We start from the raw sequence: 143,801 nt of genomic DNA, 5'->3' as shown, positions 1-143,801 counted from the left end.
GCCACATCATGTAAGATGTTAACATTAGGAAAAGCTGAGTGAACTTCCTGCTATCTTTGCATCTTTTCTGTATCTCAAATTATTCCAAAAAAACACTTTGAAAAAGAATAACAATGGAAATATTAAAGTATTTGCATTATAAAGGACTTCTTTACCTTAAATATAGGCAGATAAAAATGGTTTTTGAAGGACATTTTGAAATCTTAGATCCTGGCATAAACATGCAGTATAAAAAGATGCCCTGTATAAATTCTGGGAAAAATTAGTTGATGCTTCTTGGATTCACTTTTAGAAAATTCATTCTTTCAACAAATAATTTTTGACCTCTTATGGATCTTGCATATTCTAAGCATACGTCAGTCAATAAAACAAATGAAGATCTCTGCCCTCATTGGATTCTTGCATTAGCCTTCCAATTGTTCTAGTGGGGACGGGGGAAATCAACACTAAACATTAACATAATAAATAAATTATATTGTATGATTGAAGATGATAGGTGCTATGAGGAAAAAAAAAGAGCAGAAAATAGGGATAGGAGTAGTATGCATGAGCTGGGCTGTGTACAATTTTAAATAGGGTGATCAGAGCAAGCCTCACTGAGAAGGTAGAGGGGGCAAAGCATGAGGCTCTCAGGGGGAAGAGCATCCCAGGCAGGAGAAATGGCCCTATGGTTGAGCATGCCTCAAGCAGCATCCAGAGGTGAGCGGGCAGAAGCAGTCACTGTGGAGGAGAGGGGCAGCTGAGATGAGGAGGGTAAAGGTGGTGGTGGGTGGGGAGGAGTGCAAATAATGTAGGACTTTGGTTTTTACTCTGAAGGAAGTGAGGAGATATTGCAGACTTTTGAGCAGAAGAGTGACATGGTCTGTTATGTACAGTGACGCACTGCATAACAAGCGGTTTTAGTCAACAACGGACAGCATATACAATAGTAGTACCATGAGATTATAATGGAGCTGAAAATTCCCATCACCTAGTGATGACATGGTCATTGTAATGTTGTATTGCTCACATGTTGGTGGTGATGCTGGTGTAAATAAATCTAATGCAATGCCAATTGTGTAAAATTGTAGCATATATAATTATGTACAGTACAAAATGCTGGATAATGATAATAAATTACTATTTACTGGTTCATGTATTTACTATACTATACTTTTTATCATTATTTTTAAATTTTAAAAATGTATTTATTTGAGGGGGAGAGAAAGAGAGAGAGAAATAGAGAGAGATCGAAGTATTGTTCCACTTATTAGTGCATTTATTGGTTGAGTCTTATTTGTGCTCTGATCAGGATTGAACCTGCAACCTTGGCATTTTTTTTAGAGTTTACTATTTCTACTTATAGAAAAGTTTCCTGTAAAACTGTATGTCTGTGTTTTGGTGGCAGCAACCTCATACATCTTGTGTTTACCGAGTCTCTTCATTGCACCATTTTCTCTTGTGTTTGATTTAATCTTTTGTTTGTGCAATAACATGCTATACAGGCTTGTAGCCTAGGAGGAATAAGCCAGGTCATACAACCTGGGTGTGTAACAGGCTATATCATCTCAGTTTGTGTAGTGCATTCTATACTGTTCACACAGCTAAATTGCCTGATGACGCATTTCTCAGATGTATCCTCATTGTTAGCTGTGCATGACTGTATTAGAAGAATAAGTCTTGACTGTTTTGTGAATAAACTCTGTCTGGGCAAGGGCAGAGCAGGGAGAACAGTTAGAAAGCTAATGCAGGACTCCAATGAGAGATGGTGGTGCCTTAGATCAGAGTGAACAGTGGAGATGGTGAGAGGTAGTGTGCTAGAGCTGACATGTTCCAGTCTTGAGAGTCAGTTGTCAAATTTTTAGGAAGTTTGAAAGCCAGTTGCTAAATATGCCATTATTAAAAATTAAATTATATAAACTTACAATTAAATACATTATATTATAATATTGAATGTAAATGAATAAAAATTGAATTATATAAATTTACAATTAATATATTATTTTGAAAACTAAAGTAATAAATACCTAAAACTCATCACTTCTTAACTGTCTTTACCTAATTCTCTTACTATTATCATTTATTACTATCTCTACTGCCAAAGTTATTTGTGTCTATTTTATCCATATGGCACTTTAAAATGGGGTGCTGCTGTGCATCTCTTCCCAGTTCTGTATCCAGTGACATTACACTAAGAGTCTGTCAGCCATGGTGGGAGTGTTTACACTACAGAAATTGACAGATGCTACAAATCTGGGTTCATTTTGTTTTTAAAGAGAGCTGGTTGTTAAGCACCAGCACACCACTTTGTGCCTTCCCAACTATACCTAAGAATATGTGCTACGACCCATCCAATGTTTTCAGGTTCTCTCACTTCTATCATGTTCCCACTCACAGAGGGAAAAGCTAATAAAGAGGTTAAGTAGGTATTATGGATATTACAACAGAATAAAAGTAACATATTTCTATTAAGCTTCATACCATTAGTACATATTTAGCTATGAAAAACCTGCATACCTGCGATTGGATCTTTAGTGCTGGCCCTAGCTTTAATCCCAAAGTGCTTCGAAGATGCTCCTCTGTGAGTAATGGCAATGTTTCTCCATCAATTGCATGATCTTTAAATACCTTAGGAAACACAAAAGATGTTAACTTTGCCTCAATGTCTTTTTAAAAAAATTGTTTTATATACAGATATTTTAGTTTTGAAGGAAACATTAAGACTGCTGGGGGAATGACACAAAATTTTACAAAGTTTCTTATTTCAGTTACTCTCTCTTCTGAGTCCCAGTAGCACATTGTTTGTGCTCTCTAATAACTCTTGGAGTATATTATAATTCTCTGTTTATAGAAGTCAATTCTAGCCTGCAATAGTTAATATTTCAGGGCAGGCCTATGTCTCATTTACCAATGTTCCTATAATACAGTGGCTAGAACATAGTAGAAGAGATGCAATAAACATTGCTGGACAAATCAATGAATGAACAAATAGTCTAAATAAAGGGATATGGGTAAAAACTGTCACAGACAAATTTCACCTCTCACATTTACAGGTGCACTGCTTCTTGTGCACTGCCTTAGCTGAATGGTAGACGGAGGAGAGGAAATTGCAGGTGGGAGCTGTCATGCTGGCCTTTCCAACAGGGCCTGTTGTTCTGACCATGCAATGGACGTAACCATGCCTTCCTTTCTTCCAGAAACTAGGAAGGCTGCTGGTGGAGAAAGGTTCCAGACAAATAAGGAGATGGGGGGCGGGAAACTGAGCAGGTTGGTAGTACTATAATTTTATAATCCAACTTCAACCTGTTTGGCAATCCTATATTTACTGATGAACTTTCTCTTCTTTCTATTTCAAGCTTTTTTCACAATCCTCAAACTTTAGATGTTACATAATCCTCCCTTATTTTTAACAGATCATATAACTTTCTAATTAAAAAACACACACCCAGAAACCAGTAGATAAGAACTTTCTCTAATTCTAGCCAACAAACCTGAACACTCATATTTTCTCCTCTGTCTTGACATGTGGAAGAGGGGTCCCTCACTGTTGAAAAACAATCAATCTCTCCACGTATGCTGTGGGTCCTCACCCCTCCCACATCAGGGTCTCACTCAGTAAATAATCCCCTCTCTGGCCTTCAATCTCTCCTCCTTGGCTGGCTCTTTCCCTTTGGCATTTAAGCAAGACTCCACCATCATAAAACAAGCACTAATAATAATGAAAATACACAAACGCTTCCTCACTCCACTTCTAGATACTGCCCCATGTCTCTCATTCCCTTTATAGCCCAGTTTCTCAAAAGAGTTGTGATGCTCTTTTTCCATGTTCTTACTTCCCAGTTATCCCTCAGCCTCAAGAAGTCTGACTTCTGTCCCTGTCTGTCCATCAAACCTGCTCTCCTCTGGGTCCCGGGTGACTCTTTTGTTTCTAAACAAATATCCATGTTTCCCATGGATATTTGTCAGTCTTCATATTTCTGATGCTTGTGGCTGCATCTGACATTGTTGGCTACCCCTTCATGAAAAATGTCCTTCCCTTGCTTTCATGAGGCTTGTCCCTCCTGGGTAAGCCTCTGCCCTCTCCTTTGCATCACCTTTGTGGCTACAGTTTCTTTATCTACCCTTGTGTGTCAGAGTCCCTTAGGCATCTGACCCATGACCTCTTTGTTGTTCTTGATTTGTCCCAGTCTCTCTCTGGGCTTCAGTGAGTGTCTCCCTATAGGCTCTCTAATGTATATCTAATGATGGAAACCAATGATGGCAATTCTGTCTCTTAGATGGGGTATTTATTGGCCAGCCCCACTGTTTCTACCCTGAATCAAATTCCACTGTTGCTCATCTGAGGAGGCTTCCCACTAGTCTGGCCACCTTCAACCTATTTTCATTAAAGTAACCTGAGTGACCCTTCTGAAATATAAAGTTAATCACACCACTTCTGCTTAAAACTTCAACTGTCTCCAGGATAAAGTCACAGTCCATTGCTGGGCCTTCAAGGCTCTTTGTGACCTGGCCTCTTCTCCTACTCCAGTCTCCTGTCTTGCCATTCTCACCTCTCCCACCTTAGCCCTGGCCCTCTCTGGGCCACTAGAAACTGCTTTCAAAATCCCAAGTATTTATTACTCTAAATTCTCTCTGGCTCCTAGTCCTTGCCTGGAAATTCCTCCTTTGCTCAAAATTCCTCCTTTGCCTCTCTCCTGCCTCACTTCCTTCCTCAGCTGGTAAACTCACCGTGAGGTCTCACTTGTGATGCCTCTTCCTGTAGGAAGCCATGAGCCCCCCTGTGTGTTTCTACCATGCACATGCCTGCCCTCTCACAGCACAGTCACTCTGAGGTGGAATCCCTTGCTAGTGTCCGTCCCCTGGACTATAAGCTCCCTGGGAAGAGGAACCATGTTTGTCTTATTTCTGCTGTGTGTTCCAGGCCTGGGAGGACATGCCACAGGTCCAGCTGAAAACGGAATCTTCTTGGGAAGCTTCTGTACCAGGAACTTTGTGTGCTCATATATTTGACTTATTTACAAAATTTATTTATTAACTAATTGTTTCTTTTCCTATTTTATTAAGCAAATCATAGAATGGCTAATATAAATTAACTTAATTTGGGCCAAAGCAAGAAAATTGATAGTTTGGGTTAGTCTTGTAGCCTTCTCTTGGGAAAATGGATGATCTCTCTTAGGTTTTTTGAAATAAAAAGAATAACTTAAGGATCTCTTTTACCACCTTTAAGAACTCCTAGGGGCTCTTGACTAGAAACCATATGACCCAATATCCTCAATGTAGAGTAATTATAATAGAAAGAGCTAGATTTGTAGTCATATACACATTTTTCAGGTACTTACTCTTTTAGCCACCTTGATGTCAATTTTATTTAGCTGCAAAATAGGGTTAATATCTTTTTTGCAGAATTATGGTACAGATTAAATTTAAAAGATAATCTATAAATGATGTGCTTAGTACAGTGCCTCACATATAGTTAACCGAACAAGGAATAGGCATTATTATTATGATGTTTTATAGATGAGAGAGCTACATAGGAAAGGTGGGAGGGAATAGGCTTTAATGAGGAAACAAGAGCAGGACTTGATCCTAAACATATTTATTTCTACTTCTTGGGGTGTGGTAGGGAGCACTGACATCCTGTTGGTGAGAGATAACAAGTCAGCAAAGTTTGCGTATTCATGTTTATGTGACTTCCATGTACCCACAAGAGGGCATTTGGGCTGATCAAGTTTGAAATGCATGTAACATTATTTTTTCCAAGAGTGGTTATTATAAACTGCACTTTTATGACTGATTAATAATAATGAGAGTACAAACAGATTCAATCCATCAGAAGTCAGCAATAAAAAAAAAGAAGTCAGCAATCACACGTACATTATACAGGAGGTTGCTTGTTTCTGGCTAATATAATGATTAAATTAGCATTTATTGAGTAGTTACAAAGTGCCAAGCACTCTATTGTTTACAACAATCCTTTGAGAGTGTATTATACTGTGCCCAGTTTACAGATGAAAAAACTGAGACACAGAGAAAAGAGAGGCAACTTATCCTAGATCACATGTCCAGAAAGTGGAAAAGCTAAGATTTGAATTTGTACTTTCTGGTTTCATAAGGAACAGTGTTAGTTACTGCTTTATATAACTTGTTCTATAAGTCTCATAAACAGAACAAAAAATTAAAAAGAATTAACAGCATTACATGAAGAAAAATATTCTCAAACCAAGATCTGAAAAAAAATATTTCTTATATCAGTTAATTATGATGTTAAATCATAATGTCCTTTTCTTGCTTTTATTTCCTTTAATATATAAACACATACATTAAGACAATGATACCAGATTTAGTAGGCACACTGTTGCTTGAAATTCTGTTATCAAATCACTTGAAAAAGTAAACTATTTTCATGAAGATGTAGCATTGACATAAACTTCAAAAAGTTGCCAACCCATGATTTTTGTCACCAATTTTCCCATATGAATGAAATTAGTCTTCATTCCAACTGTCCTGACATAATTGTAATTTTTAAGAATGTAGTATTTATCTACTAGATTGAATTATATATGACTATGCAGTTTTTTATATTGTCCTAGCATGAATATAGAATTTAAAAACAGTTTTAAAAAAACCAAAAACAAAGTTAATCTCCAGCTCTTCAGATCTATTGCCTTCTTGTCCTTTTTAAAATGAAGTGTGTATTTTCATTACCTATTATGAGTAGCCTAAAACTTCTGGTAGAGAGTTTATGTGCCGCCCAAATGTTTGTTTACGGATGAGTAGGGGAGGTAGCTGAAATTTCTCATTCTTTTTCATCTCTGGCCTCTGAATCCCCTCACCTGGAGAGAATTCCCACCTCTCAGGAATCTTGATGGAACAGAAACCAAAGCCAGACATGGTCTTTCCCAGCTGGGCATGGGCACGGGACCCCAGCTCTACCAAAGAGAGGCTCCTGTCCCAGGGTAGCCAATGCCATAAAAAAGGGGAAGATATTTAGGAATCCTCTCTGGGGGCAAAATGCAAGTTTGACTGAACTCATTATAGAGGAAATATATTTCAAAGTACCTTACTTCCATGAAAATACTTAAATTTAGGTCACCTGAGCGTAGTCTGAACAGCCCGGCAGGCCACTGATGAAGCTGTGCACATCACTCACGGTCCATTTCTGAATATCATCATCCAAAGACAGAGTCTCCCCACTTGTAACCAGTACATGTGTTCCTTTAAATTGGAAAGGAAATTATTTTGTGGAATAACATTTCCTGGGGAAAGGGGGGCCCTAAGAGCACCATTTTATGTACAGTTACGTTACCTTCCTCATATTTTATTACCACAGAGTGATCCCTTTGTAGAGATCTACATGTAAACTCCTTAAAAGGTATTAAGAGTTATTGAGAGATGTTTTCCAAAAAGCTTAGCTGCCTCCTTTCTTTTCTTCCTCTGAAAATCTTTAATGACAGCACTATCTTAAGCAAACAAAGAAGTTCAGAGTGGCTTCTCTCAGATCCAACAGAAATGCCCTGTGGATTTCATTCTGCAGATTAATACCACTGTGTCCTATGACATTTTGTGATTTATCATGCTATCTAGGTGACATGGGGATTTAGCTGCATCTTCATCAAAATGGTAATTCACACTTTGTAAGGGAAGCAGTTTGGTGGCTAGATCATGACCTCCCCCCCACCCCATCCCCAATCCCTGTGTTTTAAAATATTTTTATCTAAAGAAGTTCTAGAAAACCAAAACTTCAGTGTTTTGAGGGGAGTAGTGCATTTATACTTTTAGATCAGAAGGTATCATTAGCAGTAATGGGCACTGAAAGTTAATGCTTCTGTTTATCTATTTTTTTTTACACTTAAATACAGATAGAATTCATACTTTTAAGCAAGGAGCCTCTCTATTTTGTGTTGAAGAAATTAACAGCCAATTTAATTAAAATTGTAATGAAAAATTTTGGTAGGTTTTCCCATCCTTCATACTTGCCTTCCTAACCTTTGCTGTAAATTCTCTACATAGCAATACTCAGAGATGAGTTTCACTGATATGGCTTCTTGGAACTAAAGTAATAAAGTGACTTCAAGGAGAGGTAATTCTAAATAGGATTAAGAAAAGGAAAGATAAAAGGTAGAGTGATGGCTTTAGTTCACTATGCAACTACTTAAGGACTTGAGGACTTGTGGTTCATGAGAATCTGCCATTGCCCATGGGCTCCTGGATACCCACCTGGCAAAGATGGTTGAGGAACTGGAAAGTAAACGCCATTCTTTTCACCACAGGCTGCCAAAACCTGCTCTGAAACCTTCCCTCTCCCACTGTCCCAGGCCTTTGCTTCCTTCGGAGCGCCATGAGCTCCCCAGGGTTTTCTATGGGTGAGCTCCAACTCTCCACAGGTATTGGCAAGGGCCGTAGTTGGTTTCTCGTTGATTTCACTTGACTTCTGGTTGTTGAAAGCTTCGGTTTCTGGGTCTTTTGCATACTCATCCCCTTCATAGGGAAACACATGAACCTGGCCTATGGGTTTTTCTTCTGCTTGACTTTTGGAACTTTCAGTATCACTGTCTAGAACTTTCTGATTCCCTGCACCTCTCCTGAGACGACGACATTTCTGACCCCAGCCCTCTAGACAGCGTGGACCAGTTGCCACTAGCATGGGATTTCCATGAAGACTTCTCATGGAGCGTCTGTGCAAATGCAGGTCACTGGCAGGGAGCATGCTCCTGCCATGGTGGGTGGTTGGGCCAGTGGGGATACCGTAGCCATAGAGGAATGGTATCCCCAGGCCTGCTAATCCCTTGGGATTCACTTGTTCTATTTTCCTTTGCTGGTAAATTGCATGCATTTCCATTTCCATCCTAAAAACAAAGCAATGCATTTTATACAACTCAAGAAAACCGTTAGAAATATAATTTTGTGGCGATGGAAGGAAACTTGACTTTGGATGGTGAACACACAATACAATATACAGATGATGTATTATAGAATTGTACATTTGAAACCTATATAATTTTATTAACTTCTGTCACCTGAATAAATTCAAAAATATTTTAAAAAAAGAAATATAATTTTAATGGCCCTCTGCCTTCCTTAAGATAGTACCTCTATTTTTCTTATGAGTCTTCACACTATTTATGTGAAGTTTGTTGGATGGAAACAAGAATCCCCTACCAAGCCACTGAGAAGGAGAGTTTGGGGTAGGTCTGAGGGTGAAAGGCATGGCTGACTCTCACAATGGAAGTCCAAGGTCAGTCTATAGAGACTTACCTCTAACAGATCTGACAAATTTAACAAGTTTGCTTATAAAATTTATATACATTTTTACTATAAATTAACAATGCAGCACCGGGTATTTCCTTGCCAGAGATTAATCCTCAAAGAAACTAAAGTTCTGGAAGAGGCTTTTAAACTTTGCCATGCAATTTTAGTGGGACTCAAGAACTGCAATAAGTCAATGCAAGTTTCAACTATTACAAATTACCTCAAGCAGCAGGGGTTGGGGCAGGGGGAGGAGAGGGAGAACTTGGTGTTTTTGCTTCCTTTACTTTGCTTATTGGTCATCGCGTGGGCCCCTTAGGTTCAGTGATGAAAAAAATTCACCCCGATGCCTTCTTTCCCCCACAGGCCATCCCCTAGTCATTACTGCTATCTTTCCTTTCTCCTGAAGGCCACAGTTGGGTTGACATGGGGGGCTGCCTGGGCTCTGCTGGCGTCGTCTAAACTGGGATTGGCAAACTTGGCTCCTATCTTTGGGCAGAACTGAAGTCATTTAAGACAAAAATGCAATATGAATTTCAGAGGACTCACAGCTAGGCATTTTAATTATGAGACACTGACACACTATTATGGTCTATAAATTTAGCTTCACTTTGTAATTTCTAATCTTGCTTTTATCCTTAATCAACCTGTGTAGATATGTTTCTTTTTTATAATATCCTTGAAATATTTTTATAACTAATTGTAAGTAATCAGAGTGTGTGTGCATATATCTATATATAGAGATACATATATAGATACATATAAATTCATTCAGAATGTATATATACACAAATATAACTTCATATGCAAATACAACTATATACAAATATAATAAATTAATAAATGTATATATAAAACTATGTGTAGCTCTATCTATTTACCTATCTATCTAAAACAAATGAGTGAACAAACAAGTGAATGAATAGAAAATAAATAAAGCAACACCTTACTTTACCTGGCAGTATGCTGCCTTTGAATCATTTCATTCCTTCTGGCCATTGTCTTTAAGGCTTCAGGTGGTAAAATGCCCCAACCTTGAAAAAGAAAATCGCCACCCCACCCCACAAACAGATTAATAACATTCACTTGCAAAGAATAAAACAGAGGATAATGGTTACAACAGTATTTGCAAAACACAGCCAGCTGAGCCCAATGTGGGAAACACTACCACTGCTCGCTAGCATCTTAGGGTCACGTTGGTGAGGGCATCATGGTAACACTAGATCTTTTCTTTTCTTTTCTTTTCTTTTCTTTTCTTTTCTTTAAGGATGGGTCTCCTAATTGGTGACATTTCCTGTCATCTTTCAAAAGGAAAAAGATGAAATAAACTGTGGATCTCTTGATCTCTTGTTTTTGAAGTAAAAATTGATAGCTTTTTTTTTCCTTTGGTACAAAAGGAATTAATTGACCTTCAAAAAAAATGTAACTAAGTGCTTTCTGATGCACCGAAGTCCCTGGAAATAAATGCATGAGTTAAAGATAAAATATATAGGTCTCCATGTGGGCGCTTTGGTGTATCTGAGGAAAAGACTTTTTCTGAAGCTGTTTCAATGGAGGTGGGTAGCAATGGTATTCTTTGTTTTTGTCAACCTTCTAAAATGTCTTGAAATAATGGGAGCATAACCAGAATTCAAGGCTCTATTCTTGCCTAGTAACTTCACACTATATTGATTTTTTTTCTTTATCTGAACTCCTAATGCACTTAGACTCTATACTGGTGCTTCTGAAACCATCTATGGTGAGAGCATTTTTTTTCTTTTTAAATTTTCAACCCATCATGGACCAATGCTTTTTAAAATACAATAAAATGATTTTTTAGAAAACTGAAATGAAAACAAGAACAAATACAAGCAAAATTATTTTTAAATCATTAGATTAATAGACATAAAAATGACCCTGTCAAATTTTTATAAAAGTTTCTAAACCCTTTCTCTCTATTTATACATTTATTTGTACTAACATTTCACAGACTAGCACAGGTTCACAGAACACATTCTAGTAATAATAGAAAAACAAATTGTACTTACTATACATAGTTTTGTTCAACTATATTTTCACTTGTGTAAATCAGTTACTCCCAAAAGGAGGGTAAGTATTATGAAGGCTAGAACTGCTTCTTATGCTTGCTCTATACTGAGCTAGTAGAGCTCATTAAACTATTAATAACTAAACCACACTATATCTTTTTTGAAGTTCTTTGTCATTTTTAAAAATCAGAAGTTAGACAAGGTGACCTCTAAATATCCTAGCTCTAAAGCTCTATATGTTTATAGCTGAGTGGCTTCCAGATATTCTCTTTAGCCAGCTAACGTGCATGAATATGCCAGCTCATGGTGTACTGCCCAAGGATGCAGAGAAAGCCTGAGTAAGAAGTCCAGTGTAGAGAGCACAATTCTAATCATTTAGATTTTAGGACCTTTTGAAATCCCAGCCCAAGTTTCTTTCTCTTTTCCAAATAAGTGACCTCAAATTTAGTGCTAGTCTAGCTGTAACAAGTCACTCCCTACCTAATATCCCAATTTTTTAAATAGACCCCTGTCTTAATTTCTATTTTGCTAGCTGACTTAGAAGCTCAGTTTCTATAGGACTGCAGCCCTATCTGGCTTTTGCTTACTTTCCTACACATCAGCCTGGAGGTGGGAAACCTGACCTATGTCCCTGGGACAGGTGATTAACCTGCCTACTTGTATCTAAATATTGACATTTTCTGAATTCTTCATCTCTAAGATGGACACTCTGAGTCTGTGTTCTATTTATCTGTTGTCTGTAACCATGGCTATAGATTTACTGGGTTCTTACTGCCATATGGAATAAGAATAAGCTTCCATCCAGAATAAGCTGTCTTATTTGGTCTTTGGGCCACTCCACTGTGGGTGTCCAGTTTCATATTTGATCTTTTTCTGGACACCCAATCTGACGGCAGTGAATCCATGCACTGTTGCAGCTCAAATCCAGACAGGCCAGTGTCTTCACTGGCCCTGGTACAAATTATATTTCTTCTTGGGTCAGGCTTTTCATTCACATTGTTCCTATCTATGAAGACTTGTTGGAGTTGGGAAGCAGGGACAAACAGAAACTCTTGAACGTGGCTTTGGGGAGATAAGATGCATCAGTTTGATCTTCAATATGGTGAGGAAATTCTCACCTCATAGTCTTTCTTGAGCCCCCACCAGTCATGTTTTCAGTTACCACTCTACTGAAATGGGCCTTAACAAGATCACCAATGACCTCCACGTAGCTAAATCTAATCATATATTTTTAGTCCCCATTACTTGATCTGTGCATGGCATACTTGACATGGTTGCTCCATCTCTCCTTAAAAATTGTATTCCCTTTGCCTTCCAGGCCTCCATATTCTCCTGGCTTTCCTCCCACTTCACTTGTTGCTCCCTCTCTCTTCCTTGCTTGTTTCCCACATCTTGTCCACCCCGTTGGTGTGTCCCAGGGATCACTCTTTTAACTTCTATCCACACCCACTATATAGGTTATCTCATCTAGTCTCCTGTATGCTGATAGCTTCCAAAATTATCTTTTCAGTGTTTCCAGAAGTCCTCCCTGGCCTTCAGCTGCCTTCCTGACATCTCTCATTGATTGTCTACTAGGGATCTCAATTGTAATATGAACAAAAATGAACCTATGATATCTCTCCTGCCCCAAGATCTCTGCTCCTCTCACAGTATTCCTCAACTCAGTAAACAGCAACTTCACCTTTCTGATTGCTCAGATCAACACTCATGTCATCCTTAACACTCCTTCTCTCGCATCTCAGATCTAAACTGAGAAAATCCTGTTGTTTATGCCTTCAAAATAATTACAGAATTCAGTCACTTCTTACTATTCTTACTGTCACCACACAGGGCTAATCTATTATAATCTTTTGACTATTCTAATAACCCATTTACTCCCATCAGTTTATCCTGAGAACTTTGTCCTATTAAGTTTGTCCCCAAAGATCCAGCCAGGGTAGTCCTGGTAAAATATAATTCAGACCATGTCACTACCTTGTTCAAACTCATCAAAAGCTTCCTTCTCTTACTCAGGATAAAAGGCAAGCCCTCACTGTGACCTGTGAGGCCACATATAAACTTCCCCAAGCCCCTTTTAACTCTCAGATTTCATCTCCTCATGACCTCATCAGTTCCTTACATGTAAGATAAGACAAATAGTAATATTGCAGATTTTCATGTTATTCATCAGTAAATTTATGATTGGAGAAGTGAAGCAACTTACACTTGATCACGCAGTGGTGGAACCAAAATTTAAACCTAAATACTAACTGCACAAACTACAAGTGTAACTGCTACATCCTGCAGACATCCAGTTCACAGTGAATCCACAGATGAGAGCCATCGATTGCTCATACCTGAATAGACATGATTGGGCATCATGTTCGGCATATTTGCATTTGGTAGAACAGAGGATCCAAATTGGGATGGAACACAAAATTGTCTTGGGTCAGTTGAAGCTACAGTGAAAGGCAATATATCTCTAGGAAAAAGATATAAAATAGATAAAATGAGAATGGAATTGTACAAAATTGCCATTGCATAAGCAATGAGTTTTGTTTTGTTTTTGTTATATGGGATTCTATCATCTCTTCCCAAAATGAAGTATAAAAGTCCTATACTCTCTATTGGTTCAAGTTGAAATATGGTAAGAAAGATTCGGAGGAAGGACTACTAAGGACAATAACAGAGAAAGCAGGAAAGAAAATTTTTAGGGATGTCTGAAAGAAAAAATCTGATTTTCCATGACCAACATAGTGTTCTTTTAAAAAAAAAAAAAAATTTAATGATCTCTGAACTTTTTATTGGCCTCCTATTCCTCCCCCCCTCCAAAAGGTTTCCCACTTCAGAACTTTGGTATCATTGACCTCAGGCACTACTTTGCCATCTACAATTCTGTGGGTGATAGTGTTTTGGATGGATTGCCTGAAGTTGCTGTTGTCCAAGCTGTCATCAGGATCAAAGTCCTCTCCTTTTTCCAGCAGGCGGTGGCAGATGGTGATCTCAGCTTCCAGCCTGACCTTGATGTTCAGCAGGACCTCATACCCCTGGGGCTGGGGCTGTCCCTCTGACCCAGTATAGGCAAGCTCTGACTCCAGGTACAGCAGAATCCCATTGAGCTGTTCCATCTGCAGGGCATAGCACATCTCCACCTCTCTCAGGCTGTGTTCCAAGCTGGCCTTCAGATTTCTCATAGAATCCAGGTCGATCTCCAAAAACTGAACTGTATGTCTCAGCTCCATGAGTGTCATCTCAGCAGCTCCTATCTCAGTGGTCTGTGAAGTGACCACAGTGGTGCTCTCCTCAATCTGCTGGGACCAGTACTTGTCTAGTTCCTCTTAGTTCTTCTGAGCCAGCTTATCATATTGCTCCCAAATATCTGTCATTATCTTGCTGAGGTCCTGAGATATTAGAGCATCCAATTCCTCAGTCAACCCATAGTTGGCAATCTGGTTTCGTAGACCATTTACTTCTTCCCGGTGGTTCTTCTTTATAAAGAGCAGCTCCTTTTGAGAGTCTTGATCTCTGTCTTGTCTCTGGCTGCAGCCAAGTGATATTGTCATCAGTTACCTTTTGGAGACCATTGATGTCACTCTCCGCAGACTGGTGCATGGCCAGCTCTGTCTAATACTTGACTCTGAAGTCAGCAGCAGCAAGGCCAGCATTGTCAATCTGCAGAACAATGAAGGCATTTTCTGCAGAAGTTGCAAAGATCTGAACCCTCACATCCTCGGTGGTTTTGAAGTAATGCTCACAGCCTTTGACCTGGGGTCTCTTCTTCTCCAGATGTTCCCAGAGTTTGCTCTCTAGTCTCCAATTATCAGCCTCCAGGCTCCTTATCCACTCCAGGCAGAAAGCCAGGTGGTCATTCAGGCATTGCATAGTCTCCTCACCCCTATGCCTGCCAGGTCCCTAGACCCTCAGCTCATGAAGTGAAGACCCAGGAACTCAAGCCCCCAGCACCTGCATAGACTTTGGCCACACTGCTGGTCACCCTGGCTGGTGGCTGGGTGACTGCAGAGCCCAGAGTTTGGTAGTAAGTGGAGAAGCTGGGGTGGGTGCTGAGCTAGTGTTATCTGGGGAGAATGATGAGAGGCCAAGTCTCAGGTTCCAGCCACCCCAACAAGCTATTATGACCACAGTATTCTTTTCTCATTTATCGGAGATATTTTACTTGGGTTTTGCCATCTGGAACCAAAGTTTGACTTCCTAGGTGGATAATTTATTTATTTTGCCAAACTTCAGTAGTCTCTAGAAGTCAAATTTATTGTTCACACTCCATGAACAAGAATAAAGAACAGATTTTGACCTTTTCTTCAGAATGTCAAAATATTCTAAAGAAGGTAAGATAGGAAACTGCCAGAGTGTGCAAGGTAAGTACTGATGATGTCACTTTTAGAATTGTTCTATCACAGGAAATCCAGTTATTATGAACTAAATTGTGCCCCCCTAAATCCATATGTTGAAGTCCTAACTCACAGTGTGCCTGTATTTAGAAGTAAGGCCTTTAAGACATAATTAAGGTTGAATGAGGGCAAAAGTGTGGAGCCCTAATCCAACAGGACCAGTGTCCTTTTAAGAAGAGGAAGAAATACCAGGAGGGCACATGTACAGAGAAAAAGGTTATGTAAGGACATGCAAGAAGGCAGCTGCCCGCAAGCCAAGGAGAGAGGTCTCACCACAAACCAACCCTGTCGACACCTTGATCCAGGACTTTTAGCTTCTAGAACTGTGAGAAGTAAATTTCTGTTGTTTAAGCCACCTAGTCTGTGGTATTTTGTTATGGCAGCTCTCACAGACTCTACCAATGTTTGCACCTGCACAGTGCCTGTCACATAGGAAAAGTGCTTGTTATTAGCTGAGTGCGTCGAGCAGGCCTCAAAGGGAAAATGATGAGAAGTGTATTGAAGGGACAGCTGGCAGAGGATCTTGATGTGAATTACTGCGCCACTGTTCACTGATAAAACATTAGGCCATAAAACAACACTGGGGTTTAAATCATTCAAAAACTTAATGGTTATTCATGTTTTCCTTTGACCGTAATATTATTTTAGAAAGAAATACCTATCCACAGTAGGAGTTTCAAATGGTGAGGGAACCAGTGGGATCTTTTGCTGCCCTGATGCTGTCAATAAAGGGTTCATGGCCATCGTTGGATTTATCATCAATACCTCTCGCCACTGATGGAATTCTAAAAAGAACCAGATAAATATGTTAATAAATAACTCTACTTTTTGAGAACTATTTGAATTCTTAAACGCAATGAACACTGTTCATATTTTTCCAACACTTGGGAAGATGATCTGCACCAACCTTTCAGTTACACAAAAACCCCTCCATTGTAAGCACCCAGATACAACTGTGGAACTCAGTGTTTTACCCATGTGCCCTTGAAATTTCTGGCAGAATCCACAGGTAATAGCACACCACACTACAAGCAACAATAAAATTAAACCAGCCTTGCAAGATTCCAGAAATACCAACTTCCCTTCTTACAACTTATTTTGATTTGTATGTTTCCAGAGGTAAAAATGCATATACTCTCCCTATGCTTAATCTTTGGAAAAATATTCTCATTTAGTTGATAAGATTAAAACCAAAAAGAAGAGAAAAAAATATTCTTAATTGCTAACAGTATATCTAATTAGAAATGATACAGGTTGAAAGCATGAGACTATTTAATTAGAACAAGTACCAAGTTATATTCAAACATTCATAAGCACAAGGATTCAAAACTTTATCTTCAGAGCCTAGTGATCAGAAAAGGAGACCCATGTTAAAGGAGTAAATTTTGCTTTACATTTTCTTGTTAATTATTAATGTCCTTTGAATAATTTTAAATATTAAACAAATATGAGTCAAACAGGTCATTTTAGCTTCCCCTTCATCTTCAGTTGTCACTCAAAGCAAACAAACCAAAACACAAAACAAAAAAACAAGATGCCTACAACTATATTTAAAAAAAAGGAAATTAGGAAAAAAACTTTGCTTTTCAAAGTAGTGATCTTTCATACTTTCTATTTTTCTTGTGTGCATATTTGATTTAAACTTTAAATAGTTAATACATATATATGATTCAATAACTAAAAATATAATGGTAGTTATATAAGCAATCACATCTTTAGATTCTTTATCAGACTTAAACCTACTGATCCAACGGAAAATTCAAATCCATGGGTCACTTAGCATTTGCTTTTGCCATGTATATATATGTTTTAAAGTTCTTTACATTGATTTATTTTCACTGTATTTTTGTAAGGATTAGAATAAAACTGTCTGCTGGGTGCCTGCCAGCCATGGTGAGAATGCCAACAAAGAATGCAGGCTGGGTATACGTCAGACATGGGCTTGCAGTTCTGGCAAGGACACTGCCCTGTGGCTTGAAATCTCAGGTCCTCCACTGAGACTGGTGCACAGCCACCGTCTTCCCCTTAGTCTAGCACACAACAGAACAATGAGGGATATGACCTGGTGTTTCATTTTGAAACATTATCAACTTTGATTTCTGTCACAAATTGTCTTTTGAAAAAGTTTGAATTTACCAATGAATGAGATCCAGTCTTGAAATTATAAAATATAGTGCTCATCTTGCATTTTATGTGAGGCCTGGGACAAATCAGGAGGAAGGAATAGGAAGAAAGGGAGCAGTACAGAATTCCTCCAGAGCAAGGATTGCCTAGATGTCGACCACCCCTCTTCCTCACACACGCCAACTTAGGGCAATGCCATGAAGATTATTCACCCAAAGTAGATGAGACTGTCTTATTTGGGATTCCCCTTAAGCAAGCCTTGAGAAAAGAGCTTGAGTGCAGGTAGTTTATTTGGGAGGTGATCTCAAGAAGCCCACACGAGGGAGTGGGGAGGTGAAACCAGGAAAGGAAAAGCCAATAAGGGGTGAGTTACGTGTGAGTTACCACTGTGGGCAACTGGTGCTCAACACTGCTGGGGACCTTCTAAGAAACCTTGTGGTACACACCTCAGAAATGTTCCAATGAAAGACAAAGTGTTGCCTATTTACCAATCAATTTCTCTCAGCACACTTCTCCCTCGCATCTGGGTTATGCCTGATCCTGATCCAACAAACTCTGTGATGCAGGAGAAAGCCTTCAGACTGAGGAGTTAAGCGATGCAGGTGCTTGAGATAGAAAATGACCTTCATGGTTGCAGGTGAACTCAGATGTGGGCCAAGGGGATATGGGATAGCATAGCAACAGTGTCTATCTAGTGCAGTTGAGGCAAACTGGTTACCTTCTAGTGTCATTCCACTAGATAATCGGCACAGATGCTTTCCTTCTGGAGTGCCAAGTTCACCAGGCACAGGCATATTTCTATGAGGTCCTGTAGGGTCCATTGTCTGCAACAACACAGCAGAATTTTTTTTCAGTTAGGAATGTGTTCAGTGAAATAAGTAGGGAACACAAAGCTATTAGTCTAATGGAGATGAATAAATGAGGTGTCAGAGACAAGTCTCATCTAATTTAAATCTAATTTAAAACATTTTTGGTACCATACCTGTTTTGGATTCTATGGTTCTTGAGCCTGGCTTTCTCTCTTTTGCAATGTCAAGGGAGTTGAATGTAATCTATAAAATGTTGTCATACTTTTGATATGGTAGTTTATTATTTTTTAATCGATCCACCAAATTTTTAGTTAAAATGTAAATTATTTCCAACGTCTAGGGAAATATCCCTATGTCATGGAGGTCTCTGGGGAGGACAATAAGTCTTTGACATCTGCCACACCTAAGTGTTATGATTCTGGGCTCCACTTGGCTTTCTTAGTTTCTTTTCCTAGTTTCTTTTATTAGCAAGTGCTTCTTTACTTACCACTATCATATCTATTGCTGCCCAAATTTTCTTTAAAAACCCATTACCAGCCCTGGCTGATGTGGCTCAGTGGTCAGAGCATTGGCCTGCACACTGAATGGTTGAGGGCTCGATTCCTAGTCAAGGGCACATATCTGGGTTGCAGGTTCACTCCCCACCCCTGGTCAGGGTGCATGCTGGAGACAACCAGTTGATGTGTCTCTCTCACATCGATGTTTCTCTCTCTCTCTTCCCCCCTCCCTCCCTTCTTCCTACTTTCTCTGAAAAGCAATGGAAAAAGTATCTTCAGGTGAGGAATAACAACAGCAAAAAAGAACCACTGCCTGGTGTTACAGACTGAATGTTAATGTTCCCTGACCCCCAAATTCCTATGTTGTAACCTAATCCCCAATGTGATGGTGTTTGGAGGTGGAGTCTTTTGGAAGCGATTAGGTCATGAAGGTGGAGCCCTCGTGAATAGGATTAGCACCCTTAAAAATTAGACACCAGAGATCTCCCTGGCCCTTCTGCCACATGAGGACACAGCAAGAAGATGCCTATCAATGAACCAGGAAGAAAGTCCTCACCATACACTGAATCTACTGATGCCTTCATTTTGGACTTCCCCCCTCCAGGGGATTTCTGTGTTTATAAGCCACCAAGACTACAGTATTCTGTTACAGCAGCCTGAGTGAACTAAGATACATTTTTCCCCATGTTATGCCTGTCATCTTTTGTTTGTCAAAATTATATATGTTAAGATTCACAGCAAAATTGAGCAGACAGTACAGAGAATTGCCATGTACCTCTCCCCAAAACCAATTTGCCTTCCACAGCATGGTACGTTCATTACAATTGATGATCCTACACTGACAAGTCACTATCACCCAAAGTCCACAGTTTACCTTAGGATTCAAGCTCAGTGTTATACATTCTACAGGTTTTGACAAATATATAATGACTTGTATGCACCATTATAGAATCTCATAGGACAGTTTCATCGACCTGAACCAAACTATATTTTAAAGCAACTACTATCAGGACACTTCCAAGGAAATATTTTGGGATTGACCAGATCTTTCCCTTCATCAGCCAGATAGATACTTAAAGTTCCAAATCTATGTTTCGGAGATATTGAGTCATAGGACCAACCCATGAGTCTTTATATACTAATTTTCACATTTTCTGGGTATCCTCTTTATTAAAAACAAAAAAACCCCCACAGGTAGACAAACCCCAAGGTCACTTTGCTATGGCAGATGAAATGCTCTTGAGTCAACGTGCAGACTGGGGTATCCGTTTTAAACGCAGAGCGTCTCCGGTAATCCCAAATGCGGGAGGGCGCTGGTGCTTAGGTTTGCATTCGGCTGGATTTCTCTGACCCAGAGCCCTAATCCGGGATGCCCAGCACTTTAGGAGGATGAGGGCTCCTTAATCTCTGTCTTCAGGCTCTTACCGTCAACAACTCCTTCAGGCAGCACATAGGCGACTTAGCTAGTGCTAATTCTGTCTCAACTGATTAGGGCAGTCGTAGTAAGACATGAACTTTATGAACTAAAGCCCTTGCCAGATCAGCAGATATTTGCTGAACGCTTGCCTGGAGCACAGCAGCCAGGTGCAAATCCGATTCTATTTCAGTTTCTCACTGGCTATACCATGACCGTTCATTAAAGTCAGAGCAATTTGAGTTTGGCCAAGCCTGATTTTGAGCAATTATACAAGAATATCTGTTGCATGTATGATGCATGAATTCTAGGATATATTTATTTTAAATAAATAAATTTTTAAATAACTGCTGCATTTGGTAAGTTTTTACATTTAAAAGGAAGATCAGTAGGATCAAGTGTTTCTGGGATTCTGAAAAAATAAATATAAATTCTTCAATTAAAATTAGAAGTGTCCTTAGAGGTCTTTTGTTTATCCTCAGTATCTTCACGTATTCACTATGTTAGATGTCCTATATTAATGTGAGTTCTGAAAAGCATATTAATGCTAAAGCATATTTCACACTTCCTTAGGTATATTTTAGTTTTTAAAAATAATACAGGGGAAATCATTTTTAAAATTAGGAAGGCTAAATAAAAGAGCTGCTCCAAAGCATTTCATTATCAAATACAGAAAAATTAGATATGATAAGAGATATCATGCTAATTTCTCATAGCTATAGTTAGAAGTGTGACAAATCTATTTTTATATCCAATATGACAAAAAATTTTAAGAATAGTTATATAAAATATTGTATAAAATACTAATTATTGTATCGTTATTCAGAATACATTTGTTAATTGAAATAAAATTGAAGGCAAGACTAGATGAATAATTGGGCATAAGATATTTAACTGTTCTAATTGTGGAATCACATATTTCTTGAGAAGATTGCAAGGGAATTCTAAAATTGTCCAAGCACTCATTTCAAGTGGAAGAAATAGTTTAAAATATCTCCAACCCCAAAATGCATCACAGTCATTTATAACAGGACAAATGATATTGCTCTTTAAAATGTGAGTGGCTGTCCTTTCTGCCGGAACTGCCATCTTTCAGTAATTTGCCAAAATGACCAACACAAAGGAGAGAGGAGAGGCACCCACTATATGTTCTCCAGGCCTTTTAGAAAACACAGAGTTGTTCCTTTGACCACATACATGCTAATCTACAAAAAAGGTGATATTGTGGACATCAAGGGAATGGGCACTGTTCAAAAAGGAACGCCCCACAAATGTTCCCCTGGCAAAACTGGAAGAGTCTACAATGTCACCCAGCATGCGGTGGGCATGGCTGTGAACAAACAAGTTAAGGGCAAGACCCTGCCAAGAAAACTAATATACATATTGAGCATATTAAGCACTCCAAGAGCCAAGATGGCTTCCTAAAATGTGTGAAGGAACATGATCGGATAAAGAAGGAAGCCAAAGAGAAAGGGACCTGGGGTCAGCTGAAGTGCCAGCCTGCTCCACCCAGAGAAGCACCCTTTGTGAGAACCAATGGAAAGGAGTCTGGGCTGCCGGAACCCATTCCCTATGAATTCATGGCATGACAAGTGTAAAAAAAAAAAAGACCTCTGTACTAATAAAAATGTTTCTCTTAATTGGGTAGAAGTGTAGTATCCTTTCTCCCCTCAAAATAAAGAAAACTTTGTGCCCTAAAAAAAATAAAAATAAAAATAAAAATAAATAAAATAAAATGTGAGTGATGATATCACCTTCAGCCCCCATCCCACATCTTCCGCAAGACTTCTGCCCATTCCTGGGGGTTTCATCCTGGTGGGCACTCAGTCTATAAGAGTTTGCTCTTGTGGGGCTCCCAGTCTACCCCATGGCTCACTGGCTCAGAATCAGTCCAGATCCCTCAATATCCACATAAAACCACTCACAGTGTGTAGCTGACTTTACTGTCTTCGCCAATTGGAATGGGGTGTGCGTCAAAAACAACTTAAAATTAAACATGCCTTCTCCATTGTGAAACATTCCTTTAGGCAATTTTGACAAGTCAGGCTCTGGTTTCTCATTCTTTATCTTGACCTTCTTTCAGCGGGTACCTCAACGACTCCAAACCAGTTCCTCCCACTTTGATTTGCAGAGGCCTCTCTTCACTCTCTCCCAGGCTCTGCTCTTAGCCTCTCCTCCCTGGGCCTTCCACCCTGGCTCACTCTGTACTCTCTGTTTAGAGAGTTCTTTCCTACTAGTCTGAATTATGCCACTAACATCCTACTTTAGAAGGCAACCAAAACTTAATTTTGGTTTTAAATACAGTAAGCACCTTTTCTGTTATTCTAGCACAGTATAAACAAAAATGAGTTATTACCGTAGTACTGCCAATGAAGACAGTTACTACAGAAGTACTTGGCAGTGGCCATAAAATATACTTCATTTTTACTAAAGACATGTGCTTTAGCACTTTCTAAATGCATCACATCATGGTGAATATACCCTAGAAGTGTTGTTGAAGACAAATGGTATGTGCATGGTTCCCTCACCTCTTATTTCTTTTCATTCTGGAAGCTCATTGTCATTAGATCCACCCATGCTTTCTTGAAACGTAAAGTTCTAGGCACATTTGCAGATACTGTGACACAAAGGGAGAAACCTTTGACATCATTTAGCAAGCAGAAATTACGTAATTCCTTTTCTACTTGAATTCAACATAATTTCTATGCTACTACAGTTTGTATAAATTATGTTCACTTTTTTCAAAAGATTGTGAACCAAAACCTATTACATGTAAATTTGTACATCAACTAAAGTGAAATTCTAGCACTACTCATATAATTGAACTGAATTCTAGGTGTTTTAGATAGTTTTAGAGAATGAATTAAGAAATATTAACAGAAAATTTTTTTCATGGTTATGATTGTTTGTTCCTCAATGGGTTTTTTTTGAAATTTTCTACTCTGACACTTCATGGTATACACATCATGACAATTTTTGTAATACAGTTATCCACAGTAGTGGGAGGCCATTAAAATAATAATGTATAATAAATATATAGCAGTAACACACAGAGGCAGGTACTTAATATATTTGAAGATGACAAGACACTTACATTTATATACAACTTTAAACTGACTCTATCTTTAAAAAATTTCCTTTTACTTTTACTTAAAAAATAAAAAAACTAAGGCAAGACTATCTATTTTTTTATTTGGAAGGAGCAGTATATTATCTTTACTCTTTAGTAACTTCAGCCAAGTAAGAATTTGTTAGCTAACACACTGCTAGTAATGGAGCCAATAACATTTATGGCTAAATCTTTACATAAATTAATTTTTCCGAAGTGTACTGTGCTTTATTTGTATATTGTATCCACCTAGGAATTATGAGAGGAATGCTATTAATGATACTTATACAAGATTAGTTCCTTACTTTTCCACTTTTCATTAGACTCCTATAGAGCTAGATTCCTTTTAAGATAAAATTGTCCTTTTATTTTACCTGTGCAAACATTTTAGTAAAGGTGACTAGCCTCACATTGGTCTAACCAATGTGTAGATTTATATACTTACATCCTCTGTGAAGACTTCTTGGTTTTGTCATTGCTCATGGAAAACCCATCCAAAGACTTTCTGTCTTTAAACTGCAGAAACTTCTCTGACTGCAGGTTGAAAAGCACGTCTGACCACAGTGGCAGACACTGTCTCAGTGACTTCACCTTGCCTTAAGTACAAACTCAACTAAGCCGGTTAGTCCTATTTCACGAAGGAAACGATGCCCTCTGGTATCCTCTACAGCTAGGCGAGAAGACATTAAGCCACAGGAAAGTGCACTACAGTAAACATAAGCCTGTCTCAGGGTTTAGCCTCCAGTTTAATCCTTCCTTAGCCTCTAAGATGCTTTGTGGGCATTCAGTTAATGCCACTCTTCGACACAAAGGGAAAATACTATACAAATAAGTAATAAGCTTTTCTTTGATGGAAACATAACCTATTTTGTATTTCCAACAGGTTTTAGTGGAAACGTTCCTTTTGCAAGTAGGTAAAAAAACTTGTTATTTTCCACAGAGCTACAAAATTAAACAAAAGGTGGCAGACTATTTAAGAATCTTCTAGAATTGACAACTGTACTTTATTTCTCATAGAGAAATAGAGAATTTGTAGCCTTGAAAAATAACATTCATTTTTTAAAATTCCTACTAATTTACTAGTGGGAAGTACAAATTTTAATATAAAAAGTAAAGTGTTACAAGTAATGCTTTAGGCTTCCAGTTTGAAGATCATTTGCTCCTTTGTTGACACACATTTTTGTCATTGGCCAGTGAGGTCATTATAAGAAATACCAGAAAAAACTTACTGATATCACTCTAGGGTTACTGTTCATAAAGCAGTGGTCAACAGCAGGGACTTCAATGACCAACAGACCCTGTCAAGTCCCAGGTCCACCATTTATGAAGTGTACGACCTAGCCAAGTTGTTGAATTTCTCTGAGCCACCTTTCCCTCATCTTAGAAGAGCCTCACAGAGAGTTTTTCTGCGATGTGAAGGCAACAATGCAGACAAGTACTTGGATAGTTCCCACTAAGCGTTAGCTCTTATGTTAGATAACCACATTACATGGAGGCCTCTGCTGAGGATCCAGGAGATAAATTTTTCTCAGCCTGCATTACTAGGCATAACTGGGTGTTTTCCGGAGAAATCGGGCCAAAACAAAATCTCAGGAATTATGTAACTAGTGAATTTTTTCTTTCCATTGGCTAGCCGTAAGCTCGACTTGCCTTTAGGTATTTTAAATATGTTTTTTATTTATTTCTTAGAGAGGAAGGGAGAGGGAGAGATATAGAAACATCAATGATGAAAGAAAGTCATTGATTGGTGCCCCCTCGCCCCTTACTGGGTATCTGCCCTCAACCCAGCCATGTGCCCTGACTGGGAATCTACGCTCAACCACTGTGCCACACAGGCCAGGCAGGCATAGATTTTAAAACTAGAAACTGTCGCCCAGTCATTGTGGCTCAGTGGTTGAGCGTGGACTCATGAACCAAGAGGTCGTGGTTCAATTCCAGGTCAGGATTGTGGGCTTGATCCCCAGTAGGGGGTGTGCAGGAGGCAGTCGATCAATGCAGATGTTTCTCATCATTGATGTTTCTATCTCTCTCTCCCTCTCCCTTTCTCTCTCTGAAATCAATAAAACATATTTAAAACAAACAAACAAACAAAAGAAAAAAAACCCTAGAAACTGTCTATGGCTTCAACTTGTTTATTTTTTCTGTTTTTTAAAACATATCTTTATTGATTTCAGAGAGAGGAAGGGAGAGGGAGGGAGAGATAGAAACATCAATGATGAGAGAGTCACTGATTGGCTGCCTCCTGCACGCCCCCGACTGGGGATCCAGCCGGCAACCCGGGCATGTGCCCTGACGGGGAATCGAATCTCCTGGGTCCCAGGTCGATGCTCAACTGCTGAGCCACACCCGGCCGGGCCAACTTGTTTTTTTTCTAATGTTAGTTTCCCTTTGCCTTAATTTCTTTACTGACTGTCTCTCTCATTGTATTATATGTATATTTTGAAAGTTCTGCTAACAAATAATAAATGCACAGGGATTTCATCACTCTGATAGTCCTCAAATTAGAAGAGCTTGTGTCTGAAAGGCTTATTTATAAATTGCTCAACGGGAGCTTATACATGCAGTTTTCATACAAGCAACATCCTAAGGGGTAATTAGGTTCTTGGCCAGCCCATATGACCCCATCCAACAGTGTAACAGCAGATCTCCCATTTATAATTCTGTTCTTCTGGAAATGTGATCAGAGTACCAGTGAGGTTCATGAATGACACAGTTTCTCTTGAGCCAACCCTGGATGAGTTTCCAGGTCCCCACTTGCAGTTGTTACTTCTCTTACTCCCTTACACAGACTCTGCTATGAGGGTAGGGCTGAGACCATGTGAAGAAGGAAGGAAGGAAGGAAGGAAGGAAGGAAGGAAGGAAGGAAGGAAGGAAGGAAGGAAGGAAGGAAGGAAGGAAGGAGGAAGGGAGGAAGGGAGGAAGGGAGGGAGGGAGGCTAGGAGCCCTGACATGGGAATACTAAGAGAAACAGTGGCTTCTGAAGAGTCTGGGCTCTGATTGGAAGAGGGAGAGAAAACATAGAAGCCTCTGGTATCTAGTTAGTACACACTGGTCTGGCCGTGCTGATTGCTAAAATACTGAAATTTTCCCATAGTGGTTGAAGCGTAGCCACAGCCTTGTGCCCCCAAATGCTCCTCCAGGCCAGTTGCTACACATCTCCCCTGAGACACCCCCTACCCACAGTACAGAATGTGAAGGGATAGTTCCTAATGCAGCACCGGGCTTGCAGATTCCTGCTCTAACACCTCAGCCAAAATCGATGGGATTGGTCTGAACTGAGGGTGACTGTCACTGAATGAGAGAGAAGGATCACAGTGCTGAAGACTAGGTTCTCTGAAAGTGATGGCTGCTGAAGGAGAGGGAATGGCTGACTCGAAGGGCCCTGGCTATTTTGGAAATGGATGGAGGAAGCTCCACAGAAAGAGAGGAGCAGGTGAGGCTGAGAGACTAGCAGGACAAGGCCTTGGAGGTTATTTGCTAATTATTCAGAAGTGTTGTAAATTTGTCCCCTACACTCAGTACGAAGCAAAGCTAGCATGATCTAGTCTCCTTCAAAGGTCCTACTCTCTTCATAAGAAGTGAGAAACTACGTTTAGTCCAATCTGGGAAATTAAAACCTATCCAGTAATATGAATCAGTGTTTCTCAGATAATTTGGCCTATTCCAAAATTAAATGATCTCCTTTGGATTTTTTTTCCATCTCCTTTTCTTCCTTGGGATGGCTCATGAGTTGAGCCGTGGGCAGCTTGCAGTGGCCTTGCGGTGGAGGCGTGGGGAGGGTGCCGAGGGACCACACTCTGCCCTTTGCTCTCCTGGAGCTGCCTCAGGCTCGGGGCCCTGCTGGCTTCCCATTCCAACGCCACTGCATGGTCTGCTCCCAGGAGGCCCTGCCTGCTGCCTCAGCACCTGACACTGCAGAGTCCCTGCCAGTTCGCCATCCATCCCCTGTAGCCCTTGACCACAGTTCTTCTTGCTGTGGCATTGATGACCCACTCTAGCAAGCTTCTCAGACCGAGTCTCTACTACTCTTTTATCTCCCAAGGGGATGCAGGCACGTCTAGGTCCTTCCTTTTATGCCACTCAGGTTCACCCAGAGAAGCTAACTTGGGCTCTCTCTGTGCCTGGCCTCTTGGCAACCTTAGATTGCTCCAGGACACCTAGCTGAGAAATGCTCTAGGAAACCACATGAGATGTGTAGCAAGGGTCCTTCTGTGCTTAGCTTTCCTTCTACTCATCTAACACAGCACCCCTCTCCTGGACTCCAGAATGCCTTAACTAATTAGATGCGAAAAGAAAGTGTGGGACCCAAAGCCAGTCTGCCCCAACCTCTTCACTGATGAAAGTTCTTACTCCCTCCCTTTTTGTGGCAATAAACCTCATGGCCTCACCTCTGAGCCATCTTAAGAAGTGGCTGCTGCCTTTGTCGCTTCACATCTTTGTATCATCTCCATCTATTTAAATAACACAGAGTTAGCTTTTAAATTCTGTTCATTACTAAAGTTCTTACTGACTTAACATCAGTGACTTCTTTGGGTGTAGTGAGGATACACTGAAAAATAAAAATTGCTTTTGAACTGTTTTATATCATCATTTGTTTTGATGCTGACACATTTCTGATCCACCAAGCCCTTGAAAGTATTTCCTCCTGTAGTGTTGACAGGCTCTATTTCTGGAAATTAATCGTGTAAGTATAGTAATGGAGTGTAATAGGATTTATTCCAAGAACACTTTTTTCATGTAACAAGACTTCCAAAGAAAGTATAGAAAAACCCCTTCTTCATCTGTCTTCCCTTTCTTTGCCCAGAATATAGATGATTATTTCAGGAGCTAAGGAAACTAAAACATTGGGATCTCTAGCCTCATGATATTGTGGTTCATTTGTTAAAAGTATGGTGGCAACATTAAATACATTCTTCTGAAATTGCTATATGTGATTTTATAATGCTTCTAACAATTAGCAAGCCTTGTACAAATTAAAATATTTAGTATGACACACATTACACAATTTGCATATATTCATATCTCTGAAGTATATTACTGTATTGTTATGAAGGCAATGCCAATATTAACTTTGTTCATCTCTTCCTCATACAGGGTGGGGCAAAAGTAGGTTTACAGTTATGAGGATGTGAAACAGTTTATTCTTATATTATTATTTATTAATTATTGAATCATTTTCCATACAAACAACTATAAATCTACTTTTGCCCCACCCTGTATATATTGCACAAGTGGACAACAGCTTAGAAATAATAAGATAAGAAAGACAATCAACAAAGGTTTTAGTTTCTTTAGATACTAGTTTTAATTGTCATTTTTCTTAATTTCCTTAATTTTAAAAAGTCTCCTTTTCCTTAATATCCCCATTGAAATATAAGATTACTTATTAACTTGTTTTATCATTTAAAATCTTACTAAGATTTAGAAAGCCATAAACCTTGAAAAAAAGTAATACTCAAAAATGATTTCCTGCATGGCAAAGTGCTTTTAAAACATCACTTGATTTTAACGGCCACAAAATGCTGAGCACCATGAGAACTTTATGCTGAAGACATGGTTCTTGCTTCTTGCTTATAATTTATGCCTTTTTTTTTTTTTTTGCAAAAGACTTTTGTTCCTTCTACATGATTCCCCTGTTCTTCCCTCTTCACTACTGATACAGCGTAAGAACTAAGCAGGAAAAACAACCGACAAGGTATAGAAAAGAAAGTAGACTAGGAAACGGGAAAAAATGGCATTTTATCTTCAAATAGGGAATTTAATTTTAAAGGATCATTCAAACGATTGCACTTGTAAATTGCTTATTGATGGTGTGTTTTTCCTGTTTTTTGTTTGTTTGTTTGTTTGGGGTTTTTAGGGGGAGATATCAAGATCACAGGATAAAAACTACCCCAGGGACTTTGACTCTAGACTACTTGGCCATACCACAAAAACTTCCAAAATTGAACACATTTTTGTTATGTGGGTATTAATTGTAATGGAATTTGATTCTTCCAAATTATTTGCATTTCTCCAAATAACAGAAATATTCCCAACAAAGGGTGATCATGGAAAATGGGAACTACAGTTACCATGCTCTTATGGCTCTATAAAATGTTGAGCTGGTTTGCTGAATGTCATGATGATTCATGGGTAACATTTTTTCTGCCATTAGAACACTTGCAAAATTAAGCTAGAATTACCTCAGTTGACTGCTATTAGCCAAAGCTCCAGGACCTGGTGCCAAAAATAAGTCCTTGTAATGATAGATTTCAACAGTTGTACAAAGCAGACTTTTAAAGATTGGTTTCAGGAAACTAAATGTTACTTGCTGTGACAAAGGGTCTATCATTAATAGATATTTAGCCCAGACCAGTAAAATGAATAGAATTTCTTTGAACAATGTAACAATGTTTACAGAAGTAGCATGATAATACTAATAATATTTTTTTCTTTATTTAAAGTCTCCTTTTTGGTAAAGAGCCTCTATAGTTTCTAAAACATTACTTTTTTAGAAGGCAGTAATAGCATTTGATCAAGTCCTCAAAAGGTTCAATAACTGCATTTCATATGTTGTGGATCATTGATGAAGTCAGAAGTAGCCTCAGGTCCCCTCACCCAGGGTAGTGCTGTGACTCCTGGTGTGAGCAGTATCCTGTTTCAAAGCAATCTCAAATGTCAACATTTTATACCTAAATAATGAGTCACTTTTATGAGTACCATATGGCATGAAATATCTTTTTTTAACTGTTATAAAATACACATAACATAAAATTTACCATCTTAAGCATTTTAAAGTGTACAGTTCAGTAGCAAGTTCATTCATACTGTTGCACAACCAATCTCCAGAACTTTTTTCATCTTGCAAAACTAAAACTCTATACCCATCAAACAACTCTCCATTCCCCACTCACCCAGCTCCTGGCAACCCCCATTCTGCTTTCTGGGTCCATAATCTCGACTATTCTGGATAGTTCATGTAAGCGGAGTCATAGAGTATTTATTTTTGTGTGACTGGCTTATTTCGCCTACCACACTGTCCTTGAGGCTCACCCGTATTATGGCACATGTCAGAATTCTCTTCCCTCACTAGGCTGAATAAACTTCCATTGCATGTCCGCCTGCCTTTTCTTCACTCAGTCACTCATTAGTAGACACTTGGATCGCTTCTACTTCTTGGCTATTGTGAATCATGCAGCTGTGGAAATGAGTGTGTAAATATCTACCCTGTTTTGAGTTCTTTTAAGTATATACCAGGAAACGGAATTGCTGGATCATATGGTAATTCTCTTTTTAATTTTTTGAGGAGCTGCTGTATTGTTTTCCACAGCCGTCCACGTTGGATTCCTATCAGCAGTGCACAGGGTTCCAATTTCTCCACATCCTCCCCAACACTTGTGATTTTCTGGGGTGGTTGTTGTTGTTGTTTTGATAATAGTGATCCTGTTGGGTGTAAGGTGGTATCCTCGTGTGGTTTGATTTGCATTTCCCTAATAATTAGTGATGTGGAGCATCTTTTCATGTGATTATTGGCTATTTGTTTATCTTTTTTGGAGAAATGTCTATTCAAGTCCTTTGCTCATTTTTTAATTAAATTGCTTGGTTTTTGTTGTTGTTAAGCTGTAGTTCTTTATATATTCTGGATATTAACCAGATATATAATTTCAAGTATTTCTCCCTGTTTGGAACGGTATCAGTTATATGTAGAATGTTTTTAAAAGTCAAGCTCATAGAAACAGAGAGTAGAAAAGTGGTTGACTTGGGGTGGTGAACACACAATAAAATATATAGATGATGTATCATAGAATTGTACACCTGAAGCCTGTATAATTGTATTAACTAATGTCACTCAATAAACAGTAAAAATCTTAAAAAACAACAAAAACAAACAAATGAAGGCGAATATGTGAGATAAGGGATATGTTAATTAAGTTGATGGGGGAATACTTTCACAGTGTATATGTATATCAAATAATCACATTGTACACTTTATAATACCTTATAATTTTGTTAATTAGACCTCAATAACGCTAACATTTTTTTCTAAATACTGGAAAAATAATTTCCTCAATTTTTTGTGGTATTCTCTAAGCAACAGCTCTAAGAGACATGACACAGTTTTAAAGTTTTCATCTAGATTATTAACATTTTCTCCATCACCTTAAGTTCACAATCAACAAAACAGTAGCTCAAGCTGTGACTCATAGCATTTTCTGTTTTCTGTGGTGTCCATACTCCTACCACTGTTGATTTCAAGCCACCACCCTCCCTGAAGGGACACAGAGCTGCACTATGTTCTACATTGTTTCCACCATTCCGGTAAGTAGCTGTAAATAACCTCAAAAGCACAGAAATAGTGGAATGTGGTAAAATAATTAGGAAGTGATGAGTTTTGAGTATGCATTACCTTTATTTTAATAGACTTGATTCAATTGTATCCATATAACTTGATTTTCAATAATGGCTGTGTTTACTAACCAACTTGCAAAATTCCTGAAAATTTAATAATCGGCTCTTGTGAGTTGGTACAAGCAGTCCCTAACATGTCACTCACTGCTCAGACCACTTCTGCCCTCAACCATCCACATTCCTTCCACTCCACAACAATGTCAGCATTTGGCGTGGGTTTCTAAACTAATGTACAACTTTAAAATCTTTTAAAAAAAATCTTTCAAGTAAGTCTCAACGAATTGGTATTCAAAGTCCTTCTAAATCTGGCCCCTGCACACCTAGTCACAGTGTTTCCACACCTCGTTAATGTGAACCTGGTTGCACTTCAAGTCAAGCCAGGCGCCTCCCTGCCCTGCTCTTCATACAAACCTCACACATTCTTGACTCTGGGCCCTGCATCCTCTCAGTTTCTCTGGGAAGCCTTTCCCCTTTCTCACCCAAGTTCAACCCTTCCATCAGGGTCCCGCTCCAATTCCTTTGACTCTAGTAAACCTTCCCTTGGTACCTCAGTAATTTTTCATTATCACTTTATTACACTTACAGCTTCTACCACAAGATGCGCCTCTTAATGAAGTATTACTTTGTACTGATCTTTTATTGTTGTCCCATCTTGTTCTTAATTTCCCAATTAGAAGGTTGGAAATGTATATGACATCTCCAATTAGAATGTAAGGAAAAGACTCATGTTTATTTATACTCTTTTAGTATCCTCCCTATGCATATTTATATTATATTAAAAAATATTTATTGAGCAGCTGCTGTGTATCAGGGGCTGTGCTAAGCATTAGGGATAAATCTGTAAAAGTTTTTGTAAAGGAACAAGACACAAGTTTACCTTTGCCACCTCAATGACAAGGCACACATGAGGCATTCAGTATCATTAATTACATTAAGTTTGGGAATGAAGTATATAAACAGAACCACTGAGCTTCAGAGGCATCAGGGAACCTAAGCCTGGGATTCTCAGTGGGGACAATGGTGCCTCCTCAGGGTTTTTTCAGGACCCTGTGGGGGGTTTTGTTGTTCACCCATTTAGAAACTGTTATGAGATTTTGCATGGTTACAGGGATAGGAGACATCCTGCAATGTGTGGACAGGCCAGCTTAAGAAAGAAGTGCATTGCCTCGCACACAATTTTAAAGTGTTTTGCCGGGAATTCTGCCAAATTATAATTGGCAGAATTCAAAACTGAACTTTACATGAAGCACAAGCGTTCTCTTGTGTGGTTATTGGCATACACTGAATTTTCCAGGTATTCAACTATGATGTAAATTGAGGGAAAATATCTTTCTTCTGTCCCAACTTCATTCAGTGCTGTTCATCATTACAAAAGCAATCACACCACAGATAGCAGTGCCACTCATGGTATTTGAGTCATCAAATCAACACATAGTTTTTTTCTGCATTCTTAGTCATTATTTACTTATATTTATTTATCTGGCCATATAAAACCTCACAATATACATGATACACTAATTTATTCCTGAATTCAAAATGTCAAATATTTCTAAAGTAAAAAATATTCCATTGAATATAAATAACACATTATTATATTAAATACCCTTTAAATATGTTGATACATAATAAATTAAATATTAAATAAAGTAATATAAACACACATAAAAATTAAGTGAAATATTTTCAGTGTAGTAAGTACAAGCAGCTGACTTTTCACATGTCTCAGTATAGTTATGCTGGGGTATTTGCATATTAAAATACATACTACTTTTTTTTAGATTACTTTCCTTGCTTTTCTCCTTTATGTTATAGTGAGAGCATTATATTGACTTTTGGAAATGTGTAGGCAGGCTATATTATCTATGAATTCCACTTCAGGATATTAAAGGGGTGTTTCAAAAGTTTGTTGTAAGAAAGGCCTTTGAGTCCAATGAGAATGATCACTGCCCTGCAGGACCGAGGGAACTTGAAATCACTATGAGGGTTTCTATCTCTGCTACAACACTTGTTTCATTGCAGGGGGGTTTTGCTCGCCCTCCCACCCTCCTTGGGAGCGTCTGTGCCCCGGGGACAGGGTCTGTATTCTTTTGGATCTTGGAGCGAATACACTTCGAGTAATGTGTGATCACATGGATGCTGAAGTAATGGGGACCGCAAAGTGCGATAGAGTATTAGGCAAATAACGGGAGAGCTTGCCTACGTGTCACTCACAACTCACAAGGATGGTATCTGCAAAGGAAGTAAGGTCTTAGGTGTTAGGTGTTGTCCTAAGAACTGGAGTTCAGGCTCCAGGGAAATTAAGCTAAATTTTAGTGTCTCCTGTTTCCCTTCTCAGATCAAAGTTATGTTTCCTACAACAGAATGGAGGTTTTAAAACTCATCAACTAAAGACACATTAGAAATACCCTGTAGTTCTGAGTCAAGCTTTAGAAAACGAGGAGAGACAAAATGCTTCAAAATGTATCTGGGACACTTTGCGAGAAAAACAGCCTGGCACTTATTACTCAGCCGGTACACCCCACCTGGGCCTCCCTGTCCCCTCACTCCTCCAACAACACCCACAAATACCTAAACACACCAGTCACCATCTGCACAAGTACTGCTTTGTTTTCATTTCTTTGTAGTGTCCCCCTCTGGGGTCAAAAGTGCAGCTGAGATTCACAAAAAATTAATAACCAAATATCCCCACTATTAGCTAATCTAAGTAAACGAAATTCACCCTTGATGTGATAGGGAGAAACCCTGATCAAAGAGATATGCTTCGTGCCACACCCTGGGGCCATAAACCCAGACTCTCTCGACTGGAAAAGCAAACAGGCTTCAGAGCGAAACAAGCTGAGGCTGGTCACCGGACTGGCTACCCAAGGAGCACGGTTCCCTCCAGTTCACCCACAGGAGAGACTGGGACCTGCAGCGTGAGCCAAAACCGGTCAGCCAGGGAGACAAGTTAACAGCAAGTACAAGCAACTGCCAGTACGTCAAGCGAATTGCTGGTAGGAATGAAGAATTATTTAGGTATAACAGAAAATACGTAATTGCTCTCTTTTGTCCCTGGGGCAAGGGCATTTGCTTTTCTTCTCACTAGTATTTCCTATTCTCTCTTCCCCTGCTATTGCCCTTCCAAAGACACTCGAAGAGAAACAGGGAGCTAGCTTATCTTTTCCATCTCTTAGTGGGAAAATGGTATTTCTGCCTCTGCTCCTGCCTCGGAAACCATGGCGACAGCCTTTTGACCTGGGCAGCTGCAGCTCCAGTTTCACCCTGCTTGCTGCCAGAAGGCTGCCAGTCACCACCTGCAGTCAGAGAGAGCTTGGGACTCGGGTCCTTCCAGCCGTGCCGTCTGGGGCACAGTTCCCCTTTCGTGGACGTTTGTTTTATTTGATGAGATGGGCGAGGGAGCCGCACTCTATCGAATTGTTGGGGGTACGAAGAGAGGGTGACGGTGAAATGTAATATCGGAAAATGGGCCTCTGTCTTACAACATGCCAAAGAAATTCGGCAGTTCTGCCCTGGCCTTTGGGAGAAAGGTGCCAGCGGTGTTTCATAGGGTCACACTGACTTCAGTTTAGAGAGAGGGAGTTCTTTGTCCGTAAATGCAGCAGCTGAGGCCAAAGCACTTATCTCTGTTTCTTAGCCGAACAGAGCTTCAGGACACGAGGCTCCTTGAGCCTAATACAATGACCCTGATGACAGCCGACATTCATTGAGCACGTCCTCTGTGTTGAGCCCTGTGCTGTGTGCTTCTTCCACATCTTCCCATGTATTTATTCCAGCAGGCCCCTGGGCAGGTATTATTACTACTTTCATTTTACACACTAGGATGCTGAGGCACAGCTACAGTTAGGCTTGTGCTGCTAGTAAGAGATGGAATTTGGGATTTGAACCCAAGTCTGTCTGGCTTTATACGCTTCTCACCCTCACACACTGCTTTAGGGTGGAATTGAGTGAACTGAAGCAGAACTTCCTTCCTTCCACACCGCACCCCAGGGATGTGCCATTGGAATTTCTGGGCCTTTTCTTGGTTCTCCTGCTCCTGGTCCTGTCTTCTCAGGTTACTCACATTTAAAAAAATATATAGCTTTATTGATTTCAGAGAGAGGAAGGCAGAGGGAGAGATAGAAACATCAACGATGAGACAGGCATTGGTTGGCTGCCTCCTGCACGCCCCCCACTGGGCACTGAGCTGTAAACGGGCATGTGCCCTGACTGGGAATCAAGCAGCATCTCCTGGATCCTAGGTCGATGCTCAACAGCTGAGCTACCCAGGCCCTGCCGGGCAGATTACTCACTTTTTCTTGCAATTGAGATCTTGGCATGCAACTATTACTATTGTCTGGTGACCTGGGATGTGACTGTCCGCTCTTAGAAAGCATGAGGTGAGCATAAACCTCAGAAAGTTCTGTGCTAACCCTGCATAGCGCTCTTTAGCTAAGGGAACAGGAGTCACGGATGCCATCTTTCTAGCTCTAATTTTGGAAGCATCGTGATTAGTGTGGGGAAGGCCTGGGGAGGGGGTGGGAATGGGGGGAAGGGAGTCAATGGGGGGAAAAGGGGAAACATCTGTAATCCTTTCAATAATAAAGATTAAAAAAATAAACGAAGAAGGGTCAGGCTTCCCTTTGCCTGTTCTTGGCACAGACTCCGAAGAGCAGGCGAAGATGTTTCTCATATATTGAGAGCTCAGTGGGTACCTCCTCTGTACATTGGCCCTGGGAAATCTTGAGTATCACAGCAGGCTATTACTCCTATTTGCAGCAGAGCCCCTCCGGGTCTTGGAAAAATTGGTAGCAAATTTGGGGACGTTATAAACTCCTAGAGCATCTAGACGAAGGCTGCCCTTAATTTAGGGTGTCTGGGGTACCCCGAGAAGCAGAAAATGTTCCATGTCTTGAATGAGGGAAGGAAAATCAATCCCTGGAGAAAAGTTCAAGGGCAGTAGGGGAGAAATACTTTATTATCGGCCCACATTTCTCTAGATCTGGGAAATATATCCCAAGTTCCTCCAAAAGGAGCCTGCTACCTTTCGAAGGGGGCTCAAAGAATCTAATAACGGTGTAAGGCCAGGCCACTGGAAGCTGAGCCCAAAAGCTGTTTGCTGGCGGGGGAGAAACACTTCTTCAGCTTTAAGGATTATTGTGGTGAAAGAAGAAAGAGCTGAGAACCATATTCTAGTGATAGGGAAGTAACAGCCATTAAACCAGGCCACCAAGAGACAGAAGAGGCAGCATGAACTACAGCTGTGCTGAGGAAGCTTCAGGAGCAAGACTAGGAGGGCTTCCTTGGAGCCAACAGAAAACTGAGGGGTGCTTGGGGCCTCATAGCCCAGAGACTTCCTTGGAAAACCCGGAGTCTAAGCTAGTGCAATTGACCTCAAAGACAGGGAGGCCTGGGGAAATAAGGGTCACCCAGCGTTATGGGTTGAATTGCATTTCCCCAGAATACATATGTTGATGTCCTGCCCTCAGCACCTCAAAATGTGACCTTATTTAGAGATAGGGCCTTTATGGAAATAATTAAGTTAAAATGAGTCAATTAGGGTGGGACAGGAGTCCTTATTTAAAAAGGAATTTTGGACACACACATGCATACAGGGAGAACACCATGTGCACATGAAGGTGGAAATCAGAAGGGATGGCAGCTCCCACTATCACAATGAGGTTATGCCCCTTAAGCTGTGTCCTCTGTCCAAGCCATGTGCTGGTCAATGACTAGAATGTTCTTTCCCTTGAAGCACAAGTGTAAATCCTATAAAACACTATATGCACAAAAATTCACTCAATGAACACTTGCATGCAACTACCATATGCCCAGCAACCTTTAAGATTTAAAACATATGATGAGTGAAATTGGATTAAACAGTGATCTTTTAAAAATATTTTAATGAGCAGATCCAGTGAAACCCATCTCCAGCTTTGCTGCCCAGATCAGTACTCCAGAAGTGGGGTGGGGTGGAGAAGAGACTGACTTAGCATATCTGAGCATAAAACAGGGTTTCATTTGTTTCAACAACACTTTATGGTTCCTGTATGGAATATTTATTTGAGAGCACTCACCTCTACAAGATTTCTCTTTCTAGAGCGGAAATCCTGTATGGCCTCTTTTTTTGGCTTTTGCTTAGACGTGAGATTGGAAGAGAAATTCCCTGGTCCATTTAACCTAATTTTGTTGGATTCCACTAGACCATTTGAAATTCTTGTTTTTGAGGAATATTTTATCTGGTGTGTGATTTAGGAATACAAAGAAGGATGGTGGGGAGACATAAGCCTTTTAAAAAAGCTGTTTGTTATGGATAATTTCAAACATACACTAAAGGAGACTGACTAGAACAGCAAACCTGAATGTACCAATTATGTAGCTATAATAATTACAAACTCATGCCTACTCTTGTTTCATTTTTGCCTTCTGCATCTCCTTCCCCACACTGGAGTATATAGAAGCAAATGCCAGCTTCATATCATCTCATCCACAAATATTTCAGTATGTATCTTTAAAAGAAAAAGACCTTTTAAAAAAAATCACCATAAAACTGTGACCACACCCAAAACATTAACAATCCTAAATATCATCTACTGTCCAGTTGGTGTCCAAGTTTTCCTGATTGTCTCATAATTTTTTTTTAAAGTTATAAAAAGTTTGTTTTTTGAATGAGAATTTAAAAAGCATTTACATGTTACATTTGGTTTATGTGCCTTGAGTTTCTGTAAAGCTATAGGCTCCCCTTCACTTTCTTTTTCCTTGAAATATATTTAAAAAAACAGATTATCTGGTTTTGCTTATTGCATTCACCTGGTGTTGTTAACATGTTCCACAGTCCTCCCTATTTCCTAAACGTTAGATTTAGTTGCTCAGATTCAGGTTTAGTATTTTGGCAGGACCTTTTTAATTAATCCTCATGTGAGGATGTGTTTTATCTATTTATTCATTTATTTCTCATTTTTTCTTTCTTTTTAAATTTATCTTTATTGTTGAAAGTATTACAGGTGTCCCATCCCCCCCCCCAATTGACCCCCTCCACCTCACTCCCACCCCCTCCCCAGGCCTTCATCCCATTATTGGCTGTGTCCATGGGTTATGCATATATGCATATAACTTCCTTGGTTAATCTCTTCCCACCCTCCACCCCCCTTCCCTCTTTCCTCTGAAATATGATCGTCTATTGCATGCGTCAATGCCTCTGGATCCATTTAGTTCATCAGATTCTTTTGTTCATTAGCTTCTTCTTAAAGAAGACCCTTCAACATTTCCTGTAGTGCTGGTTTGGTGGTGATGAACTCCTTTAGCTTTTTCTTATCTGTCAAGCTCTTTATCTGACCTTCATTTCTAAATGATAACATTGCTGGGTAGAGCAATCTTGGTTGTAGTTCCTTGTTTTTCATCACTTTGAATATTTCTTGCCACCCCCTTCTGGCCTGCAAGGTTTCTGTTGAGAAATCAGCTGACAGTCGTATGGGTGCTCCCTTGTAGGTAACTAACTGCTTTTCGCTTGCTGCTTTTAAGATTCCCTCTTTGTCTTTAACCTTTGGCATTTTAATTATGATGTGTCCTGCTGTGAGCCTCTTTGGGACCCTCTGTGCTCCCTGGACTTGTAAGTCTGTTTCTTTCCCCAGGTAGGAGAAGTTTTCTGTAATTATTTTTTCAAGTAGGTTTTCAATTTCTTGCTCTCTTTCTTCTCCTTCTGGCACCCCAATAATACGAATGTGGAGCCTCTGGAAGTTGTCCCAGAGGCTCCTTATACTATCTTCATATTTCTGGATTCTTTTTTCTTTTTGCTCTTCTGGTTGGGTGTTTTTTGTTTCCTCATGTTCCAAATAGCTGATTTGATTCTCAGCCTCCTCTACTCTACTGTTGATTCCCTGTAAATTATTCTTCATTTCAGTTCATGTTGGTACTTTATTATGTCATCGATTTTCTCAGTTATTTTCATAATACTCTTACTAATATGGTTGAGCATCCTTATAAACAAAATTCTGAACTCTGTATCTGTTAGCTTGCTTGGATCTATTTCATTTAGTTCCTCTTCTAGAGATTTCTTCTGTTCTTTCCTTTGTGACCTGTTTCTTTGCCTCCACATTTTGGCTGCTTCTTGGTGTTTGTTTCTATGTATTAGGTGGAGCTGCTATGTCTCCTGGAATTTGTAGAGTGGCTTTGTGTAGTAGGTGTCCTGTAGGGCCCAGTGGCTCAGCCTCCCCAGTTACCTGAGCTGGGCCTTCTAGGTGCTCCCCTGTGTGGGCTGTGTGCTCTGTCCTGTTGTAGTTGAGCCTTGGTTGCTGTTGGCATCACTGGGAGGAATTGACTCCCAGGCCAATCGGCTGTGAGGACCAGCTACAACTACAGCCAGAGAGCTGCTGTGCTGGAGACACCCCTATGGAGCAGGATTTACTTCAGTGGGGCTTTGGTGTTCACCAAGTGTGCCCCTTGAGTGTGTCACTTGTGGGTGTGGAAGGGCTGTAATCCAGCGTGGTCGAGTCTGACCACCAGGTGCACTGTCTCTGGGGCCTCCCGGGAGGTGCCAAGTCAGCTTCTGCCAGGGCCTTGCCCAGGGCCACCCAGCATGAGCTACACAGCAAACCGTAGTTGGCTGCTACTTGTGCTGGGCTTGGAGGTGCCCAAGAGAGCCCAAGCTATGAGCCAGTGCAGCTGCCGCTAGTGCCAGGCCTGGGGCCGCTTATCAAGCCATGTGGGGCCCACTGCTGCTTGTTTGAGAGATTTTAGGAAAGTCCTAAGCATGAGGCTGGAGAGGCCACTTGCACAGAAAAGCCCCTGGAAATGGCCTGGATAAGCTGCAGGTGGGGAGGGGCGGGGCCTCAGGGAATCACGGGGCGGGGCCAAAGGCGTGAGTCAGGTGCTGGCGACTCAAATATGGCGCCTGCCTGCCAGCTGTGTGCGGGGAGGACTCGCCAAAGGAGCCGTGGCCTCCGCCAGCCCTTCTGCCTGGGAGGAAGCCGCCCCTCCGCCTCTCGCCCGGATCTCAGGCAGGTTAGTTCCCCCCCGAGTGTCCCGGGTCCTTTCAGGCTGCTGCCCGGCACTGGGCGCAGAGGGAGTGTCCGAGTGAGTCCGTGCCGGGCCCTTTGAGAGGAGCTGCTGGGGCTCCTGCAGCCTCCGCGACCCTCAGAGACAGTCCCCGCTGGTTTCACAGCCCAAAGGTGTGGGGACATCTCTTCCCAGCCCTGGAGCCCTGAGCTGGGTGCCTGATGTGGGGCTGGGACCCCTCCCTCCTCCGAGAAACCCCCACCGCCGAGATTCCCTCCTGGGTTTAACCTACAGCACCAGGTGTGGGCCCGCAGCCGTGTCTCCCAGAATCAGCCCCATGCGCCCGCATCCCCACCCCTCCTACCGGTCTTGGTGCTTCTTCAGTTCCCTGGTTGTGGGGCTTCTGTTCATCCAGATCTCAGGAGGCTCTGAGTGGTGGTGGTTCTGTGTTTTAGTTGTAATTTTGATGTGGTTGCGGGAGGCGGCGGGTGCAGCTGCTACCTACGCCGCCATCTTGTTTCCTCTCATTTTTTATTATTGATTTTAGAGATGGGAAGGGAGAGAGAGAAACATCGATTCACCCTGATGGACCTGGGTATGTGTCCTGATGGGAATTGAACCTGCCACCTTTTGGTATATGGGACGACGCTCCAACCAACTGAGCCACACTGGCCAGGGCTTGGCAGGATCTTTTTATATAAAGGTGGTGTTGGATCTTCCATCAGGAGACATACAATGTTCAGCTCTCTCTTCATCTGATGTTAGTGGTTATTGATGGTCACAGTCTAGATCTTACTTCATTTGAAATTTGTCAAATGACGACATTCAAATTCCATTATTCCTTGACAGTGAGGGTAGAGCTCACACAGGAAAGGCAGGTACAGTGCTTGATTTATTTTAGAGTAATTGGCTCACTAACGTCCTCCAAAGGCGACCAATGAGTTGATTTTTAAAATATCATTATGAAGTCATGACATTTAAATTTATTTCATATGTTTTAATCCATTGCTTGTGTTAATGCTGAAATTGTCCCATCATTGGCCATTTGGAGCTGTTGCAAGTTGGTTGTTGAGTCTTGGACATAGCTTTGAAACTGCTATGGGAAAAGGTCTTAGGGACCCTTTCCAGAACTTTTACTCATAGAGCAGAGGTGTCCAAGCTTTTCTGGTTGTGAACGCCCATTAGAAAATATTTTCAAGCATGACTCCCCTCTGTATGCTTATTTATAAATTATAACATGAACTATTATTTGATATACTATGTCCATAAAATGCTTCCAAATAGAAATTTTAAATGATGAGATAAAGTTGAATGTCTTTAAAATGATAGCCCCAGGATGTCACTAGATATGGCTCCCTTAGCCCAGGAGTGGGGAAGAATCACAACAATGGCAGAGACTTCACCTTTGCTGGCAAGAAGCCAGGCATCTTAAAAGAGACCAGGCTGCTGGCCTCCAGCACCCGGGCCTGGAGAGCTCAGCCCTGTTTCCTGCCAAGAGTTTGGCCATGAGCGCGGCTGAGATTCCTAAAGCGTCCTGGCACCCCACCAGTCTTTTTCAACGTCCAACAATCTGGTCAGCAGGCCTGAATCGGGTAAATGTTCAAGGGAGGAGACACACAGGCTGGCTTCATAGATGTGAAAACAGAACCGTATCTGTCTTCTCTTGAGAAGGAAATACCTGAAGTTAGAAAAGTGTGACTTCTTTTAAAAAGGTAATCAACTTTAGTTAAAAAGAATTGATAAAGCAAATTACTGTAAAAATACTTTTTCATTGCCTTTCTATGCTGATAAATGAAGCCAAAGGATAAACAAATACTATTTGTTACTCAGGCTGCTCCACTAAGGACTTAAGTAACCTGGTTGAGACAAACTCTGAAGTGAAAATTTGGCTCCTCACCAGCGGCAGATTTCCTCGCTTGTCTTTTTATGATGTTCAGTTTAAAATGTGAGGGCTCTCTTACTGCCAGATTGTTTTGATATCACCTAAATTGCAAACCTTTGTGTTTCTCAGTAACTCTGAAACATGTTTTGAAAATTATACAACATCCAAAAGAAAGGCTGGGTATTGGAAGTAATGGTGATATATGCAAGAAACCTGTTGTTATTTCTTCAGTTATTACCTGAACATAAAATCAACTCTAATGTGCCCAACAAAAAGCCAAACTTTTGTTCTGCAAAACAATAAGGAAGTCAGAGCAGCATCTGGCTTTTGAAATGGTGGCCACAATTCCCTGCCTCTCTTTTGTAAAAAGTTTCAAAGCAAATTTGAATAAAATAAAAATTCTCTTCTGACAATTTCTAAATTTAAACATGAAACTTTGCTCATTGTTTGCAAGTATAGCAAAGAAAGCTAAGAGCTTCAAGGACCTGAGAGAGTAAGATAATCTTTAAAGGGAAATAGAAACTTCTAAATAGTTTATCATCTGAAATTTTACTCTGAGGTAGTCATTCTGGGGAGTCCAAGGATTGCTGACCCTACAGAATGCAATATGCCTGTGAAGCAGAACATTATCCTGTTGCTAACATTTTGTGTGAATGAGTTGTGTTTTCCTATTAATTGGAGGGACCCAGGCGGAAACACTTTGCCCCTTGTGGGTGAAAGCCTCTTCAAATGTGGAACTTTTTTTTTTGCCTACTGATTTTTTTTCTATGTGAGCATGTAAGCCCTGTTTTAGTAATCCCAGCTGTAATTATTGAAAAATAAAATGTCACCAATTCTAGGATCTATTCTAAGGATTTATCCCCAAAGTTCAATTCTCAAAACTGAAAACAAAAGGCCACAGCTGAAACCTGAAGAACCTTTATTTTATCATAATGGCCTTCATCTGAAAAGGGGGCTGTTTAGCTCTTCAATTACATGATATTAACCCACCATACTTACTGCTTCATTTATAAAACACCTTGGATGCTAAATGATTTTTCTACAAATGCTCAGTATCACCAATCTATCCAAAAAACGGACACAGAGATTATTACATCATCATGGAAAATTTTCCCATTCCCTTTGATAGCCCAGCTGGATTAAGTTCTTAGAGACCCAGGGCCTTGAAAAGATGACAGAGCTCTTGCTTTTATGTAAACAAGTAAAAACAATCCAAATTATAAAATTCTTGTAGAGAGTCCAGCAAAGGATTTGTATTTCCCATGATGACTATTTCAATTTTTTCAAACATAAATTTTTTTTAAATGGCTTTTGGTTTTTCTCTTTGTGCTGATCAGCTTGTGCCTGTTCTTCCCCCTTGGCTGACCCAATCACACATGTTTTCATCACAAATGACAACTTACTATGTAGAGTTGGCTCAATGCCAGGATTTCAGTCCCTTGGGAACAGGCTTACCAGTTAATAAACAGGTTATTATTAAGCATTTGCTAATGCCCAGTACTGTGTGCTAAGTCCTGCAAGGAACTCCAAGACTTTTAAGTATGAAGGGGGTATTTCATTCAAGGAGTTTATAATCTTAAAATCCCATTAAAAATGAGGCAACAACCAAATGTCAGTTGCTGGGCAATGTAGATCTGGAATTGAGTATCTGGGAGGCACTTTGTAAAGAAGTTGGCCTTGTGAGTTGTATTTTTATTATATTTTATTTTATATTTTGAGTAAATAATATATTCCCAAGGTTCATACTGTTTTCTGCTCTACCCACACTCACCTTATTCAGAATTGCCTGGTGCAAACATTGGTTCAATTACTGAGCCTTTGGGGATTCTGAAATTTGAAAAATTTCCCCCCCCAACCTTTGCAGGCACTTTACTGTAAAGTCAGTTTAACTCACCCTCATGCTGTAGATTCTAAAATTCTGTTGGCATCTGTCTAGTTCTCTTTATCTTTACAGATTAGTGAAGTATTTTTTAATCTCTCAATCATTGTTTAAATAGGTTCAAAGGTTCAAAAGGAGTGGACATATCCACTTGTGCTGTCCCTTTAACAGAAGTTCCATCATCCTTTTAATAAATTCCCTTTTCTGTTTAAATTAACTGAGAATAATAGTATTAACTGAAATGCTAGAAATAGATCCATAATAATGCACTTTCAAAATCAGAGTTCTGGATAGGGCTGAACCAAGCCCATCAGACATATAACACAAAACACTGAATGCCACCAGAATGCTTGAAAACAAAAGTGACTGAATTAAGTCTTTTTTATTAGATAGTTTTATTTTATACTTATTAAAACTTACTTAGATATATTTAAACATGGATTTTTTTCACACTTGTGTATACATAAAAAGGAAAATAAAAGCAGAAGTTGATTAAGGTGTTCCTAAAACTGCTTTTCATTTAGAACCCTGGTCCTCTGAATCACTTTATATACTTATACATGTACGTACTTTTTAATTGTGGTGTAAAAATATATATAAAATTTACCATCTTAGTCATTAAGTGTACTTTCGCATTGTTTTGCAACAGCTCTGAGAACTTTTTCATCTAGCAAGACTGAAACTTTGTACTCATTAAACAACTCCCCATTTACCCCACCCCACCCCGCCTCTGGCAACCACATTCTACTTTCTGTTTCTATGAATTTGACTACTTTAGATACCTTATATAAATATAATCATACAGTATTTGACCTTTTTGACTGGCTTATTTCACTTAGTATAATGTCCTCAAGGTTCATTCCTGTACATGTTCCAGGACTTCCTTTTGAATGAAATTTTGTGGAGAAAGAACAATGCATTTCCCTTTCACGAGCAACACTCAAAATACGATTCACTCTGAAACTGGATCCAAAATTTTAAGTATATGTTAAGCCCAAACCTAAGGATGGAAAAGAAAGGAAAGGTATTCTTCACTTTTGCAAAAATAAATAATTAAAAACCACTGAAGTGCAAGAGAAATAGCATGTGAAATATTTTATTATTCTAGGTGTTTTATGACAAATAACTTTACTTTCTGATAATACAGTAAATAATGAAAGGAACTGCCCAATTAACGTGAAGTTGAATTGAGTCAGCCATTAGTTTTCCCAAAGGGCTCATGAGTGAATGCTTCTGATGCTGAGAGAAGAGACAAAACCCCAGTTTTTAGCTGCTGTCACCTGGTTATTATGTTGTGATCTTCAAATTTTCCTACATTCAGTTTTCAGAGTTTACCTTCACAAAGTTAAACCCAGTGCGGAGACCAGGGTAAAATAAAAGGTTTGTGTAAGCCAATCTTTTTTTTGTTTTTTTTTGTTAATCCTCACCGGAGGATATTTTTAGAGACAGTGGAAGGGAGGGAAGGAACAGGAAGGGGAGGTGGGGAGAGACAGAGAGAGAGAGAGAAGGAGAGGGAGAGAAACATTGATGTGAGAGAAACACATAGATTGGTTGCCTCCTGCACCCCGACCAGCCTGATGGAACCGACTGGTGACCCTTTGGTGCGCTGGCCGACTCTCTAACCACGGAGACACTAGGGCAGGGCTGTGTAAGCCCATCTTAAAGCTTGAATTAGTATGGGAAGCCTGAGTACTTGTTGACGTTTATATATAAAGAAGAATCTCCCAAACACATTTGGGGAAAAAAAAATTATTTTTCTAAGTGTGAGCATGGTAACCTCCTATACTGAATACAGTACTAAGAAATTTGCTGATACTTTCCCCCCTGTGCACACGTCTGCCTTCCACATGCTTGCTCCTTTCCTGATTCCATTAGCCTGTCTTGTGTCCCTCCCCTTCCTGCCTTCCTAGTTTGCCCACCTTTCTTTTGTTTCCTCCTCTGTTCCCTTGAGTCCTGTGCTGTTTCCTGCCTCCCCTGGCTGCCCCACCCTTCCCAGCTTGCCCAGCAGAGGACTCTCTGCACCCAGGACTGTGGGGCCTCATACTGGGTGGGGTTTCACTTGGGTAAATTACTACATCCTGGAGCACCATCCAGCAGTGTTTTCTTAAGACTTGGGACTTGGAGTCAGTGCATTTAGGGGTGGGAAGCGAAACCATGTACTAGGATGGCTCTCCAGAGAATGGCTCTGTATAAGTCTCCAAAAGGTGAAATCGAGTGAAGATGACCATGGAGGTAAGTCTTGGATTGGGGCAAAAGGAGAAGGGCCTCTGGGGTGATGGTGGAATCACAGTGGGGCAGCTGGCACTGCAGGTTGTGGCTGGAAAAAGACTAAAGGTCTTTTTTTCTCAACTTACCCCCTGAGGCTCTGGTCAGCTGTGGGACTGTGGCCTGGGGAAACGGTCTGGTTCTATTGCTGTGTCTTCCTGGGCAAACCTGGGCTGAGTGGACCCTGATCTAATTTGGAAAGAAAATGTAAAAAGAAAGAGATGCCCATTTGTGACTTCTAAAGTATTACTCCAGGTGTATGGAACATCCATCCCCCAAGTGTGAAGGGTCATTTTTAGGCCCCTGTGTAAAACGTTTCTTAAACCATTCTGGAAAATAATATTACAGAAAGACCCATTTTATAGGAAGGAAGTCATGAACATTGTAATTTGAAGAATATAAGAATATTGGGCCCTCGTCCAAGTACAGAATCTAAATTCTATTAACAGAATCTGAAATTCCATTTACAGTTTTATCCCTTTAGTTTAAGTTTTTAACCTTCCCTTAAAACGTAAGCAAATCCCAGGAGGGATAACAGAGAGACCCTCAGCAATCTTTAGCCTTAAATCACACCGGGTCCTCTGCTTACCTCCATCCCCCCTACATCTCTTGCTCCCCGCAAACCAGAATTCACTCCTGAGCCAACCACTGGGCTCTGCATGCCCGTAAGTGACTGAATGTTCTTTCTGCCTCGGACACTTTGCCCTCTCTTTTCTTTTTAGCTAATTCCCAGTTCTTCAAAACCTAGGCAATGTCACTCACTGCTCAAAGTCTGCACTCCAAAGCAGGCTTAGTCCAACTGTGGGTTCTCTGACTATTTGGGCCTCTCTTCCCTAATGGCCCTTCTCCCAGTATCATCATTGGCATACAGGTTGATCTTCCCACCGGGTTAAGACACAAGCTGTGTCGTTCGTTCTTCATTGAATCTCTTTTTTTAAAAAAAAAAATATCTTTATTGATTTCAGACAGAAGAAAGGAGAGGGGGAGAGAGAGAGAGAGAGAGAGAGACAGAAACAGCAATGATAAGAGAGTCATTGATCGAGCCCACAACCTGGGCATGTACCCTGACTGGGAATCGAACCCCAATCGCCTGGATCCTAGGTCGACGCTCAACCGCTGAGCCATGCCTGGCCGGGCCATTGAATCTCTTGAATCTCAAATTATATCTGGCCCATAGTAGGTTCTGTTTAGGGAATGAATGAATTCTTTACTGCCAAGGTGTGTTTGATGGGTGGTGGTACAGGGCTGGAGGAGAGAAAGGAAAAATACCAAGAGAAAGAATCAGTGTACAAAGGGAGGAGGCTGGGGACACTGAAGGCAAACTCCTCTGGGTGACAGTTTTGTGACGATCCAGATAGCTTAGAGGCATGCTAAACCTTCTTTTACTAATTTTCTTAGAAGCTAACTCTAATTGACTGCCGAACTTAAAAATCTATTGATTTTAAAATAGATTTCAATAAATGCGCTTGCTGAAACGATGTTTAATGACCTGTATGTCACACAATAAAATAGGGCGAAGTTTAAAACTCAAATTTGTCTTCGATTTACATCTGCTACCATCTGTTGGTTCCTAGATCCTGGGTTACATCATTCTTATTTTTATGTTAAACATTACCAGCAATAAAAACAGAAGGAAAGGGGGAAATAAAAGCTCGTAAAGGGAAGTTCTGATTCCACCCAGGCTTAACAGTCTTATTTTCTTCTCAGAAATCCTAGAAAACAGAAAACAACAAGATGTCTTATTGAGAAAGACCTCCTTCACTTGACCATGAGTCAGACAAGGAAGAAAAGTTCCTCAGATGGAGAAACTAAACCCCAGACTTCATTTGTCAACAAATTCCTCAGGGGCTCAAAACTCAGGTCCTCCAAAGCTGGAAGCAGAAAAGAGAGCAATGACCTTAAAACAACTGATTCCCAGCCCAGCGATGAGACACAGACGACTGTCCCAGTAGACACTGGTAAACTCCTGACTGCTGTCCGTTCTTTATTTTTTAGAATAATGTCTTCCCCTAAAGAGATCATTGGATTAAACTAAGCCTAATATGAGTCTCTGTCTAAACACTTATTATATTACTTAAATACTTTAGATACTTGGCTAATTTTACCTTTAAATTGTCAAAAATACTATAATACTACAGAAAGGTATAGAGAAAATACCCGATTTCCTTTCATGTTAACACAAATGATAATTTCTTCATGATTCTTTTTAGTCTTTTGTCATGTGCATGCATTTATGGTCAGTCAGCAGGTCAACAACCATTAACTGAGTTCCTACTATGTGCCTGCAACTCTATTTTGTAAGTGTTCAAAATACAGCGATGAAAAACAAGACCTTATGTAAATGAAGAACCAAATGTAGATACGATTTCAGTGCTGATAAGTGACATAAAAAGTAGAGTAGGTTAAGCAGAGAATGTTGGGGTGGAGAGGCTATTTTAGACAGGGTTGGAGGGAAGGAGCCTCTCACTTGGTGGCCTTGGAGCAGAGATCTGAATAAAGTCAGCTATGTAGAATGAATGAGTAAAGCCAGCCACATAGATATTTGTGGGAATAGCTTTCCAGGCAAAGAGAACTGTAAATGCAAAGGCCCAAGGTGAGACTGAGCCTGGAGTGTTTGAGAGGGAGTCAGGAAGTCCACGATGCTGAGGCAGGGTGAGAGATAGGGAGAGGGAGAGTAGTAGAGACAAGTCAGTGAGGTAGCTGGGGGCCAGAACAGGCATCTTTTGCAGTTATAAAGGCTTACAAATCCCTCTTGAGTTAAATGAAGCAGTGTTCCTACTTCTGGAACATATTATACTGCTCAATTTCTACATTGCTTCATGATGTTCCTATACATAATTTTAACAGTTGCATAATACTCCATTACATGCATATGCCATAGTTACTTAATAAATTTTTTTTATTGCCCTTCAGTGATTATCTTTGGCTTTCCCTCTCTCTCATTCTCTGTTTCATGAAATTTCATGATTTTTTAAAGGGCAAATTCCCAGGACAGAGATTACAAATTTGAGGGTTATGAAAATAAATATTGCCAAATCTCTCTCCAAAGTTGGAATCATATTATTTCGCAATATGATGGCATATACAATGCCATAAATTTATTATCAATTAGGTTAAGTGTATTTTAAAAACATTTTAAGCTTTTTATACAAACATATGCAAAAGTAAAGAGAACAGTATGAGTCCCCATGATCACCTCTCTCTAACAATTATCAGCCCATGGCCAATCTTGTTTTATTTATTCCTACTGTCACTTCCATCAGATTATTTGTATTAAATACCAAAAATAATATCATGTTACTTGTAAGCAGGTTAGATGTATTTCAAACATATTTTTGTAAAGAGAAAGTTGAAGTCTACTGCTAAAGGAAGACAATCTCTACCAGAAAATTGTTAAAGTATGGTTTGGAGCTCCAGGAACATGGTTAATGAATGCCTGAAACCATGATGAAGTCAGCAGTGCAAGACCAGGCAGCTGGTTATCCCTGCTGGTAAACATTGGCTGCTGAAGCCATTCGTGGCTGCTCTATTTCCATTTCTCTCAAAATGCAGTGACTCCCGGAGTCATGTTAATTCTTGGCCCTTGGACCTGGATCCTCCTCTCCATTGCTATTCTGGTTCTCGTCTCTTTCCTGGACCACTGCGACAGCCTCCTATCTGGTTTCTCTGTCTCTAGTCTTGCTCTCTTTCCTCTACACTGCCATCAGATGCTCTTTCTAAGCCACAGATATGATGATATCTCTCACCTGCTTAAAAATTCTTCACTGAGACCTTGTTGCCTGGAAGAAAAAGTCTATGCTCACAAGAATGGTCTTCAAGGTGGTGGTGATCAGTTGGCTATCTGTTCATGACCTCTGCCTTCCCTCAGCCTTATGGTCATGCTCTACTCCTGACATTCTGATTTAGTTGCAGTTTCTTAAACTGACCATGTTCCCCCAAGTTGGATGTCTAGAAGAAAGACCTTCCCTTGTGTCACCATCCTCCCTCTGCACCCCTCCTCTGTTTTACCCCTTCCTCACATCCACCCACATGGCTGACTCCCATTGGTCCTTTAAGATGCAAATCATGCACTACTTTCTCTTGAAAGCTTGCCAAGACCCACCCACCAGACCAGAGGTACTTCCTGTCACACTCTGCACACCTCCACCATTGCACTTCTCCTCTGTATTGTGACTGTGGCTTTCTTGTCTGTCTACTCCATTAGACAGGTAGCTCCTTGAAAATAGAAACTTGTTATCTTATTACAAACCTAATAATGTTTTATGAAAACATTGGGATTCTTGGTAGTAAACAATAGAAACCAACCCTTGCAGATTTAAGTTGGAAAAGGGCTTAATGAGAAATACTGTTTAGCTCACAGAATCACCTGGATGGAGATGCAAGAGCTCTGTTCTGCAGTAAAGCAGCCTGGAAAAGGTCCTGATCACTCCACAGACTGCTCATGTGTGATCACTTTGTACCCTCCAGTCCCCCACCTCAGCTGACCTGTAACAACTCTGACTCATCAGTTTTATTATTGAGCTGTGATATAAAATATTCTTCAAAGAAAGGCTTTCATAGTTAAAAAGAAATACACGGTCTGTGAAGAGATGTCCAGGGGTCTTATAAGTTGGTACTCATATTCATATGCAGGTGTTTTGAGAAAGATTTATCATGTTGATTTATGTTTGTAACTAAGAAACTATAAAGCTAATAGTCATTCATTCATTCACTCGCTCATTTATTCATTCAATTATTTGTTCATTCAACAAATATTTACCAAGTACTTCTCATGTAAAAGACTCTGCAGAGTCCCATCTCCCTGGGAGGCCCCAGTAAATTAAGTCACTATTCTCCTGAGAAAGGAACTGGGCAGGAAGTATAGTCTTCATTTTACAGATGCATAAACTAAGGCTCAGAGAAGTTAAGTGATTTGATCACCCCGTGGACCCACAATTTCAACCAGATCTTCCAACTGTGCTGTCTTGGCCTTGCCAATCATGTTAAACATTACAGAGCACCCATGTTAGACGTGGTCTGAGAAAAGGTTTCTGAATCTGTCAGTTGGTAGGTCATTGTTGGTGACTTTTGAGAAATAATTTACTTGGATAGGTGAGATGTAGCAAGTTAATTGGTAAATGTGATGAAGAAGTGGGAGGAGCAAGTACAAATCACTCTTTCCAAACATTTGACAGTAAAGAAAATGATTAACAAGACAGTAGCTTGAGAAGAAAACAAAGAAAAAGAATTGGTGGGGCTGGAACTTGAACATCATTTTAGGTTGAGCCTATGGAGATAAAAAAAAGAATAGGATACCATCTATAGAAATTTTTTTAACACAAAAAATTTAAAATACACACATAATGGACTTTGGAGCAGACTGTTCTGGGTTCATATTCTGACTCTGCTACTTAGTAATTAACAGAGCTCAATTTCCAAATCTAAGAAATAGTATAACTGTGGCTCCCTGCATTATGTTTAAACAAAATGTTCTGTACTCACTGGCATGTAAGAGTCAGTCTCTCCCCATCTCTCATCCATAGCTCTCCTCTCTTACACCCAAAATTAGGGTTGCCAGGTAAAATAAGTGCAATATTTGGGACATACTTTTACTAAATGATTCCTTGTTTTCCTGAAATTTAAATGTAATTGCACATGCTGATTTGTTTTTCCTAAATCTGGCAACCCTACCCAAAATAAAATACCTTGTATCCACACGCCATGATGAAGATTGAAGACCTGAATAAAGAGGTAAAATGCTGTGAGGTGCTGTCTCCTATTGGTGGAATGTGGCAACACCAACTATACCAGCAAAGATGCACACCCTATAGTGGCTTTCATAAAAATAGAAAATAAATGACACCCTGTGGGTAGAAAAAACCCACTCAATCAGAGATCCAAAAAGAAAAAAAACAATTAAAAGACAGGACAGTCTAAGGGAACTGTGGGACAACATGAAACATAATAATATTTGCATCACAGGTGTGCCAGGAGAGATTGAAAGTAAGCAAGGATTAGAGAACCTGTTTGAAGAAATAATGGCAAAAAACTTCCCTAACCTGGTCAAGGAAAAAGCACACAAGTTCAGGGGGCACAGAGAGCCCCAAGCAAGAAGAATCCAAAAAGGCCCACACCCAGACACATCATAATTAAAATGCCAAAAATTCAAGACAAAGAGAGAATATTAAAGGCAGCAAGAGAAAAGCAATCTGTTACCCATAAAGGAGTTTCCATAAAGTTGCCAACTGACTTCTCATCAGAAACTCTACAGGCCAGGAGGGAATAAATGAGGTATTCAAGGTAATACAAAACAAGAATCTGAAACCAAGACTACTCTATCCAGCAAGGCTATTATTCAAAATAGATGGTGAAATAAAGAGCTTCCCAGAAAAAAAAGGCCTAAGGAGTTTATCACCACCAAACCAGCATTGTAGGAATTGTAAAAGGGACTGCTGTAATTAGAAGTAGAAACAGAAACATTGCAAGAAATGTTAAAGGGACTGTTGTAATAATAATAAGAAATAGAGAGAGAAACATAGGCATAAAGAATTAAAATGGCAATAAATAAGGGCCTATCAATAATAACCTTAAGGACTTTAAGAGAGAGATCAACAGCAATACAGTCATAGTCATGGACTTTAACACCCCGCTGACTTCACTGGATAGATCTTCCAGACAAAAAGTTAATACAGAAACAATGACTAAATGGCACACTAGATCAGATGGATTTAATTGATATTTACAGAACACTTCACCTCAAAACTGCAGAATATACATTCTCCTCAAGTCCACATGGGTCATGCTCAAAGATAGGCCACATGTTAGAACACAAAACAAGTCTCTACAAGTTCAAGAAGAGTGAAATCATATCAAGCATCTCAGATCACAATGGCATGAAATTAGCAATCAATTACAGTAAAAACACTCAAAAACATTCAAACACATAGCACTACAGGCCTACCTCAAAAGCAAGAAACAATTTTAGTAAATTAACCCTACAACTTAAAGAATTAGAAAACTCCCCTGTGAAGCTATCCAGACCAGGGCTTTTGTTTTCTGGGAGTTTTTTTTATTATTGCTTCGATTTCATCAGTTGTTATTAGCCTATTCAGGTTTACATGATCTCACTCATACGTGGAATCTAATAAAACAGACTGAGGAACAAAATAGATCCAGAGACATAGAAGCATGGAACAGGCTGATGAATCTCAGCGGGCAGATGGGGGTGGGCAGAAATTAATCAAAGAACTTATATGCATATTTGCATAACCCAGGGACACAGATAATAGTGTGGAGAAGGCCTGGGGGATGGGGCAGATGTGGGGTGGAGGGGATCAATGGGGGCAAAAAGGGGGATACCTGTAATACTTTCAACAATAAGGATAAATTTTAAAAACCACACATCCTGTCTGTGGAGGAGAGATGGAGTCTTCATTATCCTTGCTAATATTTTAGTCTAAATTTATTGCTACTGTAACCCTACTATCTTTTAATGTTCACTGTTACCAATATATATGTATATATTTTTAGTTATGTCCTTTTATAGTTTTTTGTCGGGGTTAGTAGAACATTACTGATATTCATAACATGTCTTCTAATTGGATTCCAGCATATTCTTTGTATATGTTTTAAATTGTACACTGTCACTTACAAAACCTCTTTAAAGTCACTGTCAGTACATGCATATTTATTTCTCCTTATGAAAGTATAATGTGTCTTACATGTGACTTAAATGCTGGCACATGCTATAGGTGAAGCACTGATACATAACAGGTACTCAATAAAATTAGAGCTTCTTTATTACTTTAGTGATATCACGTTAGTATAGTGTTATAACAGAGGAACCCGGTGAGGTGCCTCATAAGTAGTTTCTAGTAAAAAGGAAAAAAGAGGCTTTCTGAATGTATTCTCCGCAGGAGCTCAGAAAATACAAAAGCTTCCCCAGGTGCTGTGCTATCAGGATTCGTCTTCCGAATGGTGGAGGAAACGAGCAGCAAGTGTTTCTCTCGCTCGCTCTGTAGCCGTCCAAAGCTCACCTCTGGGTTAGGAGGCAAACACCTGCTTGGCCCAGCAGCTGCATTCGCCAAAGCTACCTGTGCGTCTTTCCAGCAGCACCCGCCTTAAACGCTGCGCTATCAAGTTTACAGTACTTCTTCCTCAGGAACGCCACTCTGTCTATATGCTGAGAAGTGCAGGTCAGGCCATGACAGAAAAGCCACTGAGGTTCCTCAGGCTCCTTTGTAAGGAAAGGGTCACAGGAGTGGTGCCGAGCTCCCGGAGGCAGGAACAGAGGTTTTGTCCCTGGGAAATGTTTCACCAGGGTCCAGGTCAGGGTTGCTTCCGTCTTTTCACTTGTTTTAGTGTGATCATTATGCATCTTGAATTCTATGTCATAATCAGCAAATTTTTCTTTATTCTGATAATGTAGCTGAGGCTCTCGCTTCAGAAATGGAAGTAGGATGCCGGATGGAGAAAAACGAGCAGTTCCTGCAGAAGCTGGGAGAGAAGGCTGTCGACAAGTGTCTGGATCTGAACAACTGCGGATTAACCACAGCGGATGTGAGGGAGCTGGGTCTGTATGCAGTTGACTTTGCACAGAGAGGAACCTGGGGCCTGTAGGTTGAAATGGGCAGGCAAAACACACTCATTGCTCACTTGGTAACCCAAGGTCTGCAGGGTGGCCCCAGGCTACTCAGAAACAGCAGCTGCACCACTAATTTTTTTAAACACAAGTTGATTTATCCTTCCTTGAGCTTCAAAGATTTGAGCTGAGGAAGTTCATTTGTTTGTTTTTCCTGAGCATTTTTGCCTCCCTACTGACTGCCTCAGGCTCCCTGAAAAACATCTGTTCTTGCCTATGATACGAACCTATGAAACTCAGCGGTAAAACTGAGCTTTCTTGGGGATTTAAAGGGGTACTGAGCAATAGTTGCTTACACTTTTTGTACACAAATGTATCACTACCCTTTGTTACACCGAAGCAGGGGTCTAACTGTGAAGAGCCCTGTGTCTGCACCACCATCGCCACCATCCCCACCCTTTTTCTCAGATACTTTAAATCAAGCCTTTAATCAAATTAGATGTGTCTACCGGCAGAGATGTATCAAAAGAAATGTGTTTTGAATGAGGAGTCCTTGGCTGTTTTAATTAAAATCCATGCCATTATCACTGGGACAGTTTTCTAAGAGCGAACTCTAACCATGCCTGTGGTTCTCAAATGCCCGTGTGTCAGAATCACTTGCAGAGCCTGTAGAAGAAATGCAGGCACTTGAGTCCAACCCAAATCCACTGAACAGTAATCCCTGAGAGTGGATCCCAGGAGCTCTGGTTTTCTTTTACCCCCCTTCTTAATATGTTCAGTAGACTTATGCTTTTATAAAGTTAGGATCATTGTGAACAAGATGAAATTGCTAATGTGCTTTGAATGCTGGTGAAAAGAAAACAATTTTCCACTCGTAAGCATAACCTCAGAATTTCAGAAGGCTGGAGCTGCTGTGCCTGTAAGTGTAGAAGCTCAGCATGCCATTTCGACTATTGCCACCACTTTAACATTCAAGACAGATATTTAAAGGCAAAGATGCTTTACCGCCTCTGTATTGGCATTTCCACTCAAAAGTCTTGTTGCTTCAGGAGATAAAGATGGCCTTGGAGGATCTTTTTCACAGAGGGCAACTTCAATTTTAATAAGCAGTAGCAGAGACTCAGAGAAGGTTCCAGTTGGGCTTTGTGCCAGTCTAAGTGTCCATATGTTACCCATTTAAGCATTACAGCAGCTTTTTAAGGTGGTGATGCCCAAGTCATCAAGACTTTAAAAAAAAAAAAGGCAATAGGCACCTGCAACCTCAGCAATCCTGGCCCAGAGAGCAGCCCCCAGGCCACCAGCCTGAGAATCTAATAGAATGACTGGGTGATGGGTGTCAGAGGGTTTTGCGAATTACAAGGACTAGTATACACATCACAGAGACAGTGGTGGTAATGGGATTACCATTTCCTCTGCAGTAAAGAAGATCTTATGAAATCTTATGGAGACACCACTGCATTTTCAGAGTGAAATTATTTGGAAAAAATAGAAAACATCCCCAAAAATAGGAAATGTAAATGCACAATCTCTCTGATTGTACGGTCGAGAGATCCCTGAGAGAGCCACATGCCCTCGTCCCCGCTATTCTCCTACAGTGCAAAACTATATTCTGTTTACTACATATTGCAAATTGCATATGCAAATCTGTGTTTTCTTTTGTTCACGTCTAGTTGCTTTGCTGCCTTTTCTCCTGGACTTGGAAACACTGGACATTTCTTGGAATGATCTTGTAGGTGGAACCCTCCATTCAATCACTGAGCAAATGCATCTTGTCAGCAAGTTAAAAAGCCTGAGGCTGGGTAGTTGCAGACTTACCACAGATGATGTTCGAGCACTGGGTATGATGAAAGCTTCCCTTAAAAGACTTCACTTAAAGTATCTTTGCAGCCTGACTCTCGAGGGCAAACTATCTGGGTCACCCCACCCTCGATGCTCCTGGATGAGTGTACTGTGCATGAGGCAATGCACATGATGTAATGTGGTGTTGAGCACTAGTGTAAATTCTACAGAGCTGTGTAACCTGTACCTTGCATTGTGCTAATTTCCAGGATAGAGAAGGGAACAAGGCCAACCAGGTACCTGCCCTCATGGAGTTTAAATGGAGATCATTGTGCCTGGCTGGGTGTGGCTCAGTGGTTGAGCATCGACCTAGGATCCAGGCAATCGGGGTTCGATTCCCGGTCAGGGCACATGCCCAGGTTGTGGGCTTGATCCCCAGTCGAGGGCATGCCGATCAATGACTCTCTCATCATTGATGTTTCTATCTCTCTCTCTCTCTTTTCCTCTCTCTGAAATCAATAAAGATATATTTTTAAAATAAAAAATAAATTTAAAAAAATAAATGGAGATCATTGTAAAACTGGCTCACTCTGGGTCTGTTAGACCTAATCTGTAAGATAGAGTTGAAGTAGGTAATAATTAAATTCTTCACCAATTCCAAAATCTCTTCTATTTTTCCACTTCCATTTTAAAAAATTTATCAAAACAAGATTTTTCAACTAAAAGAAATGGTTTAAACAAAAGCAGAACCTCAATTAAGTTAGCTTATGGCTTCAGAACGTTGGAAGGAGTAGTATATATACTGTGCCTGTAAATATAGAAGCTCTCCCTGCTGGGAGTGGCAGGAACTGGGCCCTTTTCTTCCTCTCTGCACCTAACTAGTACCTGGCGGTGCTTCGATACTCCATAAATAATGGTTGGACTCATTTTGAAATGGATTCTCTATTTTGCGGACCAGTGATCAATCTTTGGGCCACTTTGTCACAGGAGAAGCACTTAAAGTGATACCTAACCTTGAAGAGCTGAATTTGTCCTGGAACAGTAATGTAGGAGGAAACTTGCCTCTGATCTTCCAGAAGTTCCAAGCAGGGAGCAATATACAAAGGCTGGAGCTTGTGGACTGTGCCCTCACATCAGAAGATGGGGTGTTTGTGGGTAAGTGGAGTTTGGAAGAGTCCTTTCCAAAAAAACAAGAATGTGAAGACACCCACGATTGGAGTCAAAGTTGGCCGTTTTCTCTTTACCCTGAATTGAAAGAGTGGCTCACTCCATCGCTGGGTCCCACGAGGCTGCACTCTGCTCCTGCCTCCCCAACTCCCACACCTGCATTTCTACTGAGTTACTCTTTTTGTTCGGATTTCCTTCCTTCCAGGTCAGCTGCTACCTTTGCTGCAAAATCTTGAAGTACTTGATCTTTCCATTAACAGAAACATCGGTGGCAGTCTAAACAGTATTGCTCAGGGATTAAAAAGTGCCTCAAATCTGAAAGTACTAAAGCTACAGTCATGTGGATTATCACAGAAGAGTGTCAAATTATTGGGTAAGCTAGCAATGGCTAAACTTTATATACATATATATTATGTTTTTATGTATATATATATATATTTAATTTTTTTAACTATTAGGAAAAACATATAAACTGTGCTTATATGCTGAGGAATAAGATACGGGTAACTTAAATCTTCTTTATGTCTGATGTATTTTCTTTTACTCACTGGCATATACTTTCATGATCATAAAAATAACCTTTTAAAATGGATGAATATGAAAAAACCAGGATATTTTAGGTTTGATAGAGACTGGGCAAAATACAAGTTTCTGTGCTATTAAAGCACTCCATTGTCTCTTACTTTTGAAAATGTCAGCATTATTTTATGCTCAGCAGTAAGGAATTGGTACTGATAGAAAGAATGGCTTCAGTGGTATCCATAGTTAAAATGTATTTCCTATATAGAGCATCCACATTAAAGGGGAATATGAAAGGAAATGAAGTTTTCCCTTCTATGTACGGAGCCCGTGATATCCTTCTCACTGGCAGTTTGAGTAAAGGACTCTATGAAAATGCCAAAACTCAAGTGCAGTAGGAGAACCATTAGTGGCAGAACCATTGTGTGTTTGAGGTCATTGTCAAATCCAAAGAGGGATAGATGGGAAGGAGTCTACAGTCTACAGTTATTCCTCTGTCTTGGCATTTTTCTGAGCATATTTTCTCAGTCTCCCTTCTGTGCATCTGTGCCCTTCCCTGCTCCATGCCTTCCTTCCACCTTGTGATATGTCAGAATGGGATTTTACTTTCTTTGTAGATGCTGCTTTTAGATTCTTGCATAATCTGAGGAAACTTGACCTTTCCTGCAATAAGGAACTGGGTGGAGGTTTTGAAGACTCATCAGCTCAGGTGGCCACACTGGAGCACCTGCAAGTCCTGGACCTTCACCAGTGCTCACTAACAGCAGGCGACGTGGTGTCCCTGAGTAAGTGTGTGCTGCAGAGCCAAGGAAGGACACTGGGGCCTTGACATATGTTTAGAAACTTGGCAAATTTGAGGTATACCCTTAAACTTACTATTTATGAAGTCACAAGGAGGCTCAAATCATAAAAGTTCGGTGAATGCTCCAATATAGTATTTGGCATGTATTAAGTGCCCATTAAATGTTAGTGAATCAGTTGGTTGGAGGGTCATCCCATATACCAAAAAGTTGCGGGTTCAATCCCCCTGGGCAATACCAGGTTGTGGGTTCAATCCTTGGTGAAGGTGAGTATGGGAGGCAACCAATCAATGTTTCTCTCACATTGATGTTTCTCTTTCTCTCTCCCTCTCCCCCCTTCCTCTCTCTATAAAATCAATAAAAACAAAACAAAACATATCCTCAGGTGAGGATTAAAAAAATAAAGTAAAATAAATTTCTCCTATACATGTCTATAAATGATAGATATGGCACTTGAAGGAGAACATTTTGGATTTATGTTGTTGTTTAGAAACGAAATCTGTTGGTGTCACCAAGTTTATCACAGGGAAGGATGCAGACAGAAAGTCAAAGTGAAGGGTGCTGAGGCTTTCAGACTAACAAGTAAGTTAAGTCACTTAGATACAAACGAAGTTATGGAAAAGTCAGCGAGGTGGTACATAACAGGTGTCCATTATAACTTCAGGTATTACACTTCTACCCCAGACATAGTCCTGTTATTACTATAACATGTAATGTATCAGTGCAGTTTCCCCATAACACACAGCAAGCATAGCCTTGAGATTAAGGGTTTTATTCCAACTGTAACCACAATAAACCTTCAAAATACATCCAGAATCTGATCACAGCTCACCTTCTAGACCCCTACTACCCTGGTTTACTACACAGTCATCTTATGCCTAGATTATCGCAAGAGACTAAATGGTCGCCCTCTTCCTGTATCACTCGGACTTCATTCTCTGCCCCCTCCTCTCACTGACAATACTCCAGCCACACCTTCTGTGCTGATCTTCAGGCACACCAGCTACACTCTGTCCCTGGGGCCTTTGCCCTTGAGCTCTCTCCAGATCATGGGTTCCTCCCAGGTAGGGGTGTGTCTCCTTCACCATCTTCCCTTTGCTCAAACACAGGGGCTGGCACATAGTGGGCACCCAGTAAATGTTTGTTGAATATGTGATTGAATGAATTAATGACCCAATGAACAACAATAAAAGGAACTTTTTAGTTGTTTTTAGTACAATTTGGGGAGGAAAACAGCAAAATAGGTTTTGAGGTTTAACATCTTTTAGACCTGTTTAGATATTTCTTAGGCTCTTATCCCGAGCTCCAGGAGAGCTTTATGAAGTCATACCTGGGAGAAACACTCCTGAGTTACCAGTCCATCAGATTCCAAATAATAAATCTCCCTTGGTATGACTGAACAACATGAATACCACATCTCATCTTGTTGCTCAGAGGAAGATTCAACTGCTAGAGGACCTCAACTGTTACCTCTAATATAACAGAGGGATTAGCCTCTCTTATCTAGATTCATGGCCAGCAACATGGGTGAATGGCCCTGGGAAACTAATGATTATTTAGAAGCTGTAGCAAATTGCATTGTTCTTCTGCTTAATTTTGAAAAGATGGAAATTAAAATACATCCTGTTGATGTATTATGTACTAAAAACATAATACCTTATGATGTTAAATAATTGTGTTTTTTCTCTAAATTAAGTGTTCTTTTATCTAATCATTCTAGACAGCTCCAAAGAAATGGAATTATAGATCATTTAGCCAACAACTATTGATTAATCATCTGATTGTACTAGGTACAGTGTTGTGGGCTTAGGAAAATTCACAGTCAAGGGGCTTCAGTCTGGTAGGGATAGTACTAAACCAATAAATATCCAAATTACATGGTGAGCTACAAAGTGCTGTGGGGGTTCAAAGGGAGTAATTGTTACATCTGTTGGGATCACAAGTGCTTGGCTTCCCTTCACCTTTCTTTCTCCTGTCCTCCTGCCCTTACATAATTCAGAATTCTGTGTTTATTTGTTGGTTTGTGTCTCCGACGTTCCCGGTTCTGATGCACTCTCTGGGAACTGAGCAGTTCCTACACACAGAATCCACCCTCAGTGAGGGTGGACAGAGGACAAACACACAAACAAAAACCGCATAACGGGGGTGATGTGAGGAAAATAAAATAGGGCGATGTGATAGTGACCAAGGGGTTACTGTGACCAGAGCTTAGATGGCCTGAGGTGAGCCAGCCCCACCGAGATCCCAAGATACCACATTTTCATACTGCAGGGGCCCTCAGGAGCCAATCCAGTGCTGTTACCAACAGACATCTGTTCTGATTGCTTGATTTCGCTGCCTTCCACTTTTAGACTGAGAAAAGAACAATAATATCGAACAGTAATTGAGCAGTTGATGTGTGCTGGGCATTGCACTGAGCACCATAGTTAGATATAGATTAGATATAGATAGATATAGATATAGATATAGATATAGATATAGATATAGATAGAGATAGAGATAGAGATAGATATAGATATAGATATATAGATATCAATGACCCTATGAAGTAAAATTGCTATTATTGTTATTGAGAAAACTGAAGTTCAGAGATGTTAAGTAACTTGTCCAAAATCACACAGTTCTTTAGTAGCAGAGACAGGATTAGAGCTCAGTTCTCTGTCTCCAAAGGTCTTTGGAGAGAGGCTTGGAAGTGGGAAAACTCAGGCTGCATACTGGGAAGAGTGGCTGGTTTGTGTGGTGTGTAAGTGTGTTAAGGAAGGGCAGGACTTGCCAATCAAGAAGATAGCGGGAACCAAACACCCAGAAGTCTCTTTGTGAGCCGGAGCCTAAACCACTTCACTGTTGCTGTTTTAACAGCCCAGGTTATCCCCTTACTCTTGAGTCTTCAAGAATTGGATTTATCTGCCAACAAAAAGATGGGAACCTCTTCTGAAAACCTACTCAGCAGGCTCCGATTTTTACCAGCACTGAAGTCATTACTAATCAACAACTGTGCTTTGGAAAGGGAGACTTTTACTGCCCTTGGTAAGAAAATCCCCCAGGAGGCATGGTAGAGTAACCCCTGGGGGAGTAGGGGGGTCTCTCTTTTCCTACACGTGAACTTCGTTATTCCAAGATCCCAAGACGCAGCCATAGGCAAAGGTGTTAGGTACTAATTTGTCTTCTTTTCAGGAAATATGCTTTCTTAAAATATGCTTTCTGAAGGGCACATGAATAACTCTGGCATTTGCACATTTAACATTTAAAATTTAAAGTGAATATAACCAACTCCAGAGGTCCATGTCCATAGTAACGTAATTTCAATGAGGCACCAGTATAAATTGGGATTGCTGTCTGATGGGGAAAGAGAGGGAATTACTAGCCTGTGAGCTTAGCTGACTGTCTAGCACCCACTTCCCAACAGGATTTGTTGTTCTCTCTCAGGACTTTGGGCATGCCGGAAGGTCATGGAGACAGCCCAGCCTATATCAAGGGTCTACTAAATCTAACATTTCTGCCTTTTTGAGGGCAAGAGCATTGCCAACCAGCAAGTAGAGGGAGACATTTTGAGGCAAAGGGATTTTGGAATATCTTCAACATACGTCCCAGGCAGCCAGCCTAAGGGCACGAGGCCTGGTGGGGGTCCCCTATACTACGCTCAGTGATTTCTCTAGAACTCACGGGTCTCAGCATATGGTCATACTCATGTTGAGATTTATTACAATGGAGGGATATAAGGCCAAATCAGCAAAGGGAAAGGCGTACGGGGCGAAGTCCGGGGGAAACCAAGCACAAGTGTCCAAAAGTCCTCTGGTTGTAGAATCACACAGGACACACTCCATTCCGCCAGCGTGTCATAATGACACGTGTGAAATGTCTCCTGAACCTTCAAGTCCAGGATTTTTATTGGGGTTTGGCCACTCAGGTGCCCTCTACCTGACACAGACCAAAATTCCAGACTCACAGAAGGAAGCTGGTGTCCCGCATCTATCATGTTATTTGTACCCAAACACTGTAGGCACAGTGAAGCACCCTTATCCGTCAGCGAATGGTGGGAACACTTCCAAATTAAGTTGCCAGATGTCAGCCAAGGGCCAAGCTTGCAGGCAGGCCTTTCTAGGGAGAGCAGTCTCGGGCCTGGTAGGTTAACTCTTTTTGCACACGTGCACAAGACTAGAGACTGGATTCGGGTGCTTCCTGTAATACAAGAAAAAACAGAGTCCTCCTCGCTGACCTCCCAAGTGTTATGTCAGTTGACACTTCCTTAAAAATGAATTGTACTATGGACCAGTTAAGGGCTATTATTAACTAAATAAATGTATTCTATTAATAAAATAAGTAGCTATTTATTAATACCTGTTACTAGAAATAAATGCATATCATTTACCCCAAATTCTATATTTAGGGTACTCTTGACCCCATTTTCAGCTCAAGTATTTTGTTCAGCTCACACAGACGTGGTCCTTGCCATGTACTGCTCCCAGCATTGCTCATGTCATTGGAAATCTTGACCAGCTGCCCAAACCCTTTGCTGTTTTCTCCTTCTTAAATGTGAAGTAAAGGAAGGAAATGAATTCCACTTAATCAAGCTTTATTTTCCTAAAGTGTCCAACATTTCTCCCAAATAAAAATAGACAAAATAAATTGAGGCCATGAATTTCAGGCAGGAGAGAACAATCTCTACAGCTTTCTGAAACTCAGCTATGTTCCCATGTTGCCCTAGCCTGGGTTCCTCAAATCCAAGGCTTATGACCTCTAAGGAAGCCTAAATTATTACTATTTTTATTGCTCTCATTTTAGCTGAAGCCTCCATTCACCTCCCTGCTCTGGAAGTATTCAGCCTTTCTTGGAATAAGTGTGTTGGTGGCAACCTGAAACTGCTTCTGGAAACACTAAGGCTTTCAACGTCCCTTCGAGTGCTGGGGCTGAGCAGCTGTTCCCTGGTGACAGAGGACATGGCTCTCCTGGGTTTGTATCTATGGGTTCCAAAGCAGTCCTGGCATGCAGAGCCCAGTATGCCTGCCCAGCAAGCCCAGGGGGAAAGAGGCAGAGAAGGCGGAGAAGGCAGCGAGGCCTGGGGCCCTCTTTGCAGCTTTCCTTCTCATGACACCTGCTCAGGAGGGATCTAGTTAAAACAAATAAGGGCAATTCTAAAACCAAAAGGACAGTGGAGGGAAATTTATTATTTGGAATCTGATGGACTGGTAACTCAGGAGGGTGTTTCATAAAGGAAAATAGACACAGATGTGGTGGTGGGAGGTTCCTGCCAAGTGACTAGCTCCATACCTCCCCACACATGAGAGCCTTGAGTGTTCTTAACTCAGTGCTAACCGAACTTCAGTCATCTACATACTGCCTTTACAAATTTTGCCCTATCCACATGGTACCTGCACTATTACTTAATTTTTTTATATATTGACTCTTTAACATAAATGCCTTTATTTAAACAGGAAGCTGATCATCATCACTGAAATACAGGTATCCTTTCTCATAGATAGACATCATTAGACTGTTGCCAGCTGAAGGAGGGGACTAGATAAGCCAAGATGGGTGTAATGAAGATAACTGTTGAGGCTAAATTATGGGGACATGAGGGTTCACTCTCCTGTCAACTTTTTATATGTTTCCAAAATTTCCATAATAGAAAATTTTCTGAAAAGTCATGCACATTGTCTTGAACACTTACTTGGGTCTTGAGAATATGCTGAGCAATGTTGCAAGGCTGAAAGACAGAAAGGGAGAAACACATCGACAAGGACATCTAGGGACTGAGTTCAGCTGTTGAATGTACATACTGCTAACCTCTCAAGTGCACTGTGGAGTCAAACTTGTTAGAAATGAAAGTAATGGGAATGGAGCATCCCACTTGGTCTGGAAGCCATGACGTACAAGAACTGATTGAAAAATCAAGGCACATTCAGTCCTAAAAGGGGAAAATTTGAGGGGACCTGACTGTTGTCCAATACTGCATGGCTAGCACGAGGAAGGAGCTGAGGTTTCAGGCAGCTGAGGTGGGCAATGGGGGAAAGTCACCAGAAGGCAGATGGGGGCCCAAAGGAAGGGCATCCTCCTGCTGAGGGCTGCTTCACTCTATGGGGCAACCTGAAAGGGTGCTTCAGGCAGAATCGGGCTGGTCATCATAGAAAAGCTGTAAAAGGGATTCTTCTCTGATCATTGATCTGGAGGTTGAATGAGGAGACCTTTAAGGTCCCTTGCACCTCTGAGATTTTACACTACGCATATCATCTCTATGATCCATTTTGACTAAAAAAGAAATCATGTACTGTTTGCCTTGGGTGTCTCCTCTAACCCCTCTTATAGAAGTCATTATCCTCTCATAGCTTCATGATTAATTATTATTTATTAAGTGCCATTAACTAGGTAGTACTGTGATATGTGTTATTCAAAGAGAAAATTGTTCTGTGTATTAGAGTTCTCTCAGTTGGATTAGAAATTATCCAGGTATATTTTACACATTGTAAGTGCTCAGTTAAATAATCATTGATTAAAGAATAACAGAATGAGTGAGCAATGAACAATTAAACAGTATTAAACAGCAAGAAAACTATTTACTAATGGTCCTCAGTTAAACCCAATGAGCCATCGTTCCTCACATTTAATTAGAGAAAGTTTGCAGGAAGAGCTGGGACCCCAGTGAAGTAAAGAGCAGGAACTTCACAAAAAGATATTATTTGGGTAGGGCTTTGGAAAGAGAAAAAAAATCCATTTTCAAGTTGTCATGGGATGCACAGAGAGGAAGTCTGTTAGTAAAGTAATTTCAGATGCCCTAAATAAAACAGCTAGCCAATAACAAATCATTACTAATTACCAATCTTGTCATTACTAATCCTGGAGCTACTGTGTTGTTATTGGAAGTGGGAAAGAGCCATGACAGAAAGTATTCTTGTATTTTAACAATTAGAGTGATTTTGTTTTTCAGCATCAGTAATACACACAGGCCATCTGGCCAGGCTACAGAATCTCGACCTGAGCTATAACGACAGCGTCTGTGATGCAGGATGGGCCATCTTCTGCCAAAATGTGTGGCTCCTCAAAGAGCTGACTGAGCTGGATATTAGCCTTCGGCCATCAACTTTTCGGGATTGTGGACAATGGTTTAGACACTTGTTATGTGCTGTGACCAGACTTCCGGAGATCACTGAAATAGGAATGAAAAGATGGACTCTCCCACCTTCACTGGAGGAAGAGCTCAGATGCTTTGACCAAGATCACGGACGCGGCATTCACTTTGACCACGGTGGATTTCAGTAGGCTGGTTTCCCAAGGTTGCATACATGATTCCATTTATAGAACATTCTTGAAGTAACAAAATTATAGCCATGGAGAACAGCTTAGGGGTTGAGAGAGGAGTAGGTGGTAGATGTAACTAAAAGGAATAACACAGTGAAGACCTGTGGTGATGGAACAATTCTGTATCTTGATTATGGTGGTGGCTACATGAAGCTACATGTGACAAAACTGCATTGACCTACACACACACACACACACACGCACATGCACATACACACAAATGAGTGTATGTATAATGATAGAATCTAAATAAGTTCTCTTGATGGTACCAATGTAGATTTTCTGGTTTTGTTATTGAATTATAGTTATATAAGATGTCAACACTAAGGGAGGGTAAAGGGTACATGGACCTCTCTTTGGAATTTCCTATGAATATATAATTATTTCAAAATTAAAATTTTTAAAAAGTAGAATACTGTAACGAACATCCATGTACCTATTAGATGCTTCTGCAATGATCAGCTTATGGTTAGTCTTGTTTCATTTGGATCCCTCACACTTACCTCTCCCTGATATTATTCTGAAGCAATTCCCAGGCTTCATATCATTTTATCACAAATATTTCAGTAAAAGTAAGAATCTTTATTTGTACACATAACCATAATTCTGTGAATAATGTTAGTGTGGTGGCCATCTAATTCCTATATATGTTGCCTTCTTAATCCACCAGGGTTCATTACCTCAAGTCATTAATCTACAAAATTATTTCTTCTTTTCCTTTACAGGTTTTTCTTTTACATCTTTCTTTCCTTTCTTAGGTTTTGGAGAATTCTTTCCTTTCTTTCGCAGTTTTAACAGTTCACCAAATCTCCCAAATCCTTTCCGTACCATCATTCCACGCCACCACGCCTGAAGCTGAAAACGAGAGAAACCCAAACAGCATCAGCTGGTATCACTGGGGATGGTTACGTCTCTTTGTTCTGACATGTGGTTTTAAAGATGTGGAGAATGGAATGTGATTGGAACTCTACACCTTATTATTTCTCTTTCTCAATTGGCCAGTCTTCCAGGAATTTTTTTTTTTTTTTTTTTTTAAGTATTGGGTATTTTTATGTGCCAAGCACTGTCCTAAACCTTTGGGAAACAGCAGTTAAATACCATTGTCGCTGCCTTTGGGGAGCTCACGTTCCAATGAGGGGACGAGACAATAAACAGTCAACACATGCATGTATTATGAGACATGTGTTCCGTGCCCTGGCGATGACAGCGCACAGTACGGGGAACCGGGAGTGCCTCTGCCCGGCCTGCCTTCTGGCTGCTAGACTTCCCATGCCCTGCCTACCCACAGCCCGCCCTTCCCTCCCGCCTACTCAGGAACATCCCTCCTCTAGTAGTAAGTAGACTCTTGGAAACTTTATCATCCATTTCTGTTGTTTAAGCCTAATCTATGGCTTGTTGTTATGGTAGCCTGAGCTAACTGAGGCAGTCATTTTTCCAGTGAGGCCTACCCTATCATTTAAATTGAAATCCCACAACACACACACACAACTTCTAGTAATCCCAGGTCCCCTTGGCTTGAACTTTTTCTCCAATACCACTTATCACTTTCTAACACAGTATATAATTTTGTTTTATATTTCATGTTTTTATTCCCATCACACTAGACTTTAAGCAATATGAGGATAGCAATATTTGTGTTTTGTTCATTGATGTACTTCCGGTGCCTAGAACAATGCCTGGCACATAGTAGAAGCTCAACAAATATTTGTTTAATGAATGAATGAATAAGTTAGGTGGGGTATGCTGTTTTATATAAGGTGGATTAAGGGCAGTTATGAGGATATTTGAGCAGAAACTCAGCAGAGGGCAGAGTCTTGTCCATATCTGGGGGAATCATCTCTGGGCAGGAGGAGCCAGAGTTAAGACCCTGAGGCACAAGCATGCTTGGACGTTGGAAACATACTAAGGATCCTGTCTGTGACTCAAGTAAAGCAAAAATGGGAAAGATGAGATGGGGAGTAAAAGCAGATCAGTTAGGGTGGTGATTTTTCAGGGGACAGTACTGCCCTCTAGAGGCATTCTGAAAATTACAGGGCTTTGTGTTGTCTTCAGGTCTTCAATTGTGTGACATAGCCCCTGGTCCACAAAGGCTTGCCGAGGGTGTGCACGCTTGGGTAGTTTGGAGGCAATCTGTTTCCAAAATTTCAACTTCTGTATATACCCCTTCCTAAAATGTATCTGCCTAGGAGCACAGCTGCCCCTCGGCACACCTCTCATCCACCTGTATCTGACTAGGGTGTGTTGCCCTGGACTTCAGAAACCTCTGGGACACCAAAACTAGGACAATTCAAAATAGTTATTATTGATGTGGGCTCTAAGGACATGGTTATCAATCCTTTTGCCTTCCAACTCTTTGCCTTCAAGAAAAGTGAAAGTGGACCAGTTGATTTGTCTGCTAAGAGCCTGGTATCATCTGATTTTGGGGGGTATAAATCTGGGAAACGTTCAAGAGATATGGAAGATATTGCCATTTAAAACAAAATGTAGGCAAAGAAAAACGCTTCTTCCATGCTCATCACCTTATTTATGGGGACTAGGTTTCTCAGCACTTCATCTGTAAAATGAAACACTAGCATAGAGCTGATGCCAAGCCCCATCTCACTCTAGCCATAAGTAATATTTATGCAAGGATACATAAACTATGTGAAAAAGTTTCTATCATTTGTATGTGTATTTCACAGAAATCCTATAGGTCAAATAATTAAACATCAAAATTAATAATAGATGTTATGTTGTTTTGGTCAATTTTATATTACCAATAATTATAATATGACTAATAAAATATAATAATCCAGAACATTAAAAACCCTGTAGTCACAAAAAATTTTTTATTTTAAAATTTAATTTACATAAAAATTTTGGTTGCCTATAAATATGAAAGGTGATCCATAAGTGACTTAAAATTACATATATAACTAATACTATACACACACACACACATATATATAATCACATAAAACATTAAGATCAATTCTAAAGGGAAAATGGAATAAAAATACATGTTCAAGAAGAAAAGGACATGGCAAAATTTCTGCCTGTAAAATAAGAACTTGTTCAGGTATTTTGTAAATTGACGTTGACTGATGTATCAAATCAAAATAATATTTAGATTCCATTGGGTACATTTAAAATATTGGTTTAAGAGCTATTTGAAAATGTCAATATTTAAAATTCACCGGAAAGTAGATCCCTTGCAATGGTTTAAGCTTAGTGGCAAAAAAATTTAAATACCAATTTTGAAAATGTTCAAGAGGGTGTATGGTTGCCCCGCTGGGTGCGGCTCAGCTGTTGAGCATCAACATAGGATCCAGAAGACTGAGGTTCAATTCCGGGTCAGGGCGCATACTCGGGTTGCGGGCTCCATCCCTAGTAGGGGGCGTGCAGGAGGCAGCCAGTTGACAACTCTCTCATCACTGATGTTTCTGTCTCTCTCTCTCCTCCCTTCCTCTCTCTGAAATCAATAAAGATATATTTAAAAAAAAAAAAATAGGGTGTATGGTTTTTCAAAATGCTTTTAGGAAGTTTCCAAAAAGTATTATTATTTTTCTTCCAGTTTAGTCATTCTTGAGTATAAGCATATTAAAATAAATATTGTAATATAAATTACTTTTCTTTTTCGTTTATGTTATAGCTCAGGCATTACTTTGATTTATTAAAATTATGTGGTTTTGGTAGGTTATATTATCTATGAGTTTAATTTCAGGGAAAATGGAAAATGGTTGATTTCAGCAGAGGGGGGCTGATTGACCTGTTTTGACAGCATCAGCCTGACTGCTGAGTGGAAGGTGTATTTTAGGGGGAGCAGGTGTGGAAGTAGGGTGTGAGAAGATGGGAGCTAGGACCAGTTGAATAAAGAATGCTGAATACTGACTGAAGTGGACACATTCCTGGTCTGCCGGGGGCATCCTTATGTCTCCATGAGCTTGGTGGCCAAGAAGGGGAGTGCCAGGGCTCTTAGCCCTTTGATTAGTTAGCGGCAGAGCAGAACTCTGGTCTCTAGACCTCTGCTCCATAAATGCTTTCATTTCTAATTTTTCAGCCTTCATCTTACTGACTTTAACATCAGCTTTTCACTCCAGTGAATAGTCTAAGAATTTTAGATTGTTTTAGGATTTGAAATTTGGGGTTCTTTTGCCTGGTTGTCGGCTTCTTATCTGACAAGGAGATAAGGAACATAAAAGACAAAAATGCTTGGGTGGTGTTCAAAAGTCTCTCGCTTAGCCCTGGGTAAGTAAATAAGAGTCTCTACTCTTAAGGACAAGGTATAGATGTGTAAAGAGCAGCCCCACTGGATAATCTGTAATGTGTTTAACACTAACCCCTCTCCAAAGCAACTATGAATATATTATCCAGAAAGTTTGATGATTTTACCTTTGTCGCTGTTATTTTCATATTTCTTTTCTCCTTAAGGTATGTGAATATAGCCTCTTTGCCTTTGGTGTACACTTCTTTTGGGGGGTCCTCCATGGGATTGTCCATCAGTGTCAGAACATTTAGATTCACTAGACCGTCTAAATCCTCTGGAAGTTCAGTGAGCAAGTTGTCCTCAAGCAGTAATTCTCTCAAAGCTGAAACAATATTTTTAAATGATGAATCTACCTTAAAGACAGGCAAGATTAAAATGAATTCTTTAGTCCAGTCACTTTGAAATATTTTTTGTTTCCTACTGGGCCATGTCACAAGAAACATCAGATTCGATAATGCAAACCCAAGTTCTCTTCTTCACGACAACTCAAAGTTGTTGGAACTAGTGTAAATAAGTATTAGATAAAGGAAAATAGTAAGCACTAAAAAATTTTGAGATTGTTTCATTCCTCCAGGGACCAAGGACAGGATAAAAATGTATAGTCAGGAAGAGCACTAAGGAGCACTGCATGCCCACCCTCAGCCTCTAATCTTGAATGTCTTGCGGGCAGGTAGCAGCTCCCATTCCCACTTCTCATCCTCCTTGCACTAAGAAGTAGTCATAGTTGGAGACATATCTATAAACCTGAAGATTCAGTACATTAAGGAAAAAGTTTTAATCTGGTCCCAGTAGGAACTCAGCAAGAGCTTGTTAACTGAATGGATGGATGAATGGATGTACGAATAATGGAAAACGTTTGAGTGTTTAAATATGAATCATATATGACTTTTCACGTCAATCATGTAGCTCCAAAAGCCCCCTACCTCCATCCCCCACCCCTAGCTGATTTCACCACTTTTTTTTTATTTTAAATATATCTTTATTGATTTCAGAGAGAGGAAGGGAGAGGGAGAGAGAGAGACAGAAACATCAATGATGAGAGAGTCATTGATCGGCTGCCTCCTGTACGCCCCCGACTGGGAATCGAGCCCACAACCTGGGCATGTGCCCTAACTGGGAATTGACCTTCGATCTCCTGGATCCTAGGTGGGTGCTCGACCACTGAGCCACACCCAGCAAGGTTGATTTCGCCACTCTCCAGTCAGTATTTTTCTTCAAGTCACTTAGAGACCTAATTGAATTTACTGCAGGACCCCCCAACTCCCAGTTCCAGCATGTAGTAGGTATTCAGTAAATTATTGTTGATGGTATAATGTGGATGAATTCTAATTTTCTTAGTAGTTGCTATTTACTTTTCTTTTTCAATTCCCAATAACTAATCTGCCTCTGTGAGGTTCTTAGCTGTACTAGTCAGGCACCCGACCTTCCCCACATCACTAGTGAGCCCTAAAAGGAGGTAATGGGGTAGGGCCAAGCTCTCTAAATACTGAAATTGTCTTTAGTAAAACAAAAAAGGCTTCATCAAGGGAAATGCTAGCTTCAAACTCTACTAGGCTGTGGACCTACTAAGATTCCCCACCTTGTCCTTGGCAGATGGCATCTGGAAGTTGCTTAAGCAGATTGTGGCGGCAATCAAGGATTTCCAGGTTAGGCATTGATCCCAAGGTTACTGGCAAGTTCTCTAGATGGTTGTTCTCTATATACAGCTCTTTAAGATTCTGAAATAATATGATAGTATACCATAATGATCCTTACATTGAAAAATGAATTATAATAACTAGAATCACCTGTGAGTTCCCATGTTCTTTCAAGGAGGGTTATTATGCATTGGAATAAAGGGGAAAAAACATTTAAAGGACCATCATCAAAAAGTTATTTTTGAGTTAAACCATTAGAAATGGTTCCCATTTATGTAGGGAAAATAGAACATGGAAATCTAGTGTTTATTTGTTTCATGAGAACTTTATAGAAAAATAATTTGGATCATTTAACTCCACACATCCAATATTGCCCAAGTGGAAGTAGCCAAGTGTACAAATAATAACTACTTTTGGACCTGGAGAATATTATGCTAAGTGAAATAAGCCAGGCAGCGAAAGACGAATATCACATAATCTCGCTTATACGTGGAATCTAAAGAACTTAATAAACTGATGAACAGAATAGATTCAATGACATGGAAGCATGGATGAGACTGATGAATGTCAGAGGGATGAAGGAGGGCGGGTGGGTGGAGGGGGAGAGAGTAACCAAAGAATTTATGTGCATATATACACAACCCAAGGACATGGACAATGGTGGGGAGAGGGACTGGGGAGGGGGAAGGAACGGGGTGGAATGGGTCATTGGGGAGAAAAAGGGACATCTGTAATATTTTAAACAATAATAAAATTAAAACAAAACAAAAAAAAACACCCAAAACAACAAATAATAACTACTTTCAAATTCACTGGGCAAAAATTTGTTTGTATTTCACCTTAAGATTTTGGAGAGTGTGACAGTACATGTACAATGAGCAGGATGATGAACGGAGTTCTTTGAACACAGGGCAAAGGATGGAGAATTAGGAAGAGGAACTCTGTGTTGTAGGTGAGAAGTATTTGTGCTATACAGACAATTGCTCAGTTCCATGACCGGGATAATGTAGTGTTATCCTACTTCATCAGTGTTAAGAGTGCAGTACCAAGAGCATAAAAAAATAACAATTCTTTAACATATGCATAAAGGTAAAGACACACTAGTATGGCTTCTTTGAATGAAATTATCTTGTTGTTTTTTCTAGGATTTAGCATAGTGCTGTGGACCCATCTTCAGCGAACCAGGAGCAACAGTGAAATAGACCATGATTTGCCATCTACCATGTAGGGTGGGAAGCCTATTGCCCCATCCAAAATGTAGTTCCCAGCCATGTCACCTGTATGATATTTTAACTTCTAAATAGTACAACTTTCAGGGGCAAGTTATAAAAAGAGGAAACTAAATGAAAAACAATATGGCTCAATTTCTGCAAATAAAACATTCCAAACAACACAGTGGAAAGGAGTATGACATGACATACCCAACAGTAATCACAAAATAATATTCTTCAGGTTTAAATCTGGGGGTTGCTCAGGAAGACAGTAGAAGGCTCAAAGTATAATAATGACTGCTTGTTTGGAGCTGGAAATCTAGTGTGGTTGGTTCCACGCACAGCCTGTAGGGACAGGGCCATGTTTTCTCAATATCGCCCAACTTAAGGAATCAGTAGGCGTGTACTTCTTTGCCTGTTCATTTGGGAAGGCTTACCTGTAGTTTCTCAATGTCCTCTGGCACATAGGAGAGCTTGGCTCCCTGATCTTGCCCAATGTATAATTTCTCCAAAGACTCTAAAGAAAAGATTTCTTCCGGGAAGAAAAAGAACTGATTCCCGCTTAGTCCAAGAATCTTCAATTTTGAAAGTGAGCTGATGTCTGAAGGTAACTAAAAGTATGCCAAAAAGATAAGTTTCAGGTTAAGATTTTTTTCTTTTAAATCCTCACCTGAGGATATGTTTATTGATTTTAGAGAGAGAGGAAGGGGGAAGAGAGAGAGAGGCATTGATGTGAGAGAGAAACATCGATCATTGATTGGCTGCCTCCTGCACATGCTCCGCCTGGGATTGAACCCACAACCTAGGTATGTGACCTGACTGGAAATCAAACCCACAACCTTTTTTTTTTTTTTTTTTTACTCCAACCAGCTGAGCCACTTGGCCAGGGCAGGTCAAGATTATTTTTAACAGTAAGAAAATAAATTGGGCTTTTAGTTTTGAGGCAGATTGTTAAACAAAAAAATAAAGCAATTTAGCAACTCCTACTCATGACAAATTTGCACATATGTTTGCATATATTCTATTTATACTTGCAGACCTAAAGTAGAGAGTTCCACTTTTTCCCTGAGCCTCTCTGCTCTTCACTCTTAGACATTGCTTTAAATTGGAGCAATTTTTAACCTTTATTGCAAATTTTTGACCTGTAGTGTAGCAAATGCTTGACACTGCTGAAAGAAAAAGAACTGAAGTTATTAGTGTAATATTGCAATTATAATATTCAAAATTAATTCAGTTATTAGAAGTGATAAATTTAGTGACATGGCCTCTCACCCTAAAAGGCTTTATTTAATTCAGCAATTTTTTCTACAAGTCCAATTATCTTTGTATCAGGAAATAGAGTTTCTGGACAGGGCTTCCATATATAGGTTGTGCACTACACAAGTCCAAGTGTGCAAAATGGCATGGTGACACTCAGCCCTGTAGCTGCAACTGCACTTATATATATTTTTTACATTCAATATTATTCTGTATTAGTTTCAGATGTACTGCATACTGGTTAGACAGTCACATACTTTGCAGAGGGTCCCTCCAATATTTCAAGTACCCACCTGACACTGTGCATAGGTATTACAATATTATTGATTATATTCCCTATGCTGTAATTTACATCTCTGTGACTATTCTTTAACTACCAATTTGTAGTTCTTAATCCCTTCACCTTTTTCACCCAGCCCCCCAACCCTCTTCCCCTCTGGCAACCACGAGCCTGATCTCTGTAATCTGTTAGTTTTGGACAAAAGCTTAATGTTCCTGAGGGCTCCCTCTCCCCCCATACGAGAATGTAAACTTTAGGTAAACTCATTTCCTGAGCCACATTCTGTTCGTTATGCTTGACAACGTTCACTCCCTGCATGAGAAGGTATCTCATGTAACAATCTGTTCCTTACATTCAACAGCTCTCTACTCCTGCTCAGAAAAAGCTGTGCTCGTGCCAAAAACTTCCCTCCCTACACACTATAAAAAGACTTGCTCCCCAACCACTCGCGCTGATGCCACTTGGCGCTCAGCCCATCCGTATTCAGATGCTTTAACCATCTGTATTCAGATGTCCTAATAAAATTGCCTTTACCTTCTCATCTGGCCTCATGTGTTCCTCCTCAACAAGCCTAAATACTATGAGTCTGTTTCATTTTTGTTTGTTCATTTATTTTGCTCTTTAGATTCCCCATATAAATGAAATCATATGGTATTTGTCTTTCTCTGACTTATTTCACTTAGCACAATACCTTCTATGCTGTCAAAAAGAGTAAAATTTCATTCTCTTTTAGAGTTGTAACTCAGCAACTTCGAAAATTCAGTTGAGATCTCAGTTGGATGCAAACAATGAAGGCTATTATATATTGTCCTATTTCTTCCCTCCAGTGAACACCAAGACCTGTGTGCCCTATGCAGGTTTTAGGTAGGCATTTCACAGACTCCCAGACATTCAGGGTTGGAAGGCCCTCTATTCTTACCCTCTAAGACTGTGGCTAACCATCCAACCCACAGTTAGTTAAACACCATCTCCAGAAATGAGAAGCTCATTACTGTGGATGCAGACCTCTAATCAACAGATTTTCTTCTTTTGTCAAGCCAAAATCTGTGTCACTATTGTATCCACCTATTGGTCTTTCTGGCCCTCTGGAACCACATGGAAAAATCTCATTCTTAAAATGTGTGACACACTCACCTATTGATTATATTACAATTATTTTCCTACAATTTTCTTGTAGGAAAAAAAAATTAAAAGCCCAGCTATATATCTCAACAGCTTCTTAGCTCACTTTAAACCCCTGCCCCTTTATCTAGCTTTATTCCTAACTGGGAAATCCTTCCGAACAGTTTCCTGCTTTAGCCCTTGGGCTTTCCTCCCACTGTCTCCCTAATCTGCTACTCTGCTTTCCTAGTTCAGCTTAGCCCAGACCTCTCTAACCATGGGCAAAATAGATAGATAACTGGGAAATAGGTCAAAAGAAAGCCCCTTGTAGAGATAACCTGTCAGTAAAAGTCTCACACACCTGGAATCTTCTGTAAGACATTTTTCTTTTTACTGTGTAGAGTGGGGGCTAATTTTCCTAAACATGCTGTAAAATGTTTACAGTTTTATTTAACTAATTAAAAAAAAAAATCAGGACCAGTCAATAAATCTCCAGAGTAACCGATGTTTACACTTTCCTTCCCATCTATTTAAAAATTCTTCATCAGGCAGTTAAAATAATGAGAAAAGATTTTTCAATCTAACCACTTCATCATAACCTAGCAATTTCACTCTTACTGCTATTTACTTAGCTCACAGGTTTAGCTTTTCTTTTTCAAAGCACATTAAACGTTTAAAGGTTTTTTCCCCCCTAGGGATATTCAAGATCCATAATTAACCCCATCACAGTCATATTAAAGTATAGTGGAAGTAAATCTGGATGTGCAGAAACCTACAGAGCGTCAGGGGAGGACAATGACTCCTCACTCAACAACCGAGCTATAGCCACGTTGAGAATGGGTTTTCTCCTTTAATAGAAATGTATCACACAAATAAAATCCATCTACACACATGGTGTAAGTCAGCTATTTTTGCCTCTATCTACCTAGGCAAGAAAAAGTTACTGGGCAGACTTCAAAAGCCAGAAACCCATCAGGTAAATCTTTGGGATGAGAGAGATAAGGAGCCGGCTTAAAGGCCATGTGTCATAGGGGACAGAAAAGCACAGGGGGTTACAGGAGACAGTAGCATAAGAGGAAACTGAGAAGGGAAGACAAAAAGCAAAAGCCACTGTCATAAGAATGGGACACAGATTTTCATGTTCGATATAATATTTAACATGTCCACATTTCAGCGCAGTTGACTTGTGGTAAAACTTGGTTTTGGATGAGGTTTATCTTTGTTAAGGAGCCATCTGTGTGTGATTCCCTCCTCCACCCTGATCTCTTAAAATCTCTCACAGGAAAGGATTAGGTATCACCCATGACTCGTAGGAATTAAGTCAAGGTGTTACTCTTCCCATGGGCTCTTTATTTCTTGAAACTTTCACTCCAACTGCTTTGGAAAGAGGGATTTTATCCACTGTAAAGGAATTTTTTTCATCAGTGGTGAAATAGTTAAAGGGATGGGCAGCCGGCCTCTCCTGGAACGTCTAAAATCCTCCAAGGCGGGTTGCTACTTATGTACAGATTAAATCCTAGATTCACTTCCTAAACCTTAAAGTTACTATCAAAATATTTACTTGCTGAAAGGCAGTTTTAAAACTCTATGGCAGCCCGGCTGGGTGTGGCTCGGCTATTGAGCATTGACCTAGGATCCAGGAGATCTAGATTTGATTCCCGGTCAGGGCACATGCCTGGGTTGCAGGTTCGATCCCCAGTCGGGGGCGAGTAAGAGGCAGCCGATCAATGACTCATCATTGATGTTTCTATCTCTCTCTCTCCTTCTCCCTTCCTCTCTCTGAAATCAATAAAGATATATTAAAAACAAAACAAAAACAAAAAACCCTCTATGGCAATTAGGAAAACAAAAGACCCATCCAAGATTTTGAAAATTGAGTAAAAAATTTAAAAAAACACCCCCCTTTCTGTATGGGGAACACATGAGACTGGTGTCCATGGCCAGGAAAGACAGACCTATTATTTGGTTAGGTGTTGAATTCCAAATACCTCTCTTTCTCCCTTCACAGTTGTCTTTTGTTTTTCAAAGAACTCTGTTCTTTTAAATTTTTAACTATTAAAAAATAATAAAGAAACAAATACAACTGTACCCACTGCCCAAATCCTTTGTTACTAAACACAATAAAATACTGCAATTAAAGTTGAGTTTCTCTACACTCCCATCAGCATTTGCTTGACTATCTCCCTCTTCCCAGAGGCAGCCATTATTAGGAATGTTGTGAGTCTTTTTCCAGTCCATATTTTTATACTTTTATGACATATATAAATATCCATAAAATGTGTTGTTGTGTGTATATGTATTTTTTCTTTTTTGTGTTAATCTTCACCAGAGGTAGTTTTCCATTGACTTTTAGAGAGTGGAAGGAATGGAGGGAGAGGGAAGGAGAGAGAGGGGGAGAGAGAGAGAGAAACATGGGTATGAGAGACATTGATTGGTTGCCTCCCACACGTGCTGGGGATTAAACCTGCAACCAGGTATGTGCCCTTCACCGGGAATCAAACCCTTAACCCTTCGGTTCGTGGGTCAATGCTCTAACCACTGAACAACACCAGCTGGGGCTGTGTATATCTTTTTGTGTGATTAAAAAATTTTATAAGTGGCATCATAGGGTTCTGCAATTTGGTGTTTCACTTTTTGATATTCATTACAAGTTTTAGATTTATCCACATTAGCACCTGTAGCTCCAGTTCACTTAAATTATTGTATAGTATTCCATTTTACGAATATACCACAATTTACTTGCTCATTCCTCTCACTGACATTTAGATTGTCTCCTATTCATGATTATCAACAATGCTATAATAAACATTTCAGAACAGGCCACCCCACACACATGGAAGAAAGTTTCTCTAGGGATAAAGCTGTTCTTGTAGTTTCCCATGAATGGAGCATTAAGGCCTAAGGTTGTATATGTCAGAAAAATCTGCTGTCTATGGAAATCCTCTTAGGAAGTAGTCTTTGTTAAGAATATGGACTCCTGCCCTAGCCTGTTTGGCTCAGTGGTTAGAGTGTTGGCCAGTGGACTGAAGGGTCTTGGGTTTGATTCTGGTCAAGGGCATGTACCTCAGTTGCAGGCTCGATCCCCAGCCCCAGTCAGGATGGGTTTGGGAGCAACCAATCGATGTGTCTCTCTTGCATCAATATTTCTCTCTCCTCTCTCTCTCTCCCCTTCCCTCCCTCTCTCCCTTCCACTCTCTGTGAAAAGCAATGGAAACAATATCCTCAAGATTGAAAAAATATCTATATAGACCCTGGAGCCCAGCTGCTCTGGAATCCTGCCTCCTCACTTATAGGTATTTGGCCTTGACAAGTTATTTAAGCTCCCTGTGCCTCATTTTCCTTAAATGTCACTGAGCATATTACCCACATCAAAAGTACTTGGGAGGAGTGCCTGGCCAGCGTGGCTCAGTGGCTGAGCTTCCATCTATGAACCAGAAGGTTGCAGTTTGATTCCTGGTCAGGGCACATGCCAGGGTTTCCACCCCAGTGGTGGTGGTGGTGGGGGGGGGGGGTCCTGCAGGAGGCAGCCAATCAGTGACTCATCACTGATGTTTCCCTCTGTCTCCCTCTCCCTCTCTCTGAAATCAATAAAAACATATTTTAAAAAACCAAAACCTTGCGAGCATTAAATGAGATAACCCATGTCACACACTGTGCCCAGTGACTGACAAACCTATTGTAAATCCACATTAGCTACTATTTATGATTAACAGCATTGGGGGAGGGGAGTAATATAAATGACCATCTTGTTGGGTATATTTATTAACCCTGGATTTTCGCCTACAAAACCAGTTCGAACGGCCTGATGTCTAGGCCCAGCACCGCCCCAACTTAGGGCAGGAAGGGCGCTTGAGGAGAGCAAGGGGGCAGCCGGGAAGGGCCAGTACCTGCCAGATCTTATTGTCATCCAGCGCCAGGATCTCCAGGTTCCTCAGAGAGCACACCTGCGGCGGGAAGCTCTCCAGGTGGTTCTGGCTGAGGTCCAGGAAGCGCAGGTTGCCCAGGCGGCGGAAGGAGCGGCGCAGCGCGCGCAGGCCGGTGGCGCGCAGGTAGAGCAGGTGCAGCGCCGTCCAGCGGCAGACGAGGCGCGGCACCTTCTCCAGCGGGTTCCCGTTCAGCCCCAGCTCCGTCATGTCCAGCAGCCCCTCCAGGGTGTGCGGGATGAAGTGCAGGCGGTTGTAGGACAGATCCAGCACCGACAGTTTGCTGCACTGGCACAGGGCCTCGGGCAGCGCGTGCAGGCTGTTGTGAGCCACGTAGAGCTTCTGCAGCCTGGTCAGGTTCCCGATCTCCTCGGGGATGGCCGTGAGCTTGTTCTCGTCCAGGTCGATGATCTCCAGGTGGTAGAGCACGCAGAGCTCGGGCGGGAAAACTTCAAAATGGTTTTGCTTCAGGTAGATCTCCCTCAGTTTGGTCTGGTTCACGATTTCCATGGGCAGGGCGCTCAGGTGGTTTCCCGACAGCCCGAGCAGCTCCAGGTGGTGAAGGAGTTTGCAGATTTCGATGGCCACCTCGGCCAGCTCGGTGCGGTAGAGGCGCAGCTGGCGCAGCGAGCGGATGCTGCTGACCACCTGCAGCGAGGAGGGCTGCAGCGGGTTGTCGCTCAGGTCCAGCCCCTCCAGGCGGCTCAGCTTCCCCAGCTCGGGGCACAGCTGGCTCAGCCTGTTCTGGTTCAGGTAGAGGACCTTGACATTCTTCAAGTGCTGGATAGCCTTGGGGATTTCTTCAATCTGGTTGTTTTCCAGGTGCACTTCTTCTAATTCTTTTAAATCTAAGATCTCCTGTGGAATAGTGTCCAAGTCCTGATTAGAAGCATCAATAAAAAATGTTCTATCAGATTTGCTGTGGATCATATTTCTGAGGTCTTTTTAGATGAATCTTCCACTGATTTTATGATGTCGTTTGATGTTATTTTGATGGAAAATTCAAATATTCAAAATATGAACTATTGTGAAAAGAAAGAAAAAAAAATCAGAGTTTACCTGCCACCAGACTTGTATCCTTAAGAGAAATAAAATTTAAATTTAGTTGATTAAATGTAGTGCCTCGACGTTATGACACAATATAAAATATAGGTTTTTGTGCTTCGTGTTGGGAGGAGAAGCAGAGTGTGTACTCCGCCTTCTCCTAACAGATTGACTAATCTAAAAAAAAAAAAAAAAATCGTCTAATTTCAGTTTTTAAAAATGTCTACCTTGATTCTATTTCCAGGTAGGATGTAGAAAGCTGCAAAAGATCATTGGTCTTACCGTAAACACTGAGAAAACACTAGAAAAAAAATATTTTAAAATATTGTATTTTTCCTTAAAACCACTAGCGAGTCGTGGATACAAAGGTCAAGAGGATTAAATCTGAGAGATGAACTAATCCCTCCTCAATAAGTAGAGACCAGTGGGCACTTTTATGCCTGGTGGCATTTTTCAAGTTTGGTGACTGGCAGGTACAGAAACAAGCCTCCCATAGCTATAAGCAAAGGACCTTCTGGGACAAGGGACACCAGCCAAACTTTTAACAGCCATGTGCGAGCTGGCCTGGTGGACTAGAACCTGGAGGAGCCCCAAATGCAGAGTCAGTTCTCCCCCATCAGACTGGGGCACCTCAGTGGCTTTAGAGAAGGTTGCAGGCTGGACTAAGAAGCAGAGAGAGATCCTGTCCCCTCATGGTCTTAGATCCCTAGGCCTGGCTGGGGGGAGGGGCTTATATCCCTAAGCAGTACATTTGAAATTGTGGTGGATCGAAATGAACTAAAGCTGCAACCCAGAAAGAAACTATATGGAGAGATAAATCATGTCCGTGGATTAGAACACTCAATAATGCTGGAGAGATGCCAATACGCTCCAGATTGCTCTATTGTTTCATTGTAATCCCAATCAAAATCTCAGCAAGCTTTTTTCTTTCTTTTCTGGTAGAAGCTAACAAGCTTATTCTAAAATTTATATTAAAATGCCAAAGACCTGGAATTGCAAAAGACAATCTTGAATAATAAGAACAAAATTGGCAGACTTACACTACTAGATTTATAAATCCTATAAATCTAAGATGTTAATATTGTATTACAGAAGACTAAGTCCTTGATCATGAACACACACACACTCAGAGCCCAAGGGAGAAGGCAGAGAAGACACATGATGGTGGCCAGATGGTGGCCAGGTTAACTGTAGTGTCTCTGACTTGCCTTGCCAGGGCAGGGGGGGGCAGGGTACTGAGCCTCAGTCACTAGATGGAGGGGGGATGTTTCCAGCCCCACACTAAATACTACTGCTGCATGCAATTTCATGGTATGTGGTTCAGATCCTTATTACTATATACCTACCCTCAAAAAGAGCTCTGGGATGGTGTTTCTGTTATTTAAAGAAAGAAAAAGATATGTCATTGATTAAATTATATCTAAAACTAGCTGTCTCCAGCATTTTTTGTTATTTGATCACCAGATTGATTAATACTGTTCAATCCTATAGGATAAAATCTCCAGTTACCTCAATTCAAACTACTGAAATGCTAAAGGCTCCTAGATAATCCACAGTATTCAGACTGAGGCAATAACATAAATAAAAATAAAGAACACCCAGTGTAATACATAGAAATTCAATTTCTTTGACATGACCTCTTTTTCTCCTTTCTGTCTGTCCACTCCCTTTCTTAATCATTAAGCCCTTAGGACATCAGAGTTTGGTCAGCATCAAACTGTCTTAAGAACTAAGCCTCAGGTCTGTTGACCACAGAATCAGAGTTTCTGGTCAAGCTAAAGATAACATCTTGACAACTGTGCTTCATCCCCAGGCCCATGAAAGCAGAGCAACCCTAGGGACCACAACCTCATGAAATCAGATATAACAATCCCATGGCTGACATCAGGGCCTGATATAATGATCATATACTCCCTACCCTGTCCCGAAACAATCAGCAGAGCCCAGGCTCTGACTCCTTTAACTACCATGATTAATGAATTATTTTCCCCCTATATAACCCATCCCCCGAAAGCCATCTGGGAGCTAGGTCTTTGAGCACTAGTTTACCTGTGGCTCCAGGCTTGGCACCATTTCCTAAACTAATAAACCCTTACATTCTTAGCCGCAAACTCCTATTTGCATTTTACTGGGTCTTGACGTGCACTGGCAAATGGGCCCCTTTAGTCCAGTAACACCAGGACACTTACGTGCTGTAGGCTTTACTTAAATTAACCTATTTAATCCTCACCAGAACCCTAGGAAGGAGGCACTATTATGATTCCTGTTTTACAGATAAACTAAATAACTAAAAGGGCTCTCTTCAGGACATAGTAGGACATGGGAGCAGAAGCAGGGAATTTGACTCAACCTCACACAGGTTTTTAGCATCACTTGTTCACAAGAAGCCTGTTTTTTATTAGAATAATTCACATTGGGTGTGAGGTTTCAGGCTTGGTTTTTTCTTTCTCAGCCTTCCAACAGTCATCTGGGGAAAATTTTTGTGGACTAGTCATCCTGATTAGGGTTAACACAGTGTGTCTGGGCTTCCAGACACATAAAAGAACTTATTTCTCCTAACATTCATCTTGCTCCATGATGAAACCTGACTAGAATGTCTGAATGTGTGTGTATATATATATATTATCTCATCTTAATCAGATATCCCATATGTGTCTGGAACCAATTTGATGGCCTGAAAGCTATATATATCATATATCATTAGTGGACTTAATAAAAGGAGTTTGTGGGGAACTTTGTAAAATATTGTCTAACCACTATGCTGTACACCTAAAACTATACAAAATAATATTGAAAATAAATAAATAAATGTTGTAAAGCCAGGATTTGCAATAGCTTTGCCAGTAATTCAGCCACAGTAAATAAGAATGGGGAAGATTGATTCCTTATTGGCTATTTTTCCCCCCTAGAAATTGGTACGTGAAAATGGTCACATTAACTTATTACAATCCAATATTACTGTGGTGTTTCTAAGTGGAATAACTTGTTGCATCATTATTTTAAAGAGCTAGGGTTGGACAGTTTAATAATTAGCCCTTCTTTATGTAACTTCAATGCCCAAGAAAACCATTTAGGGAAATTATCAACCCTCTCAAATGTACATCCTGTTGATACTTATGTTTCCACATCTAATTACACACATACTGGATAGATAAGATTAGGGTCCTGAGGTTAATATGGTGTGACTCTCTCTGATTACATTTCTAGTTAAAATTATTTCAAGATTTTGCTTAAAACTTCACCTGGGAGCTCTTCCCTCTAATACAGACAAGCTAAAAGTAGCCTTAATTGACCTAGGACTAGAAAATCATGTAATGGTAACACTACCCTTTGCTTTGATAAAAATTTCTTGGAAGCTATAAAATCCCTTGAAAAAATTTTGTGTCCTTTCAACTAATACTAAACTGAAGTTCCATATAAACTTCAGACATCAGTGAAAAACTTTTTATAAGCAAACAACTTGAAGGTGTGCTTCCATCCCCACTGTTGCCAAATTTATTGACCTGAAATAGCTTCTCAGGACTTGTTTCCTTTAAATAGACTCAAAAGTTGCATCTTATCCATTTTTTTAAAAAATGTTTCACCCTCAGTCCCTCACACCTATCATCAAACTATAGATCTAGTGACTCATTGACAAGGCCTTTTTCCCCCTTCTGTTTTGAAAACTTGTTTTTTCGAAATGTTACTTGTATAATGAGCAGGGAAGTTTTGGACACTACTTCACTATTAAATAGTCACTGACATATTTTCTCATCTCATCAGATAATAAGAATGTAAACTTCTTATGCAATGCACTCTTTTATCCATGAGCCAAAATCATTTAAAAATAACAAAACACTCATTTTTCCATGTGCATATTCAGTACCTAAACATTCATACATGAACACCAGAAGTCAGCACTTGAGATACTTGTCAGAAAATCCAACCAGGAGTTTATTCTGTTCCAATGTTTGCTAGCACCTCAGTTAAGCCATCTGACAGCTGTGAAAAATAGCCAATGGATATGTTAAATATTCCCCCAGATCATTTGAGTTCTGTCTCCATATTATCAGGAAACAACTTACCTAGACCCTATTATCATAATTAAACACCATGCTGTTGGCTTTCTAAATAGAGTTACAATAAAACCAATTGTTTCAAACCAATTGTTTGAAAAATATTTCTGGATCTTCTACAAAACTATAGTCAAAGACATGTCTATTAACTTACTTACATAAAGCTATACCTACTAAACTTTCCTACTATAGCATGCCAGAAAAAATGTAAATGCTGCCTTTTATTGATGCAAGGGGATTACATACCCTCATATATTCTCTTTGGTTCTGACTTCTAGAAAGCTCAGATTCAAGTTAGACCTTTACTCTGGGTTTTTTACACACAAGCACCCAGTGAATCCATTCAAGTTTCCTTCAAGCCAGCTCAGCAACATCTCTCTCCCCCACCTCCCCTACCCTCAGTGATTCTCATAGGGAGGGTTTGTTGCTGTCCCCTCTCCCCCCACTACATCCCTCCTCCATCTGGAAATCATTGGGGGTAATGAGAAATGTACTGATAGAAATGAGTTGTACATATGGTCAGCGTCTTTTTGACCATCTGTTTAATATGCTTTAAACATTGCAGGCTGTATTTTTGTGTAAATACCGTTTTTGTTTTGCTAAGGCAGCTAGGGAGAATAGTGCGGTAGGTGCTGTTGGTCTGGTTAAAGCAGCTCTTTTCTGCTTATTCTGTTCTCATCCTGTTTCTTAGTCACTCTCTAAAACAAAAGTCTGATTCTGCACTTCTTGTTCCCTTGCAAGACTATGTCTCTGTCCCCCTGGAGCAGCAAGTAATTAATACTCAACCTCTCTTTCCTTTATCTTCTTAATTCAAAACACTATAAGGGAGGCGTAGGGAAGGGCAGATGCTGGACTGTACCTGCACTCACACCTTAGTTCTTCAAGCCACCTCTCCACTTCGTTGGGAGCACGTAGGGTAAATGAACACATAGTTGTCTGTTCTCTGTCATCACCATGTTTCATCTGAAATGATATTTCAAGTGATGTTTAAAACCTGTGGGCCACATAGGGTTTTAGGAGACCCCTGCCTTGCCCAGCACAACAATTTCTTGGCAGTGGAGCACCGGTCTGGACTTGCCTAGTGGGGCAGCATGAGGCAGAGAGGATTCAGGCATTTTGTTTTTCACCTTTGAACTGTGTTCATAAACAGCATCCTTGTACTCAGAGGGTCTCTTTCTGGTTCCAGAGTCCTCTACAGGGCCCTGGACTTCCTTCTCTTGGGGCCATAGCACCTCCAAACAGAAGGCCTCCCCTTCCCTCCTCCCTCCTCTCCCTCCCATGCCCAAGTGCTAAATCCCGATCATGCTACCCTGTAACTATCTCTGGGTTTTCCCCCTCATTCCCCCAAGTCCAGTCTTAGCTGAGGCCTTACGATCTCTCCTGGGCTGCTGCAGCTGCTTCAGACCTCACCTCCCCGACGCTGTGTCAGATCCACTCCCCGCCAGCTGTGCAGCTCCGAGGGCTCCCAGCGCCACGCTCCATCCCAGTGCTGCTCAGGGGGTGCGCGGGGCGCCACGGGGATCCGGTTCTGCCTGTCCCCTCACTCTCTGTACTCATCTGCGCTACCCCAAGTACCTGCACATCTCCAGCACACACCAAGCAGTTCCCTCCTCTGGCAGGTGCACTCCGCCAGTCAGGGTGTCACCTCCTCCAGGAAGCCCTTCCTGATGCTCCCCCAGCTCTCACAGGCTGACCTGCAGCGCCCCTGGCGCTCCCGCAGCCCCGCGCCCTAGCCAGGTTAGTGCTACAGTCCCCTGCACTTGACCTCCACAGGTGTGTGCACACTCCGGGGAGGGGACTGTGTCATAATCATCTTTGTAGTCCCCGCCCAGCCCAACGGCAGTGCCCCTTACACCTGGAAAACATCTCCCTGCGGAGTGGCCTGGAGCCCACCCACGGCGTGTGTAACCCCGGGGGGGAGAGGGGCGTGATCGGGACCCAGACACGGCGACCATGGAGCCTCGGCAGCGTGGGCGGTCACAGCGCGCCCGGCCAGGCCCCACGGCCCGCGTGCGTAACCGCAAGGGGTCCCACCCAGCCGGCTGCGGCGCTCCGGGGGTCTGGCGGTCTCTCTGAGAACGCCCCGCCCCCGTCCCCCCGGTAACACGCCGGGGCAGGACGCATGCGCGCGGTCGTCATGACAACGACGCCGCTGCAGCCCGCGGGGTCTGAGGAGCATGTGGCCCAGCTCCGGGAAGGCCTCCGGCGCGGAGACCGGCTCCCCCGCTCCGGCCGCCACTCCGAGCCCTAGTCCTACTCCGGCCTGGGCCCAGGCCGTCGGTAGCGGTAAGAAACAGGGTGTCCTTCGTCGCCCGAAACGCTCAAGGGGCGCGGGAGCCCGAGCTGCGGGGTCGCACCAGCCGGTAGCGCGGAGCAGGCTGCGGCCTGAGGCGGCGCCTGGGAGCTGGTCCCGGGAGCCCGGCTGTGCCCCCCCCCGCCCCCCAGACGCGCGCGGGAGGGGAGCCCCCTGCCCCCGCCGCGGGCCTGCCCTTCGCGCGTTAGGTTGCCTTGAAGGAAGGTGCGTCTGTGGGTCTGTCGCTGTGCTTTTGCGGTCTCCGGGAAGGACGCCTGGGTGCGCTTCTCGGGCTCCTCTGTGGAAGCGCCGGAGAGCGGGGCCCGGGCGGGCGACGGGGTCCTGGGACCGTCCCCAGGGCGCACTGTGAGCACCTGCGTTTTGAATGTTTATACGCCCGTATTTCTAGACAAGCCATCTTTCCCTTCCGAGGTGACATTTTGATGTTTGCCTCAAAGCGCGCGCCTGTGCCTTGGAGCTGGGCGCGAAGCCGTCGGTGCGATGGGCCCGCTGTGCTCTGACTGGAGCGCCAACAGGAAGTTAAGCTCGGGGGTGAGACGACCGTGCGCAGACTGCGCGGCGCGCTGCGGAGGCGCCCGCGGCAGGCGCCCCTGACCTTGGGCTTCCCAGGCCGCGGCTGCCGGGTGCAGGCCGGCACGAACCGCTCCACAGGGAGCTCTTTCTCCAGCTGGGAGTTTAAAGCGTGCTGCTAAGTGAAAATGACTTGGAATTCAAGGGTGAAAAGTGACATTTGGGTTTGAGTCTTGACATTTTCCCGCATAGCTGGTGAGTCCTGGTTTTTGCTTCGCAATTCGAAGACGGATTTATTATTTTTCTTCTACAGTATAGGAAGTAAATTATTGATACCGTAAAATGTTGACACACGCCGCACAGGTGAATTTTAAAGAGAAGAGAGTAGCAGAAATATATAACAGAGACGTTTAAATACTTTCAGTTCATGGCCAGGTAATTAAATAAGTATGCTTGTAATTTAAGATTTCTTCCTTCACCAGCAACGTAAGTTGTAAATCGGACACATTTCTTCCTGTCCCGGGTGTGGTGCAGCCAGCTAAAGGCAGGCACTTTGAACCTCAGGTCCTCAGGGTAGCCCTCTCTAAATTTTAATACCAAGGAAGATAGGAGCCAGAAGGGAGCAAAGAAGCCCAGTGGAAGCCCAGCTCCAACAAGTACCTGCTTGTTTGTTGTTTTTTTAAAATCCTCAACTGAGAATATTTTTTCCATTGCTTTTCAGAGAGTGGGAGGGGAAGAGAGTGAGGAAAACAGAAACATGGACGTGTCTTGAGAGAGACACATCCATGGGTTGCCTCCCGCAGGGGCCCCCAGGACCCCCCAGGACCCTTCAGTCTGCAGGCTGATGCTCTAACCACTGGGCATCAGGCCCAACAGGTAAATCTGTTTGGGATTTACTTGCTTGGTTTCCTGTCCAGGATGTGAAGTGACATTTTCTAGGTTGCATGTGAACCATGGTGACATACACGGCGGGGCAAAAGTAGGTTTACAGTTGTTTGTATGGAAAAAGAATACAATAATTAATAAATAATAATATAAGAATAAACGTACTTTTGGCCTGCCCTGTATGTCTGGAAAGTGGAACATTTTTATCTTTCCCTCTGGGCTCAACAATTCAAAGAGTCTTTGTGCATCTGAGTGTTTTAAATGTCCTGAGAAGTTTTGTAGGTTAGGGTCTGTTTAGCTTGTCTTAATTCTGCACTTCTCAAACTTATTTCACCATAAAACCCATTGTAATTAGAACATCTTTAATCATCTTGTAGAAGATTAGTATTCTGCAGAACACAGTTTGGGAAATATTGTGCTAAAATATTATTTAAATACATGAAAATTTCCTATAAAATAAGTAAAGGATTTCTTATCTGCATCCATCCACAAGACAGAAATTATACTGACATTAAACATTTTCAAAGAGTATCTAATGCCAAGGGAAAACTGCTCACAGTATGTTAACTGAAAACAAAAGGATATAGAACTATACTGAAATGCTCCAATTTTTTTTAAAGAGATTTGACACAAAAGGTAGGACAGAAAACAAAGATAGTGGTAGGTAGCTCCACCCAAGAAGGCCTGGGCCTTGAAAAAAGATGCTTTTAAAGTAATACGTGAAACAATAAGACCATAAAGGAAAGCTGCAGGTGTGACAGAGGAAGGAGGCCTCAACTGCTTTGTTTCTGTCTTCTTTATTAAGGACTGAACAGGGGGAAAAAAATCACGTTTAGAAAGAGGAGCTGGAAGGCAGGGTAGGTGAAGAGCTTCTTTCTATGAGCCCGGCCTCAGCTTAGTGTTAGGAAGAACCGACACAGCTGTGTTCAAAGATGCCATCAACTTACATGGGGTAGAAGGTATCCAGGAAGCCTAAGTGACTTGGTGATATTTCAGATCCCTTTCGAATTTAGATTCTTTGTTAAAACTGTCTTTATTTGAAGCCTTTATAAGAAACCTAGAGTTACCTTAACCCAATGTGGCAGGGTGGAAAGAAACTTTGGAGTCAGTTTGATTCTGTACACTGCCCTTATTAACTGCATGAGTTTGGACAAAATATTTAATTTCTCTGACATCATTTCCTCAGCTACCAGGCCTGCTACATACAGAGGTCAGTTCTCCTTTTGTGCCACTTCCAAGTTAGTGTCTGCCCACCCTAGGTGGGTGCTTCTCTGGCCCTAGTTCTCTCAAACAGCAATTTTATTCTCTCCGCTTCCTTACTTCTGTTCCTCTCCTTTTTCTCTGTTCTTAATTCTGTCTCCTTTTCTTCCCTGCCTAACTCTATACACACATTCTATCTTTGATAGAAGTGTAATTTTTTGGGGGGGGGAGCGTTCCTGGGATAATTTATATGTGATGAAGGGTAATAATAATGCATTTATTTCTCAAAAGCTCCAGAACCTATTGGCTGTCTTCAGGAACATTATAATAATCTATGTATACAAAATTCCCAGAGAATTAATTCTTTTATATTGCATAGACTCCAAGGAGTGGATGAAGAAATTGAAAAGGGGTAAGGAATACAAATACTTGATTATATCAGTAGTATTCCCTGATACTCATCTGTGTGAACATCCTGGAATACTGAGTGATTTCAAAGCCATTTGCAAATGCTTGGGAAAATGGACATATCTTTTGATTCGGAGAAGCAGTCGATTGACATTGTTAGTAGGTCTTGGAGTAGTGGAGTATACTGGGAAGAGCACTAGACCAGCAGTCTCCAAGTCTGGGCTCCAGATTTCCTTGTCTTCTGGGAGCTGGGTTTATTTATACAAATTATTGACATCTTCAGTGTCATTATCTTTCAGGTGGGGATACTTTTGTGTGTGAGAGAGAGAAATTAGATTATATAGTATATATTAAAGTGCTTAGCAAAATTTGTGGAATATTACTAGTTTTTAAGTTTCTTGGTGTAAATCTGTATTGCAGTACATATTTGGTTCGCATAAATACTGTCCATGATGTTACTATTTACACATGAAGAAAAAAATCCTTTTATTTCTTTACCCAGTTTCTTATTTGTATTGTAACAGATTGAAAGGAATCACATTAAACATTCCTGGTAACAACTGCTCAGTGCCAGTGGAAAGAGTAACAAGTGAAGATTTTTGGATTCTTTCCAAGATTTTACAGAAGAATCCATATATTAATGGTATGTCTCTTTAAGAATCATTACTCCTGCTTCTATTTTCCTGATTTTAAGTATTCATTATAAGGAATATCAGCTTCTATTTATCTGTGTCCTTCAGGTTTGGATGTTAGATATAACCTCATAAGTGATTTCGGTGCACAATATGCTGCAAAACTGCTTCAGGTATTATTTTATTTCAAAAGGATTTGTCTTTTTTTTCTTCCAGAGGCCAGTTAAGAATCAGCCCTTTCTTTGGAATGTGCTGGGTTTGAGCATGCTATCCCTGCTAAGTTAACCCTTTATTGCAGATTCACTGTGGAGACACCCAAACTGCAATCCTGCATTAAGGTTGCATTTTATTTAAGAATTTAAGAAAGACAGTGTGGTCCACTAATTAGAGACAGAGTACTTAAAACAAAAAGGCCTTGTTTCAACCTTAGAAAAGAGATCAGCAAATGTATGTTTGTATTTTCAGTTAAAATAAAATAAGCGGCGTATATCATTTTTTTGATCCCTCCCTAACATTGGCTTTTTCATTTTGTAACTACTTGTCCCAACCTCATCTTCTAAAAATGCTTTTAATGAGTTTGAAATTATCATAAAATTCTCATATCCATTAAATGGGGCACAATGTAAGTGTGGAGGTGAAGATTAAAAAATGAAGAAACCATGTGATTCTCAGGAATCACAAATAAAAATGCTGCAAAATCTTCAAAATTAGCTCTGTTTACAGTGAAACCACTAAGTCTAATGGCACATACACAAGCACTAGTTTTGCAAAATGTAAAGTCCTGACTATGATATATTTACATTTGAAATATATTGAAAGCCTGTTTGTGCATTTTGGTCTCAGTAGAGCTGGTAACGAGAGCTGCTGAGTCATGTTTTACAAACTTCTTGTACACTATGGTTAAATACATAAAGCACATCCATACTTTGAATCATTGGTCAAAACTGAAGATAGTCCTTTTCTTTCATTTATATTGCAACTACATTTGTGTTTAAATGAGAATTGTGATTTTTTCCCCTTAATTGTAGTTTCTTTTGCTAGACTTTCAGATTTTTCTGATTTATAAAGATTTTATTTGGAGGTAAATACTTTTACTTAAATAAAGTATCTCATATAGTATTGATTGATTTCTAATAATACATGTGTAATAGCTTCTTTTCTCTCCTTATAGAAACAACACAATCTCATTTACTTAAACCTCATGTTTAATGATATTGGGCCCAAAGGTGGAGAACTGATTGCTAAAGCACTACATGTAAGTATTTATATACCTCAAACCTGCATTGTATTTGGGAATTTTAACTTCTGATATCTTGGAATGAACAGAATCAAATGTTAATGTGAATTTATATTATTTTAACATTGTGGGAAAGTATATTTTTATTACACTTCAGTTTATTTAAATGTGAACATTATATGAGCACTTTTGAACTCATTTTAAAAAATAAATAAGCTTAAAATATAATATTTTTTCTGTTGCTTTTTCTGAGAGAGTAGAAGGGAGAGAGACAGAGACAGAGACAAGAAACAGAGACATCGATGTGAGAGAGACGCATCGATTGGTTGCCTCCCGCATGTGCCCCTACTGGGGCCGGGGATCCAGCCTGCAACCCAGGTATGTGCCCTTGGCTGGAATCGAACCTGGGACCCTTCAGTCCACAGGCTGATGCTCTAACCACTGAGCAAACTGGCCAGGGCAGGTACTGTCTTTTTTATTTTAGCCATCCTAGTGAGTATGAAGAGGTTTTGTGTTTGTTTTGATTTGCACTTCTCTAATAAGTAGGGATGTTGAGCATCTTTACATGTGCTTTTTAGCCATTTGTTTATCTTCTTTGGATAAATGTCTGTTCAAATCCTTTGTCCATTTTAAAATTGGATTACTTGTCCTTTTGAGTCATAAGAGTTCTTTAAATATTCTGGATACAAGTCCTTTACCAAATACATATTTTGCAAATATTTTCTCATTCTGTAAGTTGCCTTTTCACATCCTTAATGGTGTCCTTTGAAGCACAAAATTTTTAAATTTTGATAAAGTTCAGTTTATTTTTTTCTCTTGTTGTTTGTGCTTTTGGTGTTATATCTAAGAAGGCTTTGCCTAACCCCGTCATGAAGTTTCACACTTTTTCAAACAGCTTTATGTTCTAGCTTTTTCATGTAATTCTTTGTTCCATTTTGAGTTAATTTTTGTGCATGATTGATTGATTGATTGATTTATTAAATATATCTTTATTGATTTCAGAGAGAGGAAAAGAGAGGGAGAGAGAGAGAAACATCAATGATGAGAGAGTCATTGATTGAGCCCGGAACCCGGGCATGTGCCCTGACTGGGAATCGAACCCCGATGGCTGAGATCCTAGGTCGACGCTCAGCTGCTGAGCCACGTCCGGCTGGGCTTGTGTATGATTTAAGCTAGAAGTCTAACTTCATTCTTTTGCCTGCAAATATGTCCAGTTGTCCCAATGCCATTTGTTAAGACTATTCTTCCCCCATTGAATTTTCTTGACACCCTTGTTGAAAATCAGTGAGGTTTATTTCTATATTCTCCATTCTGTTCTTTTAATATATACTCCTATCCTTTTGTCAGTCCTGCACTATCATGACTGCTGTAGTAATGTAGCAAGTTTTGAAGTCAGGAGTTCTTTTTTCAAGATCATGCTGGCTCTTCTAGGTCCTTTGCATTTCTATATGAATTTTAAGATCAGTTTATCAATTTCTGCAAGAAAAGCAGCTGGGATTTTGAGAGAAATTGCTTTAAATCTTTAGATCAGTTTGGGAAGCGTTGCCATCGTAATGATAGTAAGTCTTCTGATTCATGAATATGGGATGTTTCCATTTATTTAGGTCTTTAATTTCTTTCAGTGATGCTTTGTAGTTTCCAGTGTGCAAGTCTTGCCCTTCTTTTGTTGAATTTATTCCTAATGTTTTATTCTTTTTGATGCTATTGTAAATAGGATTTTCTTAATTTCATTTTTGGATTGTTCATTGCTCATGTATAGAAATACAATTGATTTTTATATATTAATCTTTATTAATTTTGTGTCTTGCAGTCTTGCTGAACTTGTTTATTCTAACAGATTTTTTCTTTTTTTTGTGCATTTCTTAGGATTTTCTACATATAAGATCATGTCATATGCAAACAGAGATAGTTTTACTTCTTTTCCAATTTGGATGCCTTTTTTTTTTTTTTTTGCCTAATGGCCCTGTCTAGAACTTTGAGTACAGTGTTGAGCCTGAAACCCGCACATGTGCACTGACCAGGAATTGAACTGTGACCTCCTGGTTCATTGGTTGACACTCAACCACTAAGCCATGCCAATTGGGTTGAATTGTACACTTTTAAATGGTTAATTAAGTAGTACAATTTTCTTAGAAGATAAATTTATAGATTTTTCAATGAAATGAAAGTTTATTAAAAGTCTGTTTCATTTAGGGGTCATTGTCAGGGATCTGTTTCCTGGGCATTCTTTCTACTGACCTATTAAAAACTAGATTTTTATCTATTATGGGAAATTGAATGTTACCTTTAAGGACTAGATCCTATTCTATCTCCATGAAAAATTAATGAGTCTACAAATAGTATTATAGTTGCCTAACTCATATAATCTGAAGAGAATTCTGTGGATTAAAAACTTAACCAAGGTTTGACTGTTTTCCTTTTCAGAAGAATACAACTCTGAAATACCTAAGAATGACTGGAAACAAGGTTGAAAATAAAGGTGGAATGCTTTTTGCTGCATTGCTACAAATTAATTCATCCTTAGAGAAGTTAGATCTGGGTGACTGTGATCTGGTGAGTAAATTGGTTATGAGAAAATCACCCAAGTAATGGATCATTTTCCCTGGAAATCAGCATAGAGACCAGCTAAGTGACAGTATATGAATGATTAGGCTTGCCCCTAATGTCTAATATCAGAGAAAAAGGCTTTTTTCTTTTACCTAGACATAATAGTGCTTACTTAATAAATAATATTATAGCAGAATTCCCAGTATAATAAAAATCTTCCATCTTCCTAAACTTCCATCCATAACCCTTCTTAACCTGTATGGGATTTTAAAAGAAAAAGATTGTGTTTATTTTAATTAAATAAATATTATTTTTATTAGTTTAATATAAATTTTTTACTTTTGAAAACATTTTGAAGTGAGTATATTGTAGCCTAAGACTTAAAATGATGCTAAAAGCTGCTCTGTGCCTTCAACTAGCCTGATAATGAGAACTGTGGGGTTTTTTGCATATCTTCAAATTTCAGGCTTCATTTTTTCTTTTTCTTTTTTTAAAATATATATATTTATTTATTTTTAAATATATCTTTATTGATTTCAGAGAGAGGGAAGGAGAGGGAGAGAGATAGAAACATCAGTGATGAGAGAGTTGTCATTGGCTGGCTGCCTCCTGCACGCCCCTGACTGGGTATGGAGCCCACAACCCAGGCACATGCACTGACCAGGAATCAAACCTCGATCTCCTGGGTCCTAGGTCGATGCTCAGTCGCTGAGCCATGCCCAGCCGGGCTCCAGGCTTCATTTTCTCAACATGCTTTCAGACCTTGAGGCCTAATGTTGGGAACCTGTTGTAGAGATTAATGAAAATCATGGGACACAAAAACATTAAGAGGCTCTTTGGGATAATAAGTTCTGGAGCTTTAAAAAGTAATAGATGCAGCCTGTATGGCTCTGGGAAAGCATTAATTCAACATACATCGTCTACACCTACCAGTCACAATCCTAAAGTCTAAGTATACAAGAGTGCATCAGATATGGTCTCTGCCCTCATAAAGCCTATGTTTAGTTGGGAAAATATCAATAAACAAATAAAGTGCTATGAAGATGGCCAACTATTCTTGATAGTGGGGAGGAGGTAATTTACATGATAGGATGGCTGCCTAAGACCTGAGGAAGTAATATTTAGGAGTCATGAAGGATGAGAGAAAACTGCCTTGGAGAGGGCCCATGGCAGAACATTCCAGGCAAGGGGTCCAGTGCACAGGCTCTGATAGTGCTTCTTCACATGTGGTGGAGGTAGTATTACTGATACCGATTGAGGTAATATTAATTCTCATGCATATAGTTTGCAGATGCTTTCTGTTTATTTCAAGGGATTATGGTTTTATATTTATGGTAGTGATACAGTTTTAAATAAAGTGAAAAAGTGAGTTAATTTAATGGAAAAGCATTAGGTAAATAGTAAAACTGATGTTCAGATATTGCAAAATTGTGAGGGAGGTACATGAATAATGAAATACCAAGTCTGGCAGGTTTTAAGAACTGAAAAGCCAGAGGCTGGATAGAAGAGTTAAAAGAGTGCCTCACAGTGATGGTGGAGAGGTTCATAGAGGCCAGTTTCAACCAAGGTTGTGTGGGTTGTAGGTGTGGGTCATGGGAAGAGGGGATTTTATTATACATGTAAATCATGGAAAGGCCTTAAGTTGAGGGGTGACATGGTCTGATTGGTGCTTTCAAAAGGTCATTCTGGTTTCTCTGTGGGGAATTAGAGGGTGGCGAGAGAAAACCCACTCACTTAGTAAGTTACTGCAGTAGTGCATATGAGTGATGAGGACTGGGGGTAGTAGAGTGGTATCCACAGAGATGGATTAATTTGAGACATCTTTTAGAGGCAGAATCTGTAAGAATTGCTGATTAACTAGATGGAGGGTGAGGACTGGCGGAGTGAGAGGAGGCACAGGTTTTATGTCATAACAGCTGGGGGTGTATGGTGGTATCCATCACTGAAGTGGGGGGGATTAGGCCCATCCAATAAGGTAGAGAGGGAGGCCTGTGGGAACAGTGAAAATATGGTCAGTAATCCTTTCCTGCCGCACACACGTAAAGTATAAGTATGAATATAAAAGGATGCTAGCACAGGATATGTGTTCTTAGTAGTACAGAGCCGTAGCTGGGACTCACGTGTGTGTTTGTGTGTGGGTGTATCTGAGGTCTGCATCACATAGAACCTTGGGGGCTTAAGAGCAAACCTAGAGGCAAGCACCCTATGAGATGGATATTGAAACTCCCCATGCATATTGTCAATAGATGTTAGGGCAGAGAGAAAAGAGCATAACAATTTATTTCTGAATTTGGTCAATCTACAATTCAAGGAGCAGGAAGTGCTTAAACTTTTTAAAGCCACAATTTTGATTTGTCAGATTCCAGATTACCAATCTTAAAATATTTATAGGGAGGTTAATGTATGTACTTTGTCAGTTTCCTTAATGAATTTATCTGCTTTTAGGGAATGCAAAGCGTGATAGCATTTGCTACAGTCCTAACTCAAAACCAAACAATTAAAGGAATAAACCTAAACCGACCTATACTCTATGGTGAACAGGTACGTATTGAAAGCAGCCGTAGCTAATATTACCACATGTGAATAAAAAGAAGGCACTGCTTACTGAATGTTATGTCAGGGTTCATGAATGCATTGTAAACTACTGTTTACAAAAAAACTTTTAAAGGAAAATTATTAATTCTTGATAAGAGTTTTAAAACTAAATATGGACCAACCGGCATGGCTCAGTGGTTGAGCATCGACCTGTGATCCAGGAGATCATGGTACGATTCCCGGTCAGGGCACATGCCTGGGTTTCAGGCTCGATCCCCAGCAGGGGGGTGCAAGAGGCAGCTGATCAATGACTCTCTCATCATTGATGTTTCTATCTCTCTCTCTCTCTCTCTCTCCCTCTCCCTTCCTTTCTCTGAAATCAATAAAGATATATTTAAAAAACAAAAACAAAAAACTAAATTATGTTTTAGGTGTTGCTCATTTAGGCAGCAAACGTCATTTTCTTCTCATAAACTCAAATTCTCTGTGAGTAAACCTGTGAGGGGCAAAGTAGTTAGAATGAAAGAATAAAGTATTAAAATTTTAAAGGCTGGATTATAAGCCTGGTGTGAACTGTTTGTCTGTTTTTGTTATATTCTGGTGACTGAACCATTACATCTTTGAAATCATGAGTAAACATGGCAAAATGTTTGTGAATAGCAGTCTGGACTTGATCCATTAGGTAAGCTGCATGCTGGGGCCAGGAAGATGAATTAAAATGTGGTTCCTACTTACAAGACTTCTTGCTTCTTAACATTCTTTTAGGTGGTTTTCCTCTCATCAGTTGGAAAAAGCTAGTGAAAAAGAACTCATTTTATTACTGATCTAAACAAAAACAGACTACTAAAAAAAGTTCAAAGTACTTTATATAGTCTTTAAATGACCTACCTCACTGTTTCCCGTTAGTAAGAATCATTGAGAATTAACCCTATTCTCTTTAAAGTGTTTTTCATATTCATAAGTGTTTTGCATTTTTTGCTTACATAGATCTCTCCCTTTGAATCATTTCTGCACTTTTCTGTATCAGAATTTTTGATACAGAATTTTACATGTTAATTGCTTCATGTACATAAATCTGATCTGTTCAGCAAGACATCCAGAATCCTCAAATACAAGCATCCTTCTCTAAAGACGAGCAAAACACCTGGCTCAGAGGAAGCACTCAGCAAATTGCTTTACTCGGGATTCACTCAATAAACATTTGAAAGCAACCCTAAACTAGACACAATGCTGGGTGCTAGAGATAAGGTCAAACATCTACATAGCCCTTGTCTTCAAGGAGCTTTCCATCTACATGGAGTGAGATCAACAAATTTGGAGGGTGATATGCTCAGGATGTCTTGGGAGCATAAGGCAGGACACGGGGACAGGTGGCTGGGAAGGTTCTCAGATTGAGGACATGACAGATCTGAAGGCTAGACATTTTCTGGATTAAAGGCTCAAAAGAAATAAATGTTAAACTATATGAAATCACATTATGTTGAGTGGCCTCATTATTCCCAAGTCCACCCCAGAATAGTTACTAAACTCCCACAGCTCTTTCTCAGGCGCAGGCCCTTGCTCTCAGTCTGGAGCTTCTGGGCAGTCAGCTAAACTCTGCTTTTTCTTCCTCTCGATCACTGAGTGCTACTCTCCTGTTAAATGACTTGTGGTTCCTCATACTTTGCAGTTCCGAAATGTAAACCTGCAAACTTACTCCATTTAACGGTTTACTGTTCATTATCTGGGAGCTTGGAAAAATATCAATGCCAGGTGCCCCGCTAGGCAAATTAAGTCACAAACTCAGTAAATGGAGCTAAAAAAAAACATTTTTCTGACACTAGTTCTCTCTTTCAAATTTTTTGACCTAAAAATGCAATCAAGGTGTACAACACAAATATGTTTTGAGTATGTACTCCATTTCAGGCAGCACACAGACCCAATACTGGACTCCCTAGGTCAGGGGTGGGGAACATCCGGCCTGCTGGCTGTATACAGCCTGTGAAATCATTTGGTCTGGCCCTGCCAAGGCAACCGCAGGCGGTACTCAAAATTTAATACATCTAGGAGCTTTTTTCATAGCTAATTTTTAAGTTGATAATTTTGTTTGGCCCATGAATGATGTTACAAATATCCAAATGACCCTTGTCAGAAAAGAGGTTCCCCACTCCTGCCCTAGGTGATCAGTTCGCACTTGTTAAGATCACATATTACAGCCTCATCTTGGGTATATATTTTCATTGTCAAAGCAAAAATCGAAACAAACCAGATACAGGATTATAGAACATTGAACAGTAGTAAATGCTTTGCAATTTTCTGTAGAACTTGTTTTGTGCAGGTACTTTAATTCTGTGTGGAAGTATAATTTCACCTGTTTAACAGAAAAGGAAACAGAATCAGATGAAATAATTTGCCCAGTCATATAGCTAGTAAAAGGTAAAGCTAGCCTTTGGACAGTTTTATTATAAAGCTCATGTACTATTGCTATGTGGTTTCATTTAACTTTTAAAGTTTTTCTTAAAGTACTTTTACATAAAACATATATAGTTATTGTGTTTGTGATCAGCATTTCCAGTGACTATAAAATGTACTACAGATACAATTATGCAAGACGACCAGAAAATACTTTGGCCCATTCATTTTAAGACACATTTTGATTCTGTTAAAAATTTGAAGTGCTTGGTATTCAAATCCTCATTGAGGTTTTATACGTTTTTCTGGAAGCAGCTATTTTGGAATTTAAAAAAAAGTCATTCAGTGACAAGAAAACAAGAGTAAAACATATTTAGACATTTGGGATGATTATAAAAGGAAGGAATTGGATATATCAATCGGTTAAAATGAGTGTATTTTTAAAATAGAATTGAGACTGGGAGATGTCTTTGTATTTTGTCTACTATTAAGAGGAGATCAAGAACAAAGTTTAGGAACATGGAGGGTCAGGAACAGTTTAGAGACTCTTGAGAGGACAGCAGTAAGGGAGCTGATATGCTCAGTATATCATGGGACAAGTTGTTTTGATTTTTTCCTTCTGGAATGATTATTTTTCTTAATGATTATGCTTTTTAAACTACCCTTTTTTACATCATTTAGTCACTGCATTTTACAAGTGCCTGCTGTCTATTTTTGTGACAGTAAAGATATCATTTGTGACAAAGACGGTAAAGACTATCATTTATGGCAAAAATAGATTATCATTTTTAGCATATGTTCGGAATAAATGTGTACTGTTTCAAAATTATACTTTAGAAAAATAATTTTATCTATTTTTTAGGAAGAATCCACAGTTCATCTAGGCCACATGTTAAAGGAAAATTGCTGCCTTGTTGAATTACACATGAGTAAGCATGGTGTGAAAAATTGTGGCCTAAAACAGTTATGTGATGCACTGTATCTGAACAAAAGCCTGCGCTACCTTGATGTCAGCTGGTAGGTGATAACTTACATAGTTAAGTAATTCAGAAATTAAGTCATGGGAATCATCGATGTAAATATTAGGATATTTTGTTAGGCATTAATCCCAAAGATTAGAAAACATAACCACTGTTTTCAACATTTTATCCTAAGCCTTAGAATTTATTTAGTTTATACTGATATTAATCACCTAATAACCTGAGTGAGCAATTTAATTATGTAAACCAGAATGGAAGCACTATTTTATGGCAAATTTTCATTAACTTTTTTGGAAATTGAATGATTAAAATAAATATATAATGAAATAGAAAGTACTGTTTATTACTGTATAACAGTTTTTAAACATGTTACTCTGAATAAAATACTACTTCATATTTTCAAATATAATTACATATTTTTCCTTTCCCAGCAATAAAATAACTCATGATGGAATGGCGTTTTTGGCTGGTGTACTGAAAAGCAATACTACCCTGGAAGTAATAGATCTTTCTTTTAACAGAATAGAAAATGCAGGAGCAAAGAATCTCAGTGAAACTCTTACTTCACACAACAGGAGTCTTAAAGCGTTAGTATCGTTTTATATTTAATGAAAACAACAGAAAAAAAATGTTATCTCAAACCACTTAACTCTTAAGATGCATAATGAAATATGTAAACTCATTTTTTAAACCGTCATAATATTAGGTTTATAGTAAACATTTAAATTTCTTCTGTTTTTCAGAAGTACTCTTAAAAATTAGTTTGATTCTAGTTAGGATTGCTTAAAATTAATAAGAAAATTCTTACTGCTTACATTATTTATCCTGAATTCTAACAGGAAAATCATAATCATTCACTGTGATCAACTAAAAATGAAGAATGAATCAAAGACAATATTACTGCCCTGGCTAGTATGGTTCAGTGGTCAGTGCCAGCCCGAACACCAAAGGGCTCAGGTTCAGTTCCTGATCAAGGGCACGTACCTGGCTGCAGGCTCCATCCCCGGCCCCCGTCGGGGCGTGTACAGGAGGCAGCCAATCAATGTGATTCTCTTACATCGATGTTTCTCTCTCTTCCCCCACCTCCCTTTGTACTCTTTCTTAAAAAAAGAAATCAGTGGAAAAAATCTTCCGGTGAGGATTAACAGAAAAAAAAGAAAATATTACTTGGATGACTTTATCTTGAAAAGTATATCTGTACTCTACCCCCAAACATTTACTGAATAATATAAAACTATTTCCAAAATGTAGGTAAGTCTACTAGGTACATGAAGCATGCAATTAGAAAACTGAGTTTCCTGGATATTAGGAATGACATGGTCAGTATTCTGACTACTACATTAAATGTAGTTAAGAATAATGCTAAGACTTTACACAATAACCTGTTTGTAATAAATGCTGCTAACTTATGCATTCTCTTTTTGTGGAAATATTGGTTTCCAAGGTTATTACTTTTTGTTTTTCCATAGGTTGTCAGTAGTCAGCAACAGCATACAGGGAGAAGGACTTGTTGCACTTTCACAATCAATGAAAACAAATCCCACACTCTGTAATATCTACATTTGGGGAAACAAATTTGATGAGGCTACATGTGTGGTAAGTTTTTTTCTTTACTAAAGGTATTTCCTGGGGTCTTCTCTATGACATCAGACATTATTTATTTATAATTATTTACATTGTTTACCAGTGTATTAGGAATGATTTACAAAGTAGAGTAAGAAACTACAGTTTTGATAAATTTTAACAGTAAGTCCTAAAAATTAGCTACTGGAAAGTTTTTTTATTGAAATAGCAAAATACTATATATGAATATAAAGATCACATACTAGAAGCTAAGTTGAGTTTAGAACTAATAATGACAAGCTAAACCAGAAAGCAACTAGACTTAAATTTTTTATACTCTAAATTTTTGCCTCTCTATAATTGCAACCTTACTGACAAACCAGTTTAACATGTTTGTATGCCACCCTTACACAGATAAGACCCATAAGAGATACGCAAAGTAATTTCTACAACGAAGAAATAATTAGGCAGCCAGCCAGGCCAGCATCTAATACTATGGGGACTTTCTTAGTCCAAATCTGTAGATTAGCTTCAGCGGGTTCATGAAGTCCATATAGTTATATGATAAAATCTGTGCTTGTTTACTTTTTTGAGAAATGGGTCCCTGGCTATCATCAGATCTTCAAGGGCATATACAATAGCACTCTTCCTTCATTTAAGAACCTCTGTGGGATTTGAAAATTTTGACCATGGGACCTTTCAGTTCACAAAACTGGTATACAGAGAATTGTGAACTCTGGGAGTCATTAAAAAAAAAAAAAAGTGTCTAATATATTAGAAATAAGTTTTACAAAACTTTAATTTCATTGTGTGAAATTAAATGAATAAAGACCTAACCACGTACCTGGAAAATATTAAAATTCAGCAATGTTATTCAGAATATTTTAGCCCGGCCGGGCATGGCTCAGCGGTTGAGCGTCGACCTAGGATCCAGGAGATCGGGGTTTGATTCCCGGTCAGGGCACATGCCTGGGTTGCAGGCTCGATCAATGACTCTCTCATCATTGATGTTTCTATCTCTGTCTCTCCCTCTCCTTTCCTCTCTCTGAAATCAATAAAGATATATTTAAAAACAAAAACCAGAATATTTTATTATAAACTGCAAATTAGCACAGTTAATTTGTTTAAGCATTGCAAAATGAAAAAACTATTTTATTAATGATACACTTTTTTTTTTCTTCTTAAAAATCTTAGGCTTATACAGACTTAATTCAAATGGGCCGTCTAAAACCAGACAATACAGATGTGGAGCCATTTGTGGTAGACGGACGTGTGTATCTTGCAGAAGTCTCCAATGGCCTTAAAAAGCACTATTACTGGACACCAACTTGTGGAGAAGCTTGCAACAACACATCTAATGCAGGTTATAGTCTTGTACCAGTAGGTGAACAGCTATGAAAAACAGCTCTAAAATAATTTTCACACATTTGTCTTTCTACGTTCAGAGATTAATATTTTATTGCCTATTTCTTTCATAAATTAGAACAAAGTATTTTTGTCAAATATGTAAAAGATGACTACGTTAAACTTCGTATACCTATCTATTATGAAAACTGAGAAGAGTAATTTTAAAAAGAAATTTTACAAAATAGAGACTAAAATTTTTACACCCTGGAAAATCAAGGAACTATTTTTATAAAGAAAACATAACCAAGTAGTAAAGTAGCATTTAAGGAAAGGTCATTATAGGCATGCTAACTGAAAGTTGTCATGAAGTGGTAAAAAGGTTTCAGGTGGCAGATTCTCAGGGAATTCCAAGGGGTTTAGGGGTTGAAAAAGTATTTTATATGTCTTGTTTAGGTATTACAGATGGGTACTGATACAGTCACACAAATACAGGCAAACATATATAAACATATATAAATACATATAAAAGTGTACTTTCCAAACAAGCCAGTGCTGCCAGTGAGCTTTTTAAGATAGCTCTCTCTTTTGGAGGATGCCAGTAACATTTTAATGATTTGATGGTGAATAATGACCGTTGCCTGTAGCCAATCTTGTTTTCAAATTAAGATTCCTAGAAAGAAACAATTGACACTGATCCTTTGATTAGAGACCTATACTCACAAATCATACATAGCAAGAAGAGGCTGTTTAATCTGAATGGTTTCTTACTGCTCAAGCCAGGCAAAGTGTGAAAAAAGTATGTGAACAGTTTTTAAAAGGTACTTTAAATTAAGCTGAGGTTCTGCAGTCTAAAAGAAAATAACAACCTACTTCTAAATCTTGAGAAAGGAGGTGGAATATAAAGGTGGTGGTCAACTTTACAGTTGTCAAAGTATTGAGGTTCACTTAAAGTACTGGGGATTCCTCAAATCATAGCTGTATTCTAAACATTTAACATTAAAACATATCTGCCATTGTCCATTCCTTTAGTAGATTAAACCATGAAGATAAATACCCCTACTCACTATTTCACTATTTTTAAAGTTTAACAGGTCTTTCCTTATATTCAGCACCTAATACCACCTTTCGATACCCCCTGGGAAGGAGGGGCAGCAGAGGGGGGCAAAGATGGTGGTGGTGGTTATAAAATGGGAAGAACATTTGAACTGTATCAGGCATTATTTTCATTTAGTGTTATAGAGTCACTGAGTCAGAAAGACCTAAATGCCTTAACAAATTCATTCTGATGCTTTCAGAGAGATGAATTTGAATCATCCAGGACAGATGGTTGCTATCAGGTTGAGTCTATGCTGAAAAAAAATCTTAAAACATCTGGAATTAGTTGAAAAATACACAGTAGTTCATGTTAGTAACAAAATGTGTGAAGTGGATTTCAAGGTATTTTTTTAAAGATAGTGTTTGTATGTTATATTAAAGAAAACTACCGTATCTGGTCATGGAATTTTAGATATAATATGACCTTCCATTGATGCAAAAACATTTGTTGAAAATTTGCTGTCAACAAATGTTTACAATGGAATAAATAAAACTGTACAGACCACAGAATATATCTTAACACTTATACTGATTTTACTAATTACTGATTTTACTCAGTTATTAAGTTTTATAAAACCTTACGTGGCAATGTTCTTCTCTACATGTTTCAAATCTTTCCATTTTAAGATCTCTCCTCTGTAGTTATAAAGACTAGTTGGTTTTTTGCAAAATTCTTATTCCTTTCTTACATGCTGAATATATCTAGAACTAAATATTTGTATCTAAAAAGCTGTATGTCCCAGGAAAGTCAGTGTCTCTGTAATAATTAAAAATGCAATAGGAAATGAATAAAATTTGTTTTTTAATCAAATTTGAAAAAACTGCAGAATTCAATGGATGCAATACAACCATGTTATAGGAAAAAATATAAACATTTTCAACTCTCATTACATTTGGAAAACATTAACGTGGTGAGGAATTACTACTACTAGTAATTAAAGATCCAATAAACTCAAGCTTAAATGACAATTAATATGACAAGCTTTTTACACTTGAATGTCTACCCAGAGAGTTAGCATAGTGTGTCAAACTGCAGATATGAAATCAGCATTTCTTTAAAGTGTGGGGCATCAGAATCACCTGGGGCAAATGTTTAAAATACAGACTCTTAGGGTCAGACCTGCTGAATCAAAGTTTCTAGGCAGTCTGTGGAATCTGCATTTTTACAATCCAGGTCACCTTTCACCTCATTAAAGTTTATTGATTGATTTAATTTTTTTTAAAATTTTAAATATATCTTTATTGATTTCAGAGAGAGGAAGGGAGAGGGGGAGAGAGAGAGAGATAGAAACATCAATGATGAGAGAATCATTGATCGGCTGCCTCCTGCATGCCTCCGACTGGGGATCGAGCCCGCAACCTGGGCATGTGCCCTGACCAGGAACTGAACCACGATCTCCTGGATCCTAGGTCGTTGCTCAACCGCTGAGCCATGCCTGGCAGGGCCATCTCATTAAAGTTTAAAAACCAATGCTCTGGTTTTCTCATTCCTCAAAATTAAAACAAAAATATATATATATATATATATATATATATACACACACACACACACACATATACACACACTTTTAAATGGACGTATAGCAATCATATAGAAAAGTACAAAAATCTTAAGTGAACAGCTAGATGAATTATCAAAGTAACATGAATTATCAATGTTAACTATGACACAGATAAAGATGGGAAATGCCACAAGCTTCCGATATGCCTTCAACCCTCTTCCAATAGACAACCACTATCCTGACTTCTAACAGAGTAGTTTTGCCTGTTGTCAAATTCATATAAATGGAATCAAATAGTATGTATGTTTTGTATCTGATTTACGTTATATTAGTGTGATTCACTTATGCTGTTTAATGTAGCAGTAGTCCATCTTTTGTTGCTTTGAAATATAATATGCTGGGTAGTAGAGGAGTCTACAGCATTCTGGAAAGAGCCTCTCAGGCTAGGGCACAGTCATCAAAGTAGACCTTAGTGCTAATGCAGTTTGCTTTTCCAGGCCTCTTTCTGTTCCTGTGTGCTATGAAGGAGTCCCCCAAGTTTCCACATTCTCCCAAGAGGAGACTCAGAAGATAGCTGATTGGGAAACAAGTAGGTTTACCTTGAGCCTGCAATGAGGGTATGTGCTAGATCTGCAACCGGACCCACACTGGACAGCTTGAGACAGAGTGGAAGTCTCGAGTTCTCCACACCTAAGAGAACCAAGGTGAGGCCAGTGCAAGAACTACTGGGGCTCTGACCAGGCTAGGAAAAACCTGATCACATACTTTACAAGCTGTTGCCTAGTGTACCAAAGGCCATTAAGATGCCGGGAGAATGGAAGAGTTGAAGACACTGACCTTCTTGATGACACTGTCATGGAAACCCCCTCCTCCCCTTATCTGGACACCATTTTAGAGAGAAAAGACAAAGGGCAGAGATAAGCAATATTGTAAGAGTTTAAGTATTACTCCAAGATATAAATTATATCCCCTTTATATAAGGCTAGGTTTTAATGTGATTAGGACTAAAAGTTAATTTTTTCCAGATTTCCCACTGGTGGGAGCTCAAGAGGAAAGACATATAAGTTCTGTAGGAAAACTCCACTTCCTCTGCACCTGTGAATTGTAATGAGTAAAGCTGCAGCCATGTATGTGTTTTAAGTTTCCATTTTCCTCTTGGCAATGCTTTAAGATCCAGCTCATATACAGCCTCATATTAGTGCTGCAAATTATATTATGCTCATTTTAGTGTTTTAAATTTGAAAGCAAAACAAGAAAGTGATTTATACATTTTTAGATATTTGATAATGATCTTGTTTGCACCGCACGCCCTGCTTTTCAAACTAAATAGTATTCATTATGTCTTATCTCCTACTCAAACCACATGCACCTGGCTTCTACTCCCAATTACCCAACACAGTGTTGTCTTTCACTGGCATCCTATTTAACTTCTCTGTATCATGTGACCAGTACAAAGCCACTTTTGTCTTCGTGAAACTTGTACCACCCTGTTTTTTCCTGTTATCACTTTCCATCTCCTTTTCTGTCTTTGGCTCATTCTTTAAATGCATTTTCGTCTCATCTTTTTTCTTCTGTACCATCTCCCAGGGCTGCATTAATCAACTCTATCAAAATAGTCTTATGCTGCAAATCTGTCTCTAGTTTTAACCTCTCCTGGTTTCAGGCCCCATTTCCAACTCCTGCTAGATAGTTCTGCATGGTATCTCACCACCAATCAAATTCAGTACATGCACAAAGCCTTCTCGTTCATAAATGTTCTTGGCATCACAACCCTCAGTCACTGAGGATCAAAACTTAGATGTCTGAGTCAGGCTGTCTAACTGCAAGGAACAGAAACTGACTCAAGCCTGTTTAAGGAAGATTTACTGTATGGGTATATCAGGCAAAAATCCCTGGCATCCAAGGACCAGGAAATGAAGCATAGTTGTGCCACCTGGAAAATGGGACTGAAAAGCTAGAAACCCAAGCCACTCCTCTCACAGGGTCTCAGTTGCTTGGTTCTGCAAACATTTCATCCCTTTGCTTTGCTCTACAAAGTCAGCTTTCTTGCTTATTGTTTCCTTTAGCCCTTGGCTGGCTTCACCAACGCTGGGCCAGTTGTAAATGATCTTTTCATTTACGTGTATGTAATGGTCTCAGAATTTCATAGTTCAAATTTATGAGAAAGAACCTAACCAGCTCAGTCTGGCCGAAGAATTGTTCCTCCCTCTTAAGTTGTATGAAGTCGTGTTACAAATGTGACTGTCTAACCCCTGCCCTTCAGTAGTCCACTGTGGTTTGGTGTGTGAGAACATGGGCTACAAACTGGGCTGTCTAATCCCATTCCTTCAGCACAGGCTAGGGGTAGAGGGCTATTGCAAGATGGTATAGGTACAGAGCTGGACGTGTTGGCCTTCTGTCTCCTCCCCATTGCATGCTCTCTCCAGCCTGCCTATCTCAGGCAGCGGTGTGCGAACAGCTCCCATCAACCATCTCGTTCACAGATCAGGGGAGCAAGGGCCTTTTCTGTCCCTTTGACTGCTCAGCGTTTCCTTTCTTGCCTTCCTCTCCTGTAGCATTCGACACTCTTGTTTTATTGCTATATTCAGGACTGTCTTTCCCGTTTGACTGCAAACTTAAGGGTGTAATTATCTTTGTAGCTTTATGTATTCTGATTTTGATACTGTTGTAATTAGCCAGTTACTAATAACAGAAAAGGAGCAAAAGGGAGGCCAGGCATTATAGGTATGTCACCTGGGAAGCTTCACCAGGAAACTGCAATTTCACACTCCCCAGGGAGCCACCTTCCCATCCCCTGCAGATTGCTGGCGGAAGGGACTGGACAAAGCAGAGGGTGGACCCATGTGCAGTGAAGTTGGGGTGACCTATAGAAGGTACTTGTCAAATCTGGGAACAGAAATCATTGGCTAGAAAAGGTGGAGCCAATGCAAGCCTGGGAAAATTTTGGGATACATAATCCCCCAAAGGAGTGTGCTCTTTTGACTCTCTTGGCTTGTGGCTCTTGGCTCCCTGGTTCCTTTGGCTTTGTACCAGCCTGTGTTCCCTCTGCAGCCACATGGCCCACATGCAATAGACTGATGGGCTGAAGCTGGGAACACAAACTAAACTAGCCTGATGCAAGCCTGTACTATGCCTTAATATGGAATGGAGACTCTGGACACAGGCTTTTATTTTAGCCCTATTGAAGCCACAGCTACACTTCTTCCTTGGTGGGACAAAGGGAAATGGGACCTTGGAAACTCAGGGGTGTAATTCCACGAAAATAAAGCTTTCTACAGTATTTCATCTGCCTGTGCGAGTCTCAGAAAATTCCTTTTCTCGGGATATCTTGAGAATTCCACTCCCAAGAGCAACATGTGGGGACAAGAACCTCTCCCTGCTGGTAATTTCATTAATTTTCCAGCATTTTTAGCCAGATTATTTTAATCCAAATATCTGTTCACATCAGTGTGTAATTTAATCTATTCTTCTTGAAACTGAATACCCTATTTCTGAATGGTTACTAGTTCTATAATTATTTAATTCCCTTAACAAATCAACCAAATTTCTCTGAATGAAAGGGGGCAGGGGTTGCAGAAGACAGAAGAGTAAACCATATTACTGTCTCAAGAAATTAATGCTCCGCCCAGCCAGGTGTGGCTTAGCCACTGAGCATTGACCTAGGATCCAGGAGATAGCAGTTCAATTCCTGGTCAGGGGTACATGCCCAGGTTGTGGGCTTGATCCCTGGTTGGGGCATGAGAAGTGTGCAGGAGGCAGCCGATCAATGACTCTCTCATCTCGTCATTGATGTTTCTCTCTCTCTCCCCCTTCCTCTCTGAAATCAATAGATATAAATATTTTTAAAACCTTAATATTGTTCATAAATAATGAGTAAAAATGTAGAATTTATAGACAATGCAGCAAAATACAATTTCTTTTTACTTGGTGGTATTTCTAGCTAAGGTCTACCAACTCAAAATCTCTGAGTAAAAGATAGAAAGTTGTATCAAGAGCTTCATTTATAAATGCCTCCCAAATGAACATAAAGAAATATTTAGGATAATAGTTCTCAATGTGCAGCATACATTAAAATAAACTGTGAGGCTTTGCCAGCACATATTATGTCCCGAAGACTGTCTGATTCAGTAGGCCTAGGTGAGGTGGGGCTTGGATAGCATTATTCTATAAATGTTTCTGATACGCATCAAATGTTAGAATATTTTTCTTGGATATTTAAAACACAAGTACACATATATTGTCTTTATATGAGTATGTTTCAACTACTCATTTGCACAATTTCTGTAGAATACATACAGAAAAATTATAAACTATTGTAGCAATATAACTGATAAACTTTTTAGAAAAAAAATAAAACAATTTTTAAAAGTTCTCTAACAAAATCCTCCTATGAAATTAAACATAAGACATGTGCCATTTAAAACAGCAAAAAATCATTGATATATAACCTATGGTTTCTCTTAAAAAGTCTAATCTCTAACAGTACAGTAGGAAAAATCTAATACAAATATAAAACAAAATTCAGAAAATAATTTGTTTTTGAGTAAGATCTTCAGCATCCTAAACACTTTAAAAAAACTTAGTAATACTTAAATAAGAACAGACCTTTCTCAGACACTGCATTATATTTAAAATTGAGTGCAACTAAAATGATAATTATGAGTGTTAGAATGATAGCAGATACAACTAAAAAATATATATGTTATGATAAAGAACAGGATGGCATTATGAGAAGAACGACAAGACAGGATATTCAGTCTTCAATCTTTCTTTACCTGTCATTCTAGAAAAGCATCAAGCCATCCCAATTTAAAATAAATTTATTTAAGAAGCAGGTGTGATAAAAAAAAAAACAAAAAAAAAAACCACAGTAAATCAACTATAACCACTCCAATCCAATAATACTAAAAATAAAAAATTTGAAGGCTAATCTATGCAAAGGCAAAAATACTAATTACCATATTAAAGGAAATTTGGTAACTAATGCCCTCATAGAATTATGACATCACTGTAGTGTTTTTAAAAAGAAATTTTGTTCATTAGATGCTTGGATTAATGAAGATGTGAATTAAACCACCTCTCCATTTCAGCAGACTTCTTAAAGAGGCTGAATCTTTTAATTTTCTTTAAAATCTTCACATTTCAATAAATCCCTATTGAATTTAAGCCAGAATAGACTAGTTGAACATTTTATAACTCTATGAATTGGATTTAAGCCCAGTACAATAAGTTAATACACATGCATAACGAGATTTCTAAGATAAATAATTAAATACTGTTTGATGGAAATATAAGGCAATATTTCAAACTGTTCAATTAAGTCAATCCCACTGGTGGCAATTTATTATAAAAATGCTGAGTGTGCTGTGAAAAGGTGACAATTTCTACAGTTCACAAGAATGAAGTAGTTTTATTATGTCCTCTAGTTGGTTCCTATAACCAGGACCCCAGAGAAAATACAATTAAAGAAATCAATACCAATAGAAAATACATTAACTTTATTAAAGGTGTAGTTTAAAACCAAAAACAAGCCACAACTAATGCATGGCAGAAATAAAATATAATGTCACCATGGTGTTTGATCAGCAGTATAGGAATTGACTGTGAAACTGATAATTTAATGTCCAAAGATCAGGCAGTAAAATAAATCAGTATGTGGGAAAAGTAGGACGGGGAAGAGTGGTAGCAAATATCAGAATACTGAATTTTCTACGTTCATTAGTTAGGAAAAGGGCTACTGTGAAGTTACAAACAACCACCAAATGTTGTGGTTTGTTATAAAATTTTAAAACTCAAAACTTATAGAGCACTCAAATATAAAATGTTTAATAAACTGGCTTTCTGGTAACTCAAATGTTTACTTAAATTGAAGTTAATTTCTTAAATCTATGTAATATAATGTATCAATCAGAAGCCAAGAATTTATAGTATGCATTAAGTTTATATTTAGAAAATTCTTTTTAGAATTTAATATTTTAAAAAGTGCATAACAGGTATAAAAGAGGCTTATTAACATTTTTAAAAACTCAGTATATTTTCCTCATCTTCAGTAATCTAGAAACCTATTAAAACATAACCTGAATCAAATTTTGAACCTGTCCTGTAACAAGGTAAAAATACCAAATAGCTATTTAAATTTATTTTAATAATGTAGTCTCAGGTAACTCAAATAAAAAATACTGACCACTGGTTTTCTCCAGAAGACTGAGTTCTAAAATGAACAAAAATTTATGTACAATTTTTCCAGCTTTTCTTTTTGTTTCATTAGAAAAGTTACCTCCAATGGAATATATTAATAGAGAAATAGCATAATTCTTATGCAGTACCTAAATTTCCTTAGGCAGAAATAATGAAATTTTATTTTTTCCCTCATAGTTTATGTATTGGCCTATGGAGCTTAGTAACAGCAACACTCTTGGGCTGACACCATCACTGATTTTGCTTAAATGTTGAGGGAAGAAAAATTTAAATGCCACAGGTCAAAACTGAATCATATAAACTGACAGATTCCACTTCAATAAATGAAAGACAATTCTAAAACGCAAAATAAAAATGGAACTTAGGCAGCTCTAAAAGAAAATGAAACTTAACCACCCCAAATAGTGCTACTGTAGTACAATTAATTTCTTAAAAAGCTGCATGTATAATCTAGACATAAAAGCCAAAACTCAAAAAGGCATTGCAGGTATGGCGCAGCATCAGGTGCCTTTACTTCAGTGAAGGAAAAACGGCCACAACTCAAATGAATGGTAATTTACGATGAATATATATGCACCTTACTAGAGGTGCTTGTTAACTACCAGAGATGTCTTAGCGATTCCATATTCCTCTCACAAAGTCAGTATAATTGTTGTAAAAAAATCAATTGTGGTTCTGAATACCCATTCACAGTTGACCTCAACAATGTATCTGATGTGGGAGACTGATTATCTGTGACAGGCAGAAGCATGTGGTGGTCCTCAGTCCCAAGTGGAAGGGCTAGTGGCAAAGTCATATCAGAAGGCTTCACATCCAAAGTTTCTGACAAAGGGCTTTTTTGTATGGAATCTTGTTCACTTAAGGGATGATCCTCTATACTAGAATCTAGAATTTTATCTGTCCCTGAAATGGAAGGGGAAAAAAATTATACTATTTTTAAAAACAAAAACCCTTACCATTCCCAGAACTTGCATTCCAACCACCACACCTTTACTGAAGCTATTTCTCTTTTGCTGAACTGCGCTCATTATCTATACAAGCCCGATATGGGCTTCAAGACTAGGTTCGCACACCGACTCCACGACAAAAATGGACTTATTATTCTAGTCCGGGGTGAGTTCTTTCGTATCTATTTTATCACTCATTTGTCAATGTTTCATATATTGTCTTGTGACACATTTCAAATTTTCCACCAGCTTTACCATGCTGCTGACAATCCAAAGTATTGACATGATTTCAATCTCACTATCTTCATTAGATAAAACTGTGTATTTGCTTTTATAAAATTATACCTCAGTTCTTGCAGAATACTCTTCAGTTCAACCAGCCAAGAATACAGCCTACACTTTCCTGTCCCAGTGACTCTCTTCGCAATATTGCCTGGAATGAACCCTTCCTTTCTATTTCCATCCTCTGAACTCTTCTCCGTCCTTCAAGTTCCCCAGGATTAAGCTTTTGCGATGCCTCAGAAGTACTTACTCTCTTCTTTAGCACTTCTGTGTGTCTAGTATAGCCTACATTTTGTCTTGGAATCATATTACTTAGATTTCTGGTCTCCCGCCTCAGATTATAAGTTCTCTGAAGATCTCCTTGTTCAACTTCATATACCCTGCAGTTATGTGTACTTTAGAGGTTTTTAATAACTTTTTGTTGAATTAATGACTCAATGTAGTCTTCAGATGTTACTAACTAAATCCTTATGTCTTTACTATCAAAGACTCACTATCATTTTTACACACTGAAGAAGCCTGGTGGTTTGTTTTGTTTCTAATCATGACAGAAGAAAATGGTAAGCACAGTGAAACTTTTTCAAGGATTCATTTTAAGCAATGGACTTAAAATTTTGTATTCTGACTTTCTATTTTTATGTATTATAACAGTTTGGGACTTCCCACTTCCTTTTATATATATCTATCTGGATTAGTGTTCATGATAGCCCTCTCTTCATATAACTGCACTAAACTAGGCAACGCAGATGCTAGAACAGGAAATAGTGATACACAAGTTTGCTTCTATAGTCCTTCATTTTTGAAACTGTTCATAAAACAGACTTTTAAAGGAGAAAATATTTCAATATTTATTAGAAGGTCAGTATGAAAGAAATTCAGAGTGAACTTATGTGCAAATTATAAAGCTACCTTCCAAATATGTATCTAGTTAAAAAAAAAATCCAAACTGTTATAATGTGCATCTCAACATTTTAAGAGGTAGTACCAATATGAGAGCACCAAATTTTTAAAAAACATAAAGCATTTACCAGAATGAACTTTTGTTTTGTGCTTCTTTAAATTTTTAATATCCGTGTAAGAATTTCCACATAATTCGCAGATAAACGGTCTTTCTCCTGAAAAATAAGTTAAAAGTTTAAAACCTCAATATTTTAGAAGCTAAGACAAAAATATCAATGTTTATGAACACAAGGCAAACATTATTACACTGTTTAAATTTAGTTTCAAATTAGCATTTTAATCACTTGGTTCTAATATAGTAAAATAAAAACTTCTATATACATAGGCACTCCTTTACCTTATGTAAAGCATCCCCATTTTAGGGAACATTGAGCATTTTCATTAACAGAAATTTTAAACTAAAAAACCCCCACAAACTCTCTCTTTTATGTCTATCAGACATTTAGTGAATGCAATTATAGGCCAGAACCTGGCTAAGAGACATAGTGGGGAGAAAAGCATAATTATGGTTTCTGCTCTTAGGTAGCTTACAAATTAGAAAACCCTTAAACAAAACCTGACAAAATAAAATGCTACAAAATTGTAATTCTTTTGAAATAAGAACTGTTCGATGTCTTAAGTTGCCAATAAATTTATTATGTTTCCCAGGTGCTCACACAATTCTAGACAAGAATTATGAAGGATAATTTTTAAAAAGAAAATGTTGGAACAGCACATTTCTGAAGTGGCCTTTTCCTTTGTTTGTTTTTACATTCAATTTTTCCTTCATATTACTTACATATAACTTTTACAATAAACATGCCAATACTAAAATTTATTCCTGAAACTTGCATACTGAAGTTTAATAATAAAATCTAATATTTTATTACTAATTCCTTTTCATTTCTTTGTATATCTTCGCAATTAAATCCAAATCATTTAAAAAACTATTGATTATCTGGCATACGTCTTAGTAACTCTACACAATTCTTAACCAAATTTAATTCATACTCCAAACAACCAAAAAAATTAAATAAGCATATAAAAAGGTGATATTTATGCATTAAAATATTACTGTAAAGTATAAGTAGATACCACATAGTCCATAATGGTTTAAAAGTCAAAGGTTTACATAAAAAGATATTAGAGAGAACAAAAAATAATACGTTCTCCCTAAACACAGACCTGTATGGGATCGAAAGTGTTTGTTGAGCTCTCCTGAGGAAATAAAACTTTTCCCACAAATACCACATATGTATGGTTTTTCACCTAGATGGAAAATAAAAGTGAAGTGGTGTACTATACCAATATAATATTTATCAATTACAATAATCTAAATAAGCTGTTCTAAAATATTATTTAAATTAAAACCTCTTTATATTGTATTATAGAGGTATTTTTAGTGTGATCCAACTGAAATGAGTATTAGTAATTATATTATACCGTTCATGTAACCTGTTGCTTTTCATATAATAAAACTTTATTTCTGCAACTGTCCTTCCAGTAGACTAGAGCTGGGAAAGAAATTAGATTTTTATATAATTAAAAACATGTAAATTCATCAATCCATATTTCAATTCTTGCTATCTACTATATTATTAAAAAGGAATAAAATTTAGGAAAAAATCTATTAAAAATGTACCCAATAAAAAATGAAAACCTTTGAACAATAGAATTTCTTTCAAAACTGATACTTTGCATTTAAAGTATCTGTTTAATTTACATATATTAGAATGTCTATGTAAGAAAAGGCCTAAGAAGTTATAAAATCAACATTCTACCCAAACTCACCCCTACCCCTTAATTTCACTCTACAAGGGAAATGAAACATCAAGAGACTAAGGAGTTTTTCTAAGGTCATAAAATATGTCTCAAGTTTACATATTGTCAAAATCATCCGATTTTAATGGGTATGTTACATGATAATAATTTTACCCACCGTGTATTATTCTAGAAAATTAAGTGTTTTTATGTCTAACATTTATCTAGAAATCATAAACATAAAAAGCTTCAAAAAGCACAAACACAACAGATATGTAACTACAAAGTCTATAATCTATTTTCTGTAAAGGCTCAGCTTCCCCTTTTATTTACAACTTTCCTTACTTTAAGCTGTCTCTCCACATCAAATTCTTACCTGTATGTTTTCGAGAATGAGTGATAAGAGAACTAGAGACAGCAAATGCTTTCCCACAAGTATCACACACGTAAGGCTTTTCTCCAGTATGCCTACGAACATGATAGGTCAGTGTGCTGGCTTGGGCAAATCTCTGTCCACATCTATCACAGACATATGGCTTCTCTCCACTATGCTTCCTATTAATAAATAAATATAAAGTAATATGCTAAAATAAGTAAAACAATTTGGAGGTCAATTTACATAGCAAGCACTTTTCATACAGTATTTTATTTCATCTTAACAGATCAATTATATGTATTTAAAACCAATAGTTTCAATGGTTTGGCAATTATTTTTACTTGTCCATTCACTCACTCTTCAAAACTCTTTCCTCAAACCTTCAGCATCCTCACTCTTAGCTGATTTCTTTGCTTCCTATTTCACTGAGAAAATTTTAAACAATGAAAATATCCACCATCACAACTCTGCACCTATAGGCATCTATGCCTATATAGTTTGCTTTCCTTCTTGTTAATGCTGAGGGTGACAGGTCATCCCATCCAAACCCAGATACTCCCATTTGTATACTGAAGCCAATACCCGCCTTGCGGCTCAGTGGCATCACTCCTGCGCTCTCCTCCACCTCGTCTCCCCACCCCTGCACTGCAGCCTGCGCATATATTGAGGTAGCCCATCTTAGAAAAGACCCTTGACCTCGCTTGCTGCTCCTCTTCTCTGCTCCCACTTACCAAGAATGTCTCCAAATGTTCTACTTTTCCTTTCCTCCATACTAATCTCTTTACTAGCCGCTACTAATAGTGCTTCTGTCAGAAGCACTGCTGACCTCTCACTTTGCTAAATCCAAGTCAATTCTGTCTTCATCTCCCTATCAGAATTTGACAAAAGCTGAACACTCTCTTCTGGAATCATTTCTTCACTTGGATTCTGGGACAGCCCACTCTTCCGGTTTTTCTCCTGTTGACTGCTCCTTCCCAGTCACCTTTGCTGGTTCATGTCCATCTCCCAGACTAAGAGTGTCTCATGACTTCAGTCCTTTGATCCCTTTCCTATCCACATTCATTCTCTTAGAGACCACACCCAGTATTATGGCTTTAACTACTAGTTACATGGTGATGACTCCCAAAGTTATATCTTCAGATCAAACCAGTCCCCTGAATTCCAGACTTAGATAACAAGTTGTGTACTGTATGTGTATCTCCATTCAGATATCTAATAGTCATCTAAAATTTAACATGTTCAGAGCTCCACTCCAGCAACTCCTTTACTCCTGCTTAAAATGCTCTATCCACAAATTTTCTCTATTTCATCTAATGGTAATTCCATCTTTTCAGGTGTCAGGTTCAAAATGTCAAAATCATCTTTGATCTTCCTTCTTTCCTTCCTCCCTCCCCTACTCTCAACTTTCCTTCCTTCCTTTCATACCCCACATCCAATCTGCAGCAAATTCTGTTTGTTTTACATTTATAAATATATCCAGAATGTCAATGCTACTTTTCCACTGACACCACTCTAGCTGAACCAACATCACTCTCACTTGGGTTTTACCTACAGCTTCCTAACTGGTAAATTTGCTTCTACTCTTGCAATCCTATAATCTTTTCATAGCGGCCAGAGTGATCCTCTTAAAAGGCAAGAAACATCACATCACTTATTTCTCAATCTCAAGAATAAAAGTTTTATAAAGGCCTATAAAACCATATACCACCTGGACACCTATTACCATTCTGATCCTATTTCCCTCCCTCACTTATTTTCCTCCAGCCACCACAGCTTCATTGTGGTTCCTTAATTGTGTTAAGAATATTATATGGGGGAACCACAATTAGAACTCAACTGTCCTGAATTCTAATATAGTAGTCAATAAGACTATGGTGAATGACAGACTCAAAGATCAAATAACTTTTTTTGTTTTTTTTTACCTTGCATGAATCTTGAGATTGCTAGAAGTTGCAAACTGTAAATTGCATACATCACATTTATAGGGTTTTTCCTCACCATGATGCATTCGACTATGGAAGACTAGCTGACATTTCTGAGCAAATCCTTTATCACACAATTCACATTTGTATGGCTTCTCACCTAAAAGAAATAAATAAAATAAATATTTAGAAAGAAATATTTTGTTGCAGCTGTTTAAGTCATATAAGCTTTCAAGAGTCCATCAACAGTACTAGTTTCGGTATTAAGAAAATGTTAATTGCTAGACATAAAAGAGAAAATAGGATCTCTTCTTCCAGATTCATTGAAAACAGAGTTAAAAGAAATTAGTGTTTCCTAATTCATAATAGTGAAAGGTGGTCAATAAGAGAACTATATATTGCATCTTAAAAAGTACAAATTTAAGTGTACCATTAAAGGTAAACATTGAACCTGAGGAAAGAATATTGTGTAATGCTAATAAATGTTCAGAAGTTGACAAAAGTCTAGGAATCAGGTGGTGAGATGTTTTGGCAAAATCTGAGAATTGGCTTGAGTTGTAATTACTTTTTTCTCTTTATCAGTTTTAGTATCTTTGTGTTAAACACTTAGTAAGCTAGACCCAAATTTATGCTTTTTTTAACTATGAGGGAAAATGGTATAAAGAGCTCAACTATTAGGACTACAGAGTATCAATTACAATAAGACAAATAGCCATTAATCACTTGCTCACAATTACAAAGAAATTTTCAACAGTTTAACATCCTAAATACTTTTATGAAGTATATATCAAATTTTGCTCAGAAACAGTAAACATTGTATATTAATACATTCTTTAGAAAAGTATTACTTCAGTCACAGTATACAAATAATTTTATCTCCCACAAATCAGTCTTACCTGTATGAGTTCTTACATGGGTTTTCAGCTGATTACACTGGGTAAATGCCTTTCCACACAAGTGGCAAACATAAGGTTTGACTCCTTTATGTATTCTCATGTGCCTTCTTAAGCTGCTGGCTTCTGAAAACACTTTCCCACATGTGTTACACATTGGCTTGGCCTTGGAATACCTCTGATCCAGCTCTTCCCCAGAGCTCTCCAGCTCATAAGAGTTCTTGACACTGGCTATATTAGACATAGAGTGTTCTTTCAGAGCACAATTTGGCTGTGATTTTCCACGTTTCCGTTTCACTGTAACAGTTTGCACAATATCTTGTGCTGGAAAAGTATTTTCCACGACTGATGTCAGCTCGAGTTCTGAATGATCATTTCTCTGTGCAACCTGTTCTATTACAGGTGTGGACAATTTATTTGCATCTAGGAATAATTCCACAGATGCATTCTCTAAAATGTCGCTGGGATATTGCACTGTTTTATTCGGCCCTGTTTTCTGGGAGTTGAAGGCCTTCTTCTTCTTTTTAGTTTGAGACGGCTTCTTTGCTAAAGCCCCTTGTTTAGGATTTGCCTGAACTAAATTTGCAGACACTTCTGATTTATCCCGACTGTTATAATCTCGTAAAGTAAGAAGACAAGTCTGTTGATTCAATTCAATGTTTCCAGTAATACTAGATATCTCTGTAGAAGAGGGATTAGCAATAAAAGCAAAATCTTCCATCTTTATTTTACATTTAGTGACCACCTCTTCCACTTTGAGATAGTCAGCAGCCTGATGAATTTCTTTAACATTCCAACTGTAAGGAAACAAGGCTAAATGACAACATTCTGATCAAAGAAAAACTGTTTTTGAAACAAAGCTGCACATATATTTCAATGTCTTTTAAAGACCTAATGAAATAGAATGATGAGAAAGACATAATTAAAAGAACAAATCTACAAAATGCATTCGCTCACTCACAGTAATATTTAGGCAAAAATCTCCAGCCTTACAGAACTGGAAAAGACGAAAAATTTTGGTTATTCTTAACTATCTATGTACCACTACAGAAAAATAAAATGTTAAAATTTCTACCTGTTTAAAAATTTTTTAATTGATTTTAGAGAGAGAGAGAGGGAGAGAGAAACATCGATTGGCTGCCTCCTGCACACCCTGTAATGGGGATTGAGCCCACAACCTGGGAATCAAATAGCAATCCCTTGGTGCACAAAATGATGTGCTCAACCAACTGAGCCACACCAGCCAGGGCAAAATTTCTACCTGTTTTAAAAAAATACCTGGAACATAAAAGTAGCTGTTGGCAACTTACTGCCTCCTCCCATACATCCTGAGGCCTCCTCAGATAGCAACCAACTTTTCTGGATTGACAATAGGAAGAGTCTAAAAAAAATTGTTTCCTATTATCTTCCTCTGTTCTCCTCCTCCTGTGAAGGACTTTAACAGTGCTTTTCAAATTTTCCTATGCAAGTGAATCACCAAGGGATCATGTTAATGCAGATTCAGATTCAGTAAGTCTGCGGTGGAGCCTGAGTGTGTGCAATTCTCACACACTCCCTGGTGATGCCAGTGCTGCTGGTCCATCATGCACACTTGGAGAAACAGGTTTTAGAATGTGCCCCTCTTGTAACCCTTCTAGTTGTGTGTGTGTGTGTGTGTGTGACATCACCCCAAGTTAGCTAGCAAGTTTATCCTATTAGAATTATATAGAAAAACTTAACAAGTCACCTTGTTCAAATTCCAGTCAATATTTACTGAGCATCCACCATGTGTGGTACAAAGAGGGATATTAAGAAATATCAGCCCAGCTGGCATGGCTAAGTGGTTGAGCTTCAACCCATGAACCAGGAGATTACAGTTCGATTCCTGGGAAGGGCACATGCCTGGCTTGTGTGCTTGAACCCCAGCAGAGGACAGGCAGGAGGCAGCCGATTGATGACTCTCTCATCACTGATGTTTCCAGCTCGCTCTCTCTCCCTTCCTCTCTCTGAAATCAATAAAGACATATTTAAAAAAAAAAAATTACACAGACTTCCCATTTTTGGTAAAGTCTTCTCTCACATTTGCTGCTGGGCTCAAACAACTAACTCCTCAGGAAAGATATGTACCAAAAAAGACTGAGCAAAACATCTGGCTTTTCTTTATATTGGTTCTTTGCATGAAAGTGCAAAGTCAGATGCTCTTCAGTGTGTTCAGATCAACTCAAGATTTTCCCCACTAAGTTAATTGAGAAAGGGAAAACACTAAATTGAAGAGCAACCAAAATGCACTGTTTTTGTGGTTATTGTATATTAAATATTCTGAATTTTTAATAAGAGGCACTTCTGTAGTCAACTACTCAGTACATTTAAATAATTTATCATGAGATTAACCTATGACACTGCTCTGTTCCTTTATTCAACTTATACAGAACTGACTCAAAGATTCCATTACACCAACATTTTAAAAACAATCCCAAAATAGCATGAATGTTTCTTTTTCAAAAGTATTAATGAACATCATAATTCTAGCTTTTTTAAAAGAAGTGTATTTCCATGATAAGCTGCAACTTTGCTTAATGTTAATGTGTATATATCTATAAAGATCATCTGGAAAAGCACGAAAAAATATTTTTCGACATATTAAAAGTGGTTATCAGTGGGTGGCAGAACTTCAGATGTTTCATGGTTTTTTTCCTAATTTTTCTCCAAGAAATGTGGAATTAAATGGAAAGAAGGTAGAGGAGAGAAAACCAGGGAAATTAATGTTCATTGGGAGGTGGGCCTTCAAGTAAATCCTTAATCTTCACAGTAACACCAAGGTAGTTATTACCATCTCATTTTTACAGATGGAAAAACTGAGGCCCAGAGAGGTTGCATCTTGCTCAGAGACATAGTTACTGACAGGCAAGATCTAATCCTAAAGGCAATAATCTTTCTATGTTAGATGATTATCATCTATTTATGTTCATACTTTCATAAGAGATGGAGGAAAGACAACAAGGGTAATTTGTATTCGCCTTCCTTTAATCCACTCCACCTTTTCTGCTATGAACTAATAAATGCATTGGTATTAAGCTAATTATATAGATCATTATATATGAGAGACACACAGTGCCTTCTTATCAAAGTACCAACTTCTTGTTAGTGCAGTGACAGTATTCAGCATATCAGAACCATTTGAGCACCTTGGACCCAACTTAAGCATTAGTGTTGATAACTTTACAGAGATAGCAAGAGTCATTGCCATTTATACTCCAATGAAGTTATTTTCCTGACTCAAGATTAGGAAGAGACACCGCACACTGCTATTTATACTTGGAAATGGGAGCACTATCAAATGAACACAAGTTCTTCCTTCTTTCTCCATCTACACTCCTTCACCCCAAACAACCTAAGAGGTAGCAGATAGAAAGCGAGGGAGAGAGAAGACCAGAGGAACATAAAAACCAAAAAGCAACCAGACCTCACTTAAAATTCATTGTGTTTTATCTTTAAGTTTACATAACTGAAATCACAGGCTTTGTTTCAGTAGGTAAATCAAATGTGTAAGAAACAAGACTTTAATCACATTAACATCTGTGCTTTTTGTGCTTAAAAAAAGTAGTCTGTTCATCAAACTATGGGATACTTCTTTAAAAAAACAAACAGAAAACAACAACACTGTGCATATCAATATTTGAAGACTCTGAGTTCAGGGACTGAATGTAAAAAATACAAATCTACTTTTGCTCTTAAGACTATTGATTAGCTTTTAGAAGTGAAATAAAATGTGTACTTTACCTGTCAAGGTTTAAAGTTCCTGTGTATATAAACTCCAACAGTTTCTTAAATCCATCTGCCTTCACCTGACTCTGATCAAGAAAGACATTGTTCTCAGAAGTGCTTCTGTAGATGGCACCAAAATACTCACTAAATGAAGCAAGCACATTCCTATGAGCTTTAAACTGGAATTCCCCAATCACTATGGTGCAGTCACAAAGAAAACCTGCTTCCCGTTGTTTGTTCAGTCTCTCTAAAAGGTGCTCACAGTGATGTGAATACTGCATTTTGATATCAGAATGGAATTTACCCTTGTTCTAAAAAACAAAAAGAAACAGTAAATCAGTAATCCTAAGTTTTCATCAAACGTTTCACCCAAGCAATTGATAAGGGGAGAAGTGACATAGGACATAACATGAACAGGAATAAAGTTAGTTCTCATTTTATCCCCCCACCAGAAAATTCTTATCAAACAGATATGGTCAAAAACGCTGAAGGGATAAGCCCTTTCTAGCTTTGTTTCATCTTGGCCAACTAACACAATCCTTTGGACACATTAATAAATGACAATGAACGAAAACACTTCCACAAGCTGGAAAAAAAAGCACCACAAAATTTCTCGCTTTTGCATTAGCTGAACCTTCAGACTTTTAAGCTCAGTAGAAATACATATGTTACGAAAAAAGTTAACCATTAAGAAATGATTCCTTGGGACAGAGGAGGAAAAGACACTGTACGAGTTCTTTAAAACTCTCAAATCCCGGAAACCTGTTAGCTTCCGCGGTGCACACAGTGCTCCAAAAGGCGAGGCGCGTGCCCGGGGGGTGGAGAATGAGCGGGGCCCAGCGCTGTCAAAGCTTCCGTCCCTCCCCGGGAAGAGGCCCCCTCCTCACTTACCCCTTCTCCACTCCAGGTGGCATCGAGAGTAAAGACCAAAGCCCGGCTCTCCCGGCTTTGGCCGCCCTGCCCTTCGCCCAGCTCCCACTCCCCGAAATTCCCACAGCAGAGGTAGCCAAGGCCAACACCGGGCTGCCTCGACCAGGCTTTCCACGTCAACAACTGCGTCCCGACTTGAGCTCGACCTCCAAGGTGCCTGCCCCTCAGCGACCCAGGGTCTGGAAAGAGCGGGGGTAGTAGGCTGGGAGTGAAGACAGAACTCACCTACAGCAACCCAACCGGGGACACTGTTTCTTCACTCTCTCTCCGCCATCTTGGGAGGACGTCACCACGCCACGCTCCGCCTCTCCCTTCTTCCTCCGCCGCAACGTCACATCCGGCTCCAGAGTTCCTTGGCCACGCGGGAGGCTCTAGGACCGCGGAGGTCCAATGCCGGTCTGGGCTGAACTGGCTGGCCCGCAAAGACCCGTTACACACACACCCCCCTTACATGCTAGCCCCCCGTTCCCCAAATAGCGAGCGTCAAAGATAGGAGACCTCAGGGGTCGCTCACAGCGCCCCGCCTGTCTTCTTCATTCTTAGCATCTGGTCGGCCGACAGTCGGCGTCTCCCGCTCGGCCCACATTTGGGCCGAGGCCGGGCAGAGCTGCACCGCGGGCCTCTTTCCAGGAGCCAGACTGCGCACTGCATGCTGGGGCTTGTAGTTGCTGGTCTTCTCCCATCATCCTTCCCTTCCTCGGGAACAACTGCTGTGTGTGCTGGGCTCTGGGCCGTGGGGAATTTTTGAGCTGATACTGATCACCCCTTTCCAGTTTACATACCCGAAAGCTCTTGGGACCTCCTGGGTTTTGTTTGCATCAGCCAACTGTAGCCCAGTTTCCAGGACACCCTTACCTGGAGACAGAAGTGTGGTGCGTGAACGCGGAGCAAAGCCATGGGGCACACTGGGCATGCGCAACATTGGAGGAAGGTGGGCGTTATACCGGAAAAGGTTCTGAGTGTAGGCTAAAAATATTTTAATACAATTATTTACGCCAAGTTCAGATTTTGTATGGTGCAGGAAAGGGATGCCAGTTTGCATAATATACAAAAAGCGCAGAAACAGAAAGATAGGTCATGTTATGTTAGGGTGGATTCTGTCCTAGTATCCGTAGACGTCATAAATCTCAGAAAACCAAAACTTCAACATATTTTACTGTTAAAAGTTGTATCAGGACCATAGGAAATTTACTCAAAACTTTAAAGGATAGACTCAACTGAATTTCTTCGTTTCTCCTCTCCTAAGATTTTTCCAAACAGATTCTGTTTGCTGTTTTTGTAACTTAGTTCTCAGTAAGAATCATATTTGAGCGTAAAACCACAACCGTTATAAGGGAAAAAATTTAGGCTGGTTCTTTCTTGATTTTGTTACTGAACTCAAGAGGCTCGCTGCTTGGGGCTCGCTGTATTAAAAAATGAGAGGTGATTGTTTTAAGGTAGCTTTATTTACTCGCAGCAAGTAAAGAGAGGGGATTCCTCTCCAAAGGTCTTTCTCTCAGAAGGGAGGCTTAGCTGTTGCTTATATACACTGTGTGGTCCTGTACACGCTGATTTCTTCTTTGCAGTGAAGCTCATCCTGTTTACAGCTGGTATGTAAAATACTGTGCTACATTGTAACATTTAGCAAGAATAACATTTAGTAAGAATGACCCAGATCTTGAGACTCTTGTCCTGTATCTTTATGAGTATACTTTTCTTTCCGATTTCACTTTTTTTCTGTCAGAACCCTTTTTGATTTATTAATTCAGAAATACTTATGAGTCTCTCCTTGATGCCAGGTATGACACTAAGTATATAGAATAAGAATAAAGCGTGATCTCTGGCGTTTAGAAAAATCTACAGTCTTAAGGAGAAAACTAATGGAAAACCAAATGACTAATAATACGAAGAGGCAAAAGGTCTAAGAGTTTTCACAATTATCTCCCCTTCTAGGCTGTACAGTACATATTTGTCCAGTATCAGGTTGTGAGTTGAACTAAAAAAAATTTTAAAGTTTGGGCCTCTTATTGCACGTGGCATGCCATCAACAAAAACACTTGGCAAATAGAATAACACAAAGTGAAAGTTTAATTTCCCAAGGTTACACACAAGACATTGTCTTTAAAAGAGCCCGGGAAATAATCAAAAAGCCAGAGAAATAGTCAGCGAAAAGTTGTTTCCGCCCGGTTTCGAACCGGGGACCTTTCGCGTGTTAGGCGAACGTGATAACCACTACACTACGGAAACTCAGATGGCAAGGAGGTCTCACAGAGTCCTAGATATAGATGTTGTACGTTGCAGTTCACTTGTTCTTAAAGTTAACTAAACAAGATTGATGTAACCTTTAACAGAAAGAAGACAATAAAACCGGAAAAGAGAAAATAGACCATATGTCCACTTACACAGTTGCCACTATTTCAAAAATTGGAATTTGCGTGCACTTTTAAAACAGCGCCCCCCTCCTCCCCTGCACCCGCCAGTTGCCCTCCATTTGGGTACAACTTCTCCAAAGGGAAAGTGGTGTTTATTATGTATCCATTCCCAGCGCCGCGTTGCTGAGAGTGCCGGGGAGATCCCGGGCTCGGCTGGCCTGGATCGGCGCGCCCTCGTGGATCCCAGAGCCCCTGATCCCTCGCGGCGCGCAGCACCGAACCGCAACGCTGGGATCTAGCCCTCGAGAAAGCGACTCTTCCAAGCCCCTAGTGGAGGGACGAGTAATAGCAGGGAATTTCCTTCCCTGCTTCTGTAGACCACAGCTGCTAAATTGCGTATTTATTTTAAAATTCTCTAAACGGTATGCAAAATTGAGGTGGGAAATCACACACCAAGATGCACTTTTTGGCACGCAAGGCACTTAAATGTTTCTAAGCCTGAGTTTCATATGGCTGAAGGAATATCACTTTTCCTGCAAAGAGGCAGACACATCCTTAGACCTAAAAATCCAGGTTTTTTCAGAATAAGAATTAGCTTCCATATTGCCCCGGGAGACAACCTGATGAGATTGCCTAAATAAATAAATAAATAAATAGATAAATAAATAAATAAATAAATAAATAAATAAATGTGAGAGTCTACCATTTTGGTTTTGAGTACATTATGCTTACAAACCACATGAAAGAAACACAACCAACTATTGCCCAGTATATAGAAACAATAATAAAAGATTAAAAAAACCACTTTCTTTTTTTTCTTTCTTTTTTTGCTCCATCTCTCCACACACACCCCAGCTCCCCTCCTGACAGCCGCCAGCCTGACTCTGTCTCAATTTTGCTTGTTAGTTCATTTTGTTCATCAGATTCCACTTATGAGTGGAATCATATGTTAAACCCCACTTTAAATTTTTATTTATTGATTTTAGGGGTGGGGAGGGGGAGAGAGAAACAGTGATTTGTTGTTCCGCTTATTTATGCATTTATTGGTTGATTTTTATATGTGCCCTGACGGGGAACCTAACCCGCAGCCTTGGAGTATCAGGTGAACGCTATAACCAACTAAGAGCTGCCCAGCCAGGGCTTGTTAAAACCCGCTTTAAATCATAGCATTTCCCCCCCGCCCCTCTCTTTTCTGAAGTTGATTAGGTTTTAAAAGCTGGGACCGTGTGGCCCCAGCTGGGACAACTTTCCCCGTCTAATCTCTCCACCTTTTTCCAGTTTCAACAGTGTATTCCAGAGTTTTCCACAGGCCCCTGGAGGGCCGCTTATCAACCAGAATTCAATGGTTTTGGGAAATGAAACTTTTTTATAGCTCATCGAGGTATTAAAGAAAGCCACTTGTGATTGTATCTTCCGGGAGGAAAATCGGGTTTTCCCGATAACGGTACCCCGGGGTTCCAGGGATTGGAGAGAGAAACCGCGGCGAGCGCCCTGCGGGTCAAGGGAGTCTGGGGACCTGGGGATGGCGCTGCTCCCGGCAGGTGTGGGCCTCGGGCGCCGCAGGGCCTTGGCGGGCCTCTGTGACGCGGCGTTCCAGGCCTTCGGCTCCCCCGCGTCCCTGGAACCCCGCCAGGCCGGCAGGGGGTGCGCTCGGCGCTTTCCGTTCTCCGGGCGCGGGCGGCAGCCAGGGCAGCGGGAGCCGCCCGGGGCGGGAGGCGTCGGCCGCCTCGGCAGCATGAGCAGCTACCAGGTCCCCGTAGTGATCGACAACGGCTCGGGAGTGATCAAGGCGGGCCTGGCTGGGTCCCTGGGGCCCGACTTTATCTACCCGAACATTATCGGCCGTGCCAAAGGCCGGAGCAGCGCGGCCAAGGGCGCGCAGGAGCTGTGCGTGGGTGACCAAGCGCAGGACCAGAGAAGCTCCCTGTCCATCAGGTGTCGCCTTTTTCTAGCTGGCAGGACACGCGGGGCGGGGAAGGAGGGAGAGCCCAGATGAGGCCCGCAAGGGTGAGAGAAAAGGGCTGGAAGCTAGGAGAGTCTCAGCTAGCCGGCGTTATTGCAAATGCATGGGCCGCAAATCCCCAAGGATAACTAGCATTTAAGGGTATTACTTGCTCTCTGGACCTATACAAATGTACTCAGATATATAAAGTTATCATTCATAAAATGCAAGTTCATTTAAGAATGTTACTTAATTCATGGTACCTTTGCCATTTGGGATGCCTTAAATTAATTGATAGTAAAAGTGTACTATTATGTGAAGATACACCCCCCTCCCAACTTAGGGCCTTCCAAAGTGGGTGAGGGGAATGGAAAGGAAGAGAAATTGCAAAGGAAGGTAGTTCTACTTTTGCTGGTAGTTACCTTCTCTGAGGAGCTCTGGCAGTCACTGCCCATAAAGGGATACTGGTGATAACTATGGGGATTAACCCAGGTTTGAAGGGTAGAAATAGCCACTTATGATATTCTTCTTTTTACAGCTACCCAGTGGAGCGTGGTCTCATTACTTCCTGGGGGGACATGGAGATCATGTGGAAGCATATCTATGACCATAACCTAAAGCTAAAGTGCAGTGATCACCCAGTTTTGATTACTGAGCCAGCACTGAACCCACTAACCAACCGACAACAGATCACTGAAGTGTTTTTTGAGCATCTGGGTGTTCCAGCCTTCTATATGTCCATCCAGGGGGTGCTGGCTCTCTTTGCTGCTGGCTTCACAACTGGTTTTGTGATGAATTCAGGCGCTGGGGTTACTGAGTGTGTGCCCATTCTTGAAGGTTACTGCCTGCCTCATGGTGTCCAGCAGCTACATCTGGCTGGCCTTGACCTCACCAACTACCTCATGATGCTCTTGAAGGACGGGGGCATCATGCTGCTTAGTGCTGCAGACAGAAATATTGTCACAGACATTAAGGAAACCTCTTGTTATGTGGCAATGAACTATGAAGAGGAAATGGCCAAGAAAGTTGATAGTATAGAGAAAGTTTACCAACTACCCAATGGGGAGAAGGTCGAGCTCCATGACCAGCTCTTTAAATGTCCAGAGGCCCTTTTCTGTCCATCTCTCATGAACCTTGAGACTCCTGGCATTGATAAGATGTGCTTCAGCAGCATAATGAAATGTGATATAGATTTGAGGAGCTCCTTTTTCTCCAATATTATCCTTGCTGGGGGATCAACCTTGTTTCCTGGTTTAGAGAAGCGGCTAGTTAAAGATTTAGCAAATGTGGCGCCTGCCAATATCCCTGTGCAGGTTATAGCTCCCCCAGAAAGGAAAAATTCAGTGTGGATGGGAGGCTCTATTCTTGCATCCCTATCTGCCTTCCAGGATGTGTGGATCACTGCTGCAGAATTTAAAGAAGTCGGTCCCAACATAGTACACCAGAGATGCTTCTGAAGACAGATAAAATGCTTACAAGAAAATGTTTCCGTGTGTGAGACAGAAAACTTTGGATATTATGTTTCTGGGAGAACAGAAAATATTTCAATTATTGTAATGTTCATGTCTCTTGCATTTCTATAACGAGAGGAAATAATGGTGATGCAGTCAAATAATAGATGTGTGTTGAGTAGGACCAAATTAAATGCCAGAAGAAACATTATTCTTGACTTTGGAGATCTTACATTTCCCTTGGAGAGAGAACAATTTGTGGTGCAACATGCTATGTGCCAAATGAGTGATATAGATTTAAGTTCGATGAAGTTTAAGGAAAGAAGGTTTTTATGAGAAAATATTTCATAGCAGAGGTATGCTATCATGGATGAGGTGGCACTAGGATGGGTAGGGGGGAGAGGGAAAGAGGGCAGATATCCAGAAAAGCGTAATGGAAATGAGCAAGGGGCTAGAGATGAAAATGAACAAAGCATATTCAAGGCATGTTCAGTAGAATGGTTTTGTTAAAATGAAGAAAGCTCATATGGAGCAGGCTAAAAGCAACACCAGGAAGGTAAAGAAAGACCAGGAACTGGAAGGCTTTGTGTTAAATGTCACATAAGCAAAGGGGAATAATTAAAGATTTAAAAGCAGAGGACACAGGGAATTAAGGTGAATGTAGCAACAATTTGGAGGATAAGTTGCACTGGGGAGGCCCTGTAGATTTGATGATCAGTTAAAAGCTAGGTATAAAATAGTTACGCAAGATTATAGGCAATAGGAGTTAAAAAGAAATTATGAAAAACAGACATGTCTTGGTGACTAATAGATAGGTGTGAAGGGGAAAGAAAGGTATGAAATGACCTGTGTAGCGGGAGGAATGATAGCAGTATTGACATAACTCAAAATATTTACTATCTGCTCTATGCAAATCACTGTACTAAATCAGGAGTCAGACTCTGTCCCAAGGATACCATCAGTCTAGTAGGAGAATCCATACCTGAATTATAATAATAAAAGGTAGAAAGTGATTTGGTGTCCTAAGAGAAGTATAAGATGCTCTGGGGTTTCATAGGAGGGAAAACGCCTTGAGGGCTCAAGGAAGACTTTCTGGTAGATTTAACTTTGAAACTGGGCTTGAAGGACAGCTGGAATTTAAACCTAATGGAGTGCCCTTCCCTCTGAATTTAGGGGCAGGATATGTGGGCTGGGGTCCAGGCCCTGCCACCTACCAGCTATGCTAATTAAGCAAATTGTTTAAACACCTTGAAGATCAAGTTCCCCACTGGCTCATTGTGAGGTTCAAATGAGATAATGTCCCTAAAGGAACTTTTTGCTTGTAGCAATAGAGAACGTACAGGTCCAGTTCAGATGCTGCTTCCTTTATGGAGTCTAAATTGATTGCGTCCTCCAGCACATATCACATGTAAGTCTAACCATTTTATTTAAGCAGTCTTATCATTTGGTTTGCTTGTCTGTCTTCCTCACTAGATATGTTCTTAGAAGACAGGGATTGAGGACTTCCCCTTTTCCTCTGTCCCCTTCCCTAATGCTGTCTATGGTGGACTCCAAGTAGGTATATAGATATAGAAAATTGACCAGGAGTGTGTTCCTGGCAGAGGGAACATTAAGGCAAAGGCTCCAAGGTATAACAATGGTAGGCATGTACAAGTAGCAGTAACTCACTCAGTGTGGCTAGAGTCAAGCAAGCATTTATGAAGAGGTGCATTTCAATTTTTGGCATATGCCTCCCATTTTAGTACCTGTAAGCAAGACTAGATAGGATAAAGTGTAGAAACTGAACACAATTTGAATCTAATGCTGCATTCAATAGATTCACTGGAGATTGATCGCAACTGCTCACTTTAGAATTCTTAAAGTGCTTTTTTTCACCAAAGAAAACAAAGCTAATCATACATTCACCTAATTTAAACTTCAACATCCCAGAAAGACAAGTATTATTCTCATTTTACAAATTAAGAAATGGAGATTTAAACAGGTTAAGAAATTTAAGTTTAAAGCGATCCCGAAGTAGCTTGCCAGGTTAGGTGGGCACACAGTCCTTATTCCTGGTCTCTCAGGTAGTTAACCCAACAGCCAGTATGGAATATTCTATAGACTTCTAACATGAGGTCATAAATGATCCTTATCAGGTAATCTAGGAATAGGGAATAAAATGTGAAAAGTTTATATTTTCCCTGCCCTTACAATCATTTGGAACTGACCCCCCTAACATTTTACTTTTTTCTCAGATTGAGGCACCGGTAGCATCTCCAAGGAATTCACCCAACTGAACACAGTTCAACAATTAAGATCAACCAGTTACATTAAAAAAAAAACACAACTCAGCCAGTTGCATGTAAAACATCATTATATTGGCCATTGTAAACCCCCCACTACGCCAGGCCGGTGTGGCTCAGAGGTTGGTTGTACCTGGTCCCCTGCCCCAGGAGATCACTGGTTCAGTCCAGGGTTTCAGGCTCGATCCCCAGTAGGGGGCGTGCAGGAGGCAGCCAAAGGATGTCTCTCTTTCCCTTCCTCTCTGAAATCAACAGGAAATAAAAACATATTAAAATAAAAACAAAAAACCCACTACTATGTATAGTGGATAGTTCCTTCCCCCCCCCCCCCCCAGCCTAATCACGACACATTAACGCAAAATCAATGCCTGAAAGCCCTTCCTAACAAAAGGTAGATCCAGTCCTTACTGTTAAGCTTAAGACTGAAGTGGTTCTACTAAGACCCATCCTCTGCTCAAGATGCAGTGGAAAATTCATTCAACGGAGAAGGGAGCAGGGCAGGAAGTCGGAGGCGGCCCAGCGGCGCCCCGGCTAGACTCTGACTGCGCAGCCTGAGAATCAAAGCTCTCTGAATGTGACGATCAGAGCTGAGAATCACTGTTCGCATGTCTCCTGCCCTGAATTTCTTCTGTGAACTCTCACTTTTTTAAAGTAGTCGAGTGCTCCGCGCCTGGTCTGCAGCAGATGGAAAACAGCACTCTGATGCACAAGTTAATTTTCACCTTTAAAGTAAGTTTGAAGAAAAGACCCCAATCTTCCCCTAAAGGGACGTGGGGGGGGGGGGGGGCGGCGCCTGATCTCAAGGCGGGAAAAGAGAACGTTTGAGAAAAAAAATTTTTTACGCGGCCGGCTCTCGCGAGAGCTGCGGCGAGCGGGCCTCGGCCAATCCGCGCGGGCGTAGGCCGGCCCTTTATAAGGCGAGGCGGCGCGCGGCGCGGCGGGTTGCGGAGGGTGGGCCTGGGCCGGGTGATGGCCGACTTCTTCTAACCCTAATTCTGTAGGGCGTAGGCGCTGTGCTTTTGCTCCCCGCACGCTGTTTTTCTCGCTGGCTTTCAGCGTGCGGAAAAGCCTCGGCCTACCGCCGTCCACCATCCAGTTTAGAAAAAAAAAAAAAAATGTCAGCGGCTGGCTATCTCACCCCTCCCGGGAGCCTGCGGTGCTCGCCCGCCTAGCCCCCGCGTCCCGCCTGGAGGCCGCGGCCGGCCTGGGGCTTCTTCGGAGGTGCCCGTTGCCGCCGCGAAGAGTTGGGCTCTGTCAGCCGCGGGTGTCTCGGGGGCCGAGGGCTTAGGCTCGACGCAGGGAGAGAAACGGAGCGGGTCCCCGCGCGCGGTGCACCTCCCTGAGCCGTGGGACTTGCACCCGGGGCTGAGCTCGGACACACGCAGCCGGCGGAGGGGCTGCGGGGGGAGGGGAGGCGTCGGCGGTGCGCGTCGGTCCTCCTTCGCCGTCCCTGTTGGGCCTGCAGACCTGCCTGCTGGACCGGGGTGCTTGCAGATGGCCAAAGGACGCGTGAAGGCACCTCCAAAGTTGGCCCAAGTGAATGGGCAGTGAGCTGAGTAGCCAGCCAGCCAGCCGGTCCTGTGTGGGGCGCTTTGGCCGAAGCCCCCCCTCTGGTTTTGTTGCTCTTTCTCGTAGCACCGCGCAGTTCCTGCTTGGGGATTTTGTTGAGGTTTTTGCTGCGCCCAAAGTAGATGTTGACCAGTCCCTTCAATGGGGTATGGAAGAGCAGTGATTGTGTGTGTGTGTTTATTAAACATTTCATAAGTATTTAACTAGAAGAGCTAGTATGTTTGTTCTCAAGACAATGAAAACTATGTTCTTTAGTGGACGTAGCTTTTCATTTTTGCTTCTGCCTCTGGATGCAAAATATTAAGTGGTGTCAGACAAAAGCTTACAAGGAAATGTATACCCCCCCCCCCCCCACCTCCATGCCGCAAAGAATTGGCTCTGGTTTCCTTTTAGAAAAGAAAATAACCTGATGACCCACTAAGTTAAAGGAAACAACCCACAGGCTCTTCTGCCCACTCATCACAAAAACCTCGCTCTAAGCTTATGTGTGGATTCATCCCAAGTCAGTGTCTTCATGTCCTTAAGGCAGCTATTCTGGGGGCGGTTGCTGAGAGAGAGCCAGTGGCCTGTATTAAAAAGGCGAATTACCCAGCCTGAATCCTGACATCCAAAGGAGGACCATGTCAGTAAGTTTATGAATGTGTAGGTCTGTAGCCTCTCAGCCTATTACCTAAAACAGGTCCCTAAGTGTTGTCTAATACAGTTCTTAGCTTTATACAGTTAAGAAATGTGAGAAAACTGGAAGGTGCAGTTGCTGGTAACGTTCTCTAAGAAGGAAAAAGAATGTTCCCCAGTCAGCATGGTTTTGTGGAAAGAATTCAGTATAAGTAGCTAAATAAAGCTTTAGTTCTGATTTTCTAGATTTTTGGAAGTAACTCAGCTAGTGTCACTAAGCTTCCTTTTTCTCGGAAGGGGATCTTTTAAGATCTCTTTTAAGATTGCCCAGGTTCCCTGAACTACAAATAAATAGATGTCTTTTGTTCCTGCTCCATCTAGTGGTACTTTTGCTTCTTCACATTTACAAAGTTGGTGGTGCTGTTGGGCCTGAGGCAAAGGATGACGATCTACTGGGAATACGTTTCTCTTTGTCATTTAAAAAAAGAAAAGACTGATTTAATCAATACAAAAATGAGCCCACAGCTGTTGTCTAGTTCTTATATTTGAAATCCTCCCTATGTTTTGTAAGCATTACAAGGGAAAATTTTTAGTAGGATTATAAACATTTAATATATTTTTTGTTTTGGTAAAATAATTCTCTTAAAGTTTCATAATTTTTGGAGTAAGAAAGAGCCATCAAGGTCACCTAATGAGATAATTTACATGACAACTTTTTGCAGGTAATAAATATGGCAAATATGACTTCTTATTGTTACAGGATTTAAGTCCCTCTAGCAGATGAAGATATTGATGCTTAGAGGGGTTTAAATTACTTACTTAAATTAATTTGCAGAATTGGGACCAGCAACAAGGCCTCCCAACTTTAAGTCTAGTGTTCTGTTTACTATGTGGCACCTTACTGCTGCTTTGGTTTGCTTGGGAAAGATGACTAACATTAACTCCACCATCACTTTCTGGTTTAAAATAACATCCCTAATGGTTACTTGCCTGTGAGCCTAGTTTCAATTTCCCACCTCTCTCTTCTCCCTCTACAACCTTCTTTGATGTGATTTTGTGCTGAAAGTCCAATGTGTGTTTCACTATTTTGCAAGGACAGTTGATCCTTGTTGTTTGTGGTAGTTATGTTCGGTAAAGTCACCATAAACACTGAATTAAAGAATACCAAACCATTTCTCCTAGGGGAAATACAGAATGAGGTTCCTGTGAGCCTCTGGTCACATTTTCATCAACTTATCAGTTCATAATGTTGTTTTATTTGTGTGTCTGTTTAAAGACACTTCATTTAATATATATTATTGATTCATTAACAATGAACTCATATCCAACATCACTATAACTCATGCTGTACAAAGCTTATCTAACACAGGTATTTCCTCTGTAAGGTATATCAACCTTCTTGCACTTAGGAACATCAGACAGCATTTCAACATTATGTTGGGGGCAGAATCACCAACACAACACATACACACATGCAGTGTCCCTATAAACACCACAAAAGGGGCACTTGTTTATAGTGTTCTTTTTGGAATAAGAAGGTGGAGTGTCACCTTGTTTGACCTTAGCTGGAAACCTTTGTATTAGGTGATTAAAATTTTTCACTGCTCTGTACATGTCCGTGAATGACTGTGAAAACATTGCAGATATTGATTTTGGGGTTATAAATTTTAGCAGATGAATTCACAGATATGGAATCCATGAATATTGAAGATCTGTACTTCAAGGTCTATGTGACACCTGTACCCAAAGGAGTCTATAGGTGTTCACATGATCCCTGAAATACTTGGGGCTGCTTTCATGCCTTTTATATTACTTACATAAGTGATTTGCAAAGGGATGTAATGTGAGAGAGTATATGCAGTTTGAAAATAATATTTGTCCTATTTATTTTCCTTATTTTGAATTTGAAATAAAGGAGCGAATGTGAGGATTTTAGCTTCATGAAGGAAGCTATAGCTTTAAAAATGACAAATGTAGGTTTTGTTTTGTCTTTAGAATGACAGGCTTCTCTTCTAGAGAGCTGGGTTGGCTGTAGTTCCTGACTCTGAATATGACGTGAGTTTTAATTCAGCTTGTCCTGGTTCTGCAGTCAAAAATCCCAGGTTAGCCTGGCTCAAGACTTAAGAGACAAATAGATGGCACAAGCACACCTAGGTGCCCACTTGCACCCCCACTCACACAAAGTGTAGAGGAAGAGGGGTTTTAAACTAAGATGAGATTGAAATGACAAAAGGTAATTGTCTTTCTTCCCCCATTTGTTCTTTTAAGGTAATAAGTAGTTTGTGATGGAAGTAAAAACAGCAAAAATACCCAAAGCTTGGGCCAGAGTTTATAAATTTAAATGTCTGCAATGGACATGAAGGGGACAAAAGAGTGAGTCATGTCAAGAATACAGAAACAGAGACTGTGGAGATGGTGGGGAGAACGAGTGTCCCTCTAAGGGGGAAGCAGCCTTGGGGGAAGGGAGGCCCAAAATTGCCAATACTTCAGTGGAGGACAAGAAATTTAGATTTGTATGCAAGCATGATTTGTATTTTCTTAATTAGCAATTATCATGCCTGGGATAAACCTCACTGGCTACGATACTGCCACTGTGAAAAGCTAAACACTGATTTTTAAATGTTGGTAGCTTGTATAATAAAGAATTTGGCTGGCCCTTGTTCCTGCATCCTGGGAAGTAGCTTCTACTCCCTTGCTACTCCCTTGGAATTTCCCAAGTGGTAGGAGTGCCTTTCATGGTCGTGGTGGGCTCCCTCAGACCACATCAGATAGTTTATGAGATGACTTGCAATGGGGCTGGTCACACCAGAAAGACCAAACATGGAATTATCAGTCTGACCTCCTGGAAGGAGAAGGGGGCCTAAGACTGAGTTGAGTGATTCAACCAGTCATGCCAATGTAATGAAGCCCCAATAAAAATTCTAGATGTAGTGAAGCTTGGATGAGCTTCCCTGGCTGGCAGTACTGTATATTGTCACATATCAGTTCATTGGGAGGGTTATGTGTCCCTGAGGACACAGGAGAGGACAATAGAAGCTTCACATTTGAGACCCTCCCAGAGCTCACCCTATGCATCTATCTCTTGTTCTGGCTGGTTCTGATTTTAATCCTTTTGCTATAATAAAACTATAATCCTCAGTATTACACTTTCCCGAGTTATTTGAGTCATTCTAGCAAATTATCAAACTTGAGGGGGCCCTGGCCAAGTAGCTCAGTTGGTTAGAGTATCATCCTGATATGCCCAGGTAGTGGGTTCAATCCCCAGTCAGGGCACATACAAGAATCAACCAATAAATGCATAAATAAGTGGAGCAACAAATCAATGTCTCCCCCCCAAAAATAACAATAATAATTTAAAAAGCAAAAAACCTGAGGGGGTAGCGGGAACCTCTGAATTTGTATCCAGCTGATCAGAACCAAAGGTGGCCTGGGGGGTCCCTGAACTTATGACTGGTGTCTGAAGTAAGGGCAGTCTTGTGGAGGACTGTGCTCTTAACCTGTGAAGTTTGACCTACCTGGGTTTGTTGGTGTTAGTCAAAAACCTTTTGAGATAAAATGTGGCCCTTATAGACTGCTAATTTATGACCTATGGCCTATGCAAATTCAATGATACCAGAAGTCAGGAATGCCTTCCTCAGAAGTGTGGGAGTTTGGACCATCCGACCAGTTCAAGGCCTACCCAAAATAATTTTACTTGAGAAGAGGCTATGCGGTTGGAATCTTTTATAGGCCCCTGGGAATATCACTAAACTTTAATAATATTCTGAAATAGTAGTGTTACGTTCTCCTTCCCCACATATAGGACTTAGGAAATTTGTTCCAGTGGTTCTGGCAGGGGGACAAACCTGTCCTCCAGTGTCCATTCTGTCAGATCCTGGTGGGCCTGTGAGGAGGCTCCTACCATCACTTGGTCGCACTGAGACCATGCCCCCCATAACCTTCCTCTACCCTGGTTTAGATCTCCTCTCCTAGAAAATCATCAAAGTGTGCAGTGTTTTCATTTGTGTGGTCTCCATTCTCATTTCTTCCCTAAGAGAAAAAGGGAAACAGGAAGAAATGGGAATGAGGGTATCCTTGTGGGCAAGCACTTTTAGCCTGATTCTGACCTAGCCGGGGATCTACCGTAAGCCACCCAACTTCAGATTCCACATCTGTCAGATGAATATCCTAAGACTTACCTGGGAGTGTGTTATTAAAGAGGAGAGGTAGATCTTATTCTCTCACTTTGCAAGGAAGGCATTTACGGCACTCTGATGGGAATACCGTGGCTGCCCCAGAGTTTTAATTTATGTTGGGTCTATGGATAAGGGACGTGTGGATGAGCATGGAAGTGCTAAAGGTTTGTGAGTTTTTTACATAACACTAATTATGAACTTGATGCACATCTTCAGTAAGAAATGTTCTAGATGATGTTTGCTGGTTTTATTTTGCCTTGAGGGCTGTTATTTTGCCTTGTTTACTTTGGTGATATTTATTTATTTATTAATCCTCAAGGATATGCTTATTGATTTTAAAGAGAGAAGAAGGAGGAGAGAGAGAGAGAGAGAGAGGGAGGGAGAGATATCAATGTAAGAGAGAACATCAATTGGTTGCCTTCTGTTTGTGCCCCGACCAGAGATCGAACCCACCACCTAGGTATGTGCCCTGACTGGGAACTGAACCTACAACCTTTAGCTATATGGGTCAATACTCCAATCAGTTGAGCCACCTGGCCAGGATTACTTTGGTGATATTTATATGTGTACCATGGCTATCTATATTAGAAATATTAAAATGCATAATTATAACTATTAAAAGCAATTTTAGGAAAACCCATTAGAAAAAATACATCAATGAAGAAATAAAAATATTGAACTTTTATATCAATTTTTGAATGAGGTTATTATGGCTAAAATGGAAAACATTATTTATACATATCATTTGCAGAAAATAGTTATATTTATCTAGCAATCATTTTTTTAGAATGCAAGTAATTTACTAACATAAGTAAGTGGCTTATTTTCAACCTTAGAAGAAAAACTCAATTAAAGTAGCAATTGAACTATAATGGCACCAAGGAGTTCAACCTGACCTCATGTGCCATATGATAATCATCTTTCAAGTGTACAAACAAGGAAGCATAGTTATCAAAGAATGAGAAATACATTTGTTCAAAGACCATTTACTGCTTCAACAAGAGGTGAAAGCTTGCCAGAAATGTATAAACACCTAACACAGTGCTACTCACAGGCTTAACGTGTTCAAAGACTTGGGGGGGGGGGTGACAGTTAAAAAATATCTTTGAAGTTGTGGGTATTTATCATCATATATAATAAAGCTTACTTTCTAGAGTCCCTCTTCAAGGAGGGCAAAGCAATTTATCTGACTTGTTTTCATGACATCCTTGTGAGATAAGGCAACTACCATTATCTTCCTTCTGCAAATGGAGAAGCTGAAACTCTGGGAGGTAAAATCACTTGAACAAGGTCAGTAGCAGGCCCAAGAATTTAAACACACACATTAAAGCTTTTAACTTCCATTTTAGTTTACAGAAAACTAAACAAACAAAGAATTTAAAAATAAAGAATCTCATACTTTTTCCTTTTAAGTTAAAGAATAATTAATGGTCAATCAAGTTTTCCTTGTCTGCCCTGGCAAGGAAAACTGTCTAAAATCAGGCTTTTCACAATACCTAAAATCTTATTACACTGGCATGAAGAGATGTTTGCAAAGCTGTGATATTCATTTAACAAACATTAAATTCCTACTTAGTCTGTAACATGTGCATTGCTCAGTATGTTGAGACTTCAAAGGTGAAAAACTGACTCCCTATCCTTAAAGATCTCCTTGGAGAGAAGAATTGTATAAGCAGATTATATATTGCAGTTCAATGTTATTTAAATTTAACTGAATTCTTCATTTTAACCCCAAAATCTATTTCTTCCTCACTTTTTCCATGTCTATAAATGCCACTGCCACACACCCAGTTGCTCAAACGAGTAATCTGGGCGTCGTCCTTGACTCACTCTCCCCTCCCCCCACCATATCCTGTGGTCTTTCTTGAAAACATGCCCTGAAACCTTTCAGTATAACTCATCTCCATTGCCGCCACCCTAGTCCAGTTCACCGTCTCGCACAGACCTTCCGACTAGTCTCTTTGCGTCTTATCTCGTCCCCTACTCACCACCAAATCATTCCTCACAGTGCAGCCTGAGTGATCCTATTAAGATGCAAACAGAACATTGTTTCTTCTCTACATAACCTTCCAATGGTTTCACATTGCACTTCGAGTAAAATACAAAATTCTTATCAAGGTTTTGTATGAACTGGTCCCTGCTTACCTTTCCAACCTCATTTTAACCCCTCTTCTCTTGCATTGTGCTCTAGCCACATGGTCTCCTTTCAGTGCTCAGGACTTGCCAAGCTCTTTCTCACCTTAGGGTCCTCTGCTTAAGTTACTCTTTCCTGGCACTTGCAGTTCCTGGCACCTTCTCATTCTCATTCTCATCTCAACTTAAATACCACCTGCTAAAACACCTCTCTGACCCCCTTTCAAAATAGATTCCCTCTCCTATTATGATATTGTGTTGGTTACCTTTATACCATGTTTTCCTGATTTGCAATAAATTATTTGCTTATTGCCTTTCTTCTTTACTGGGCTGTAAGAATAGCGGCAGGGACCAGGTCATTTACCTTACTGATATATCCCTGGTGCCTAGTGTGTAATAGATGCTCAGTAGTTATTTGTTGAATAAATGAATGAGTGCTGATGGGATAGAAGACAGACTACCTAATTGTAATGCTGTTTTACCAGCACAGAGGCAAACTGCTAAGTAGATATCTGCCAAGTAGTCGTGCTCTCTAATTTTTTCAGTTATAAAAATGTAACAGTATCACAAAATAGGTTGAGAAGTTGAAAACAAACATGCCAGTAAAACCCAAATAACATTTGGTACATTTCTTTCCAGTCTCCTTTTACATGTACATTTTATATAGTTGTCTGATATGTACGTTTTACATAATTATTTTTCAAATTCTGCTTTTTTTCACTTAGTAGTAAATCATAAGCATTTTTTTGTGATATTACAGAGCCTTCAGAACCATTATTTAATATTGTTGCCTAATGTTCCATTGAATGGGTGTATCACAATCAATATCACACTTTGCCTACTGATGGATACTTATGCTGTTTTCAATTTTTTCCTGGCAATTATAAATAATTATTATGCACAACATTTACCATATTTTAATTTTTTTTTCTTTTTTTAATCCTCACCCAAGGATATTTTTTCCATTGCTTTTCAGAGAGAGTGGAAGGGAGAGAGAGAGAGAGCAAAAGAGAGAGAGAGAAACATCAATGTGGGAGAGACACATCAATTGTTTGCCTCCTCCATGTGTCTCGTCCAGGGATGGAGCCTGCAACAGAGGTATGTGCCCTTGGCCGGAATCAAACCCCGGACCGTTCAGTCCATGGGCCAATGCTCTAACCACTGAGCAAAACCTGCTAAGGCCCATATTTTTATTTTTTTTAATTTTTATTTTTTTAAAAATATATCTTTATTGATTTCAGAGAGAGGAAGGGAGAGGGAGGGAGAGATAGAAACATCAGTGATGAGAGAGTCATCATTGACCGGCTGCCTCCTACACGCCCCTGACTGGGCATGTGCCGTGACCGGGAATCAAACCATGATCCCCTGGATCCTAGGTCAATGCTCAACCACTGAGCCACGCCCAGCCAGGCTAGGGCCCATATTTTTATTTTTTTTTACTTAATTACTAAGAGTTCATGACTAACACAAGGGGTAGTACAGTCGTCTTTCAGTATCTTTGAGGGGTTTGTTCCTTGGGGACTTGGTATCCCTCAGATACCAAAATCCTGAGGTGTTCAAGTCCCTCATATAAAGTAGTATAGTATTTATATATAACCTATATTTGCATATAAGCTACAACAGGGTATGCCTATAGATCACTTCATTCCTGTGGATTCAGCATAGTGCTTGGCATGTGGCAAATTCAAGTTTTGCTTTTAGGAACTTCCTGAGATTTTTGTTTTGAATACTTCTGACCTGTGGTTAGTTGAATCTGTGGATGTGAAACCTGAAGATACAGAGGGCTGACTGTAGTTGGTTTGAACAATTGTCCAGACTTGTATAGTACCTCTGGGTAATCAACCTATTTTTTCTTCTCTAAAATTTCCCCAAATAGAGATTTTCTTGATACCACATACATCTACTCATCTAAAGCACTAGATCTGGCCACAGCTGCAGACCTTGGGTAACTGTGCAGATTGAATCACTGAATCTTTCCCAGATTCCTTCAACTAAAATGCAAGACATTATATCTTTTCTGCCTTATCTTTCCTCACCCTCTTTCCTACCTTGCTTTCACTGCCAATCAGTTTTAACAAAGCTGGAGGTAAAGATGGCAGGGAGAATGAGAGAGAGAGGGAGAGAGGGAGGAAGAAGGAAAGGAGAAGAAAAAAGGGGGAAGGGAGAGAGGAAGAAAGGCTAAGAATACTTAGTCTATTTCTCAGCTTTTGTTCATAGTCCTAAGTTACAGGGACCAAGGAAATCAATACAGAGGCTGGTTATGGACATGAAGACGCCTCTGCTACATCACACCCTCCTA

General features: G+C 40.0%; 6 protein-coding genes and 2 pseudogenes across 9 annotated transcripts in view; 4 read left to right on the top strand and 4 right to left on the bottom strand.

Moving 5' to 3' along the window:
- SAMD7 (sterile alpha motif domain containing 7) overlaps positions 1-16,414 on the bottom strand; it is a gene marked incomplete at its 3' end in the record, with an annotated part of 17,869 nt that extends 1,455 nt beyond the window's left edge. The window contains exons 1-6 of the mRNA XM_081138516.1: positions 16,296-16,414; positions 13,589-13,713; positions 10,181-10,259; positions 8,197-8,825; positions 7,073-7,194; positions 2,497-2,607 (exon numbers count right to left, since the gene is read on the bottom strand). Coding sequence (XP_080994642.1) covers positions 2,497-2,607; positions 7,073-7,194; positions 8,197-8,825; positions 10,181-10,259; positions 13,589-13,713; positions 16,296-16,396 — 1,167 coding nt within the window. The 5' untranslated portion in view covers positions 16,397-16,414. The remainder of the gene's footprint in view (positions 1-2,496; positions 2,608-7,072; positions 7,195-8,196; positions 8,826-10,180; positions 10,260-13,588; positions 13,714-16,295) is intronic.
- Positions 14,033-15,419, bottom strand: LOC308557891 (keratin, type I cytoskeletal 18 pseudogene; annotated as a pseudogene). Its single transcript has 2 exons — positions 15,406-15,419; positions 14,033-15,132 (listed from the first exon to the last, which is right to left on the bottom strand). The product of its transcript is annotated as a keratin, type I cytoskeletal 18 pseudogene (transcript).
- Positions 16,415-21,589: 5,175 nt separating the features above from the next.
- On the top strand, positions 21,590-22,089 carry LOC308557750 (large ribosomal subunit protein eL21 pseudogene; annotated as a pseudogene). The gene has a single exon. The product of its transcript is annotated as a large ribosomal subunit protein eL21 pseudogene (transcript).
- A 12,664-nt stretch (positions 22,090-34,753) lies between these two features.
- Positions 34,754-67,494, top strand: LRRC31 (leucine rich repeat containing 31). Of its 2 annotated transcripts, none has more exons than XM_081137817.1 (10): positions 34,754-34,993; positions 48,682-48,932; positions 55,382-55,525; positions 57,205-57,372; positions 58,301-58,468; positions 58,686-58,853; positions 59,617-59,784; positions 62,659-62,826; positions 64,582-64,749; positions 66,722-67,494. In XM_081137817.1, the coding sequence occupies exons 2-10, from the start codon at positions 48,743-48,745 to the stop codon at positions 67,051-67,053; spliced, it is 1,674 nt and encodes a 557-aa protein (XP_080993943.1). In that variant the 5' UTR covers positions 34,754-34,993; positions 48,682-48,742; the 3' UTR covers positions 67,054-67,494. The 2 variants fall into 2 exon arrangements, with proteins under 2 accessions (XP_080993943.1, XP_080993942.1); XM_081137816.1 differs by lacking the exon at positions 34,754-34,993 and adding an exon at positions 46,836-46,941.
- Positions 67,495-67,656: 162 nt separating this feature from the next.
- Positions 67,657-87,944, bottom strand: LRRIQ4 (leucine rich repeats and IQ motif containing 4). Its single transcript, XM_081137818.1, has 7 exons — positions 87,257-87,944; positions 86,706-86,809; positions 80,712-81,769; positions 74,624-74,797; positions 72,918-73,056; positions 71,464-71,660; positions 67,657-67,947 (listed from the first exon to the last, which is right to left on the bottom strand). Exons 3-7 carry the CDS (start codon positions 81,675-81,677, stop codon positions 67,795-67,797), a joined length of 1,629 nt encoding a protein of 542 aa, XP_080993944.1. The 5' UTR covers positions 81,678-81,769; positions 86,706-86,809; positions 87,257-87,944; the 3' UTR covers positions 67,657-67,794.
- On the top strand, positions 87,861-106,305 carry LRRC34 (leucine rich repeat containing 34). Its single transcript, XM_081137819.1, has 11 exons — positions 87,861-88,132; positions 91,047-91,167; positions 91,688-91,806; positions 91,904-91,968; positions 92,967-93,050; positions 95,457-95,585; positions 98,025-98,120; positions 101,368-101,522; positions 101,917-102,072; positions 102,955-103,081; positions 104,243-106,305. Exons 1-11 carry the CDS (start codon positions 88,024-88,026, stop codon positions 104,444-104,446), a joined length of 1,365 nt encoding a protein of 454 aa, XP_080993945.1. The 5' UTR covers positions 87,861-88,023; the 3' UTR covers positions 104,447-106,305.
- A 6,162-nt stretch (positions 106,306-112,467) lies between these two features.
- MYNN (myoneurin) lies at positions 112,468-125,901 on the bottom strand. The gene is made up of 8 exons (XM_081137815.1): positions 125,210-125,901; positions 124,070-124,365; positions 120,314-121,107; positions 119,418-119,577; positions 117,496-117,674; positions 116,544-116,627; positions 115,448-115,534; positions 112,468-114,093 (listed from the first exon to the last, which is right to left on the bottom strand). The coding sequence occupies exons 2-8, from the start codon at positions 124,333-124,335 to the stop codon at positions 113,831-113,833; spliced, it is 1,833 nt and encodes a 610-aa protein (XP_080993941.1). The 5' UTR covers positions 124,336-124,365; positions 125,210-125,901; the 3' UTR covers positions 112,468-113,830.
- A 3,124-nt stretch (positions 125,902-129,025) lies between these two features.
- On the top strand, positions 129,026-130,937 carry ACTRT3 (actin related protein T3). The gene is made up of 2 exons (XM_081138965.1): positions 129,026-129,270; positions 129,816-130,937. Exons 1-2 carry the CDS (start codon positions 129,071-129,073, stop codon positions 130,732-130,734), a joined length of 1,119 nt encoding a protein of 372 aa, XP_080995091.1. The 5' UTR covers positions 129,026-129,070; the 3' UTR covers positions 130,735-130,937.
- Positions 130,938-143,801: the final 12,864 nt, after the last annotated feature.

This window comes from Miniopterus schreibersii, assembly GCF_964146895.1.
Source record: "Miniopterus schreibersii genome assembly, chromosome: 5".
Taxonomy (NCBI): Eukaryota; Metazoa; Chordata; class Mammalia; order Chiroptera; family Miniopteridae; genus Miniopterus; species Miniopterus schreibersii.
The sequence above is the reverse complement of the archived record's forward strand: the minus strand, read 5'-3'. Positions and strand labels throughout refer to the sequence as shown.

What these genes read in the sequence shown, in the direction of transcription:
- LRRC31 (XM_081137817.1), top strand. Translation starts at nt 48,743, where the DNA reads ATGAGTCAGACAAGGAAGAAAAGTTCCTCAGATGGAGAAACTAAACCC. An exon ending in AGAAGATGGGGTGTTTGTGG is followed by an intron (nt 58,469 to 58,685) that starts GTAAGTGGAGTT and finishes CCTTCCTTCCAG; the next exon opens with GTCAGCTGCTACCTTTGCTG. An exon ending in GGAGACTTTTACTGCCCTTG is followed by an intron (nt 62,827 to 64,581) that starts GTAAGAAAATCC and finishes CTCTCATTTTAG; the next exon opens with CTGAAGCCTCCATTCACCTC.
- LRRIQ4 (XM_081137818.1), bottom strand. Translation starts at nt 81,677, where the DNA reads ATGATCCACAGCAAATCTGATAGAACATTTTTTATTGATGCTTCTAAT. An exon ending in ATGACAATAAGATCTGGCAG is followed by an intron (nt 74,798 to 80,711) that starts GTACTGGCCCTT and finishes GCATACTTTTAG; the next exon opens with TTACCTTCAGACATCAGCTC. An exon ending in AGGACATTGAGAAACTACAG is followed by an intron (nt 73,057 to 74,623) that starts GTAAGCCTTCCC and finishes ATATTATTTCAG; the next exon opens with AATCTTAAAGAGCTGTATAT.
- LRRC34 (XM_081137819.1), top strand. Translation starts at nt 88,024, where the DNA reads ATGTGGCCCAGCTCCGGGAAGGCCTCCGGCGCGGAGACCGGCTCCCCC. An exon ending in CGCTACCTTGATGTCAGCTG is followed by an intron (nt 101,523 to 101,916) that starts GTAGGTGATAAC and finishes TTCCTTTCCCAG; the next exon opens with CAATAAAATAACTCATGATG. An exon ending in TTGATGAGGCTACATGTGTG is followed by an intron (nt 103,082 to 104,242) that starts GTAAGTTTTTTT and finishes TAAAAATCTTAG; the next exon opens with GCTTATACAGACTTAATTCA.
- MYNN (XM_081137815.1), bottom strand. Translation starts at nt 124,335, where the DNA reads ATGCAGTATTCACATCACTGTGAGCACCTTTTAGAGAGACTGAACAAA. An exon ending in GGAACTTTAAACCTTGACAG is followed by an intron (nt 121,108 to 124,069) that starts GTAAAGTACACA and finishes GTTTCCTTACAG; the next exon opens with TTGGAATGTTAAAGAAATTC. An exon ending in TCATTCTCGAAAACATACAG is followed by an intron (nt 116,628 to 117,495) that starts GTAAGAATTTGA and finishes TTTTCCATCTAG; the next exon opens with GTGAAAAACCATACATATGT.
- ACTRT3 (XM_081138965.1), top strand. Translation starts at nt 129,071, where the DNA reads ATGAGCAGCTACCAGGTCCCCGTAGTGATCGACAACGGCTCGGGAGTG. An exon ending in AGAAGCTCCCTGTCCATCAG is followed by an intron (nt 129,271 to 129,815) that starts GTGTCGCCTTTT and finishes TTCTTTTTACAG; the next exon opens with CTACCCAGTGGAGCGTGGTC.